The sequence below is a fragment of the Nothobranchius furzeri genome, chromosome 14 (assembly GCF_043380555.1).
Source record: "Nothobranchius furzeri strain GRZ-AD chromosome 14, NfurGRZ-RIMD1, whole genome shotgun sequence".
Classification (NCBI taxonomy): Eukaryota; Metazoa; Chordata; class Actinopteri; order Cyprinodontiformes; family Nothobranchiidae; genus Nothobranchius; species Nothobranchius furzeri.
In genome coordinates, this window is record NC_091754.1 from 57,436,495 (window position 1) to 57,580,673 (window position 144,179).

At 43.1% G+C, this 144,179-nt stretch overlaps 5 protein-coding genes across 7 annotated transcripts; 1 reads left to right on the top strand and 4 right to left on the bottom strand.

Moving 5' to 3' along the window:
• Positions 1–1,349: 1,349 nt before the first annotated feature.
• On the bottom strand, positions 1,350–9,728 carry LOC107381133 (2-oxoglutarate receptor 1). 3 transcript variants are annotated; one of them, XM_070543877.1, is made up of 3 exons: positions 8,899–9,395; positions 3,602–4,474; positions 1,350–3,480 (listed from the first exon to the last, which is right to left on the bottom strand). In XM_070543877.1, exons 1-3 carry the CDS (start codon positions 8,948–8,950, stop codon positions 3,428–3,430), a joined length of 978 nt encoding a protein of 325 aa, XP_070399978.1. In that variant the 5' UTR covers positions 8,951–9,395; the 3' UTR covers positions 1,350–3,427. The 3 variants fall into 3 exon arrangements, with proteins under 3 accessions (XP_070399978.1, XP_054599177.1, XP_054599176.1); XM_054743202.2 differs by lacking the exon at positions 8,899–9,395 and adding an exon at positions 9,402–9,728 and having other exon boundaries at positions 1,350–4,474; XM_054743201.2 differs by having other exon boundaries at positions 1,350–4,474.
• Positions 9,729–16,604: 6,876 nt separating this feature from the next.
• Positions 16,605–29,649, bottom strand: LOC107380992 (kelch-like protein 41b). Its single transcript, XM_015952429.3, has 6 exons — positions 28,531–29,649; positions 27,176–27,333; positions 26,738–26,845; positions 19,779–19,964; positions 17,020–17,166; positions 16,605–16,941 (listed from the first exon to the last, which is right to left on the bottom strand). Exons 1-6 carry the CDS (start codon positions 29,647–29,649, stop codon positions 16,830–16,832), a joined length of 1,830 nt encoding a protein of 609 aa, XP_015807915.3. The 3' UTR covers positions 16,605–16,829.
• A 3,522-nt stretch (positions 29,650–33,171) lies between these two features.
• Positions 33,172–103,641, bottom strand: LOC107380990 (collagen alpha-1(XXVIII) chain). Its single transcript, XM_015952427.3, has 36 exons — positions 101,946–103,641; positions 101,678–101,854; positions 97,830–98,404; positions 92,950–92,970; positions 92,798–92,860; positions 83,020–83,073; positions 82,871–82,915; positions 82,691–82,717; positions 82,202–82,246; positions 82,064–82,108; positions 75,945–75,998; positions 69,087–69,155; positions 68,923–68,991; positions 66,773–66,841; positions 56,748–56,816; positions 56,099–56,167; positions 53,593–53,661; positions 53,057–53,125; positions 52,902–52,973; positions 52,748–52,816; positions 52,561–52,632; positions 52,357–52,425; positions 49,815–49,883; positions 47,486–47,554; positions 45,865–45,933; positions 44,660–44,728; positions 41,792–41,860; positions 41,611–41,679; positions 41,450–41,530; positions 41,289–41,324; positions 41,166–41,202; positions 40,418–40,975; positions 38,936–39,198; positions 38,637–38,853; positions 35,956–36,150; positions 33,172–35,564 (listed from the first exon to the last, which is right to left on the bottom strand). The coding sequence occupies exons 2-36, from the start codon at positions 101,826–101,828 to the stop codon at positions 35,557–35,559; spliced, it is 3,654 nt and encodes a 1,217-aa protein (XP_015807913.1). The 5' UTR covers positions 101,829–101,854; positions 101,946–103,641; the 3' UTR covers positions 33,172–35,556.
• A 9,421-nt stretch (positions 103,642–113,062) lies between these two features.
• Positions 113,063–117,163, top strand: atp5f1b (ATP synthase F1 subunit beta). The gene is made up of 10 exons (XM_015952426.3): positions 113,063–113,201; positions 113,844–114,023; positions 114,109–114,283; positions 114,367–114,488; positions 115,648–115,832; positions 115,913–116,071; positions 116,147–116,269; positions 116,343–116,555; positions 116,624–116,825; positions 116,898–117,163. The coding sequence occupies exons 1-10, from the start codon at positions 113,099–113,101 to the stop codon at positions 116,993–116,995; spliced, it is 1,560 nt and encodes a 519-aa protein (XP_015807912.3). The 5' UTR covers positions 113,063–113,098; the 3' UTR covers positions 116,996–117,163.
• A 10,383-nt stretch (positions 117,164–127,546) lies between these two features.
• Positions 127,547–134,336, bottom strand: LOC107380988 (retinol dehydrogenase 7). The gene is made up of 5 exons (XM_015952425.3): positions 134,177–134,336; positions 130,260–130,574; positions 128,426–128,684; positions 128,189–128,352; positions 127,547–128,105 (listed from the first exon to the last, which is right to left on the bottom strand). Exons 2-5 carry the CDS (start codon positions 130,570–130,572, stop codon positions 127,888–127,890), a joined length of 954 nt encoding a protein of 317 aa, XP_015807911.1. The 5' UTR covers positions 130,573–130,574; positions 134,177–134,336; the 3' UTR covers positions 127,547–127,887.
• Positions 134,337–144,179: the final 9,843 nt, after the last annotated feature.

Sequence of the window (144,179 nt, forward strand, 5' to 3'; positions counted from 1 at the left end):
AATCATATTTTTTAAAAGCTTTTTTATACTTTAATTTTTGTTTTGTTTTTGTGAAGCGCCTCGTGATTTTTATCTTGAGAGGCACTATATAAAAGATCGTTTTCTTTCTTCCTTTAAAGAGTTAGTGATACGTCACTCGGACCTCCAGCGGCCCCTTTGGCCAGAATATTCCACTTGCAGCTTTAGACTTGCGGGCCACTCTGTTGAGAATGAAACTGACGCTGCAGTCTGGTTCCACCATGTTTCCTGCATGTTTTAGATCATGAACACAGCTGATTTGATTAATGATGTCAAAAATTAGAACCCTAGTATTTATGGCTACTATGTGAACTAACCTCACAATAAATCAATTACAAAACCATGAAAATGTTTATGTAGCACTGGCATAACAACAATGCACAAAATAAATTAAAACTCAAAATTAAGTGTTTCACTTGACCCCACTTGTGCACAGTAAAAAATAATAAATTAATAAAAATAATACATAATAATTGTACAGGTTTAGAACCAAAAGGTCTGCTGAGAAAGACTTTAAAATTACCCCTTTATGCGCCAAAGTTGCAATATTGAGACAAGCTTCTGAGCCACAGCTGCAAATATAATACCCAGAAGCTAGTGGAGATGTGTAACTTCCATCTGAGCAACACTTTTGGGTGTTTCTATTGAAATTTTTGTAGTTATTACAGTTTGAAAACCTCCCACGTCTGGAGGCTCCCAGCTGAGGAGAGAAGAGGGCGATTATTATTATATATTAGAGAGGAGAAATGAACAATGCTGACAAGTCTGTTCATTGTTGACAAAGTTCTTAGCCTGGTAATGGCTTACTGAAGATATTCACACAGCAACATAGTCTGTGTGCTGCAGAAAAGTAAACACGCTTCACACACGACCAAAGCTGATTTCACCGGTTTCAGGACATGGTGGGTGTAGAAAGGATGGTTAAAAACACGGCTAATAGCAAAAGATGGGTCATGTTGAAGATAGGTCATGTTCGGACGAAAATTTTCGGTGGTCAAATTTTTGGTGCATCCCTACCTCAGCAAATTAATAATGGACACTAGGGGGTGCTAAAGGAAGCACAACTGCCAAGTGGACCTTTAAAGACTTTTCCGTGAGAAAGGTCGCAACTCTGCATCAGCCGAAGTATACTCTTAAACGTTTGAGCATGCCCTGTGATTAACGTCTGTACGTAAGTGGTAGTCTAACACTATTGGTTAATCCTGACCGGCGCTGAACTCATATTAAATTATATCATGATAGGACAATCACTTTTATGGATTTCTGAAAAACCATACATAAATTCCTGAAAAGGGAACTTCTGGATAGCAACTTTAACTCTCTTGTGAGTCATAGTGAAATTACCTTTGAATCAGCTTTAAAAACACACTTAAGATATGGGTTTATGAAAAATTTTAGTCAATTTGGGAAAATTTTAATTAATGTTCTTTATTAAATACAAAACCCACACAGTAGAGAAAAAATGTACAAAAAATAGATTAAACAAAGAAAAATGTTTTTTCCACCATCTTTATTCTACTCTTTAACATTGGCTAGCTTCTGGCCTTTTGTGTGCTTTGACGTTTATGCTAGGCTCATAAAATGCAAGCAACATTGACCAAAAATGACTTAATCTGTAACTGAAGTTGTTAGCGAGTTGTGCTAAAATGTACTTTTTAGAATGTGAAAGTAACAGAAAGGTAATGAAACGAAAAGTCGTAGCATCTATGCTAGCTGTTCAGAACAGCTGCATTTTAGCACACTATGTTTATGTTTATTTATTTAGCAGATGCTTTTATCCAAAGTGACTTACAATTTATAACCTATAGGGCATGTTGTGATCTGTGGGGCAAACCGGAGTACCCGGAGGAAACCCACGCATGCATGGGGAGAACACGCAACTCCACGCAGAAAGGCCACAGCCGAGTTTCGAACCTGCGACCTTAATGCTGCGAGGCAACAGCGCTAACAACTGCGCCACCATGCAGCCCCTGTTATGTCTGTTCTCAAACTGGGATATTGGGTTATGACTGTTATGTACAGTTAGAAGATGAAATTTCAGATTCTCAAATTATTACATATGGAGTCCCACAGGGTTCTGTGTTGGGACCTAAGCTCTTTAATTTGTATATTAATGATGTTTGTGATGTGTCCAAAATATTACAGTTCATTTTGTTTGCTGATGATACAAATGTATTTTGTTCTGGGATAAACTTACAAATTATTTTGGAAAATGTGGATTATGAGATAACTAAACTGAAGAAGTGGTTTATGGACAATAAACTATTTATAAATTGGAATAAAACGAAATTCATGATTTTTGGTAACAGGAAGACAGATGATTCTGTTACATTGCCCATAGATGGAACTTCAGTTGAAAGAGTAAATGAAGTATGATCTTTAGGGGTCATCTTGGATCATAAACTTAATTGGAAACCCCATATAAAATATAGAAAACAAAAACTGTGAAAAAGTATTGGACTTTTAAATAAAGTAAAAAGTATTTTGGAGTCATCAATACATCATATATTATATTATTCATTTATTGTTCCATACTTGACTTACTGCATATAGGTTTGGGGCTACACATATAAAACAAACACTAATCCTTTGTTTTTATTACAGAAGAAAGCTATGAGAATTGTATATAAAGTAGATGCTAGAGAACATACCAATAGGCTTTTTATTGAATCAAAAATTATGAAATTCGGGGATTTGGTTAATTTGAAAACTTTACTAATTATGTTCAGGACAAAAAAGAGGTTACTGCCAGTGAAGTTACAGACGTTTTTTGTTTTGATTTCAAATGATGGAAAAAATAGAAAGAAGCCTGAGTTGAAAAGAGTTTTTGCACAAACAACATTAAAGCAAACGTGTCTTTCAGTATATGGAGTAAAATTATGGAATCATCTGGATCATGACCTGAAAAAATGTTTAACTACTGATCAATTTAAGAAACGATATAAAGAAAATATCATGGAATCGTATTTGATAAGTAAATATTTAATAAGTATATATATTGATAAGTTTTATTGTGATTTTGTTTACAAAGATAAGGAAGTTCTATACTTGGTTTGTGTATAAGGCCATTCTGTAAATGATACTGTATGAAGTAGAAAGGGGTAGGTCATACAAGACTTCTTCTTCCTCCCCCTTTTTTTCACTTAGGAGACTGTTTTTGATTGTATTTTGCATGAATGATGAATGAAACTGAGAAAATAAATTAACAATTAACTGTTGAAGAGCTAAAGAGTAAAAGCCTTTTATACAAGGTTTCTGTGCTGCAGAAGTAAAATCCTTAAAAAAAAAGTGTAAATGAGCTCATTCGGCAGTAAGGGGCGGGAATTAATTTGAGGGCTAGATCGTCAAGCCGCTTACTTCTGGGTGGATGCCGGATTCAAACCTACATCAGTGAGATAGGCCAGGTTCTTCAAAGGATGCAGCCTCTGAATTTTGGCATAACATACTGGACTCTGGGTGTAGCTGGAAAGAAAAACACACAATAGAGCTTATCTGACGTGTTTTCATGACAGTTAGAGTTTGCAGCGACGTGACCAACATTCAGAATGAAAACAGCCCAGGAAGGCCCTTCTGAACTTATCACCTGAGAGTGTGTACAACGCCAGGTTAAAGAAGGTGTTGAATCCAGCTACAGGCCTGGAGATGATATACGCTGCATGCACAATATTTTTCATGCATGACATTGTTGTGCTTTGAATTTCTATCCACAGCACACGTAGGATGTGGTATGGCAGAAAGCAGATGGCAAAAACCACCAAGACGAGCACGGTAACACGTCGCGCTCGCTTACGGCCAGAGCTGGAAGGTCCGGGGCCGTTGGACAGCTGTTTCACAACACCAATGTAACATGTGAACACCAACACTAAGGGGAGGAAAAAGCCAAGTATAGTGAGAACCCAGTCATACTCTCGCACAACATTGATCGGTAGGGTACTAGCAAAGTCCAAACACTTGGTCTTGTTGTTCTCAGTGTTGATGGATATAATTGTCAGCATGGGAGAGATTTCAGCAGCAGCAATGATCCACACAGCCGAGCATGCTGCAATGCCCCAACACTTCTGCTGCAACTGGACCACCCTCAGAGGCTGGATCACCACCATGTAGCGAAACACGGCCACGCAGGACAGGAAGAGGATGCTACCATAAAGGTGGAAATGAAACGCAAACCGCACAAAGCGACACGTGAAGTCACCAAGCATCCAAAAATCCTCGTTTCCATAGTAGTGGACTAGGAAGGGCATGGTGAGGACGTAGAGAAGGTCGGTCAGCGCCAGATTGACCATGATGATGCTGCTACTTTTCCAAGGGCGCAGCTTTGTCAGGTAAATGCTGATGGAGATGATGTTTCCCACCAGGCCAAAAACGAAGATGATTCCGTAAGAAGCTGGGAGATAGTAAAGTTTCAGCAGGGAGTCCAAATCAGTGCAGTTGGAGTTCATGCTGGCAGTGGCCAAACCTGTAGAAACCAGACAACAGTTTAATAATACAGATTTATGTGTACTATACAGTAAAATGGTATTATGTTGGTAAACGCTTGTCAAATTCTGTGTTTCACATTCAAAAATCAAATGTAGTTAATCTTGAAAGACATCTTTAGTACTTTTTATACCAAATAAAAACGATAAACTAGTTTCATTCCATGACAAAATGCTAATTTTTAAATGTGACAATGCCATTAACCACCTTACCAGTTGAACTGAATAATTAATGACCTCATGTAGGAGAAATAGGGGTTAGTTCTTTTTAGATCTTTAAGCTAGTGGCTAGTTTAAACATGATTACAACCAAAGTCAATTGTTACAATCCCAATTCTAATCTCAAAGGTTTTATAGTGGTTCATGAGAATGACTTAATCCAATAAGCCTTTATATAGTGGTCAATTTCACATTACTCAATTCATTTATATACAAACCTAGAGTTATTTCCAAGGGAAATAGTGATAGCATCAGCTAGCTGCAGCACTTCCTGTAAAATATGGGGCACTTCCTTCTGAAATATTATCTCTGCTGGAATAACCATCTCTAATAAACAGGGGTTAACGATTTGAAATGTGCTTTTATCCATCCGTCCATTTTCAGCTGCTTATCCGGAGTCAGATCTGCAGTCTTAGCAGAGGCTCAGACTTCCCTCTCCCCAGCCATCCAGGCCAGCTCCTCCGGGGGAACCCCAGAAACATAGTCCTTCCAGCTTGTCCTGGAACTTTCCTTGGGTCTCCTCCTGGTTGGATGTGCCCGGAAAACCTCACCAGGAAAGCATGCAGGAGGCATCCTAACCAGTTACCTGAGCCACCTCAACTGGCTCCTCTCAATGTGGAGGAGCAGCGGATCTACTCTGAGCCCCTCCCAGATGAACGACCTTCTCACCCTATCTCTAAGGGAGAGCCCAGCTGCTCTGCAGAGTAAAACTCATTTTGGCCGCTTGTATCCGTGATCTTGTTCTTCTGGTCACTACCCAAAGCTCATGACCATAGGTGAGGGTAGGAACGTAGATTGATCGGTAAATCGAGAGCTTTGCCGTTTGGCTCAACTCTCTCTCCACCACGAAAGACCGGTACAACGCCCGCATCACTGCAGATGCAGCACCAGTCCACTTGTTGATCTCACGCTCTAGAGCTTTCCCTCACTTGTGAACAAGACCCCAAGATACTTAAACTCCTCCACTTGGGGCAGGACCTCATCCCTGACCCGGAGAAGGCATTCTATTCCGACTCAAGACTGTGGTCTCAGATTTAGAGGAGCTGATTCTCATCCCAGCCACTTCACACTCAGCTGTAAACCGTCACTGTCTGATGAAGCCAACAGGACCACATCGTCTGCAAAAAGCAGATACCTGATCTTCAGGCCACCAAAACAGATCCCCTCACCACCTTGGCTGTGCCTAGAAATCCTGTTCATAAAAGTGTTAAACTTCTCCCACGCCTGGGTTTTGGCCAACCGGCCTGCATTCTGCTTGGACTGCCGTTACCTATCAGCTCTTCTCTGACGTCCAATGACAAAATATCGATCGTACACAGATCAGGGTGTCATGGTCTGTGTCTGCGTCTCCCCTCGTATGTCTCCTTGTGTTCTCCATCCCTCTCTAGGTTCTCCTTTTGTGTCTTCTAGCGCCCTCATGTGTCCTTGTCTGCGTCTTCCTCATGTGTCTCCTGGTGTTCCCCATTTGTCCCCAGATCTTCAGCCCTCTAGGTTTCCCTCCTCAGGTATCCCCCTTCCAGTTCCTGTGTGCCAGTGGTCCCCTTTAGTCACGCCCCTGTAGTTTTTATTCCTGTAGTGTTTTTCCTTTAGTTTCAGCCCCCCCCCCCCCCCCTTAGAATATTGGTTATGTTTGCTGCCCTTCTGGTCCTTAGGTTTTGCTCTTAGGTCATGTTCCTTTAGTTACAGCTGTTCATGTTTTTAGTCTCTCTAGTGTGTTTTTCCCACCGGTGTTTGTGGTTTTCCTCCCCCCTTAGATTATTAGTTATGTTTCCTGCTCTTCTTGTCTTTAGGTTTTATTCTTAGGTCGTGTTAGTTTCCTCCCTGATTAGTAATTGAGTTCACCTGGTTTCTCTCTCTCCACACACCTGCAGTTCATCTCCCTCTCATCCTCCCCAGTGTATAAAACCCTGTCTGTGTCTCAATATTTTGTCGGTCCATTGTTTGTTGTCAGCATTGTCTCGTTCCCTCTCGTGTCTCTGGGTTTTGATATCTCCAGGTCTACTCTTTAAAGGAGCTCTTAGTCTCTAGGTCTCAAGGATTATGCTTTTGGCTTCCTACCTTTTTGGATTTTGTGTTTTTGGTCTCCAGGATCTCAGGACATTGGTTTTTGCCTTCCTGCCCCTTTGGATTATTTTTGTTCCCATCAAAATAAAGGTATTTAACTTTATAACTCGCTCCTGCCTCGTGTTGACTGGGTTCTCTGCATTTTGGGTCCAAACCTCCTCCTAGCTCACATCGTGACACAGGGGGGCCATTCCTCCTAACCACACCTGTCCAGGTCTCACTGTCATTCAGGAGCATTCTCCTGCGCTCCCTCTAGGTACTCTAAAAAGGACGGGTAGTCTGAGCTGCAGTTGGGTGCATAAGCACAGACAACAGTCAGGACCCGTCACACGTAGGCAGAGGGAAGCTACCCTTTCTGTTCATCATCACGAGGGGTCTTTGGGCTGCACTTTTTCTGATCCCTCACCTAGGACCTGTTTGCCATGGGTGACCCTACTAGAGGCATAAAGCCTCAGACAACGAAGCTCCTAGGATCATTGGGACACTCAAACCCCATCACCACGGTAAGGTGGCAGCCCAGGGAGGGGCAATTAATAAAACTCTATTAATATTATCACTGTTTGCCATTAGTTTGATAATGGAATCAATTCATTTCAGGCTCGTTTACACGACTCAGGGTAACGCTGGGCTTCTTTTCATCAAATATTTAAGAAAATACCCCCACATGACTTTTTAAATGCAGAAATATGTACACCATGCCACTAGAAGGCACGAACATCAGCGCAGAAAGGACTTTAGCCTGGCAGCTTTTATGCTAACCTTTAGCTCGGCCGCATGGACATAATTTTCACTTTAGAAGTGTGTGTGTGTGTGTGTGTGTGTGTGGGGGGGGGGGGGGGGGGCTTTAAGGTATGCTCTAATGGGAAACAGGCTTCAACACAAACGGTTGTTTTCCACTTGGTCCTAGAGCTCAACCAGTGTCAATTTAATATAGCATAATATTGGTTTTGGATGGTAAAAAGTGCAGGGGTCAAAACTTGACTTTGGAAAAAGTGTGGGGGGGGAGTGTCCCCCCCCCCCCCCCAAATTACGTCCATGCTCGGCTTTCCTGGTAATCTCTAATTCCACAAATTGAGGTCACTCAGAGCTGTCTGTCACAAGATACCAAATTTTCACGATTTTCTCACAAATCACTGAATTCAAAGTAACCATTCAAAGTTTTAAAACTCAGAAATGTCCCAGAAAGTGGATTGTTAGTGTTAAATTTAGCAGACATTAAAAATTAGACAAGAAATTAACCAAAACTCTCAGAGTGTGAGGAAATTCCAACATAAATGGCTTTATTCTTTTTGCACACCCGTTCACTCGCACGTTCATTGTGTCTTTATTGATAAACTACATGCTAAGATGTGTAAATACTAGGGATGTGAGTCTTAGACCAACTCACGATTTGATTCGATTCCGATTCTCAGGGTGCCGATTCGATTCAGAATCGATTCTGAATCGATTCGATTCAGAATCGATTCTCGATTCTCAATTTAAATGGATTCACAATCAGTATTAACAAAGAGTGTCAGCTCCAGGAGGAACTACTTTGTTGTACAAGTTAGTTAAAGCTATGGGAAATTTTTATTTGACTTTAAACTGGTCATGCTCCAAAAATGCAAATTTACAATGTAAACTAAAGTGATTCTAAAACTGTAAACAGAAGCAATCTTTTGACCAAAAGGCAACATTTATTTTTGCTTACCTTGTAAAATATAACAAATCTGTAGTTATCCAACAGTAGCTTTGAAAGTAATACAGTCAAATACTTTTCAAGTATGTGTAGAAACAAGTTACATGAGTAATCCTGAGTACTCGTTTATCAACTTAGAAAATAACTATGAGAATATCTCAAATTTCTGAGTATGGAAAAAATTACATTCAAGTGCCCTCTTGTCAGCAGACTCAAACATAAATCATCTCAATTTATGGGACCACAAAAGTAAACGGAGTACTGACTCTCCTAACAAAGACCAAAAAAGTGCATCTCAGACCCGTAACATGCCAAATATTTTAGTTCTTGGAATCGATTCTGAACCTTTGTGAATCGATTCTGAATCTTTATAAATAAGAATCCCGATTCAGACTTGAATCGATTTTTTTCAGCACCTCTAGTAAATACCATGAACGTACTCACCAGTGCTCGGACTGGTCGTCAGCTCCTCAGCTCCAGCTTGTTTCAAATACATAAATAATAAAAGAAGACAAGTGAAAAATGCTTCTGTTTGCCGTTATCTGTTATTACGCTGTCAACAGCAATTACTGCGAGCGGAGGGAGAAGCAGAGGTGAGCCGGCTGAGGCGAGACAGAAGCAATCAAACCACCTCAGTGGGAGAGAAGCAAACAATCTCTTGTTTTCTCGTCATCAGCCAGGTTTCTGAAAGCCTCTGGGGACGTGACAGCTGTAACACTGTCTCTTATTCTACATGTGAGGACACATCGACCAGGTGTCCTTTACCTGTCTGATGTCCCCAGGTGGAAACCTGCTGTTGGAAAACTGTACTTCAGCAGCAGTCTTGTGTTTCTGCAGCGGTTTCTCTGCATCCCATCCCCTCCCTTCCCTGCTCCACTTCCAGTCTCCCACACCTAAGGATTGCATCTGCACTCCGGTGTGAATCCCCTTTAGCACGGTGCACCTACCTGCCTGTGTCACAGCTGAACTGATAAAGCTGAAGGGCCAGTTCATTTTCAGCTCAGGTTTCAGGGAGGAAAAGAGGAGTGGAGAGTGGGGGTGTCTGCACAATATTGAGTTTATCTCACCTAATCAAACAAGTTTTTACTTTGGTAGGAAAACCCAGACGTCCTACTTTTATAGCAGGAGCTACACTCGGCACAGGCAGAACTTGATTCATCATCAATGATTACCAGGAAGTTTGGAAGAATGTGGGAATCTCAGCTTACAGTAATATTACATCACTGTGCTCACAATTTGCCCACATGTTTTTTTTTTTTTCCCTACCAGGGAAGATAAGGATTGGGCCCTGAGCTACTGTCTGAGCCACCAAACCCTCTCTGGCCACCCCAGATCCTCGTATCCGCCAGCCATGTTCATTTACTCCAAAGTCACATCTGATCTCGGGAGGTTCGGTGGGATTTTCCATCTGACATGGGAATGTTCGTGAGTGGAATGTGGGACCCAAAGCTTGTATATCCGTGATTTTTATCATATGTTCTGAAAATCCTCAGAAATCCTGCTGGAAACCAGGACAAAGGTGGTTCGGACAGTTGTTCAGGGTGGAATTTTCTTCAGGGAGGAGACCCAGGACACCTTTGGAACACCTGGCTTGGGAACACCCTGGGGTTGGGAGAGGACGGATAAGTGGAAAGGCAAAATAAAAAGTCAACAAACCATCTAATATCATATCTATAAATGATTCAAACATTAGATAGATCAAAGAAATGAGCCAGTGTTCCATATAAAATGGCCATTAACCTCAATCTTTGGTTGACTTAAACACATTTACTGAAGAAAACATATTAACAGGATAATTATTTGTGTTTCTGATCAAACAATGTGATATCTGTTAAATATTTATCAGGCTTGTCTCAAACTTCAGAGTTTTGGAAAACCCAGACAAGCATTAGAGGAAATGTCAGGCCAATAAACTATCTACAGCATGCACTATAAGAAATAAAATGCCAAATTTACTCAACCAAGTTGTGTCAGCTGGTTCCACTAAGCTAAAGAGTAATATGTACTTTTAACATTACAACATTGTGCATTGCTCTTTACATTTAAGCAACCAGGTTTAGTGGAACCAGCTGACACAACTTGGTTAAGTTAATTCAACATTTTATTTCTTAGAAGAACAAGATGTTTTATATAGCGCCTCTCAAGATAAAAATCAAAAGGCGCTTCACAAAAACAAACAAACAAAAATGTAAGTATAAAAAGTAGGGGTGGGACTCAATTAAAAAAATTATCTAAATAATTAGAGTCTTTGTAATTAATTCATCTTAATTAATCGCATTTTAATCGAACGGGAAAATGTGCCCTCAAAGAAATTTTTTAAAATGAAAAATAATGAGGCAGACAAACATTAGATGTGGTTTTTATTACTGTAAAATAAAGCTTTTTAATTTCTAAACATATGCATTTAATTATTCAAATGTCACTGTGTGATATGAAACAAGACCCAAATCAACTAAAATGTATAAAGATTTCAAAAATAATTAAAAATACATTTCAAAGGAGAAAAGAAAAAAAATGTAAGGGAAGGGAGAGTTAAAATGAATAGGAATGAGGGAAATTAGTGGATCCCGGGAAAGGCGGAATAAGGACAGGATAAGGAGAGGGTGGTGATGAAGGTCACGCAAACCCCAACTTGAACAGGTGAGTTTTCAGCTGCTTTTTAAAGGAGACCACTGAGTCTCTGAGAGTGCAGATCTGAAGGTCATCGTCCAGCAGATCGTTGAAGGTCTAAAGCCAATAAATGTCTGTAGATAAGTCAGGTGTGTCCTGGCCGGATTGACATGTAAACAAAAAATAATTTTTGCTAAGTAAAAAAAAATTGCAGCAGTCATTCTGAAAACATCTTAGGTGTGTTCTTACTGTGTCGTGGTTCTAATTCCATGCTTTCGTTCTTTTTTAAACACAGAAACAGTTTTGTTTACCTGTAAACAAACCAGGTAAACAAAACTGTTTCTGTGTTTAAAAAAGAACGAAAGCATGGAGTCATTCTGAAAGACTCTGATCCAGATCAAGAAAAAGAACCAGTACATTTTGGACTTAGTCCATGAAGTATATGGTTGCTACTGCTAGCTCCAGTAGCTTTCCCTGCTAGCAGAAGGCAGATGGGTTTAGGGTGAGCTGAGGCTGATGCAGGCCCACATTTAAGTTTATTACAGAAACATAAAGCTAAGACGAAGTGGGTTAGCATTAGCTTCATTTTCAGCTAATCTTCCAAACGTGCAGTTCCAGGGGTGGGGCTACAGGGGCATTGCCCCCCTGAAGTGCCCTTGTCCTGTCACTCATCTGTCATTTAAATTCTAGGTGGATGTAATTTAAAGTCCAAATACTAATGCTGCTAATGAGCTAAATAATAATTTCCAGGGTGACATCTTATGTGATGATGTTGAACTAATACTCACCCCCCTCTATAAATATTGTGCCCCCTCGATGGCCTCGTACACAGCCAAATCCTAGATCCGCCACTCAGGGGCACCTCCAAAAAATTTTGATAGGGGTGGCCAGATGGGGCCAAAGAAATTTTTGGGGTGGCACACCAAATTGGTCCTTTTGGTAACGCTGGGAGAATTTAGCCTGTGGCGATGTACTGCATTGCGCCTTTATTCGTTTTGATTAAAATAACAGTACGTATCCAAAACATTTAACTTAAATTTTACAAACAAAAACATTTCAGAAATGTACATTTCAGTTACTTAAAATGCTATCCCTAATTTAATTAAAAAATGCATTTTTTTAGTTTCCTTGTCCGGGGATTGGACCGCCAAGGCTCCCGCCTTGGTCTGCCACCCGATTCACATTGCACCGGACCCTTCATGTTCCTCCTGCGGGTGGTGGGTCCACAGTTGGACGAGCCCATGTATCCGGTTCGGGCTGGGCCCGGCCGGGCCCCATGGGCGAAAGCCCGGCCACCAGGCGCTCGCTCACGGGCCCCAACCCCAGGCCTGGCTCCAGGGTGGGACCCCGGTAACCCTCCGGGCCGGGTACTCCGACTCTTCGTTTTCACCGCCATGAAAGATCCTTCGAACCGTTCTTTGTCTCACCCTTCACCTAAGACCAATTTGTCATGGGAGACCCTACCAGGGGCACTAAGTGCCCCAGGCAACATAGCTCCTAGGATCATTAGGGCACTCAAACTCCTCCACCACGATAAGGTGACGGTTCCCCGGGGGACAAGAGGGTAGCTTCCTTGCGCCTTCGGGTCGGGGAACGGGTCCTGACTGTTGTTTGTGCGTATGGGCCAAATATCAGTTCAGAGTACCCACCCTTTTTGGAGTCCCTGGGACGAGTGCTAGATAGTGCTCCATCAGGGGACTCCATTGTCCTGCTGGGGGACTTCAATGCTCACGTGGGCAATGACAGCTTGACCTGGAGGGGTGTGATTGGGAGGAACGGCCCACCTGATCAGAACTCGAGCGGTGTTTTGTTATTGGACTTCTGTGCAAGCCGCAGTTTGGCCATAACGAACACCATGTTCGAACATAAGGGTGCCCACCGGTACACTTGGTACCAGGGCAGCCTAGGTCACAGGTCGATGATAGATTTTGTAGTCGTATCATCTGACCTGCGACCGTATGTTTTGGACACCCGAGTGAAGAGAGGGGCGGAGCTGTCAACTGATCACCACCTGGTGGTGAGTTGGATCAGATGGCAAGGGAACATGCCGCGTAGACCTGGCAGACCCAAACGCATAGTGAGGGTCTGCTGGGAACGCCTGGCAGAAGAACCTGTCAAGACGGTCTTCAACTCCCACCTCCGGCAGAGCTTTGACCACGTCCCGAGAGCAGTGGGGGACATTGAGTCCGAGTGGGCCTTGTTCCACTCTGCGATTGTCGAGGCGGCTGTTGCTAGCTGTGGTCGTAAGGTGGCCGGTGCCAGTCGTGGTGGCAACCCCCGTACCCGCTGGTGGACACCAGAGGTTCGGGGAGCCGTCAGGCTGAAGAAGGAGGCCTACAGGGCGTGGCTGGTCTGTGGGTCTCCGGAGGCAGCAGACAGGTACCGGATAGCCAAGCGGGGTGCAGCAGTGGCAGTTGCCGAGGCAAAATCTCGGGCGTGGGAGGAGTTTGGTGAGGCCATGGAGAAAGACTATCGATCGGCTCCAAAGAGGTTCTGGCAAACTGTCCGGCGCCTCAGGAGAGGAAGGCAGCAACTCGCTCACACTGTTTACAGTGGGGATGGGGAGCTGCTGACGTCAACTGAGGCTATAGTCGGACGGTGGAAGGAATACTTTGAGGAGCTCCTCAATCCCACCAATGCGCATTCCGAGGAGGAACCAGAGCTGGGAGGCCTGGGGATGGACTGTCCGATCTCGGGGGCAGAAGTTGCTGAGGTAGTCAAACAACTACACAGCGGCGGAGCCCCGGGGGCGGATGAGGTTCGTCCTGGGTATCTCAAGGCTATGGATGTTGTAGGGCTGTCATGGTTGACACGTCTCTACAACATTGCGTGGTCATCGGGGGCAGTTCCTAGGGAGTGGCAGACCGGGGTGGTGGTCCCCATCTTTAAGAAGGGTGACCTGAGGGTGTGTTCCAACTATAGGGGGATCACACTCCTCAGCCTCCCTGGAAAGGTCTACTCCAAGGTACTGGAGAGGAGGGTCCGATCGATAGTTGAATCTCAGATAGAGGAGGAGCAATGTGGTTTTCGTCCTGGCCGTGGAACTGTGGACCAGCTCTATACCCTTGCAAGGGTGATGGAGGGGGCATGGGAGTTTGCCCAACCAATCCACATGTGCTTTGTGGATTTGGAGAAGGCTTATGACCGTGTCCCCAGGGGCACCCTGTGGGGGACGCTCCAGGAGTATGGGGTGGGTGGCTTTCTGTTAAGGGCCATTCAGTCCCTTTACCAGAGGAGCGTGAGTTTGGTCCGCATAGCCGGTAGTAAGTCGGACCTGTTCCCAGTGAGGGTTGGACTCCGCCAGGGCTGCCCTTTGTCACCGGTTCTGTTCATCACATTTATGGACAGAATTTCTAGACGCAGCCGTGGTGTGGAGTGTGTCGAGTTTGGTGGCAGGAGAATCTCGTCTCTGCTTTTTGCGGATGATGTGGTCCTCCTAGCTTCATCCAGCTCTGACCTTCAGCTCTTGCTGGGTAGGTTCGCGGCCGAATGTGAAGCGGCTGGGATGAGGATCAGCACCTCCAAATCTGAGACCATGGTTCTCGACCGGAAAAGGGTGGCTTGCCACCTCCGGGTCGGGGGAGAGGTCCTACCTCAAGTGGAGGAGTTTAAGTATCTCGGGGTCTTGTTCACGAGTGAGGGTAGGAGGGATCGGGAGATCGACAGGCGGATTGGTTCGGCGTCTGCAGTGATGCGGACGCTGAGCCGATCTGTCGTGGGGAAGAGGGAGCTGAGCCAGAAAGCCAGGCTCTCGATTTACCGGTCGATCTACGTCCCAATCCTCACCTATGGTCATGAGCTTTGGGTAATGACCGAAAGAACGAGATCGCGGATACAAGCGGCCGAAATGAGTTTCCTCCGTAGGGTGGCCGGGCTCAGCCTTAGAGATAGGGTGAGGAGCTCGGACATTCGGGAGGGACTCGGAGTAGAACCGCTGCTCCTCCGGATCGAAAGGAGCCAGTTGAGGTGGTTTGGGCATCTGGTCAGGATGCCTCCTGGACGCCTCCCTGGGGAGGTGTTTCGGGCATGTCCTGCCGGCAGAAGGCCCCCGGGTCGACCCAGGACACGTTGGAGAAGTTACATCTCCAATCTGGTCCGGGAACGCCTTGGGGTCCTGCCGGAGGAGCTGGTGGACAAGGCCGGGGAGAGGACGGCCTGGAGCTCCCTAGTTGGGATGCTGCCCCCGCGACCCGGACCCGGATAAGCGGAGGAAGACGAGACGAGACGAGACGATTTTTTTAGGTGAATTCACCTGTTGCTGTGCTAAAAAATACTATGGAGATAAAAACTTTTTTAAAATGGTGAGCAGCAGAAACATATGTTTTTATTTATTCTGATTGTTTTTTCACTCACTAATTGTAATATTTTGATTTTGTTTTACAATTATGTCTTGAATAAACAAGATCAATATATGGTTTGACTGAACATTAATATGATTTGTTAACACTGGCTTTTCCTGGGGGAGCCAGCCATTTTCTAGGGGTGGCCATGGCCACCCCTGGCCACCCCTTGGGGGCACCCTTGCTGCCACTGCTTCCACATGAACAGAAGAGAAGGGGGAGTTCCGGTCTTTCTTTGTATTTGCGGGATAAAAGGTTTGCTTCAAAAGAATACGCATTGCCACCAAATACAAAAGCAGTTAACTCCTTGTTGCAGATGAGAGCTACATAGCGGTTCTTCGACTCAGACGAAACATCAGTGCCCAGACCATCGTTATATCCAGTCAAATAGGGCATGATTTATCAAAAATGAAGGATGTCTGAACACTATACAACACCCTTTGCTCCTTTTCATATAAATTTGTGAACAATTATGTAAAGTTACAAAAAATTCTTTAAATAAAAAGCAACATGTTACAGTTAGCTGCTAAATACTCATACTATGTAAATACCTGAAACATCCAGCAGCATGGACATTGTTTTCTTACTGAATAAATAACAATGTTTAAAAATCTAAGTTTAACCTTAAATGAAATAATTTTTGAATATTAGATGGTAGAATAAGTTAGCTCAGTGATTAGCTTAGCTCACTGCTAACAAACCTCTGGTAACTCGGCTTTTTAGGCTAACTTCTGTCTAATTCAGGTCAAACCTTGACTGATTTTAGTGTTTCTATCTCATGTTCCATTTACTTCTCTTTCACTAGATGAGAACTGAAAATGTTAAAGATCAGCTTCTGCTTCAAAGGCAAACTTTTAACAACGTGCACTCGTGTTTTTCTTCAGGACATCTATTATCCTTCACTGTCGTTTCCTACCTCAAACACAACTGCAGCAAAAGTGTGAATTTCTGTAAATTCTGCAGATATTCACCTCATTTCCAATATCCTGAAGCAATTACAATCACTTTAAATTCAGGGTTTAGATGTATGAATGTACCTTTCAACAGTCATGTTGACACGATTGTATTTTCTATCTTTAATCAGGGATTTCCCCCAGGCAAGGCCACTGGTTTCACTTCCTCCTTTATCTGAAAATACCCTTCTCTCTCTCACGACACTCTCATTTTTCAGGGATTTGCGTGAAAAAGCAGTGGACAAGGAATGAACAAATGTTTATTTTTTACAAAATAAAAGAAATAGAAACGACGTAAACACAGCTTTAGAGTTCAATCTAAAGTGTGGTACTGTTTTCTAAACTACCGTGGGGATTTGGAGTCTTTCAAGCAAAATCAGAAGCAAACTTTTATTGTAGAGATAAAAATCATCTGAGTTCAGAAGAAAGATTAGTGTCAATGATCAGCTCAGCAGGCGTTCATAGATGGGGTCTAAAGTTTGGGCATCCTGGCAGAGTTCAGGCGCATCGACACACAGGTGGATCCCGCCGCGTAGCGCATCTCCCTCAGCATGCCACTCCACTGCTTCTTGTCATCTTCATACCTAGCAAGAACAAAAGAGTCAAAGCTACAAACAAACACAACAATACAAAGCCTACAAAGCATTAAAGTTTAGACTTACTGCCAGACGTCAGTGACCTCTGTGGGAGCCACCTCTTGGTTCTCCATCTGAACCATCGCAAAGCCACCCACAGCGTACAGGAATCCGCTGCTGCTCACCAGGTTGACAGAGCTCCTCTCCTGGGGAAACTCTGTGAAAGGCTCCCACCTGGAGAGTCACAGATTTAACTATGAATTCACTGTAGCTAAAGTTTGTTCCGTTATTATTTTCAAACTTCCTTTTTTCTGCCTTGAAAGATCTTACACAACAACGTAATTTCACTTTCCCAGATAATAAAGGGAGCCTAAGTCACGTCCATCTACTTCCGGACCACGGGTTTCCGGAAGAACAAAAAATAAATAAACGAACGCAAGGCAATGGGGCTATTCTCTACTCCCGTTTGCTATGTGCCATGGATTTCATATCTGATGTCCGTGAATTGTAGAGACACATTTTGATGCCAAGAAAGCGCTTGTTTTGGAACAACAGGCAAACGCTATTTTAGGTTTTGTGTGAAAATACGCCCAGCACGACAAATCATCAAATTGAACCAGGCATGAAGAAGAGCAGAGGAAAAATGGCTGTAATTTTAGTGAACTTCAAATCCTTCCTTCAGCAGGAAAGAACCACCATAAATCTGGCTATGTGGTGAGTAGCAGCTACGCTAGGGTAGACGTGACGTCATATATGCGAGGTGCCGACGTCTGATTTGTAGTCATGCTAGCTACGAACTTTTACAAGCTGATGAATCTCAAAGCGTGGTTGAAACACACATCATTACTTTTCATTTGAATTGAAGTACAGCATATGTGTAGGGTGTAAGGCAAAGCAGATTAGAAAAGAGCTCTTTTAGCCCCGTTCACTTGCATTGATTGTGTTTCGATCTTCGAGGAACCCATGAGCCGACCATAAAGGGAGGACACATAGGCTCCCTATAAACATGCAAAGCAAAATTAGCTCCGCCCACTTTTGCGGTCATCAGTAAATAACTGAGAACATATTTTTAGTAACAATACATAGTGTTCAAACTTTTTAATTTGAAAGTGTCCCTCTCTTCTTCTTTTTTTAACCTTCTTTTGAATCTGAATCTAATTCCCAAACATTTTAGTCAAGGTCATGCCCTCCTGCATCTAATCAACACAATGGCTCCCTCACAGTAAATCAAATCAAATCAACTTTATTTATAAAGCGCTTTCACAAGGCCAAAATGGACAAACAAAGCGCTGTACACCAATAAAAAGCACTAAAATAGGACAGACATATAACCATTTAAAATACATTGAGCAATCCATTAGAAATACAATAAGAAATCCGTTGAAAATACTATAAGAAATCCATTTAAAATACAATACAAAATCCTGAGTGCAAGTTTACAATCCATATCTGGCCTACTTCCCCCAACTTCAATGTCCAAACGCCAGCGAGAGTAGCCAGTAGAGGCCAATGACTCAAAAGGGGGTAGGGAGGAGGGGTATTCAGAGTGAGTTTCTCCTCGTTAACAATAGACAGCTACAGTTTATAAGCGTGACCCTCCCATATCACAGTCAGAATTGGCAAAGCTCATTGGATGAGAAGCGAAACACCTTCAAGAAACCAAATAAGTCCAGTCCCTAATCATATGGATTACCATGACCAGGATAACTGAGAACCTTCACCAGGAAAGTGAAACAAAGAAAATCCATTTTGGAACAGGACGTGCAATGACTAGTCCTAAGCATGCTGGCCTGGTCAAAATGGTTCTCTTTATCTAAACTGAGGCATTACATTTGAACACATCCTGCAAAAAATGTGCTATAGATATTAGATAAAAGATAATTTTTTAACATTTTTGGTTCTCAACAGTGAAAGAGAATTAAATTGATGTTGAGATAAAGTAGAAAAACAATGACAATTTTAAAATAGATTTATTTAAACTTAAAATTTTAAGGTCTGACTATATGATGTATAGCAGTTAGCATGCTATTAGCTTCAATAGTTTAACTAAGGTTTTCTTACTGGTGAGCTAAGCTAATCACTACACAACATAGAGATAGTATGGTTAGATTTTTTGTCATCCAAAATAACAAATCAATGTTATCATTTTATGTTAGTATCAGCTAGCTGTAGCATGTTTAACTAATCGAGTTTTTTAAGAGCTTTATCCACAACAGCAAAAATATATTTAAAAAAAATTCTGAAGTAAACCCTTTGCACAAGATTTTAACAATTTTATTAAAACAATTAAATTGCAATGACACTACAGTGGATTCAAATAATAAAACTAATGTTAAAATATTGTATAAGCGCAGCAAGCTAGCAACAAGTGAGAAACCTATAAAAATACAGAAATTTAACATGTGAGGCAGAGAAACGGCAGTCTGCTACCGGGATTATTTACTCTCTGAGGAATTTGTGACAGCAAATGTGCGGCATGAAAATATTGGAAAAGCAGGAGTCAGTGGAGAACATGGAGAAGACGGCTAAACAGATATTTTTCCCAGATATGAATCGATTAAATATATTTAGGTAGATTGTAAAAAAATAAGCATGTTTCCTGCTTTCCGGTTAAAATCACCACAGGGATTTAGAGTTACTCACACTGCTGCTCTACTTTCTCACAACTATTTTTGTCTCAAGACAGCAAAAGATAGGTGGTATTAAGATAAAGACATCTTTTAGATTTCCCTGTGGTCACATGTGCAAACAGGAGCTATCTAGTTGGTTCACTGACCTTTAATTTTGAAGTATAAAAAGTGCTAAATAAGAAAGGAGCTCGTGTGAAGTGGGTGGTTTGTACGTACTTGTTTGCTGCGAAGTCGTACGCTTCACACGTGTTAGTGAGGCCCTCCTCGTTGACCCCTCCAGCTACCACGATCTTTCCGTTGTGGATGGTGGCTCCGAACATAGCTCTGGGGGTCTTCATGGCAGCCATCTCCCTCCACTCTGACTGCTTGTGGTTGTATGCGAACATCTTGTTGAGGGCTTTGCTGTAACGGTAAAAGACGAAAGAAGTTCGTAGTCAAAATCACTACATGTGGTGATTATCGTGTTAACGCTAACACACAACTTCATAAAAAGGTTGGAAAAGAACAATTAAGATCCACAAGAATGTTAAAACTGCCAAAAGTGGCCCATTGGGGTAACCATGGTAACCATACGTGTGCAACAAAATGCCTGGAATGGTGAGGATTGTCATTCATTAAGACTTTTATGCATCTATGGTGTTTTATGTGGGAGTTCAGTCAACAAAACCCTGTACTTTCATATATTGATAACCTGTGTGAACTTGAGGGGTACACATTACTTTGAAAGCCATTATGTAAATTTATAGTTTAGAATTTTATCTCATAATTACGACATTGAAAGTCATAAAGATAAGTTTGAAACAAATGCTGGTGATTTATGTTGGTATCAAATAAATGTGACTAGTGCCATTAAAAAGGCATAAACAACATATTGATGACACAGAATGTCACATTATATACAATACATTGTTGGTACAGTAAATTCATGAGGTCGTTTGGTTTATGTTATGTTTATGAATTTGAAACTCATATTCAAGAGTTTAAATCAGTTTCAAAAATGCAAAAAAGTCTAAATTAAAAGATATGTGACTTTGAATGGGGTTGTGTTATAAATGTATTCATTTATATTCAAAAAATTTGACTTTGAAGTCATACTTATGTCATAACTTAACTATGGATTTCAATTCAAAATTACAAAAGACAATTTAACTTTAAGTGTGACTTTCAAAGTCATAATTATGAGTGTAAATTTCTATTTCTTTGATCATTATGTCCAGATTATAATAAAAATATATGAAATTAATATTTATGACTTTGAGATGAATAATTATGAGTTTATATTTTTGTCTCTTAATAATGACTAAAATGACAAAATGATAAGTATGACTTTAAAGTTACAAATAAACTGTCACGAACTCCTCCAGCTGACTGCATTCCATTCATTCCTGCCACCAACGTGGCGACTGACGTCATCACGCCGGCACTACTTAAGGAAGTGCCGGCGTTTCATTCATTGCTCAGTCATCGTTTCTCACCAGACTTTGTATCGAGTCTCCAGGCTTACCAGCCCTCAAAACACTCAAACTACACCTACAGGAGATAACCACGCCGGCTATCTCCGTCTCTCCGCGTCTGGGCAACAGAACTCTCAGTCACGCTTCAGATCTGCCAACGAACCTGACAGGATGACTGAGCCCCAAGTTGACCCAGCGGAGTTCGCGCGTTTGCGTGCCGAAGTGGCTCAACAGCGCGCAATCTTGGATCAGCAGACAGCAGACATGAACCAGCTCCGTGCCATAGCTGATCGCCAAGCCACAAAGATTGAGTCACTCACCGAGCTAGTACTCCAGCTGACCACCGCTCTGCAACGTCAGACCGCAGCTGTTCCTGACAGGATGGAACCACGCCTCAGCCTTCCAGAGAAGTGGGACGGAACCAGGGGATCCCCGGAGGGCATGTTGGCGACCCTGGCCATGACTTTCGAGTGCCAGCCGGCACGCTACCCCACATCCTGCTCTCGTGTCGCTCTGCTGACCTCACTGCTGACAGGTCGAGCCGGTGAATGGGCGGCGGCTCTTTACAATCAGAAATCTCCTGCCTGCAATGACTATGAGACTTTTGTAAAGGAGATGAAAAAGACTTTTGTGCACCCCAGCAGCGAGGTCTCGGACGAGACGCGGCTGCTTCAGCTTCGCCAGGGCTCCCAGACGGCGGCTCAGTACACCTCTCGCTTCCGGACGACAGCAGCTCGGTTGAGGTGGGATGACGCCGCCCTAAAGGCCGTTTACCTGGAGGGACTGTCACCGAGAATCCGGGAGGGCATGATCGGGCACGAGGTCCCAACCTCCCTGGACCTGGCAGTGGATCTGGCTCTGCAACTGGACCGCTGCATCCTGAACCGGCCGAGCACCATGTCAGCCCCCGTACACACCAGGACGTCACCCCGCCGGCCGGCTCACCAACCGACGGAGGAGCCGATGCAGCTGGGACATCTTCCCCCTGAGGAACGGGCACGGCGCTACCAGGAGGGGAGATGCGCTTACTGTGGGGATTTGGGTCACCACCGTGGCACGTGCCCAAAACGACCGGGAAAAGGTCCCTCCGGGTCGGAGTAGGAGCTGTCCCGCCCGGAGTCTCCACTTTTCCGGCTCCACACCGAACCACTCTCCCGGTCTCCCTCCACCTGGACCAAGGCCCGACCAGACTGGAGGCACTTTTAGACACTGGGGCTGCGGAGTGTTTTATCGACCACGGACTGGTTACTCGGCTCAAGATACCCCTCACCGCCCTCGACCGACCCATTCCCGTGACCTCTGTGGACGGCCGGCCCATCATGCCGTACCCTCTCACCCACCGAACTCAGGGTCTCCACATGACTATTGACCAACACCGGGAGACCCTCCACTTCCTGGTCATCCAGGCTCCGGCTACGCCTCTCATCCTAGGTCATTCCTGGTTCTGCCGCCATGAGCCTCACATCTCCTGGTCCACCAGTAAAGTCCTGGCCTGGGGCACGGGTTGCCATAACCACCGGGACTCCCCTGCACCTCGGGCAGCAGCAGCTCCTCCCAAAGACGTAGACCTGACGCTCATCCCTCCTCAATACCACGACCTCGCTCAGGTCTTCGCTAAAGAACCCACTACCAGGTTACCTCCTCACCGACCCTACGACCTGGAGATCAGGCTCCAGCCCGGCACCCCCCCCCCTCGGGGTCGCCTGTTCTCCCTCTCTCCGGCGGAAACCCGGGCTATGGACAATTACATAACTGATGCCCTGCAGAAGGGATTCATCCGTCCCTCAACGTCCCCCGGGGCCGCGGGGTTTTTCTTTGTTAAAAAGAAGGAGGGGGATCTCCGGCCCTGCATAGACTATCGAGGGTTAAATAAAATAACGATCCGGGACCGCCACCCTCTCCCTCTCATGGGCACCGCTCTGGACGCCATCACACAAGCCGCAGTGTTCACTAAACTGGATCTGCGCAGCGCCTATAACCTCATCCGTATTAAGGAAGGTGAGGAGTGGAAGACCGCTTTTATCACGCCCACTGGCCACTATGAATATTTGGTGATGCCTTTTGGACTCTGCAACAGCCCCGCCGTCTTCCAGCGGTTCATTACAGATGTGCTGAGAGACATGTTGGGCCGCTGGGTCTTTGTTTATCTAGATGACATTCTCATCTACTCCCGCACGGCCGAAGAGCACATCCGTCATGTTCGAGCTGTTCTGTCCCGCCTCCTGGATCATGGACTTTACTGCAAACTGGAGAAGTGTGCGTTTCACCAGGAGTCCACCTCCTTCCTGGGTTTTACCATCTCCTCCCAGGGCCTGAAGATGGACCCCCAGAAGGTTCAGGCCGTAGCTCAGTGGCCTCTACCCACGACCCTGAAGCAGCTGCAAAGCTTCCTGGGTTTCTCGAACTTTTACCGGAGGTTTATACGCAACTTCAGTTCCCTCGCAGCACCTCTGACCTCACTCACCAAAACCACCGATCAGCCTCGCCCTTTTCGCCTTACTCCAGAGGCTGTCAGTGCTTTCCATGAGCTGGTCGGACGTTTCACTAAGGAACCCATCCTCCTCCACCCGGACCAGACCCGGCCCTTCGTCGTGGAGGTGGACGCCTCAGATGTGGGAGCGGGGGCCGTTCTCTCGCAACGGGGTCCAGACTCTAAGCTCCACCCATGTGCCTACTTCTCCCGGAAGTTTTCCCCCACACAGCAGAACTACGGGGTCGGCGACAGAGAGCTGCTGGCAATAAAGTGGGCGCTGGAGGAATGGAGGCAGTGGCTCCTGGGGACCACCGATCCCTTTCTGATCTGGACCGACCACCAGAATCTCATTCATCTACAGACTGCCCGCCAGCTCAACCCTCGTCAGGCTCGGTGGGCCCTCTTTTTCGAGCCGTACCACTTCCATATCGCCTACCGGCCCGGCTCCAAGAACCTCAAGGCGGACGCTCTCTCTCGGCGTTTCGCACCAGATGCCGGCCCCCCGGAGCCTCGGACCATTCTACCGGCTCAACGCTTCCTGGCCTCCATCCAATGGCCGTTGGAGCAGTCCATACAGGCGGCACTTCCTGGCGATCCAGCGCCGCCGGAGACCCCACCGAACCGCCTCTACGTTCCCGCCTCCTGCCGGCAAGAGGCGCTCACGTGGGGGCACTGTTCACGGCTCGCGGGACATCAAGGGCAAGCCCGTACCCTCCAGTTCCTCCGTCGGGCTCTCTGGTGGCCGTCCATGAGGAGGGACGTCCGCGAGTTCACAGCTGCATGTGATGTGTGTGCTCGCTCCAAGTCCTCCAACCGACCCGGCGCTGGAGAGTTGCAGCCTCTCCCTGTGCCCAAGTGGCCGTGGTCACACATCGGGCTGGACTTTGTCACGGGACTGCCGGCGGTCGACCACCTGGACACTATATTGACTATCACGGACCGTTTCTCCAAGGCCGTGCACTTAGTGGCCCTGGCCGGCCTCCCCACGGCCAAGAGGACGGCCGAACTGCTCCTGGAACAGGTGGTGCGGCTCCATGGTTTCCCTCAGGACGTGGTTTCCGACCGAGGACCCCAGTTCGTCTCACGCTTCTGGAAAGCGTTCTGTCGCCTGGTCGGTGCTTCCACCAGTCTGTCCTCTGGATACCATCCGCAGACAAACGGTCAAACAGAGAGAGCTAATCAGCAGCTTGGACGCTACCTGCGCTGCTTCGCTTCGTCCCAGCCGACCACCTGGCCCCGCTTTCTCCTGTGGGCGGAGCTGTCACACAACCTCCAGACCTCCTCAGCCACGAGTCTGTCTCCCTTCGAGACCTGTTACGGTTATCAGCCACCTCTGTTTGATCATCAGGTGCCCGAGGTGGAGGTCCCTGCTGCCCAGACGCTGGTCCGCCGCTGTCGGCTCGCCTGGATCCGGGCCCGTGCGGCCATCACCCGGGCCAACACGGAGTATGCCCGTCAGCATCGCCGCCGCCACCGGCCTGGCCCCGTCTTCCGGTCTGGCGACCAGGTGTGGCTCTCCTCCGCTAACCTGAGGATGCCGGCTGGCTCCCGGAAGCTCACTCCTCGCTTCCTGGGTCCGTTCCCCGTCCTTAAGGTCATCAATCCTGTCACCTGCCGTCTGCGCCTCCCGGCTACTCTCCGGATCCACCCGGTCTTTCACGTCTCCCAGCTTAAGCCGGTGATCTCCTCTCCTCTCCACCCTCCACCGGTCCGGGTGCCTCCGCCCCGCGGTGTTGAGGCGGATCGCACCTACACGGTCCGCAGGATTCTGGACGCTCGCCGCCGGGGACGAGGTTGGCAGTACCTCGTGGATTGGGAGGGGTACGGGCCTGAGGAACGCTCTTGGGAGCCCACGAGCTCGTTTGTCGACCCTACCCTGCTGACTGACTTCTGGGCCCGCCGTCCTGGGACTTCGGGAGCCGTCCCTCGAGGGGGGGGTCCTGTCACGAACTCCTCCAGCTGACTGCATTCCATTCATTCCTGCCACCAACGTGGCGACTGACGTCATCACGCCGGCACTACTTAAGGAAGTGCCGGCGTTTCATTCATTGCTCAGTCATCGTTTCTCACCAGACTTTGTATCGAGTCTCCAGGCTTACCAGCCCTCAAAACACTCAAACTACACCTACAGGAGATAACCACGCCGGCTATCTCCGTCTCTCCGCGTCTGGGCAACAGAACTCTCAGTCACGCTTCAGATCTGCCAACGAACCTGACATAAACATGGTAGGCAGACTTTAACCCATAATTACCAAGATTACGTCCCGTAATTGTAAAATTTTTTCTTTCAAGTGGCAGAATGGGCTTCCGTACATTCGTTCAAATATTTATTTTAGTGATGCACAGATACGAAATTTTTGGGCCGATACCGATGTCCGATATTAAGATCACTGTTATGGCTGATAACCAATATCGATATACTGGCATTAATGCTTCTAAAATCAGCAGATTTTGCATAGAATGAAAATTATTAAAGCTGAATTGACGTTATAATGAACACACAACACACAAATTTATGGTTCTAAGATGATTTAATTCACTGTTCACATGACTGAATATCACCCTCTGAAACAGGCAAACAAATGGGGATGAGATGGAAAACATATCAGTTGTTGATATGGGTCCGGTTTTATTTATCGAACCTATACTGATACGTTAAAAAATGACTAACATCGGCCGATACCGATATTGATGCCGATATATTGTCCATCCCTAATTTATTTCACTTCTACGAACTGAACCGGGAGTATTCATGTATCACATCGGTCTTTGTTTCTTTTCCTACCCGTTTACATGTAAAGCAGGAAAATCAAAGAATAACAACTAAACCTCTAGAGGTGTTGTTGCATTAAATCAAGCTTTTAGACAGTTTTCTCTGACTAACACAGCGGCTGAGCCATGCACGGTGAATGTATTGGTAACCAGTGTGTGTTTTCAACTCTAAGCCTCCAGGAAGAGCAAATAAACAGACGCTGCATTCTGGCTGGAACAGGAGATGCAACGGATCACTATCTTCCATTATTGTTGCATATCGGCCCTGCTCTGTGAGACTGTAATTGTTGTCTGTGATGAGTCGCTCAGCCCTCCTGGCTGGCAGGATGATAGACTGCAAACAGCTGCCGCTCACGGCGTGGTCACACACACACACACACACACACACACACACACACACACACACGCACGCACGCACGCACGCACGCACGCACGCACGCACGCACGCACACACACACACACACTTCTGAACTCACTTGTCGTCTGTTTTCCCTCCGATGCAGTAAACCAGTCCCTTATATGAGACAACAGAATGGCCGTGGATCTTCAGAGGAAGCTTTTTGGTCTCACTCCACTTCATCTTCCTGAAGAAAACACCGTATTTACCCATAAATCTCAGTGGGCTAAACAAGTGGACGCTTGCTAGCTTACTTTAGATGGAAAAAAATGAAACTTGGACAAATGGTACTTAACAAATTCTCTACTCTCGTATAAACTAAAAAAAAAAAATCACATTTGGAAGATGAGATCAGAGCTAACTATATTTATTTTGTGAAAACACCATTTCCTTGTTGTTAAAAGAGCTGTTTGGCTAATTTCCTGAATTCAATTATCACCTGTAAACTGTAAGAGAGGTGAGGGATAAAGTGAGAGACAAAGATGAAGTAAAGATAATGGGAACAAACAGGACTGACTCGATATCGTAGCACATCACGGTGTCCAGCGACTCGTTGGTCTGGAGGTCTTTCCCAGCCACGGCAAACAGCAGGTTCTGAGTCTCCCCCATGTTGAAGAGGCACCTCGGGGAAGGCATGGGCGGCAGGGCGACCCACTCAGACGACAGTGGATCCAACTAGGGATGAATATATAAAAATATATACATGTTCACATATTATATTAGGGAGTAAAATACACTTGTTTGGTGCTAGCTTGAAACAATCATATCAATGTGCTTTAAGGCCAGTAGTTTATCCTAAATCAGCAGGTAGGCAGGAAAACCTACAAGAATGCCCCCAAGTGTGACTTCTGAACCAAAAAGTCAGAAGTTTCTTGTTTAAACATCAGACGTGCTTGCTCCATGCACTAAAAAGTCGAGTTAGTTACAGTAATTGACACGCTCACGCGTCATAATAGTACTACAGTCCCAGGCTGTTGCAATAAGGTTTTAGCTTATGTTGCTAATGTTTGCTAACAAAGTCACTGTTCGCTACACAGCTAAAGCTAGCTGGTTTACTGAAACTAGAATGCGATAAAAAGTCGAGTTGGCTACAGTAATTGACACGCTCACCCGTCATAATAGTACTACAGTCCCAGGCTGTTGCAAAAAGTTTTTAGCTTGTAATGCTAATGTTTGCTAACAATGTCACTGCTCACTACACGGCTAAAGCTAGCTGGTTTACTGAAACTGGAATGTGATTGGGTTTGGTGAGACTGCCTTAAAGGTCAACTTTTCTCATATTTTTAACACATCTGCAGTGGTCTCTAGTAGGAATGAATGCAATGTAAGTCGTTCTCTGGGGGATAAAGCTCTGTTGCTCCTGTTTGAGGAGGTGGAAATCAGCCGGAGGAGAGCGTAGCATCAGACAACAGGAAATGGGAGTCCTTTCTCCTGATATTCTGGCATCTCTGGTTGAATAACAGCAACGTGACTCTACCACAGACACCGTTTAATTTGCAACTCAGATGTTTTATCTCCACAAATAACACAAGCCTGGGCGAGTCCTGCTTAGTGGTGGATTTGCTAATGCTAATGATTAGCTTCTACTAGTCAACATGTGCTCTGCTGTTTCCTGGATGCTTTCCATCCAACAAAACCTTTGACAAGATGGGTGAGTCCAATGAACGTTAAGTGACAGTGTGAAGGTCTGCCATGTTTTTTCTGGAAAAATGTAGGAAATTGGGGCAGAAGATTATCATCACGTTCAGCCTGCATGTTAAACTCAGAGTGACCAATCATTTTCATAAACCTGACATTTTTTTAAATAACAGGTGAGTTTCAAAAACCATTCCCCAACATTTGGTTCTCTTTAGTAACTCAAGACCTGCTTACCAAAAAAAAGTAGCACTGCAAAGGCACATCTTTGTTCTCCTCATCCACAAACAGCCCTCCGATAATGTAGAGCTGGTTCTTTTGCGTCATCAAGCTGATGTGGTTGCGTGGGACCTGATCCGACATGGCGGCCAGGAAACACTCGTTCTCTGTGACATCGTAGGCCACCGCTGCCGTGTCATTGATCATAAGGATAAAGTCACGTGTATACATGCCATGTCTGCGACTGTCATTCAGAAAACCAGGGAATGGGCTCTCCTCCTCCTCCTCTTCACCTCCTTCCTTGTTGGCCCCTTCTCCACCCTCCTTATCCTTGGGTTTCTCTGGAAGTTTTCCTTTGTAGGCGTCCCTTACAACCTGGATTATCTTCTGAAGCTCCGGGTCACTCTTGACGAGCTCGTCAGTCTCCACCTTTTCTTTGAAATATTTCTCCGGCAGCAGGCGGAAGCGGATGCAATTGAAGGCATCCTTTAGGACCTTAAGGCGCTTCTCCCTATCATGGCGGGCCCAGGCCATGACCGACTCGAATACCAGCTCCTCTCTCTCCACATTCAGCGAGTCCCCGCCTATGATGGCAAACAGTTCGTGAGCTGCGAGCTTCAGGAACTCCTCGTCCTTATTAAGAAGCTCAAAGCGATCTGCGATGTAGTTGCGTGCAGCCACAGCAAGCCTCGGACAGCTGAGCACCAGGCCCATCCTAAAAATGGCCATGCAGTTACTGAGGGACAACTTCTTCTGGAGGTAGTTGACACACACCGTGAAGACCGAGGGGATTTGGAACCTGTTTGCCACGGCAATAATATCCTGAACGTTCTCATCGGTAAGGTCGATCTCAGCTGAGTAGAGGTACTGGATAATCATGTCCAATATGGAGGGGTTGACGTCCTCCAGGACCACCTCTTTGGTGTTTTCCGCCTCCTTCCCATCCTCTGTGAAGAACATTTCCCTGAAGTAAGGGCTGCAGGCGGCCATGATTAGCCGATGGCAGGGGAAGCTGCGATCGCCCACCTTCAGGGTGCAGTCCACAAACTTGTTCTCATTCAAAAGCTCCTTGAGACCGTCCTGGAGCAGGGTGCTTTGAAACAAGCGCAGCTCCTCCTTGATGGCGTTAGGGTCCATGGTGATTGAGGAGGCCAAAGGAGGGAGATGGTCGGCAGAGGTCCTTTTGGCTGTCTGTCCTGGCTGGAAAAGGCTGAGCAGAGAAAAGTTTCCTGGTGTGAAGACAGAGCAATTTAATCCTGCCTACTCTAAATATAGGACCCCCTAACCCCCTTTGGTGGAATCTCCCCGGGCCGACTCGCTGAGCAGCACGAGCCTGGGCTCCAACAGCTGCCGTCACAGATGGAAAGAAGCAACTGGAGGCTTCGGATGGAGAATCACTGCCGTGATTCAGCTCCCTGGTATTACCGACAATGCTGCTAAACCTGAAAGTGGCAAGGTATTTATACCAATCACGGTCACCGTCTAAAAATATTTACACCTCAGAAGTTCGTCCTCTTCTGTCTGCACTGGGGGGTTCGGAGGTCTTCTTGAATAGAACCATCACCACCCAACTTTAGGAACGCCATCATTAATCTATCTTTAACTTCTACGCCCGACCCATTCATGCTAATGATGATCTTTAACTTGAACTCGGTATTTTAGATAATGGTGGAAAACTAAAAATATACCACAGATGTTTGTAACAATGGTAAGCTGGTAAGTTTACATAACTAATCAGTTTGGTTGTAAAAGTATAAAACTTCTTTATCTGTATTCCAGAGTAACATAACCGTTTTCTGCTTGTTGCATGTAAACAAATAAAGTTAATTTGTCGGTAATGGTTTTCGTGGAAAGACTCGATGGTGACAGACTCCCGGATCGTTGAGTTTATTATCTGTGTTTTTGAGTGCATCTTGTTTTCTTCCATGTCACGTTAGCGTTAATTAGCAGAGAGCACAAAGTCGCACTAAGCTATAAACAGACACGAGCAGTTTTCAGAGCAGCAGCTGTGTGTGAAAACAGGTGAAAGGCACACAACGGTCCCAGTGAGTGTGTGTGTGTGTCTCACTGGAAGAACATCTGAGGGATAAAAATGTTCATTAAACATTTATTTTACATCAATCTTGAGCTGTGTGTGTTTTCCAGGATTGCCATGAATGGTGTGTCTGGATCAATAAGAGTGTGTGTGACTCAGTTTTGTTTCTCAGGCCAAAGTTTAGGAAGAGTGTGCAGTTAGGTAACGTTTCTCCTGTGGGCAGCACTAAAGATAGATCAGACTACGCCACTTGTCCACGAGTCTCTCAAATGTAATTCAAGCAGCAGAGAGATGATCTGCGTAAGAGAGATCTGTTACTTCCTTAAAGCTACAGTCAGACAGTGAAAGCTTTCCAGTTACGTGCTGTTCAGAACACTGAGTTTCTGGAAGTTTAATGATATTTATTAATATGTTAATAGAATAAATCACACATTTTTAAATTATGTGAACAAATGCTCCCCTCTGATCAAATGCACCACACCAGTCCACGTGACTGGTGTGGTGCATCCCCTCATAAACTACACTGCAAAAAGTGATTTTTAAATTTCATGGAATTTTTCTTTACTATTACTTTTGTCAGATTCAAGTCCTTCCTGTGACCATTGTGGGGGTTTTTCATTCACTGATCGAAGGGCACCAACTATTTTGTCCACACCTGTATTAGATATTTGTCCCTTCAAAATAAAACAAAGAAAACATGAAACATCAAATCAAAGATACTTTATTAATCCCAGAGGGAAATTAGAGTTTCAGTACACACAATTCAGAGGTCAGACATACATGGGCAAGACACGTGACAAGAATTGGTGACTGTGGTCATTCGCAACCCTGAGTCGTGCTACCTTAATAAAGATAAAAGGGTAACATGAGGATAGGTTCAGGTGGAGGGAAAAAAGGCACTTCAGAGCTACCTTCCACCGGGAGAGCAGCTTTGCTCTGCAAAATAAATAAATAAATAAATAAAATAAAACACCTCAGACAGATATGCAACAGACTTCAGACAACACAACATAAGTGTCCACTAGGTGGGGTGGTGGGTTGGGACTATCCCCACTTCAGTTCTTGCAGCCACGATAGAAGCAGCGCATGCCACCTCAGTGTGGATAGGGGGAGGAGCATTGAGGGTTGGAGTGACCCTGGAATGCTTCAGCGGCCTTCCCGCTGTCCCGCCCAGGCTGGGATAGGAGACAGAGTTGAGTTGCCATAGCGATGGCACATTCCACATATCTTCTGAGGGGGGAGTTTTCTTTGGAGCCTTGGAGGCTCAAGAACGCCAGATTCCGATTAGAAATTGTTTTGGGGCCAGACAGAGATAATTTCCTCTCTGTCTTACAGTTTGTTGGTCCTCAACCTCTCAAAATCCCAATAATGGACGTTAATCTATCCCAATCCGTACTGATTCGTCCACTCTCTCCTTGATGGCATCCATCTTTTGTGCCAAAGAATGAATCTCCGCCAAAGTCCCAAGCTTACGATTCATCTGAACAATTATGTGAGTCTGTGAATTCACAGTGCGGTGCAATCCATCTCTGAGCTCGGGGATCAGGCCAATATTCCTTGACAGCTCGTTAATTTTCCGGTAAGCCAGGTAGCCTCCAAGGCCGATCAGCAGAAAACCCGACACCAACACCACGAATATCCACACGTCTTGAGAGTCCTCCACAGACAAGCTGGTCTATCCTGGAGGGGCATCCGGGAGCCCCTTCTCCTGTTCTCATCATTGAAAAAATTTTATCAACCGCGTTGAGTGACCAACTGACGAGATCCATTTTAGTGAATTTCAGTTTCCAGAAAAAATGCAGAAGCAACCGTGAACCCAGCACACACAGACAGACAAAGGCCTTGAGGATAAGATATGGAGGAGAGGAGAAGAAAAGTGTCTGCACCCTCCAAGCAGAAAAAAAAATCTCAATGCCAAGGAACATTGCCTTGATGTCTTGGCCCCGCCCCCATTGCCTAGGAGATACGTCATCGGGAGCCACCAAGACATGTTCCAATGTTCATGTTCTACCGAGGCATGTGTTCTCCGTTTGTTAGCTGTTTAGCTAGCTGAGCGGACACACGTGAGGTGTCCTGTAGCCTAGCCTTGATCAAAAACTACTCAGAATACACCGCTGTATTTTCAAAAGGACGGCGGATCAGAAGCCTGCAGCTACTTTGGGGGCAATTTTCAAATTAAAAAGTAAGTCAGATAATTTAAATAGTTTTTTTAGATCCAAAGAAGTTATCTATGGTTGGTTAGTTAGTTAGTAGTTGCAGCCTTGATGGCTAGCGGGTAGTAACTCACTTATATATTTAATTTAACAAACATATACACAATTTAAAAAGTAAAAGACTTGTTATATATTTACATTTAAACTAATACGTAAAAAATATAACGTTATCTCCCATGTCATGTGACGTTAAGTGACTGTCGTGGAAGCCGCGGTCACGTGATGCAAGTCTGTTCCATTTAACCGTTTTCTTTGACCAAGGACGGACAGCGTCCTCATAAGTGTAGCGTTACTACATAAGCAAGGCGCCCGGCCTCGCTAGACATTGCCTCGCAAGGCCAGGCGCCTTGACATTGACAAACACCCAATGTTGTGTTTCATATTGTGCACCATCAAATAAAGCCAAGTAAATGGAAGATTCATAGTTTTATTTGTTTTTCCACATCCTTGTAAGTGTTGAGTTTGTTACAGATGGTTTCCATATTGACTCAATGTTCTGGTCACATGTCAGTTGATCATTCATTTAGCTTAAGTGAAAACACAATTAAGAACCCCCAAAAAAGAAATACATCATAAAAATGGCATTGTTTGACGTTATACATTATTAATGTTACTGATCCAAATAAAAAATGATCTAAGGAAGTCAAATGTTATGGGCTTTTCTTAAAGTTGTCATTTAACTGTAAATAAAACGCCTGGTAACAAAGTAATAAATTAATATCTTTCACCAAAATAATGTCCAATTATTGTTCTTTTAATGTCAAAGTTCAGACACAATGTTAGTTTGTGGTTAATTTACAGAGGAATTAGACATTTTTTTATTCAGACACTTTGAGGGATAGTTAGCTGTGAAACGAAGTAATATTAGGTTGATTAGAAGGGTTGACAGTGTCGGGGTGGTCGTTATGTTTGAGAAACAGGAAATAATTCAGCTCGTCGAACAGGAAAATGACTTAAGCTTGGTTAATGCTTGACGCGTCCGCAAGGTTCGCACGGCTCCACGTGGCAAAATTGCGTTTTAACAACCACGCCCCTCCACCGCGACCCGCACGGCCAAAACTTTCCGCACCGCGCACCTAGGAAATTTTCTAACCACGCGGACGGTCGGACGCGGAAAAACATGGCGGACTGGCAAGAACTAGTATGGCAGAGGTTTGTAAATACAGACATTTGTATGATTCAGCTCTCAGAGATCACCGTGATCAACATGTTGTTAATAATTCTTGGAGAGAAATAGCTCGCACTGTCGGAAAAAACGAGGACGCTGTTAAAAAATGCTGGAATGCCATGTTGTAAACAACAGTAATTTCTACTTCTACTATGGTGTAGTGTTGGATGCATGCCGTAGAGCTCCATGCTGCCCCCTACAGTTTGGGAGAATAATGGCTCACCGCAGAGACAAGCCGCATGAACCATAAACGCTGCAAGTTGTGAAGCACGTTCCATCCGCGAGCCGCATCACCAAACGGAAAGTAAATGCGTCAAGCATACACCAAGCCTAAGGAGTCACGTCTTTAGCGACCAGTCGCCCAGCAGAGGGCAGTGTGTGCTTCGTCTGGTTTAAAAACCTAAACTTAACTCACATTCGGATGTAAAAAAATATTCTACTTAAGTTACATGTAAAAATGAACAGATACGATAAATAGCGCCGTTGTGAGTCAGCCCCGGCTCTTTTTTGTACTTTTTTAAAACCAGTCTTGATTCTTATTTGTTTTGTAGTTTTTCCGAATGTCGATCTTTGGTGATTTGTTCACCCCTCTCGTCGGGTTCCTTCCACCAGAAAACCGCGATCTCGGAGGAAACGAGATCACGCTAAACACCAGTCGCCAGCTGTTACGCCCCAACATCTTTTGATGTCCGTGACTTCAGATGGTGTTTTTCTTTTTGGGACTCTGGTAGTTTGTCCTAAAGTTGAAATGATCTTATTGATCGGAGAACCTCCCACACTAGTGGTGTTCTGCTGCTAAACACGTGAGTGCGTAATGAATAAAGGACCCAGGGAAGAGTAGCGGTTTGACGTGTCCAACAGTTGCTTTCGGTCCAAAACACGTTATTGACGGAGGATTTTAGACAAATGCGAAAGAACCATTTAATTAATATCTTCGTTTTCATTTAATCTCCACAAACTATTTTAGCTTAGCTAGCTATAGAACATTGTTAAGAAGTATTAAAAGTGTTTTAAATGAATCTGTTTTTTAAATTTGCCCTTGCAGCTTTCAGTGTCATTAGATCGATTATTGGCCAAGTTTCTATTTCCACTAAAGATTATGGTGCTTCCATGTTGTTTGCTTTGCTTTAAATAAATAAAAACATTGTTATTAAAGAGTCTGGTTAAAAGCCTGTAAAAGTCATTAAATGGTTCCAAGAAAGTCTGGCTGCTTGGACGCAAAATACAAAGAAATGAAGGTGACTAAAGGCGTTTGAGCCGTTAGAAAATAAAACAAAAAGATGACTTTATTAGCATAAGTGATGAGACATTTATAGCTACTGTTCGTGTTGCACCAGCATCCTATCTCATCTTCTCGGTGGTGAAGAACGCTGTAGCACCAGCTCACAGGGTCGAGCGCTCGTCTTCTTTTCCTGAGTAGAAATTATCGAGGACCTCCAGCTTTGCTTAAAACCAAGAGGTGTTTGAAAACTTTTAGAAGTCCTGGAGGAGGGGACACGAAGACGGCGGTGAAAAGAGTTGCTGGTGAGAAGGCAAACGTCCTGAGAAAAATAAAAAAAATCCTATTTTGTGAACAATGTCAGGTTTTAGCTGCCCCTCCTTGAAGTGTTTACAGCAGATGCCTTCACTCAGCCTCCTGAGGAAACAAAACGGGATCATGTTAATAGTACAGCCCATAATAAACTCCTCCCAATCAGCACTGCCTATCCAAGCCTTAGGCCTAACAGAGAAGCCCAGACCATGCTGCAAACTCAACAATCAACCATCCTAAGTTCTTCACACCCAATAAGATCTTTAGAAACTTTGTTGAGCGTCATAATTTGGTACAGGTGTGTTTTCTGTTTTTTATTTAAAAGAAAGGAAGGAGACAGGGAGGGAGGGAAGGAGCTATGCAAGGTAGGAGAGAAGGAATAAGGAAGGGAAGAAGGATGGATGGAAGGAATGAAGAGAGAAGGAATGGAGGAAGGCAAGAAGAAAAAGGAAAAACAGGAAAGAAGAAAGGAAGGAAGGAGGGAAAGAAGGGATACCTGTGGCTCTGGCTACCACACACGTCCTCCTGCACTCCTCCTCCGTGTCAAAGCGGTTCTTGTTGCCTCCACAGCCTCCGTACCAGAACTGGGCACAAGCGTTGGCCTGCTTGTCGTAGTACCAGCGGATGTTGTACTCCCGACACGTCCCCTGGTCCAGAACCAGGCCGCAGCGAGGGTCCAAGGGGACCGTCTCTGTGGGAGAAGAGTGTCACATGAAGGGGTGAAAACACACACACACAGCAGTCAGCCCTCAGAGCGGCCCTTTCCGCGCCGTTTCTCCCGAGCCGGCTGCTCGGTAATAGCCGCACTCCTTCAGAAATAATTGGCCTCGCTGTTCCTGGCTGGATGCTCTCACGGCATGAAGCGGAGCCGAGTCCTGTCGGCCACCAGCCCGCCGCACCCACCGGACTGTACCACCGATCCTCAGCGTGTGACATCATGACATGACATCACAGCGGGGGTTTCTGCTCTGATTTGGATTGGTGCCGTCAGCGGTGTGTTATCAGAGGGTTTTAGAGGTTGGTCTAGTTCAGATTAAAGGTCATTAAACTACTTTCACAGAACTAATGCTGCAGATCAAAGTTAAGCTACAGTTTTTTTCTGATGAATTTTTTCTCCAGCCATCACATCCCAGCTCATTAACAAACTGTTGCTAAGCAACCGTTTGAAGCATCACCATATCGAGCCCAGGCATTTCCTGCTTACAACACTGGTGTTGTGTTCCAGTTGTGATGTGTCTGAAAGCCCCGCCCACTTACATCATGGTGTTCTTTTACCCATCAGATACTTGAAGGGACATTATGGAAGTGTGACAGCCAAAACATGTATAGAAATGATAAATGTCTTCTTCATACATTCTCCTGCAATGCCCTGGTCCTGTAGAATGAGCCCTGGCATTTTTACTGTGATTGCCTGTTTTTCTGTAAAATCACAGAAAAAGAGAGATGCTCGGGTCGAGCAGGCTGCTTCATGCGCGTTCACGCTCAGGCATCGCCCGTAGCATTTGCTATCCGTAGCTTTAGCAGCAGAGAGAGAGGCAGTGCCACTTTGTCGCTGTTCCTAACGCCTAGTGACAAAGCTAGCTACATTTCTGAGGACCCTTAGCTACTTTCTGTAGAACTTTCTTCTAGATATTTCCTGCAAATTAGCAACAAAATAGCCATTTTCACTCCGAACCGTTCTTTGGATTGACGTTGTTTCAGCTGTCATCAAGGATATAAAAGTTACAGATACTATTAAAGTTACTGGTGTGTAGCTCACCTAGTAAGATGTCTGACTCTCATGCTGAAGACCTGGGTTTGACTCTGGATGTGAACATAGTTCATTTAGAGTTTCTTTTTTACATTAATGGTACATTTTTTTACAGTAAGATGCCCAAATTTGTATTTGAGACTTGCCGAACGGCATTGAATTCACAGATAAAAAAGAAGTGGGTTCAACTTTCATTTTGGAACAATTTTTCAAGCAAGGGAAGGGAATGATCTGAGCATGCAGGAGGACTGACCCATCATAAACCTTTGTCGGCTGTGCTGAAGAGAAAGGTACAGAACCAAATTATTTAATTAATTAGCTGCACGTTCTCCTGTCCTCCCCCCACCCCCCCCCCACACACACGGGACTGTCTCAGCTGTTATTTTCGTTAAGGAGTGTGCACGTACAGCATGCGTGCCTCGTGCACGAGCCTACTATTGAAGCTGCCGTTACGCTTTTCGACCTGAGGGGGCAATCGCGAGCATAAAAATTCAAAAGTCCGTAAAGTCCCTTTAATTACAGCTAACGTATAAAAACATCTGGATTTGCTCGTTCGTTGAGTTCAAGTCTTTATTATTATCTAATAAAGCAAAAGTTTGTTTGTTTACATGAATCTGTTCTGAACGCGGCCACTAGGCGGCGCTAGTTTAGTTTCAGCTTCAAATTCTGGACACTTTATTAGGGACACCTTACTGTTCCCAGGCTGGACTCCCTTTAGCCTGTAGAAACACCTTCATTCTTCATATCGAAGATCCAAGGTTGTGGAGACATTCATCGGATGTTCTGGTCCACGTTAACGTGACATCATCACGCAGTCACATCCGTCTATTTGTTTTTGTCACGAGGGTAGCAGCTCCAGCAGGCCATCGTCATCCCAGCAACTTCCACAGCTCCATTGGTGGGATCCCAAGGTGTTCCCTGGCCCCTGTGGAGATGTAAGCCCTCTAACGTGTCTCGGGTCGACCCGAGAGCCTCCTGCTGTCACGACATGCCTGAAACACCTCCACTAGGAGGTGTCCAGAGTGGATTTTCACCAAATGCTTATGACATGGAGGACCAGAAGTTCTACTCCAAGTCTCTCCTAGATGTGTGAGCTCCTCACCCTATCTCTAAGGCTGAGCCCAGCCCCCTGATGGAGGAAACCCATTACCGAATGAAGATGGATGGGTTAACGGCAATTGTTTAACCATTCTATGGTTAGAAGCTCCCGTCCCACCACATCGTTGGAGTCCAGAGAACCCATGTTTAGAGATGATCTGAGCTTTGTGACGTGGTGCATGATCCAGCTGGGAGTAGCCATCAGGAGGTGTTCTAAAGAGTTGACGTGATTGGCTGATTGCATAGTTGTGTAAACAAACTATTGCCCAATAACTGATTGTTATAAGGAACGCAGCATTTACAGGAAGAGAATAAAAGACTGTTTGTACCTTTGGGAAGAGTCGGCCTTGGTGCAGGAACATTTGGTACTGCTACACCTGAGGATGCTGTGGTTTTATTTGTAGAGGATGATGAGGAGGAACCTCTGCTATCTTCTCCGATTGGAGCGACAGGCTTGTTTTCTAAGGTGTCACGGTTAAATGTGTCCCCACGCTCAGTTCCAGAGTTCGTAGGCGGTATCTGCACGTGCTGCTCTCCCTCGCCGCGCTGAGGACAGAACCAGCAGGAGACAGTGGTGATGAGGAGCTCTTTCTGTAATGTTCGTGTACATTAGGAATCTTTTCCCTACTTGCACTGGTCCTGATCCTTTACTGCCTCGCAAGGTGGTTTCTGTCCGACCCCCTTGGCTGTGAGTGCCGCTACCAGAGCTGACGCCGGTCAGGATTTCCTGCTGAGTCACAGGCCTGTACGCGTAACCACCAGTAGCGTAGCTCCCACTGACAATCCTGTTCCCATTGTTTCCCTGACCGTTATAGCCGTTGGTCACTCTGTTGTATATCAGAGCTCCATTCTCGTCCTCGCAGAACTGGCTCACCAGCTTGGACTCCAGAGCTGAAACAAACAATGGAAAGTCTTTCAGTGGAAAGTCTGAAAGTTAATTCATTATAAATAACTTTAAACAAATAAGATCTTCAATGACTACAATTTCAGCCGCAATGTTTTTGCACTCCATGATTTTCTCTCATATAGACTACTGCATCACAACCTGGTCATTCACTGGGGACACTCTTTTAAAACCAATAGAAATATTATTCAAAAAGTCTATAAAAATCTTGGATCAAAAGCCTTTGTCATATCATCATTGTAATATTCTGGCAAAGCACAACATGCTTAATGAAAAATTTTTATTCAGTTCAAAAATAGTTGTTTAATCTACAGAGCACTTAATGGACTAGCTCCGCCTCCACTTTCCGCATACATAAAACTAAGACCAGACAAAGGCTATGGTACCAGAGCCTCCACTAGAGGAGACCTTCAGATCCCCTACAGGAAAACGACGTTCGGACAAATGGTACTGTCCGTTAGAGGGAGTCAATTTACGAACAACATCCCAGCATTCTCGCCTTGGACACCAAATTACCCAGAGCCGGCCCTGCTTTTAGCTAATGCTTTCAAACTGGTTTGAGTGATTCTTCAGCCACAAACTTTACCAACTTCACATTGGACAGCACTCTGCAGCGCTCTGGTGACCAGAAGCAGTTTTGTGGTTCAGATATTAACACTAGTGGGAACTCTCTACATGCTTTATGGCTGTCAGCTGTTTACTCAGCTGGTAGCTCATATAAAGGCTATCAATTAGCTCATTTAGTTAACTGACTTTCCATTAAGCACAAGAGGAAGAAGATTGATTCTTTTTTATTGGCATGATGGTGGATAGATAAGAGAGCAATGTTTTTGTAGGGAAAGCAAAGAGCTTAAAAAGAGTGAACATCGGTGCAGCCTACACTTGTTTGAGGGAGCTAAAGGAGGCTATGAAGTCAGGAACTAATGTTGACCTAGCTTTGTTGCTACTGGATTTGTAAGTCATATTTTTGTCCACCATTGTGCATCTTTTCACTTTGTGGCTTATTCTGTATGATTTGGCTCGTGTTAGCAGTAGCTTGTTGTTAGCGCTAGCTACAGCAAGCTGCAGCAGGGTTGTTTATGACAGTTGTAATTCTGCTTTTCCCCAGTAGGAGGGAGACGTGGGTACTGTATGTGCTTTAAGGCCAGAAGTGCATCGATGCCTTTTCCCAACACTGCACTATTATGGCTTCAAGCGTCAGCTTACCTGGCAGAGTGTTGAAGTCATCAATGAGAAACATGTGCTCGCTGTCGGGGTTCGAGGCGATCAGATTCAGCTCCCTCACGAAATCGGCCTGAGTTGGGTCCGAGCTGTTCACGATCCCTATAGCAAACATCTCAATATTAGCGGCGTGTGCTTCTCGTACAGCCAAATCCAGCTTCACGGCTTCTCGTTTGTCCGTCTGGCCGTCGGTGATCACGATGGCGACTTTGCTGACGCCCAGGCGTGAACCGTAGAAGGCGTCCTGCGTGGCTTTACGGATGGCTGTTCCAGTGTAGGTGCCCTCGCCCATGTATGGCATGTTCCTGATGGCCTGCTTGATGCCCTCTTTGGTGACGTATCGCGCCAAGTTAAACACCAACTTCACCTCCAGACTGTACAAAATCAGGCCAATCCTGGTGGCGTTGCGGCCGACTGTGACCCGGTCCACCAGCGCGGTCACAAAGTCCTTGATGATCTCAAAGTTCTCTGGGCCAACGCTCTCGGAGCTATCAATGACAAACACCAGCTCCATGGGCCGCTCCTTGCATTTGATCCCACATCCTGGAATCACATCACATCTAAACATGAGATCATGGCTGCGCTGTCACTGGTGAGGTTCAGCCAGTGAAATCAGACCTAGCCATCTACAGATAAGGTAGGACAGGAACTGAATCCTGTCCTGGAACATTTCAGCTGTTAATTCAATCCAGACGAGTGAAATAAATACAGCACAGATCCGACGGGACTTTACCGCAGATTTCTTTGATCATTCGAATGATGTCCTCTCTCTGAAATTAAAACACCAGAACAAGAGCGTTTAGATAAGAAGGAGAAACATCTCAACAAATAAATATTGCAGAAAGCTGCGACTCACAGTGAGGCCTGCTTCCCCTTTGACACCTGCTCGACCCTAAGATCAGAACACCAAAATTACCCCAAAGTCGCAAAGGTTTTATAATAAACGATCAAGATCCAATTCTGGTTTCCAGGCCTTATGAAGGCAAACACAGCAAACGCCTCGTCGGTGTCACTCACAGGTAGTCCCGTCGTTCCGGGGTCTCCCATTTCTCCTTTGATCCCTTTGAGTCCCCTCTCCCCCGACGAGCCTCGGTCACCCTGGTACAGAACAAAGAAAAACAGTTGTGATCAGACGGCTACTAAACCACTGAAAGGCTTAACGCAGCACGGTGACAGACTTTAGGTCCAGGAAAACCCTCTCCCGGCAACCCTCTGGGCCCCGACACACCCTGGGACCCCTGTTCACCCTGAAACACACACGGAGGACAACAGTTGGAGATGGAAACCTTTGGTACTAAAAGTCACAGGACTATTTAAAGGGGATGAACATGAACAGCCTCTACGCCGATGCCAGCCTACCTTTGGCCCTTGAACTCCGAGTCCTTGTGGCCCTATTGGTCCTGGTGGACCTGGTCGTCCAGGATTCCCCTGCAAATCAAAACAAGGTTCTTTTAGCTGCTAACTTTGACCTGAAAGTGTTTTGGAGAAGATCGCACAAGACCAAAACAGCTACCATAACAAAGACGTGTGCAATGAGAAATTAGATTTGAACAATTCTTACTTTTTTCCCAGTAAAACCAGTTTTCTTACCATTGATTATCATTGTTTCAGTTATTAGGATGAAGGCTGATGAATATTAGGTATCTAATGGGCCATTCCCATCTGTACCGGGTCGGCCCGGGCCGGGTAGCGTAGGTTGTTTAAGCCCCATTCCCACCTGTACCGGGTCGGCCCGGGCCGGGTAGCGTAGGTTGTTTACATATCTGGGTGGCCTGGAATTTTCCCGGGCCAACCAAGGCTCATTCTCGGCCCTCTTCCCGAGGGGTACTGCTTCAGGCCGACCAGGGCCAACACGCCCACTGCTGACAGCAAATTCACACCTTCCATTAGAGCAAGCCTCTGATTGGTGGGTAGAATCAGCCCAATCACACCTTCCATTAGAGCAAGCCTCTGATTGGTGGGTAGAATCAGCCCAATCACACCTTCCATTAGAGCAAGCCTCTGATTGGTGGGTAGAATCAGCCCACATGGGCTTAAGACAAGGATGTGTGGAATCAACCGGGCCAGGCTGGGGCCGACTGGGGCTACCCGGCCCGGGCCGACCCGGTACAGGTGGGAATGGGGCTTTTCATATCTGGGTGGCCTGGTATTTTTCTGGGCCAACCAAGGCTCATTCTCAGCCCTCTTCTCGAGGGGGTCTGCTTCAGGCCGACCAGGGCCAACACACCCACTGCTGACAGCAAATTCACACCTTCCATTAGAGCAAGCCTCTGATTGGTGGGTAGAATCAGCCCACATGGGCTTAAGGCAAGAATGTGTGGAATCAACCGGGCCAGGCTGGGGCCGACTGGGGCTACCCGGCCCGGGCCGACCCGGTACAGATGGGAATGGCCCATTTAATAGGGTTAGATGGCTCAGAACGAAGAGCAGTGAAAGGGTGGATGGTGTTTGCTACAAGACTAGACTCCGGTTCTTTCTCTGAGAATGTAGTGGAAGACGAGGTAAAAGTACAAACTCCTCCCTGATCTAAAAATTAAAGCCTTAAAGGAACAAATACGACATAATTTAGCACCATCGTCAAAATCTATAAGTAAGTAGTTATGCATTATTTCATTATTGGTGTTGTCAACCACCGTTACTTCATGAATCACTAAAATTATTTTGTCAAAGGGTCGAGGAATTAAAGGAAAGAGGTAAACACGAGTATTTATTTAGGAGTTAAAAACAGACTCCTTTCAGAGTGTTTTAATGTAAAAGAAACAAAGGTTTGGTAACACTTTGTTATGCTTGCATAATGCATTATTAAGCATTAATAAACAAAGGATCCCATTATTAAGGTTCCATATATTAACTACTATGTGTTCTTAAGGTCAGCCCAAAGGGCCAGGGAGTGTGTGACTGCTTGGTAATGCATTACATAATTTTAAGCAGTTTTTAATACTTTAATTAATGGTTTATTAATGCTTAATAATGCACAAAGCAGCGTTAATAAAGGGACCTTTATTGTAAAGTGTTACCATAAGGGTAGGGCAGGCCAGTCTGAAGTGGGGTCGAGGGGCCCTTTGTGTGTGTGTGTGTGTGTGTGTGTGTGTGTGTGTGTGTGTGTGTGTGTGTGTGTGTGTGTGTGTGTGTGTGTGTATGCAAAAATAACTGCTGTAGTAAAATGTAAATATATATATATATATATAAATACATATATATATATATATATATATATATATATATATATATATATATATATATATATATATATAAATAAATATATATATGTGTCTATATATATATTTATATGTGTATTTATATATATATATATATACATACATATATATATATATGTGTATAAATATATATATGTATATATAAATATATATTAGTACATATATACAGTATATATATTTATATATATATATATATACATATATATGTATATATATATATATATATTTATTTATTTATCTGTATATATATATATATATATATATATATATTTTTTTTTTATATATATATATATATATATTCAATTGTTGATTTCAAAAGTCTGAAAAACTCCAACTATTCACTTTACGTAAATACACATTTTATAAATCAGAAGTTGTGTTTATTTCAGGAGAAATAATTTTATGTTCTGCAGAATATTTTCTAAAAATATTTGCTGTCATTCTGTTCAGAGAGTTTTACCCCAAAATATTTATAAATAATCTAAATCTTGCTCTAACAGTAATTTCTCTGTCTAAGGCCGACTCTGTGATGTCAGCATGTATTCAGCATGGACCCGGTCTAACATCTGTCAGGGCTTTTTATTTAGTCCTTTGATGACTTGGAGACCCTAATTAAATTCAGCCGGCTGAATCAGGCCAGTGGAGGAGCCCTGACCTGCAGAGATGCCGGTCTGAGGTCTGCAGGGACCCTGGATGGGACCAGTGAGGACATGTGGGGTGTTTGTTTCATCAGTGCCTGCTGCTGCTGCTTATCACACACACACATCTGTGGAAACTCACACCCTGCACTGGTGTCAACGTATCAGGGGGAAAGTCTTAATAAATATCCAGAACAATGTCCTAGCTTCTGTTTGATTGGAAGATCATGAAGTGTGTCATAAAACAGAGCTATGATGTTTTTATTCCTTAGAGATCACAGAACACCTTCTTACAGTTGATATTTTTACAAATAAACCCCTAATGAACGAATCTTGCCCTTAAAATTAAAACAGAAATCATTTCCATTTACCGGTTGTCCTTGGAGACCTTCACCTGGAGGTCCTGGTGGACCGGGCAACCCTCGGAAACCAACGTCCCCCTGAAGAGTGACACATTCAGAAGATACTGACAACACTTAGAAGAACAATTTTATTTAAGCGTTTCAAAATAACCTCAGCAGATCTATCCAGGAATTGTCAAGATAAGAATTTGGTTCATCTTTGTATTGACGTGCCTTTAATGTGGTTTAAAGCAGTCAGAATGCCCGTTATTCTTGGTCCACTTGGATAAGTTGGTCAGAATTAATCCAAGCACATCTCCTTAAATCACTTTAACTTGTTCATGAATAAACTTTATGAGGACAAATGTTATTAAAACCAGCAATGAAGCTTTGACTGAAAACCAAAGTTCACCAACGTTCGGTTCAAAATGAGGAATGTGAATTAGAATAAAATATGTAATTTTACAACAATATAACAGTAATTAACAAATAAAATTAGCTCTTGCAATCTGTAGATCCTCCACCAGAGAGCTGCAGACACACATAGAACAGTATATGGCAGGTTTCTGATGAAGATACTAAGCCTCATACTCCATAGGGATGCTTTAAAGGGGTTCTAGAACAACTTTTGTTTTATAAATAGAAAATGTTCGTTGAGCCTCTGTGTATCGTTTGAGTCTTTGTTGGGGCTCACAATGACCCAGGAGCCCTGATAAGTGGTCAAACAAAACCCCCACAATAAAGCCCTACAATAGCAGGACTAGTACACTCCACCCACATGGACGTGAATATTAAATGAGCCGCGTCCTGATTGGCTGGTCTACCCTGATGGGTCTATAGGCGTGTTTCTATAGTCGGAACTTCAGGATAAATTCTGGGAGGGGAAAATTAACAGGGTAATGGGCAAGCATGGTTCTGTGGTTAGCATTACTGCCATATAAACACATATGAATATATATAGCTGACTCTGAAATTAGTTGGGGCGTGCAATTTAAAGGAGTTGTGTCTAAGTGAGCAACAGCTTCCATAACATAGCTTTGCTCAGACTCAATGAAATGACCTCTAAGCTCTGTTGGACAGTATTTTTTTATTTGTCTAATCCAAACGGATCAATCATCAATGTATTCAAATTAAATTCTGTCACTCTTTTACTGTAACAAGCAACTTTTTGGCAATAACCCCATCAAGGGTAATTCCAAAGTGATCCAAAGGAAACCTTAAAGAATGGTTCTCACCTTTGGTCCTGGTATGGCCACTCCTTCTGGACCAGGTTCTCCTGGAAGCCCAGGTAGACCAGGAGGGCCCTAAAAAACAAAGAGTACAAATATAGAACACATTTTAGGGAGATATGGATTTTAGCATCACATTTAGTAAAAAACATACTTTAGCTGAGAATTAATCTAGAATGTACTTGTTTCCATAGATTTTAGGCCAAGGTAAACTGCAGGGTTGTCATGGTCTGCCCCTTCCTTCATGTGCCTCCTGGTGTTTCTCCATCCTCTCTAGGTGCTCCTTTTGTGTCCTAGCACCCTCATGTGTCATGTCTGCGTCTTCCTCATGTGTCTTCTGGTTTTCCCCATTTGCCCCTAGATCTCCAGCCCTCTAGGTTTCTCAAGTCATTTCCTTTAGTTACAGCCTTTCATGATTTAGTATGTGTTTTCCCTTCAGTGTTTATTATTTTTCTCCCCCCTCCCTTTGAATTGTAGTTATGTTTCCTACTCTTTTGTATTAGGTTTTATTCTTAGGTCAAGTTAGTTTCTCCCCTGATTAGTCATTGCCTTCACCTGGTCCTCCTCCCACACCCCACACACCTGCAGCTCATCTCCCTCTCATCCTCCCTGTGTATTTAAGCCCTGTCTTGTCTCAGTGTCTGGTCGGTCCATTGTTTGTATTTCTGTCATGTCTTCTAGTGCCCCTCGTGTTTGGATTTAATCTTCTCGTGCCTTTGAATATTTGGATACCCAGATCTTCATCTGGATTTTTGGACTTTGGCTCCCAGCCTTCTTTGGATTAATTTTTGTTGTTGATCATCCCAAAAATAAAGGATTTATTTTATTTATTCAACTTCTGCCTCATGTCGTCCTGGGTTTCTGCATTTTGGGCCCTCCAACATCTCAACCTGACAAGGGTGGGCTTTGCCTGAGTAAGTTCAAAAATACTGTTTTCAGATGGTTATTTCATTCTTTAAGACATAAACACCATTTAATTCAGCATGAGCACAATTTCCCTCTGGGATTAATAACGTATCATTGAATTGAATTGAACTGAATTGAATTGAATGAATCTGTATAAAAGTAGGTGGCCCCTGAACTAAGCTGGTTGTGAAAACTGGTGATGAGTCATTCACATCCTCGTGGTGGTACTCTGTCTCACGTAGAGGGTTTTCCAACATTAATGGCCTGTTTAGGGTCAAAGGTTGGACACTTTCCTACAAGATCTTCTGATAGGGATCAAAATTCATGGTTCCATCAATTATAGCAAGTGGTCCAGCTCCTGAAGCAGCAAACCCTTCCCAGACCATTACACTACCACCACCATGTTTGACTGTTGACATGATGTTTATGTTTCTAATGAAATGTATTGTTAGTTTTACTCACAATGGAACAGGATACACACCTTCCAAATTGGTCTACGTATTCTCATAGGCCCACAGGCGCTTTTTGGCAGCTGTGACATGGACCTTTGCTCTACTGAAGTGATTCTTGATTTTACGTCTGGCAGTAATGACATTTGGGTGTTCCTGGTGAAACTAAAATAATATTTTCAAATGGAGTGATCAATCACGGGTTTATTGGTGATTCCTCTCCCTGTGTGGATGGACAGTGTACACGTAGTGCGTCATGACTTGTTTCTCACCATGGGGCCAGGAAAACCATCTCCTTTGGGACCAAACGGACCTGCAGGGCCAGGATCACCTCGGTCGCCCTAAAAAAGATTGAAAAACACAGACTAAAGCAAAGAGTAACGTGTTGAAGTTTACTGATACCTTAATAGGGTCTCTATCATTACATCTGGCATCCGGTCTGTTTAAATATCAGGAGATGGTCTTCTCGATGAACATGTGAAACCCTGTCTGCCTCTCATTAGCGTTAGCTGCTAATTGGTTTTCCAAACAAAAACAGCTCAGCGGTGACATGAACTCACTTGTTTATTAAAAGTCTGACTTCAACTGAGAACAAAGTAAGGAACCTTGGTGTTATCTTTGACCAGGACATGTCATTCAAATCCCAGGTTAAACAGGTTTGTAGGATTTCCTTCTTCCACCTCCGGAATATTGCTAAGATTAGAAGCATCCTTTCCAGAAGTGATGCTGAAAAACTAGTTCATGCATTTATTACATCAAGACTGGATTACTGTAATTCATTACTCTCAGGAAGTCCACAGAATGTAGTTAAAAGTCTTCAGCTTGTCCAAAATGCTGCAGCTAGAGTTCTGATGAGAATTAAAAAGAGAGATCATATCTCTCCTGTCTTAGCTTCCCTACATTGGCTACCTGTTAAATTCAGAATAGATTTTAAGATCCTTCTCACATATAAAGCTCTTAATAATCAAGCTCTCTCATACATCAGTAATCTGATTGTTCCATGTGTTTCTAACCGAGCACTTTGCTCTCAGACTGCAGGTCTACTGGTGGTTCCCAGAATATCTAAAATTAGGATGGGAGGCAGATCTTTTAGTTATCAAGCTCCTCTCCTGTGGAACCAGCTCCCAGCCTTAGTCTGTGAGGCAGACACCTTGTCTACTTTTAAGACTAGGCTTAAAACATTTTTATTTGATAGGGCCTATGGTTAAAATCTGATGTTAGCCTAGATCTGGACAAGTGGGGGAGTACAGGGAGGTGGAGTGTACAGTCGGTAAAGACGGCTCTCCCTTGCCCTGCCTCCAACATGCCTCCATCTAAAAAGGCTAGGTTATCCAGAGTTATCTCTGTAGTTATGCTGTTATAGGCTTAGACTGCTGGAGGATACACTGACTTTCCACGCTCTACTACCTTCTACCACTACTCTCTAATTGCATCATTAGCTGTTAAAGAGCAAGTCAACCCCTACCAGAGTCTAACTCCACTCCCACTTCATGCTTGAAAAATGCAACACATGCTGTTGCCTGGCAGACCGAGAGGGCGGAGCCGCTAACAAATACACACACACTCAGGCTCACGACAGCATTGTGACATCATAATGTACCAGCTTACATCATAGCACACTTCTTAGCCAATAGCGGTGGCAGATTTAAATTAAAATACAGTGCAGAGTTTTTACCTGACAACGGCACAACACTGCCCGTTTTAGGCAGAATATTTAAATTTTAACTAAGATGCACTGAAGTGCCAAATTATTGACGACACGTGTCTGCAGCACGATTAGACACTCGTTTATTTTGTTTATCAGCAAAAAAAAAGTTTATTTGGGGGTGACTTGCTCTTTAACTAAGTTTTTCTCCCCAGAAGAAGCTACAATGATGTTCTGCTGAGCTGTGGTGGCCTCATGGAGGGGGCCATCGGCTAGCACACTGCTGCTAACCACTTAAACATTCTCCCTCTCCTGATAATAACTTTTTGCGTTCTTTGACGTTGGATGTGCTACTGCTAGTTTATCCGTTTGACATTAGATTCACTAGGATAAATACAATAAAGTTTATCTCTCACCAAATAGAATATTTACTAAGAAATCACAATGTAACCATAGACACATTGCTTGGTGTGTGTGTGTGTGTGTGTGTGTGTGTGTGTGTGTGTGTGTGTGTGTGTGTGTGTGTGTGTGTGTGTGTGTGTGTGTGTGTGTGTGTGTGTGTGTGTGTGTGTGTGTGTGCTCTGTCTTCTCCATCCCCAGTGAGTCGTGGAGGATGGCTGCTTATACTGAGCCAGGATCCTCTGAAGGTTTCTTCCTGTTAAAAGGGAGTTTTCCTCTCCACTGTCGCTACATGCTTGCTTAGTATGAGGATTGCTGATAGGAAACTTTTTTCTGATGGGCTTAATGAACTGACCTGTATTTTATGTGAAGTGCCTTGAGACGACTCTTGTCGTGATTTGGCGCTATAAAAATAAACTTGAATTGAAAACTTGAATTCAGGTCTGTTTATGTAAGCAGGAAAAAAAAGAATGGGTCTCACACGTCGTCATGGAGACAATAATAACATAACTGTTTCCGTTCATGTTGCTTTGAGTGCAAAAAGAACTTTCTTTTACCTTTGGACCAGGAATTCCATAACCAGTCTCTCCGATTGGTCCAGGTGGACCGCTTGGGCCAACATCACCCTAGAAAATAAATATACACCTGAGATGTCAAACATTTGCCTCCAACTAGATTTTGTGCAAATTTGATCAAATCCAGAATTTTTCAGAGTGAGCCCAGAGCTTTTCTTGTTTAGGGAATAACTTCAATGCTGCTGGCTCTTAGTGTTGGATGCTCAGTGCTTCACACCACTAAGCCTGGCAAGCTAAATATGTGAGTATATAGTCTAGACACGACCTATAGACAGATCTCAGTCGTAGGTCCCCATCTCTGCCAGTCTTTAAGAGTCGCCTAAAAACCCACCTCCTCCGCTTGGCATTCCCTGAACGTGTTTGAGTTTGGCCCTCTTTTAAGATGATTTTATTTCCCTGCTTTCACTGGTCTCTTTATCCCTTGTTTTACCCATTTGTTTTCTACTTTGATGTTTTACCTTGTTTTGCACTATTTGAATAGCTTTTATTATCAATGTATTCATCGTGTCTCACATTTCTCATGTACTGTGTTCAGCGCCTTGGGCTTCCCGACATAAATAAAGCTTTGATTTGATTGATTTGTTGGGCGGAATCTATAATTGTTTATCAAACTGATTCCAAATGCTATTGGACAACGAACAACACAACGTACTCACCACTACGGATGCACGTCAATAGGGCAGTTCACCATAACACAGATGTAAACACACCCTTTTTTTTATCTGCTCTTGACTCAATGGCAAGCCCAAGTCTAAATCGTCCAAAGCCATTTCAACGAGCCACTGCTATCTTGGATGTTTTGCTACGTTGTAAAGTCCTTTTGCTCCTGCTACTATCATGATTTCTAGGCTGTCACAGCCTGTCCGAACGCAACTCTACCATTGTTTAATAGGAGTGGTGAAATAAAAGTGGTCGGTTTAAGGTAGCAAATCTACTATTTGAATAAAAAAAAGTCTGACTTATTGTTGTGTTATTTTTTCCATGATTAGACGTGTCCTTTGTTATTTAGATTTTTGTAAGCAAAGTAAAAAAAAAGAAAAAGAAAAGGACAAACTTTGGCAAAAATCTAATTCTGTTTTTCACAAAAACAGCTTCGCAAGCCAACTTATTAATGTAGACATATAGAGTATTTCTCAGTGCCAAGTAACCTTGCCTTAATGTCTTGGCCCCGCCCCGGTTGCCTAGGAGATACGTCATCGGGAGCCGCCAAGACGTGTTCCAGTGTTCATGTTCTACCGAGGCGTGTGTTGTCCGTTTGTTAGCCGTTTAGCTAGCTGAACGAGGATACACGGGAGGTGTCTTGTGCCTTGATCAAAAATTACCCAGAATACGCCGCAGTATTTTCAAAAGGATGGCAAATCAGAAGCCGGCAGCTACTTCGGGGGCAATTTTCAAATTTAAAAGTAAGTCAGCTAATTTAAAATGTTTTTTTTAGATCCAAAGAAGTTATCTATGGTTTGTTAGTTGCTAATTAGTTGCAGCTTCAGTGGCTAGCGGGTAGTAAAATGGCCTGTATTTGATATAGCGCCTTCAAGAGTTCTTGAAACCCCCCAAGGCGCTTTACAACACAATCAGTCATTCGCCCATTCACACACACATTCACACACTGGTGGGGATGAGCTACAATGTAGCCACAGCTGCCCTGGGGCGCACTGACAGAGGCGAGGCTGCCGAGCACTGGCGCCACTGGTCCCTCCGACCACCACCAGCAGGCAACGTGGGTTAAGTGTCTTGCCCAAGGACACAATGACAGCGACAGACTGAGCGGGGCTCGAACCTGCAACCTTCCTATTACGGGGTGAGCACTTAACTCCTGTGCCACCGTTGATTAAAAAAGCAGCAGAATAAAGAAGAAAAGAAGCAAATACATCATTTTTCTAATAAATGACTTAATTACCTCAATTAGCTCATTAAAAGAAAATCCAAACACTAAATTGTCCAAAGGTGACGCTAAAGCTGCTTCAAATGGGCGCTGCTCTTTAGCCGACGCGTTGCTCTGGTGCAAAGGTCGCCCAGTGTCGGTCAAACATGGAGCACTGTGATTGGACATACCTCAAATAGTTGGATCCAATGGTAGAGCTGCTACAACAGAGCGTGGCTAGACCAATCGGCAGAGCTAAATCTTTTGCAACTGTAATGGTTTGTCTAGATTTCTTGGATACCAAAACATGGCTTCAGAATCAAAAACCCTTAGCTTTCACATCTCAGGTCTTCTTTGGATTGAATGCTCTGAAAACCCACACAACAGGTCATTCTTCTACAACACAACCCCCCCCCACAGGACTTGTTTTCCCTCAAGAATATGCAATTGAAGATAACTTCCCTTTGGTGAACATTAGAGTAGATTCAGTGAAATTAGAATGAATTTAAATGTTACGACATCGCTGTGAAATAAGTGATAATTGCTGCGGCATGAGGTAACTGTAGGAAGGTAATTATCACTTCTAAATAATAGGTTTTAAATATGTAAAGAATATAAACTTGTAAGAATAATTTCTGCCATAGAACTGAGCGCCATCACTACCTTGGGTCCAGTGATGAAGCGTCCTGCTGGACCCGGAGAACCCTGCCGTCCTTGTGCTCCAGGTTCTCCCTAATTAGAAATAAACAAAAGCCAGGTGGATGAAAACAAAAATACTTGAACCTTTTCTTTTTGTTATTCTTTTTATAGATATCAAGAAAAGGAATATCTTTACTTTTTATTGTTAAGGACCTACTGGCTCCTTACCTTTGGTCCTGAGGGTCCAGCAATCCCCGGTGGACCTGTCAGGCCTCGGATTCCCCTTTGACCTTGGTCACCCTGAACAGCCATATTGAAAATATGGTTACTACTCTGACATATGTGACATTTTAACCCACTACAACGCATCATTCAAATCAAGTAAATAATTGAAGAGCTAATGTTCCTTCTATACCTTTTCACCTTGCGTCCCAATCCCGGGCGCTCCCTCTAGACCCCGAAGACCAACAGCTCCTGGTTCACCCTAAATACACACACATAGACCTTAATAACTGATATATTTAAATAAAGAAGTATTTTGTTGTGAAAAACTCTCCCAACTCCTAAACCTTCTGTCCTGGAGCTCCGTCCTCCCCTGGAAGACCTGGTAAACCCGACATTCCCAATGCTCCTGGCTCACCCTGGGAAAAATGGACATCTGGGTCAACTCATGGATGGAAAACAGTCAGTTTTCACTTCGCTGACACGGCGGGTTTTTATACACCTTTGCTCCTGGCTCTCCAGCACCTCTTTCTCCTGGGGCACCGACTTCACCTGGTAGTCCCTGGTCGCCCTGTGAGAGACAATTCAATACAGTTTATTTATGTAGCGCCAAATCAAGGTCAAGGTACTTCACAAAGTAAACATTCCAATACATCTCACTTCATTAAGCCAATCAGTAAAACGATTCCTATATAAGGAACCCAGCAGGTTGCATCGAGTCACTGACTAGTGTCAGAGTCTTTACGGCAATCCTCATACTAAGCAAGCATGTAGCGACAGTGGAGAGGAAAAACCCCCTTTTAACAGAAAGAAACGTCCAGAGGATCCTTGTTCCATCTGATCCTGTACCCAAACTGCTGCTTTTTTAATTAAATATATTTCTTTTCTGCGTGTGTGTCACACAAATACATCTGACCTGGACTTTTGATACCTCAAGTATCTAAAATAGTCAACTTTGGCTAAAACAGTTTCAGTGGATCATTGGAATGTTGGAAATATCAGCAAAATAATTCCATTCATTCGTGTGCAAGAACAAACCTTTGATCCTGGGAAGCCCTCTCCGGGTGGGCCTCTGCTTCCCGGTGGTCCTCTTGGACCTTCTACACCCTGATAGAAAACAAAAGCAGTTACTGAAACTGGAATGCCAAAGATTCCTAACAGGACCAGATGCAGGATTGTCAGGATTGTGTTTTTTTTATTTATTAAAGTTTATGAAAATGCGCGACTCATGAGACATTTGAACATTTTAAGTTTTCTACCAAACCAAAAAGTCCAAAAGTTCAGTAACAGACGTCCTCCTGCTCTAACGGAAGCATCTACGGGAGGAAACCCAGTCATTTAGAGCTCTGTTTTGGGATTTATATCGGGGTGTTTCAGGCCCTTCAACGCTGTCAACTAGAACCATTTAAACAGTAAAAATTCATGTTGCAAAGTCTGGAATTGTAGCTGAGCTGTCTATCTTGTCCCAGCTGGAAGACTGTCAGTAAAATGGCGGTAAAAAGGTAGATCATGCTGTGGTGGGATTGTTTTCATTTAGTGTATGAACATTTAGCTTTATTGTCGTTTCACACCCGGAACACAGCAGGCGCGGAAGCGCCGTGGAACGACGAGCGCTTCTAATCAGCATCCTTGTTAACCTACGCTCTCGGTCACATCAGCTGCGAAGCGCCACGAAGGCTCGTGCCGTGCAGCCATCGTTTTGGCGTGAGCTCTATTTTTCCGTGAGCCGTGAGTGAGCTGCGTCAATTCTTGCAGGAATTCAAGCCAAAGCAGAAGAGGCAGACTGGTAAATTTAACAAAATAAAAGAAAAATTTCAAAGATAAAACACCGTGATTGATAAATGTGATCATGTTTGTGTATCTAAACAGACGAGAGAGATAAAAGTGAACACACACACACACACACACACACACACACAGCAAGGGAACGGGGGTGGGAAAGTTTGGAAAACAGTAGGCTTGAGCAGAAGTGCTCGTTGAAAAGTCTCGCCTGACGTGAACAGAGAAGGAGCGGACAGCACACGAATGTCGTGAGCGATCCACTTAGCTCAGCTTGTGCAGAGATATGGAAATCCATTGTTAGCTAAACTAGATATTACCACTGATTGCACGAATATGCTCACTAATTACACAACACAGATTCAATGAAAAACAAACAGCCAGAAATGTAAATGTGCTGTTTCTTGATAACAGGCTAAGAGCTAACCACCACTTCGATAGAAGAGGCAGCCATATTGGATTTTAAGGATGGGGCGGGTAATAAATTGTCTAATTTTCAACTTGGATGGGCATTCCAGTTCATTTTCCCAACATAGACAGTGGGAATTTCACTTTCTGAGTGGCGGTGGATTGAAGCATTAGTCAAAACTTGCCCCAGCAACCAAATTAGCAACGTAAGCTAATTTTTATTTATTTCTACTCATTCAATTTATGTAGCAAAATGCTCATATGTAGTGGTTGGGTGGTAGCTGTGCGTGGCTGAATTACTGAGATAGTATTAGTATTTGTTTATTGCAACTCCATCATTCATGCTCATGGAAGTCATGTTGTATTCCAGGATGGGAGTTGGTCTAAAATAGTGGTTTTTCAATTTTCTTCTAATGAATCTGAACTCATTAATTCCTATTTCTGAATGCAAATAGAACATAGCGTTGCACTAAATGTGGTCACCATCTCCGCATGCTAACATGTCCTAAAAGTTGAGGAGCACTGAAAAAACACTTTTTAATGATTATTTCTGACAATCATGGGTCACTCTGAGGCCTAGTCCACACGTAGCTGGGTATTTTTAAAAACAAATATCCGCCCCTCCAAAAACTTGCATCCACACCACCGCGTTTAAAAAAAAACTGTCCACACGTACCCGGATAAATACGTTGTTAAGGACATGCCAGACCTGTAGGCGGCAGTACTTCCCCCGTTCTTAACCTCGTCCTTCGTCTGTGGTCTTCCGCAAGGAGCAGTAATTCCGCTTGCAAAAACAAACAAGCAAAAAGCGCTTGGACAATTGATGGATCGGGTAAACACAGGTCGCACACGTGATGTCAGCATTTTTTTGTCGCGGAAAGTGACGCTGCGGACCTTAAAACTCCGGTTTTGTCTGTCCACACGTAGACACCCAAAACGGAGAAAACGCAGATCTTCACTTTGGCCGGAGTTTTTAAAAAGATCCGTTTTCGTGTGAAAAAACTTCGTTTTCATGTGGATGACAGGCCAAAACGTAGTAAAATATCTACGTTTTGGCAGATCCCCGGCTACGTGTGGACAGGGCCTGAGTTTTTCATGCAGACTGAACATGAAAATAGTCTCCTAAACCTATTTCCTGCATTAGTCCTCTGGTGTGTGGTGAAAATTGTCCTCTGAATTTGACCCCTCCCCATGGGGAGCGGGTAGCTGCAGACACGGCTGCACTTGGGAACTATTTGGTGGTTTATCCCCCAGTCCAAGCTGTCTTTTAAGTTTTCTTCAAGAAAAAAAAAAGTCTGGAAACAAGATATTCTACATAACAGATAGACCATTATCTGAATATGAAACATTCACTTGCCTTTTCTCCTTGCACTCCAACTCCTGGGAGGCCAAACGGCCCTGGAAAACCCGGAGGGCCGAACTCCCCCTGTGGATTCCCATAAAACAACGATAACAGTACATGCGTGTTCATAGTTACACAGTGCATCGCTCTAATGTCAGCTGGAACAGCTTGTGATTTATCACTTATGGAAATCACCCAGCCTCCACAAGCCGGCACAATTCATAAAAACACATGTTCACATTTAGCCAGTTTTATGAAATTGTTTGAACTTTTCAGTGACAGAAAAGTAACTATAAAGTTGCTCCTGGTGTCTACATCTGTGGTTTGAAGCATTTGCAGATGGCTGCAGAGATCTGCAAACACACTGTGGTAAATGAAAACCTTACCTTTACATGTGTGGCTCACTGTGTCAGCGCAGCACTCTCGTTCCCACATTCATCACACGGAGCCGTAAAACTGCAGCCCTCCTACACTATTCAAGCTTTAACCCTGATTCATCACCTCTAGACTGTGACCTCCTATATAACACCACGCTCAGTGCATTTATCGGTGGCTCTGGCAACTTTTGGCCTCCTGCACAATGAGACTCTAGCTCTCTAGCTTTCTCCATCTTTGTCGAGTCTTTTGAGCGAGGCGCCTCTTTTATAGCCTCTCTGTACTCTACCTTGTCTCCTTTAATTCCAGCGCCCGGCTGTCCTCTGGGCCCCCGCGGCCCCTCCATGCCTCGCTCACCCTATGAAGGCGGACAGAAAAGTTATTGCGTTTTGACTTTTGAAATATTAGATGTGCTATAAGACAGTAATGTCAGAGCAAAACCATATGTAGCATATCAACAAAGGTCTCTTTGATAAAAGCTTCAGTCATACACATGTAAAATCTCACTTTCAGCACTCTGGAGTCTGATATTCGCATCAGTCGGGGGTGATTGTGAAAAATATTAGATTTTCTAATTAAATTGTTGTGTTTCTGTCACAGTTTTGATTCATTGCTTCTCCTACAGCTTTAGAAAAACCCGTAAATGACCATGAACGTAATTTTCACTTTAGAAGTGTGGGGGGGGGGGGACAACACGGGGGTGGGGGGGGGTTGGGGGGGGGTGGATCTTTACAGTATGTTCTAATGGGAAACAGGCTTCAACACAAACAGTTGTTTTCCGCTTGGTCCTAGAGCTCAACCAGAGTCAATTTAATGTAGCGTAATATTGTTTTTGGATGGTAAAGAGTGCAGGGGTCAAAACTTGACTTTGGAAAAGTGGGGGGGACATGTCCCCCCTGTCACCCCCCAAAATTACGTCCATGTATATGGCATACATCAACATGCGTGGCTCAGTTAGTAATAGTGTGTATGGTGACCTTGGTAACGAGCTGACACTAAATGGGATTTTGTCTAAACGAAGAATAAACATGGTCAAAGTTTAAACTAATCACAGAAAGTTTGACACTGTGGGTCTAAATCAACAATTTGATATATTTTGTTGTTTTATTACTATAAAAGTTCACGTTTTACTGTTTTTGTCTATTTTTAAAACCACAATATTTGTTATAGTTTGGACCAGCGCTATTCAACAGGTGGTCCAAGGGCCACAACTGGCCCGTCAGTCATTTTGGACCGGCCCATTTCCCACATACCTCTTACGAAATTATTTGTTTAACTTATTTGTAAGTTAAACAATTTCTTGCGACCCAATTCGCGACTTAACTCATTCACGGCCAGCCGTTTCCCGATCAGAAAAGCCCTTCGCTGCCCTTTTCTAGCATTTTTATTATTTTTTTAAGAGTCACAGAAAGTTGCGCTCTATGATGATGTCAATGCCAAAACTAAGAAAACAAAGAGGAAGAATCCGCGCGTTTCGGGCATTATCTGTTCTTTCATAATCCGTTGTCGAATTGTGATCGGCAGAAGCTTTTCCGGTTTGCGCCTCACTTTTTTTTACAGCAGTGGCCCAAAACGATCTCCTAACACATGGATGTTCTGCTTCCTGGTCAAGTGACGTGTGACGTACGCGGATGAAGATCGGCTTTAGAACTGGGATGTATGTTCTCACGGTGCGGGGGCTCGTTCCGATGCCCACACAGTAAAAAAAGTAGAGGTGCTGAAAAAAATCGATTCAACTCTGAATCGGGATTCTTATTCATAAAGATTCAGAATCGATTCACAAAGGTTCAGAATCGATTCCAAGAACTCAAATATTTGGCACGTTACAGGTCTGAGATGCACTTTTTTGATGTTTGTTAGGAGAGTCCGTACTCCGTTTACTTTTGTGGTCCCATAAATTGAGATGATTTATGTTTGAATCTGCTGATAAGAGGGCACTTGAATGTAATTTTTTTCATACTCAGAAATTTGAGATATTCTCATATTTATATTCTAAGTTGATAAGCGAGTACTCAGGATTACTCATGTAACTTGTTTCTACACATACTTGAAAAGTATTTGACCGTATTACTTTCAAAGCTACTGTTAGGTAACTACAGATTTGTTATATTTTACAAGGTAAGCAAAAATAAATGTTGCCTTTTGGTCAAAAGATTGCTTCTGTTTACAGTTTTAGAATCACTTTATTTTACATTGTAAATTAGCATTTTTGGAGCACGACCAGTTTAAAATCAAACATAAATGTCCCATAGCTTTAACTAACTTGTACAACAAAATAGCTAATCCTGGAGCTGACACTCTTAATACTGATTGTGAATCGATTTAAATTGAGAATCGATTCTGAATCGAATCAGCACCCCAAGAATCGGAATCGAATCAAATCAAATCGTGAGTTGCTCTAAGATTCACATCCCTAAAATAAAGTGAACGGTTGGATTTAAAATGACGACTTTTGTCGTCAATGGCATTGAAGGAGTTAATTGATATAGGACATAGTCGCAACTTCATTGTAAGTGCGAGAGTTGGTATTTTGCGACATTTGAAGGCGTGGACCTCTTTGTCAGTAGTTCTTGGGAAATAAGTTGCATCCAAAAGGGAGGAGATGTAAGGTTGACAGCAAAAATAGAAATTTAAAGATGATTCGACTGATTAGTATGCAAATAAATGGTAAATGGACTGTATTTGATATAGAGCCTTCTAGAGTCCAGGAACCCCCAAAGGTGCTTTTCAACAAAATCAATCATTCACCCACGTGCACACACATTCACACGCATGCTGAGGGAGAACCCAAGTGCCTTATCTATCGTGTCATTTTCTCAGTAGATAAAGAATAAAAGTACGGAGGCTTTTCATTCTGACTATGATGATGAATATCCACCAGCCTCAGGGGCTCGACAGATAAAAATAAAGACACTGACTCTAAACTACCAATGAAGTTGTGTGATTTTCACTTGGAAAGCTACAACACTCTCCAAACTGCAATTCAAGAGATGCAAAATGGGGATTTGACTTGGCTTAGACCAGGGGTGTCAAACTCATTTTAGCTCAGGGGCCACATTGAGGGAAATCTAGTCCCAAGTGGGCCGGACCGGTAAATAAAAAAAAAAACTTCAGATTGTTTTCTTTGTTTTAATACAATCAATATAAAACAAGGCTGGAGCCTGAGGACAGTGTAGTACAAGTACAACACCTGAAGTGTACTTGAAAAAAAAAAAAATAAATCAACAAATAAAAAAAACATTCCTTAGTGATTCAAAGAGCTTACAGATCACATGGCAAGATCAGTTTCATGCAGCACTTAAAGTATATTTGACTCATTTTACTGTACATCTTTTAGCTTTCACCGGCACATCAATATCAGAAGTCACATCCTGAGTCGCAGCCAACTTCAGGATGTGATTCAAGTTCTTGTGTGAGCCTTGAGCACAGCTTTGTTTTCTTTATACTTGTTAGAGAAAACTTGCTCACAATGATAAGTTTATTTTCACTCTACGTTGTAAAGTATGTAAATAAAGTTTACACAACCATCTCGCGGGCCGGATTTAACCCGCTTGCGGGCCGGATTCGGCCCGCGGGCCGCATGTTTGACACCCCTGGCTTAGACTATTTGAACTTCCAACTATTTCCCCAAACACTTCTTGTTCCAACAAAATTTACACGTCTTGTACAATTTATACGTTGGTATTATTGTTCTTTTTCTTGTGATACTCCCATTCCTTTAAAGTGGCAGTGTAGTTTCCTGGCACTAGAGGGCAGTACATACATTGCAAGGGAGTTTTACCCCATATCGCCGTGACTGTCGCTAGTTAAAAAAAAACATTTTGGTATGCGACCTCTACGTGATTTCTCAGACTTTGATGGTCCTTCAGTTATTTCCATCGAGAGAATACAATGCCGATTGTAGTTTTCTGGTGCTGTAATTTCCAGACCTGCCCGGGGTCCTGCGCCTGCCAATGACATCATCATACTACGGCAATGCCATTTGGCCAACAGATAGGCAGCAAGGCAAGGCAGCTTCATTTATAAAGCACATTTCAAACGCAGGGGCAATTCAATGTGCTTTACAATTAGCATGAAATGGCATTTAAAACTGAGCAGGGTCCAGCTAGCTGCGGTGCATTTGTGCTTGGGCTACAGAAACGCCTTAAGGGGTTTACTGTAGCTTTTCACTAACCAATCAGAATGGGCATCAAAATATGTTATTTTCTGTGCTACGTTTGTCAAAATAAAAGTCTACACTAATTGATCATGTTGCACCGCGATGGCAAAATAAAAGCTGCCGCATCTATAGAATACATTTTTGTTGATTTTTTTTTTTTTAAATATTGTAACGACTCCAACTTGTACTTTCTGTTTCGGATCTTTATTCCGGGTTACCTTTGGCCACAACCCGCGCCTTAACTCCAGGAAAAACAACGTTAACGATCTCCGTTCAAACTAGCTTGTTTTCTCTTTCTAAACAATCGAACCGGAACTCTCCACACAACCGGCCAAGAACATCCCCTTCAACATAAAAGTCCAACCATAACAAATCGTATCCCTTTGCACTATTTTTAAATAATGTAAAGTGTAAAATATATAGCCTATATTTAAGCACTTATGCTAACCATAATCGTAGTTTGAAATGTATTCAAATATCATGAAACATTTAAATTTCACTTTATTTTGAGAGACAGTCCGAAGTAGAGGAAAAAAGTTTGTGTCCCGCCTTATTAACAGTCTCCCGTTTTGAGTTTAATATTTGGCCCAATCTCAATACTCGCACTGCGCCCTGCGGTCTTCAGCCAAGTGCACTTGGAGAAAGTGCGCAGTAGGGTTTGACTGCGTAGTACACAAGTGTGCAAATAATTGCTGAATTGAGACAAGGAGCGTTGCGTCATCGATCGCAACTTATGCCGGGATGCTGGTCGCTGTGAAACTTTTTTTCAAAAACCTTTATCAACAACTTTCAAACAAACAACAAAGCAATTATTTGAAAGAAATTTTTACTTCATTGCTGCTTTGTCTAAAACTTTCAGAGCATCAAATAATCGCCCTAAAAGGAACTAATTTCATTAGAAAATACATATTTTTAGAAAAGGAACTTGAACCTTTTCTCCCGCAGCAATGACTTGTGGGTACTTCCCTTGCCCGAGGTCCGCATCGCTGCGGACTTGGGTGAAGTGCAGATTACGGGTGTAATGGGGGCGTGGTCAACTTCCGCACTTGAGAATCGGGACACCCTACGCACTCGCACCCCTGCCCAGGAACGCGCAAATGAAAGGCGCAAGGGTGCAAGTGCGAGTATTGAGATTGGACGTTTGTATAAACTGTGGATAAAGCAGGGGGCGGGACTAAACGCAGGTTCGGGTTCGGAAAGTGTGGAGCGCGCTCACGTCAAACCAGCAACACAAAATAAAAGGGCAGGGTGAGCACAGAACTTTCATTTCTAACAACATTTTCATGGATATTTCCAAAGATTAACTATAAAAATACACCATGTCTCTTTAAGACTTATGGGTTTTCTCTCAAAAGTCAACCGAGTCAGATGGCGCCACCCCTAACTCTCACGGATTTCCGCTGTGCTCAGACATTTCTCTTCAAAACGTAAAAATGAAGTGGCTTTCTTTTTTATTCTGTCACATCTCCTACATAAAAAACAGACATGTGAAAATAAACACGTGCCTTCCGCATGCTTGTGACATGGTTAAGGAACTATTTCAAAACAAGTATTTTTCACATGATACACACATATATCATATTCACATTGTTTGAAACTTACTTACTGTTCTTTAGCTAGTGCGACTTTTAGGACCACTGTCAATCTGTATGGTTACCACGGTGACCCTAATGACCAACTGACAGCAGCTTTAACATCTTTGTTGATCTTGGTTCTCGTTACTTCTTACACATTTTAGATTAAATGCAAAAATTTGTTTAAATATTACACCATGATATACTGTTTTACCTTCTGTTTGCATAAGTCTAGGGACCTAGATGTGGAGTACGAGTTTGTAGTTTGTATGTATTTGTACTCCAATCTGGAAAACCTCAAATGTTAATTTTTAAAAGAAATTTGATTGTGATTTTTTTTCTATAACATAAACTGCTTTAGGGTTAGAGTATCTTTTTAACAGGAATATTAGGAAAACGAGGACACTATGGTGGTGAATTTAATTGAAGAGCCTTTTGGTAACAACGGGTCAGGGATGTAAATCTGAAATATAACATTACTCGATCTAACTATAAACCTCCAAAGCACCCCACCCACACCCTCTGGTGTGTAGGAGGAACTTGATCTTGGCGCTGACTGACTTGTTAATGTATATTTTAAATGAGATATTAAAATCAGGCAGTATTTATATCATGGGAAAGTTTCCCCATCCCCCGCTTGTTTCTTAGTGACACAATGAGTTTCAGAACAGGTCTGAATTTATTATCAGCTTCATTTAGCTTTAAAATGTCTGTTTATCAATGCAGTTGATGCATTATGGCCTGTTTTTTTAAGAATCAGCCTTAGACGTAAAATAACAACTGAAACAGGCAAAAAATTAAGCAGATTTTCTTCATTCTTAAAAAAAAAGTGTAACAAGATAAAATCTTTGTAAAAAATAAGTTTAAAATACTTAAATGTAAAGTTTAGTATGTTTTGCAGCTTTATGATGTCATAGTTTATGAATTTTTCCAATTTTCATCCATTTTTCTTTTTCTTTCTCCTCTGGGATATTTATGGCTTCTTGCCCTTTCATGTTTTATGTCTCAGTTTATGCTTTCTGCTCCCCTCACACCTGGTCTAAACTACTAATTAGCCTCCCCATCTCTTTTCATCAGCACCCTCGCAATACATTGTTGAAGGTTTTCAGCCGTCGTGCCCCAGATTCCTTTGTATTTGTGATTTTAGCCGTCTTGCTTTGGTTTCACGTTTTTTTTTATTTCATCCATCTTAAATATAAGAACTTAATTTTTAAATGCTTTAGCAAAATAAAATAGAAAGAAAACAGGACCTGCATGTGATTGAATGTTTTTGTGTTATACGTTTAAATGAAGCCAATGTGGCATGCATTAGATACATGTTTCACTTTATTTTAAGGCTATTTGCTAGCATGAGTTTCTCATTTTGTTTGACTTTTTCATATTGTTACCTCCTCTTTTGTAAATCTCCCCAGATTAATTTGTTGCGGTGTATTGCAATGATATGAGCTTGATGTATGCAAGCTGAGAAATGAGAAGTTGCACACATCTCCTTCCATTGACTCTGTTGGGTTGCATTGCCATGTTTTTGCTTAACCTATAGCTGACTAGTTGATTTGATGGTTGCAGTCTGGCACTTTGCCACTAGATGGCAGTAAAACACTCGTGCTCCCTCTTTAATGGATAAGTAAACATAAGCTGTGTTCATAAAACACTTTCAGGCTTCAATGGTGCGATTTCTCAAAGTGTTTTATGAACACTAATTTGGCCTCTTTTACTCTACTTTAGCCTCCAAGTGGATCAAAAAAGAATAAACGCAGAGTTCAGGGTACGCAAGAAATCTGAACCAGCTTAGCAGATGCTGACAAATGGCAGCAGACAGAGTGTGAAGACTTTGAAGAATGATCTGGTGTCAAGAAATCTCATTAGTTGTCACACACACTGGTATGCGGTGAAATTCGTTCTCCACATCTGACCCATCTCGTAGACGTGGCTGCGATCGGGAAACATTTGGTGGTTTAACCCCCCACCCCCACCCCCCCACCCCCAATCAAACCCCTTAATTTTGAGTGTCAAGTAGGGATGATTTTGGACCCATTTTCAAAGTCTTTGGGACCCAACCATGGATTTGAACCAGCAACCTCCAAGCCACAGTGCAGACACTCATACCACTTCTTCTGTCCAAGAAAACATCGGGGACAGACTGACGTTCTTCTAAAGCTTGGTTTATGCTTGACACATTTACTTTCCGTTTGGTGATGCGGCTCGCGGATGGAACGCGCTTCACAACTCGCAGCGTTTATGGTTCATGCGGCTTGTCTCTGCGGTGAGCCAATATTCTCCAAAACTGTAGGGGGCAGCATGGAGCTCTACGGCATGCATCCAACACTACACCATAGTAGAAGTAAAAATTACTGTTGTTTACAACATGGCATTCCAGCATTTTTTAACAGCGTCCTTGTCTTTTCCGACAGTGCGAGCTATTTCTCTCCAAGAATTATTAACAACATGTTGATCACGGTGATTTTTGAGAGCTGAATCATACAAATGTCTGTATTTACGAACCTCTGCCATACTAGTTCCTGCCAGTCCGCCATGTTTTTCCGCGTCCGACCGTCCGCGTGGTTAGAAGATTTCCTAGGTGCGCGGTGCGGAAAGTTTGGGCCGTGCGGAGGCGCGGTGGAGGGGCGTGGTTGTTAAGATGACACAATTTTGCCGCGCGGAGCCGTGCGAACCTCGCGGATGCGTCAAGCATAAACCAAGCTTCAAGGTCATGATATTATACAGCTGAGAACTGGGAGAGAAAATTATTTTCTCTGATGGCATCTAGAAGAAAAGTGTCTGGGGAAGAAAAGGTGAGAGCTCCCATCAGTGTCCTGACCAAAGTAAAAACAAGCAATGAACAACAAATGGTAACTAAACATCCTCCCAGAGGAACTCCACCCATCCAAGAACATGGTGAAGCCTTTTCAATAGGATGGAGCACCGCATCAGAAGGCCAAAATAGCTAAATACGGTCCATACAAACACAATGGCAAACTTCAAGCATTCGTATAAAAAGGGGATGTCATCAGCTGAGCCAAATCTCCACAGACTAACTCAATGCATCAACTTCATTGAAGCCTTAAAAAGTAATAAAATGCTCAAAATTTCTCTTTAGTACCCTTAGAAGCATCCAACAAAAAGGTCCAAAACATTCAATCGACAAACTTTCCAAACCCAAACAATTGCGTAGCTCGTGAGGCTGTTGGCCACCATTGCAATGTACGTGTACCACCACCCCCACTTCCACCCACACACACACACACACACCACTCTGAGAGATTTAAACCGGCACTTCAAGGTCATCCAAGGACACAGATACAGTATCACACACAGATGTCCATTCATTAGCATAGCAATGCTGCATTTGCATGCTGGCTTCCAGAAGTTTGGATTTATTGTCACAACCCTCAGATCTGAGCACACCAAGCAGAGGTGCTAATGACGTGGAAGAGAGGGTTGCACTGCCGCTGCACTCCTGTGAATCTGGAGCTTGTCAGGACACGTCAGGCGAGGAACGCTGCTTTAGAGCGCCAACGCCAGCTGTGAGTCTACGCTGCTAAGAAAAGAAGAGAGAGAGAGAAAAATGGCACCCTGGAGGCTAATCTACAGCAGCGGGGTGAAACACCTTCTCCTGTGTTATGGAGGAAACTGCTACTTCTCCAAGGGAGTGATGAATTAGATGACAGTCCCTAGCAAGTGTAAATAAAAAACATCACCTGAACTCTACCTGCTGCTCCGTAAATATTGCAGACAAGCCAAAAAGTAATTACACACGCCATGGCCTGAAGACACGTCTCCAACTCGTCCAATCGCGACACGCCATGGCCTGAAGACACGTCTCCAACTCGTCCAACCGCGACCACGATGCGTTTATGAATGATGAGTTCTGTGCCGGTTTGGTTTGTGGTGTCAGTTATAGGAGCTGTAGCTCTGGGGCAGATTTTTGGGCATTTAATTAATCAAAGTGTTCAATTACACAACATCAAAAGTGGTGAAGCTGACTTTTAGCCTTTGGGATAATTAAAGGATGGCTGTGCCCATCATGTCTCCATGTTCTTTAGCTTTATGATCAATAGTAAGAACGGAACCAGGAACTTGGAGGTAACGGGGATTCAGAAGCCTCATCTAGGTTATCTTTTCTCACAAGTTTGGGCTTTTACTCTTCAGCTGAGGTCGGTGAGAGTGGGCTTCTGTGGTTTGCACAAACCAACGCTGGTATTGTAACGGACTATTATTTTCCTCTCACTGAATCAGTGTCTGAAGTGTGGAGGTGTCCTGGATGTTTTCTCTCTCCCTGTACGGACTCGGCGCTGAGATGCTCTCATCTCCTCTAGCGGGGTTGATCAGTACGCTGCAACGCAGTAACCGTCATCTTTTATCCTCCCAAACACGTTGTCAATTTTCCGTTGCGGTGACCCAGAATCAGGAGCTCAGATTGGACCTTGGCCCAGGTCGGAGTGGGGGTGGGCGGAGTCACGAAGATCGCATAAAAACAGGGTCAAAAGGGTGAAGCTTTGAAGTGGTTTGAGAGGAAAAGTTTCAGGAAGTACTGGTTTGTCCCAACAGCTTTGGACATAAAAGGCATAAAGACCCACTCACCTTCGGCCCGGGGAGGCCTTCTCCTGTCGGTCCTCTCCCTCCTTGGACTCCTTGCGGCCCTTGGGGTCCCTGAAGAGAACACACAACGCTCCTAACCTTTAGAGGAAGCTCATCCTGAGCAACTCTATCGCTAAAACTGGATTTCAATGTTAGTTTTCAGGTTTCTGTTAAAAAACTGTAAATGACCTCAACTTGGTGAAATAAAGATTATGCAGACTGACAAGCTAACGGCTAGGCAAGGCACAGCCTGTTTGCAGGTGAAACAGGAAAAATAAGAATATGGTGCAAGAGTTCATTTTGGTCATCAGTCCAACTTAAAAGGTGAAACTAATGTGTGAGATGGACTCATTCCATGTAAACGCAGATTTGTAACTCTTTATTTGTTATAACTGTGATGATTACGGCTTACAGTTTATGGAAGCACATTCAAAATCTCAGACCTGCTGCTCCGTATATATATGCGGATGACATTCAACTGTACTGCTCTTTCAAGGACACAGAGTTTAACAAGCTAGCTGATCTACTTGATTGCGTTGAGCGTATTAAGGACTGGCTAGCCAGTAGCTGTCTTCAGTTGAACTCAAGCAAGACCGAAACACTGATCATCGCTCCCGAACAGAAAGTGCTTTTAATCAGACAACACCTCGGTTTCCTGAGCTCCTCAGTCCAGACCAGTCTCAGAAACCTTGGTGTTCTTTTTGACCAGTCCATGTCTTTGAGCTGCCACTCAAAACATTTAGTAAAGAACTGCTTTTATCATTTGCAAAACATTTCCAAATTGAGAGCTTTTACTTCAAAATCGGACTTGGAGATGATTAACCATGCTTTTATTTCTTCTCGTTTAGATGATTGTAATTCTATCTTTACTTGTTTTAACAAATCATGTCAGTCGTCTCCAGTTGGTCCAGAACGCTGCAGCAAGGCTTTTAACAGGAACCAATAGAAGGGCTCACATAACACCAGTTTTATCTTCTTTACGTCGGCTACCGGTCGAGTTTAGAATTGATTTTAAAATTTTAGTTTTGACTTTTAGAGCTGTTAATGGACAAGCTCCACAATATTTATCAGACCTTTTAATCCCTCACTCTTCTGGCTGCACACTACGGTCCTCGGGTCAGAACCTACTGAAGGTCCCTAAGACCAGATTTAAAACTAGAGGGGGCCTGTCCTTTCACGCTGTAGCCCCCAGACTTTGGAACGCCCTGCCCTTGTTTCTTCGTGTGACCGACTCGGTTGATTCTTTTAAAAAGCAGCTGAAGACACTTTTATTTAGACAAGCTTTTATGTGAGTTGACCTTGTGCTCCTGTCCTGGTTTGCCTTTTTATGTGTGTCGTGAAGCACTTTGTGATTTTATCTGTGAAAAGTGCTATTTAAATAAAGTTTTACTTATTTACTTAAAAGGTTCAATTTCCTGGACTCAAAGTGTCACCACGAATCAGCTGATGAATCCAAAACACCTGCAGTGTTCTTCAGCCTTTAGATGGTCTCTCAGTCTACGCTGGATTACTGACATGAACAGACTTTTGCACCATATTCGGATGTTTCCAGTTTCCTCTCTGATCGACTGTGGGAAAACTTTGGAAGAAGTTAGTGACTGACTTGCTAATGACATAAGGGAAATTGTATTGAGCCTTTAAGTCTAAATTAAAAGACAAACAGCACAATTTGTTTGAAGTATTATCATATTCCTCACTGCCATACATGAAAATTCTCAAATTAGTCCAAACGTACCAATATCTCTACCTAGTTACTAACAGTCACAGCCCAGTGAGACAGCAGGTACCGTGCAAAGCACAGGAACCGACCAATGACCAATCACTATCTGTAAATTTGTGGTATTGTTTATTTGTTTATGAGCAGGACCTTAGATTTTAATGAGCCGAAGAGAGAATAGAGGACCTGTCCTAGTTCTTTAGGCGTAAATGTTTGGCCCATATAAAAGTGGGTCAGGTTTTGGTTCCTCGTCTGCTGACCTTTGTGCTAAGGTGGAGACAGCAGCACTAACCCAAACCAAACACAACGTCTTCAGAGGCCTTTTGGGGGAAATTGCTGCTCTTGCTGCGGTGACAACCCTGACACACAAATCAGGTCAGAAACAGCGGGAGGACAGAGTAAAGCCGCCCACTTCTATTGCGCTGCCGCCACTCACCGGTGCTCCAGGTTCTCCTATTCCTGTAGGACCAGGAGGGCCCGGTTGCCCCTGGAAACCGACATCCCCCTGCAGTGAGCGAGACATCAAGGGGAGAGACACAAAGGTAGGTTGTTATGTTCTCATAACACAATTTCCCTAAACAGCAGGGTGGCAGACTTTACCTTGGGTCCCGGAAGGCCGATCCCGGTTTCTCCTTGGATTCCAGGTGGCCCAGGAAGTCCCCTTTCCCCCTATAAAAAGACCGATGAGAGCAGAAATTGTGTATAGGCTTGATAATCAGCAGCGATGCACTTACAGGCACGGTGAAGCATTAGAGTCTGTTGGTGACAACAGGACCAACGTTCCACTGACACCAAGCTGCTAATGTTCACTAAATGTCTTTGTGTGAGGATCTAATAACTACACTGTAATCCCGAATAAGTTCACTGAACTCTAAATTTATGAGGAAACTGATTACCTAATAATTTTTGTTAACTTATCTAAAAACTATGTTTACCATAACCTAAAAAATATGACCTGAATAAAATTAAAGCATTTAACTACCTCCAACCTATAACTTAGCACTTAAGCAACTTACAAAGTTTTATTTCACTAAACTTGCATATTTTATTTTATTTGAACTTTATTACATGTTTTTACTAAATTAAATATTATAACTTATATGAACTCTAAATGGACCTATTGAACCCTAACCCAAATAAGCTGAATTTACTTAAAAGTGACAATGTGGCAGGCTGGTGAAGGCAGTAACTGACACCAGATCATGACTCACACACCCCTAGATGCTAACAGCCAATGAAAGTGGAACACTCAAAGTCAAGTCAAGAGTATCTGGTGTGAACAACCACAGTAATAATAACAATGGGACAGCACAGCCGTACAGCATTACTTTGACCAACCTCCTCACTTATGGGGCCAACATGATACAAAAAGTAACACCACATCTGCAACACTGAATGAAATAATAACTGAGAACAACAATCCTCCACAATGAACATGCATAAACACCCCAAAATAGAGCAAAATAACTGAAAATATTTCTACCCACAATGCACCACGCCCAGCAGTTGTTTATTGTTCCTGCAATCCATCAAAATTGCTAGTTTGTGGTTGTTTTTCCTGGAAATCCACAATTTAAAAAAAAATACGTAAAGATGAATGGAATAACATAGAAACATAAAATAATAAATCAATAATTTTTTGGTTAATATTACTCATTAAAGTTAAGTTGTCCTTTGTTGATTAATTAAAGTTACGTTTACTTAAAAAAAATAAATAGTTCAGATTAATTAAAACGTTTGAGATCAATGTACTTAAAACAAGGAAAAGGTTGAACAAGCTCAACACATTTGAGTTTAAAACATTTTTTATTATGAGTTTTATCTACTCAATATATTTGATTATTTTGAACTTTTGGGTTTACAGTGTAGAAGAGCGTGCGTTTGTTTCCATCATGAAGAACGGCTGAGGTGTTCAGCGAGGGGCCACACGGAAGGTGTAATAAAGGGGGCGTGGAGATTCTAGAGGGTGCATACCACCACACTTGTTTTTCCTTTCCTTTGCCCTTTCAAGCAAGTTAGAACAATGCTTAACAGCAGACAGACGTTACTGTGCTTTCCAGGTGATAAAGGATGACAGCCAGACTATTAACACCCACATTCTTCTAAAATAATTAGGAGGGGACCGATTGGTGCGGGGGAGTGTGCGCTTATGGCAGAATTGGCAGGTATAACACGGGAGAGGAGGCTAAAGACAGAGTAATAGACAAATAAGTTGACATGTTAATAACAGACGAGCTACATCAGCGGAGTCGCAAATGTCACGCTGGAAATGAATCGTAACTCACAAATAAATGTTTGACTGTACATTCTCTGCTCGGTGTTATGAGTTCGTAGAGATGCTTGACATTTGTGGTGTTATTTATGCCAGAGTTGGATGATTTCAGTCCAAGTGTTTTAAATGTCAGTGTCGTGAGTGTGTGCTATTGACTAAGTTATTCTGAGGAAAACTCGGGATCAGGCCATATGTCTCGTTTGCAGCGGTATATTGTTTGTTTTAGTCCTGCTTCTCCACAGGTACCACTCGATATGTTTGTGTTGTTGATTCTGCCACATTCACGCTGCCCTATTTTACAGAATCTATACCAGAAAATAAGTGTTTGAAACATCTGACTGAAAGAAAAAGGTCAGTTCTTGAGGTAACTGGCCCGTTGTTACATCATAAATTAACAGAGACAATCCACATTATTTGGAGAGCTGCGTCCAGTTTCAGCAACCACAACCAGAAAAAATTACTACCACTCATCTTCTTAAAGAGCAAGTCACCCCCTACCAGAGTCTAACTCCATTCTCGTTTCCTGTTTGAAAAATGCACCACAAGGAGGTGTTGCCTGGCAGAATGAGAGGGCGGAGCCGCTAACAAACAAACACACACACACACACACAAAAGCTCACAGCAGCATTGTGACATCATATGGTACCAGCTAACATCATAGGGTACCTGTTCACCAATAGGAATGGTGGATTTAGATTCAAATGTCGTGCAGAGTTTTTAATTGAAGACGGGGCAACGCTGACAGTTTTAGACAGAATATTAAAATTTTTTACTAAGATGCACTAAAGTGCCAAATTATTGACTGCATATGTCTACAGCACGATAAGACACTCATTTATACAGTTTATCAGTAAAAAAGGAAGTTGATTTGGGGGTGACTTGCTCTTTAACTGTCTTTTCTCAGTAGGGAAGCAGGATCCTGTTTAGTCCAAGAGGTGGGGAACACACTGGACAATATTATTATTAGCCTGGAAGTGAAAGTAAGACAGTTGTGCTTTTGAGGTGAAGAAAAAGCTAAATCATCGCCACGGCCTACACTAGTCTGAGGAAGCTAAAGGAGGCTATGAAATCACGGACTGATGATGACCTGACTTTGTTGTTACTGGCTCACAAAGACATTGTGACATCATAATGTACCAGCTAACATCATAGTGTACATCTTAGCCATTAGGAAATCTCAAACCATGATTTTCTTAACCCTCCCACTGTCTTTATGGGTGACCCCGCGAGGAAAGTTGACCATTGAGAAGGGTTGATGGTTTATCCCTTGAGGTCCATGTGGCAGGGGTGAGGAGTGACCAAGATGCACTGAAGTGCCTAATTATTGACTACATGTGTCTACAGCACGATTAGACACTCATTTATACAGCTTATCAGCAAAAAAAGTTCATTTGAGGGTGACTTGCTCTTTAACAATCAGTAAAAGACCAGAAGGTAAGGGGTTATACTCTCCATAGGAGAGTTTCCAGGACCCAAACCACTAAGGCCTGTCCTTTCATTACCAAAACAGCATTTTTTGGACTGAGACAACATCAGAACTCACTGGCAGGCTTGTGTCCCGTTCCATTTGGAGTCAAATTAACACTAAAACAAGATCACAGCAACAGTTAAACATTGTGGTGGTAGTGTGATGATCTGGGACTGCTCTGCTGCTTCAGGACCTGGACCACTTGCTGTAACGGATGAAACCATGAATTATTCTCTCTAGCAGAACAGCCTGAAGGAGAATGTCTGACCTTTGACCTTAAACAGACCATTCCTGCTGTGTCGTTATCTAAAACTAAAGAAATAAACTAAATAAACTAAAGAAATCTGGACTAAGCTTTATCACAGCACTGAACATCTGGCGTTGGAGCTTTGAAGTTTGGATGAGAATCCAATAGGGTTGAAAATGGAGAACACCATAAAAATGTGTTGAATTTGTACAAAGACTCAAGATCAAAGGGTTGGCGCAGGACTCAACGACACGGCCAAATATTAAATACCTGCTTTTACGGGGAACCAGTTCCCAGAGCAGCCACAGCAAAAACATGACCTGTTCCATGTTTTTGACAGGACACAGAAGTTTGGACCACAGTCACTCCGCTATTACACAACATTTCTTTCTTCAAATTCAGTACGATTTCACCGTTTCACCCATACGTAATTGCAGCAGAACCTTCCCAAATTGTTCTAGGTTTCCTTCTAATTGTTAATCAGGATGGCCTTTTGTTTTACTCATGTCCGTGTCTTTCACATACTTTCCATTCTTCACTCTTAGGGCAGGCGCTGATGTCTTGACTGGTGCTCTGAGGACAGTCTATCATCAGAGGTTTTGCCTAATACACTTCCTTGTGTTGTGCTAATGATTAGTTTTATTCTCTGTGTGAACAAGCAGTTTTTCTGTCAGCAGGTTATTTTATTCATGTTGGTGTCTGTCTAATCTGGTGTATCAAAGCAGAGATGAAATCATCGCAACAAAAAAATGAGAGAACAGTGGATGTGGTTTTTCGTGAAGGCTACACATAGATGTTAGCCTAAGGTCTGGTGGAAGGAATGTCTGAATGTGCTGAACTTTTAGGGTGGTTAATCACTGTCGACAGCTGCAAGAATGTAAAAAATGAACGTCAGAATAATTACCCTAGTTATTGGATTATAACAAACGGCCCTTGCAAAGACAAAATGAAAGATATCCATTCTAAAGGTTTGTCCCAGAAAAGATGTGTCGATGAGCTGTTGCAGCAAACTTGAAATCACCCAAAATGAGCAGGTAAGATGTTCGTAGAATTGTATAAATCCTTGTTACTCTATCAAAGTAATCTGAATACAAAATAAGGAGCCAAAAGAATGCTTCCTAGAGTGTTGTGTGCACTCTTAACCAGTGTTGTGCCCGATCGCGTATATTGAACGGTCGTTCGTGAATTCGTTCGGGTTTTTTTTTTTTGTGAACGTGAACTGAACTCGTTCGTATTTTGCCTGACGAACGTAAAAGTGAGTGCGTTCGTCCTGGTGTGCGTGAACGGGTTTATGAACGCATTCTTTCACCGTTCTAGCTCCAGATCTCCACGGAGCTTTTCCGGAGCTAAAGCCTAGCTAAAACATCCTGTTAACCATAGAGTTTATAAAAAGTAGAACCCGTCAATGCGGCCAAACATAGGCAGTAGCGGTTGGTGCGGCGTCTACTCTTCTACATCTATGCTGTGTGCAAGAGTCAAAGTTCACTAAAAATTTTAAACGGGACTGAAATATAATACATTTTTCAATGTTTTACACTTTGAGTTTGCTACCTCAGCCTGCTTCCTAAGATTGTTTAATTATTTCCCACTAAAAAAAAAATAATGTTTTCGTCATGTTATTGAGAATATACTGTAGGGCAAAAACTGCAGCTGGGTTTGAGTGTGGACTGAACGGGTGCCATATAAGTTCACTGTTCCGAAAATCTAACTAGTTCATAGTTCTTTTTTCTCATTATATATATATATATATATATATATATATATATATATATATATATATATATATATATATATATATATATATATATATATATATGAGAAAAAAGAACTATGAACTAGTTAGTTTTTGGAACAGTGAACTTAGTTCAAATTTTTTTTTAATTATGAACTAAGAAACGAACTAGTTCATTTTAAAATGTATGAACTGAACTTTGAACTAGTTCTTTTGTTAAACAAACTTTCCCAACACTCCTCATAACCTTAACCATTTTCTATTCTATTATTTTATAAATACCGTTCTCAAATCCTTTCTGGCCATTAGTGGCTGCTCCCGCAGTCTGTTTCTGTTATTCCGACAGACTCCAAGAACATTTGTATCCAACCCCGCCGCTTCTACAGAACAAGTGATTAATTTAACAAACAAAAGTGATTTACGATTAAATTTGTAGTGATGGGATTTATGGCTCTTTCATGGGAGCCGTTCATTGTTCGGTTGTTTACGTCAAAGAGCCGCTCAAAAGACTGGCTCCCTTAAACAAAGCAAAGCCAAGAGAGGGGCGGGGGGGGGGGGGGGGGGGGCGTGTTCCTCCGGTGCCCGTGAACCCGCACGATGGTTGGGTAGCATTCCTCCGACGTCCTTTAGGTGCGCTTTACCGACTTCCGGGGAGGTTTGTTACTGGAAGACGAGATAAACAGCTCTGTACAGGGACTCTGCTCTCATCGCTCACTTTGAAAACCCGTTCAAAAGGTCTGATTTGTTCGTGAACGTCACATCACTACACATTTGTCTATATGCACGGTTTTATTTCAGAAGAAGAAGCTTCTCATCTTCTGATTTTGTTTTACACACTCCAGTATCCATAGAATTTGTGTTGGCATCTTGTGAGACCCCAGTCCCAATGCAGGGGCTCTGGTACTAACATAAGTTACATTCACCTCTCTGCCAACAGTCTCGGGACCCACAGTCTATTCTTAGCTGCCAGCAGCAGTCCTACGACCACCCATATCCACCTGAAGAAGCAGTACAACCAGCCATTTGGTCCTGTGGGACCTGTGAGATCCCAGTCAGAATGCAGGGCTCTGGTTATGTGGAATAAAAGGACAAAATGCACAGTTAAAGAGTAAATAAAAGCCAATTAGTTATAGACTGTGAAAAGGGAACGTTCTACGGTTAAACTCAATCATGAGTCGGCTTATTGTCCTTCACTGATGTAAAATAAGATTTTATGTTTGTCATTGGATTAGATAGTGCACCGGTGTCGATTGCAGAAGGATAATTGGCAACGTGCATTCATGGAGAGGTCCGTTGAGCTTTGGAAAGGGACAGAAAAGGGGTAAGCTGGGAGGTAAGAGCTGACACAGAAGAGGTCTCAACTGTCATCTGACAAGATGGGAACGAGACTAACTTCCCTTGAAAAAGAAATAGACACACTCTATTTTAATTTTAGTCCTTTTTTCTTAATAACAAGGTCCTGACAAGAAGCAGGACCCCAACTGCGTGTCTCCAGACAACGTTCTTGTCTCTAAGAAAGTTAGAACAACATGATTTAAGTCTTTATAGCCCAGCTGAGCTGGCACCATTTAGAGCTGCTCCACAGGGAGTTTTGTAATGGTGAATAATGGACAAACCAATATGGAACAAGAACTGTTTCAGGGAGTAAATACACAGGCTACCTGGAATTAGAAATGTTGGTTACATTCAGTATTTTAGTTCTCAGCAGCTGGTTTACGAAAGGAGCAAGCTGCACTCACCTTTTTACCCATCACACCTTCAGGTCCCACATCACCAGGTGGACCAGGCACTCCCTAAATGTGGGAAACACAACAAGAAACTTACCCGTGGTTACAAACAATGTAATAATAAACCATTGACGTACAAGGATGCCCCCAATTATTGAGAGATCTTCCTCTAAAAATGTTTATTTTAATCCGCAGAATTTACAATAGCATTGGTCCACCTGATCTAACATTTGCAGGTATAACAGCTTCAACTCTTCTAGGAAGGTTTGACCATCCATGACCATTCTTTCAAACATTTGTGCGTTCAGGCACTGAGGTTAGATGAGAAGGCCTAGCTTCAAGTCTCTGCTTTAATTTATATCAAAGGAGTTTTATCTCTGCTGCTAGAATCCTGATGCGCACAAATAGGAGGTTTCACATATCCCCCATCCTAAAGGAACTTCATTGGCTGCCTGTGTCTTTTAGGCTTAAGTTTAAAATTTTGGTTTGGGTTTTCAGGGCCCTGCAAGGACAAGCTCCCTCCTACATTAGAGAACTGATCCAGCCCTACACCCCTATGCGGGCTCTGAAGAGTGGGGATCTTAATGTGAGAGAATAGAGATGACCCCCTCTCTCTTTCTTTAATTTATTTGACTTCATTCCATTTCACTGCTAACCTTTTAGAAGTTGGTTATAGCTCGACTTCTCCCTGTGGACTGTTAATGAGTAAACGATGTAGTAACAACATTTCGCCACAAGGGGACACAACGAACACAGTGTGTACTGCTGCTGACAGGTTAATTCAGTGCTGTTTGACTGTTGGAGAAGACGCTGCTCATTGCGCTCTCGTCTGTGTTAACAGGTAAAACGGCACAAATAACACAATAACAGCAATGAAGGGGATTGGGTAGAAGTCCGGGGTAATGAGGGGAATGTTTGCCGTCTATCCCTGTATGTTTGTTTTGTAAAGTGTTAGTTTTATATGGTAGCGTGAATAAGCTAACAGCTAAGCTAACTTTACCAGTTGTACCAGGACTTAGTGATGCTGCTATAAATGTTGTGTGCTTGAAAGGAGTGAGCTGTATCTGACTTGTTTTAAGGTCAAGCTAAGGATGTGAATGTTTATGTTAAGTGTTAAACGGTTCAACGGTTAATTCAGTGTTGTTTGACTGTTGGAGAAGACGCTGCTCATTGCGCTCTCGTCTGTGTTAACAGCCAAAGATGGAATAAAACCCGCAACAAAACACACTGACTATTCATTCTTGTGTGCAACATTAATCTGCTTAAAGTTCCTCGCACTTACTATCGCACTAGAGGTGACTGTTCATTTGAAGCTGTAGCTCCTAAGCTCTGGAATAATCTACCCCTCACTCTGCGTTCTGTTGATTCTGTCGACAAGTTCGAGAGTGAGCTTAACCCCTCCTTTCCGCCGGAGCCGTCAGCAGCACGTTACCGCAGCAGCACGTCTTGCTCGCGTAAGCTGCTGCTTGGCCCTTCCCACGAGACGCGAAGCAGCAGGGGAGCAGCTGTCACCGACAGAGCAGGAAGTCACGCGACATTAGCAAAATCACGCGTGACTTTGTCAGTAGACACAACAACAAGCAGGAGAAAACTACAAAAGAAATCACGTTAACAATTAGCATAAACTCAACCGTCTTGCCCCAAAACCGCAGATACGTCACTCCATGCGTTATCCTTGACGTTGTCTTTATAAAAACTGAGACTGGGATCAAACAGGATTGGGTACTTCTCCACTTCAGTAATCAACCTTTCGCCGTCAATTATGGAAAAACAAAGGAGACCGCTAGCTAGGTGATAACTTTTTTTAAAGTAAAGCAACCGGAAGGCAGTACGTTTCTTTATTCTGAAAATCTAGGGAAGCTTTGCTCCATTTCCGCATCCGATTTCCTGTCTTTCCTTCCCCAAAAATGTTGAACTTGACCCGTTTCAGAGGCGTAGCGCGTAGAAAATAGAACCGGCGAGTGAGGGCCGCGACATGCTGCTCCTGAGACGCGGCCGACTCGCGCTGCTGACGGCTCCGGTGGAAAGCCGGGGTTAGACTCATTTATTTGTCCAGGCTTTCGTCTAGTTATTTTAGGGCTGTTATGTTTTCTGTGTGGTCTTGGCCTTTTATGATATGTTTTTATTTATTTTTATAAATTGTTTTTATTCACAGTTTTTAGTTTCTCATCTCTTGTTAAAACTTTTAAAATGTTGTCAAGCACCTTGTGGCTTATGCCTAGGAAAGGTGCTATACAAATAAAGTTTACTTACTTACTTATCAAATTGAACAGGGAGTCTACAAACAAGTCAAGTTCCTCCACAATCTCGTTTTCTTTTAACCCTTCCACTTTCCTATCAGGTGACCCCGCCAGGACAGTGGGTGGCTAAACAGGGTTTAAAGTTTATGCGTTGCCAGGGGTGAAGTGATGTACCTCTTAAAACATATTAAAGTAAAAAATAAAAATACACCAGAGGTCCATCTGATCCCATGCAAGAGGGTTAAAAAGTGTACAGTAGGGCAAAAAGGTAATTATTCAGCCTCCAATAGGGAGGCCTTAAATTTCATCATAGGTATACCTCAAATATTAAAGACAAAATAAGAAAAAAAAATCCAAAAATCCATCTTAATACTTTGTTACATGCCCTTTGTTGGCAATGACAGAGGTCAAACGTTTTCTGCAAGTCTTCACAAGGTTTTGACATATGGTTGCTGGTATTTTGGCCCATTTCTCCATACAGATCTCCTCTAGAGCAGTGATGTTTTGGGGCTGTCGCTGGGCAACACGGACGTTCAACTCCCTCTAAAGATTATCTTTGGGTTTGAGATCTGGAGACCGGCTAGGCCACTCCAGGACCTTGAAATGCTTCCTACGAAGCCACTCCTTCATTAAGGATTGGCTGCGTATGTATTAATTTATCAATTAGATGTGATAATTCCATTAAATATAAAACATCAATCTGATTGATCTTTGAGTGTTTAATCAGAAGATTTTAGTTTCTTTTACTTATCAGGGACCATGTACGGGTAACACACTTCATATTAATTCAGCTGAGTCAAGTATATCGTTTATAAAATGTATTTATTTCTGTTTTCCTAAACTAATGATTATACAGGACAAGGTATGAATGAAATAATGGAATGTGATGGATGAAGTGACTGAAAGTAGTGGGTGAAATGATGGAATGGAAGCTAGATGTTTTTAGCCTGGAAAGCCAGACTAAATAAATGTATTATTTAGTCTGGCCATGCTCCATTGACGGCTCTCGGTTGTGGGGCGGGTTCTACCGTTGTCTTTCAAATGATCTCCACATTCCATTGGACAATGAATGTGACATACTCTTGTTTCACTCTGTTGCATCATCCCACCCACCAGGCATATAGAGTGCCCTGATTGGCCCACAAAGCGATAAAGCTCTGTGATTTGTTCACTAAGCAGATAGAGCACTATGATTGGCCCACCATTATGGACCAATCACAGCTCTTTATGTGTTTGAAACCCCTCTAGAGAGCTGTGATTGGCTAGCCAGAGTCCTGGTAGGAGCTGCTGAGGTTCCAATGGAGCGTGCCTAGACCATTCTTTGCAAAGCAAGAATTTGGTCTAGTTCACTAGGCTAAGATGTTTTAGCAAAACCTTTCTTAAATATCTGAGAGAGTTTGTGGGGTCTGGGTTGTAAAATTAATTTGGCTGTATGTTTTTAGAAGCTAGAGATTTGTTTGTAAAACTATCCAATGCAATTAGTGCCGAGTCTACGCACAGTTGTGTGGAGATCCTCGTGCGATCCAGGGGGTCAAGAGGTCGGGATGGACACTGCCGATGGCGTGGACCTCTAGGTACCAGGAACTCATAGATTTACTCTGATACAACCGGTTTAGTCTCTCTTGTTTGGATGCCAGGCAGATGGGGTGTTTGTGTCTCTAAATTAAAAGTTAATTTCTGGTCATTTTGATGAAAACCTTGACCATTGGTACGCTACACCCGGGTGGTGTGTTTGGGACCATTGTCATGCTGAAAGACCCAGCCACGTTTCATCTCCAATGCACGAATCGGTCGTCCTGGTCCCTTTGCAAAAAAACAGCCTCAAAGCATGATGTTTCCACCCCCATGCTTTACAGTAAGAAAGGTGGTCTTTGGATGCAACTCGACATTCTTTTTTCTCCAAACATGATGAGTAGAGTTTTTACCAAGAAGTTGTATTTTGGTTTTATCTGACCATATGACACACTACTGGTCCTCTTCTGGATCATCCAAATGCTTTCTAGCAAACTTCAGACGGGCCTGCACATGTACTGGCTTAAGCAGGGGGACACGTCTGGCACAGCAGTATTTGAGTCCCTGGCAGCGTAGTGTATTACTGATGGTAGCCTTTGTAACTTTGGTCCCAGCTCTCTACAGGTCATTCACCTGGTCCCCCCGTGTAGTTCTAGGAGTTTTGCTCACTGGCGTTGAGATAATTTAGACCCCATGTTGGGGTGAGCTCTCGTGTGGAGCCCCTGATCAAGGGAGATCATCAGTGGTCTTGTATCTCTTCCACTTTCTAATATTTCCTCCCACAGTTGATTTCTTTACACCAAGCTGCAGACTACTAGCCTGGCAAGCCAGACTAAATAAATGTATTATTTAGTCTGGCAACGCTCCATTGACGGCTCTCGGTTATGGGGCGGGCTCTACCGTTGTCTTTCAAATGATCTCCGCATGCTACTGGACAATGAATGTGACATACTCTTGTTTCACTCTGTTGCATCATCCCACCCACCAGGCATAAAGAGTGCCCTGATTGGCCCACAAAGCGGATAAAGCTCTGTGATTTGTTCACTAAGCAGATAGAGCACTATGATTGGCCCACCATTATGGACCAATCACAGCTCTTGATGTGTTTGAAACCCCTCCAGAGAGCTGTGAATGGCCAGCGAGAATGCTGTTGGGGCTGCAGAGGTTCCAGTGGAGCGTTCCTAGACCAAACTTTGCAAAGCAAGAATTTGGACTAGTTCACTAGACTAGCAGACTACTGCAGATTTATTCTTCCCAGCCTGGTGCAGCTCTAGTTTTGTTTCTGGTGTCCTTTGACAGCTCTGTGATCTTGGCCATAGTGGAGTTGGGAATGTGACTGTTTGAGGTTGTGGACAGGTGTCTTCTATACTGAAAAACGAGTTTCAACAGGTGCTATTAATACAGGTAACAAGCGGAGGACAGAGGAGCCTCTTACAGAAGAAGTTACAGGTCTGTGACAGCCTGAAATATTGCTTGTTTGGGGAAGACCAAGTACTTATTTTCCACCACAATTAGATAATAAATCCTTTAAAAATCAGACAATGGGATTTTCTGGATTTCTTTTTCATGTTGTCTCTCATAGTTGAGGTATACCTATGATAAAAATTACAGGCCTCTCTCATCTTTTTAAGTGGGAGAACTTGTGCAATTGGAGGCTGACTTAATGCTTTTTTGCCTCATTGTAAGTCTGTATGTAGATGTTTTGAGGTGGCCGTAGACCTCCAGGTCCCTATTTCAGGCCACCATATTTAACTTATCATGTAACGGACCCTTCCTTCAGTGTTTACCTTTTTTGTAATCATGGTCAAAGCTGTATGTAAGAAATATCTTTTGTCAACATTTCAGTCGGTGCAGTCGTTAAATTGCACATGGCTGACTCAGATCGCTAGAATAAAACAACCGCACCAATTTAACTGGAAATACAAGACAAAGACGATAAATATTCAGCTTTTATATAATGCTTTTCTAGTCTCCTAGACCACTTAATGTGTTTTACATTACCCTGGTGGTGGTCGGAGGGACCGGTGGCGCCAGTGCTCGGCAGCCTCGCCGCTGTCAGTGCGCCCCAGGGCAGCTGTGGCTACATCGTAGCTCATCCCCGCCAGTGTGTGAATGTGTGTGAATGGATGAATGATACACTGCAGTGTAAAGCGCTTTGGAGTCCTTACTCTGAGAGGCGCTATACTAGTGCGGGTCATTTATCATTACAAATAACACCACTAGAACCATGTGAAGTGGAAAACCGGGATCAAACGCCAAACTTTTGATTGGCAGGCAACCTCCAATCTGGCTAAGCCAGGGTGTCAAAGTGCTGAATGTGTACTAAAACAGAATATCTTCATAGGCATTGATGGTCTAAAGAAGGAAGACGAACTGCACCTGATTTCCACGATTTCCTCTTGGGCCAACGGTACCTTCAGGACCCTAAAGAAAAGGAATACATGTTGATTAATTAGGTCCAACAGTAAAATGTCTATTTTGGTCTCAAGGTTTTACAACATTTAATCTCAAACGTACTGTGTCTCCTTTAATCCCAGGTGTGCCACACTCGCCCCTCTCTCCCTGTGAGAAAAACACAGTTTAGTGGAATCCTTTGCGTAGTGTCGATTAGCGTAATTTGCCTCTCACGATCAAATTCTATGGCATTTCTAAAATCAAGTTCATGACAAAGACTGTGGTCTCAGGGGGGCAATTTATCTTGGAACAATGGGTTTTCATGTCCCATCTGGAAGCTGCTTTGCAGACACTAATTCCATGGGATTTTACAGAATCATAGGGCTTTGAGGCTGGATTCCTAAAGATAAGTATATACAGATTCTTGCATGCAAGTTTGACATTAAACATAACGAAGGGCAACAAAACGCTACAATAAATCAAGCTTACAGCCCTACATCATGGCTGAAACTGATAATTGTACAGTGTCTCTTGCTTTTGAAGGTTTTCAAGACTGGGAAATGTTTGTTTAGGAAAACCAAAGAGGTATAAGAAAATAACCCTGTACAATACCTTCTCTCCTTTGTATCCTGGTTTTCCCTGTGTGTTAAAAACAGTTTTATTTGGACTGCAGGACACAGGCAAAAAAATAAAATAAAATAAAAAATACAGGTGCACAGATAACAGAAAAATATCAATTTAGTTGTTATTAATGAAAAAGGCATATCCACTTGAACAAGACCCTTGGATTACCTCTCCGCCTTCTCGACCTGGAAGTCCACTGAGACCACTTTCACCCTATGGAAACAATTGGATTTTACAATGTTTACATAGTTATCCATTGAAAAAAATGGACCATCAATAATGATAATAAACTAGTGGGTCTACTGAGTTGGCAGCACCTTCTGTCCTTTTGGACCAGGACTTCCATCCTCTCCAGGGCGACCCTTCTTGCCCTGTGGAGATTAAGATAGAAACTTTAAGATGAAAACAAATCTCAAAACCTTTTAAAAGTATTATTAATTTAAGTTGTTTGATACTCCTTCTGCATTTAATACTTTCTAACAGTGGTCCAAGTAAATCCACAATTTCAAATGTTGAAGGTTAACAAAGCAGTGACTTCTTTTGCAAATATTAGTTTTTCATTGAGTCTCCTTTTGAGATGTAGCTTTGAGATCAGCAGGGGGACAGATTGAGACAGAATGTCATGCATCTGTGACAGTGTGTGTCCTGTCACTGTGACCTGATTGATCATGCGCCCTGGCTACTTGGACAATGGAGATCTCTGTTTGGCTGACTGGTTAGCGCACGTGACTTTCTCCTGGGGGTCTGGGGATTGAATCCCGATTGGACAATTTTTTAAAAATCTGCCACAGATCTCTCTGAATAACTCACAACATTGACGGCTTCAGCAACGCTGTGCCACTCCGTGGATTTTCTCTTATTTGTTTTGCAAAATAACTTCCTTTCATTTCTCCACCTCACCCACAGGCACCTCAATTTCTGCTTCTGTGAAATTGCACTTCCTTGATCTGCCTTGATCTACGGTCGCCATCGTCATTGGTGGAGCGCTGCAACAGCCGGCTTATGTATATGCATGAGATCCACAAGGCACTTTGCATTGACTATTTATGGCAGGAAGTGGGCGTGGTGAGGGTGGGTTGTGACTAAAATGCAGCTGAGAACATTTGTAGATAGTTTCTGATTTATGAAGCGGAGATTGCGTGCAGTTGTGTGTACTCCATGTTTGATAGATCACAAACCAACTTGACGTAAGTTTATTTATTTTGCTGAGCTTAAGTACGGTTTTAGTAAGGATTCTACGCAATGTTTGATAAATGAGACCCCTGATATTTAATGGTGCTGATGCTGCATGTCTCCCAATGTGGATGATGTACTCTGTTCAGTGGGACAGAGGAAGGTGTTTGCATGTAGACATCTGTATAAGATAGTCATAGTTTCAGAGTTGTCCTATAAATCCAGTCTTTATACTTAATTTTTGTTCCCGAGTCATCACTCTTTCTATTTGTCATCAGCCCACCTGAACCATGCCTAATTGTCTCCTTGTCTCACTTGCGTGCTGCGTTATTCAATTCTCCTCGGTCTCTGCCTCCTCCATACCATTCCTGTGCCAAAAGGGATCCAACGTTCCAACTATGTTCTTGTTTTGCCCCCAAGTTTCTGACCACTTTCATGTCCCAGGATTATTCTTGCCTTACCTTACTTAATGTGGATCTTTACTAGGGCTTGTATCAGCTATTCGACTAGTCGACTTCACTGCTCTGTAGGGAAATTTTATGCCTTTCATAGACTAGTCGCTGTCACGTTATTATGACCAACAAGATTGAGTATTCGGAAAAGACAGCAGGTGATGAGCCCCTGCGCATTGGGATGCGCCGCGCTGTGTCAGAGCGTCAATATCTGACGCCCTCCTAAAATGGACATTTGACCGAATTGTGACTTTTACCCTCTTGCAATTTAACCTTTCCCACACCCCCATCCTAACCTTAACCAGCTTGCGCATGCAAAGCTCTGATTGTTGACGCGCTCCAGACATCTGCGTCCTGAGCACTGCTATTCTTTTTATGAATGACCCTTGCTTGATTAGTGACAATGTTTTAGGATTGGGGATTTTTAGTTGTTGTTGAGTTTTCCCGTGTCTGTGTCTGGAGTGAGGATTTGTAAGCGGTTTCCATTGTTCTGAACTATCACACAGATTTTTGATCAGCTTATTTTCTGTTTACGCTCACTGCTGTGGTGTGGCTTAATTTCGAAGTTCTGAGCAATAATCACTGAAACTATAAACCCAGTCAGGTTTTCTAACACAGATACTTTATGAACACACATCCAAGAGATTTATAATCAATCTCTAAATGTTTAATATTAGCAGAGGTGTGACCAAATCACTGCTTTGCAAGTCACAAGTCTTTCCAGTCAAATCCAAGTCAAAGACAGCCAAGTCCAAGTCGAGTCCAAAGACGATGAGAACGGGAGAAGGAGCTCCCCAATGTCCTGCCGGTACAGACCCAGTTGGACACATCATGAACTCCTGGAAACAGTGGAACTTGATCTGTTTATCTCAGCTGTCTGTGGAAGACTCTGAAGATGTGTGGATATTCGTGGTGTTGGTGTCAGGTTTCCTGCTTATTGGCCTTGGAGGCTACCTGGCTTACCAGAAAATTAACGAGCTGTCGAGGAATATTGGCCTGATCCCGGAGCTCAGAGATGGTTTTCACCGTGCTGTGAATTCACAGACTCACATAATTGTCAAGATGAATCGTAAGCTTGGGACTTTGGTGGAGATTCATTCTTTGGCACAAAAGATGGATGCCATCAAAGAGAGAGTGGATGAATCAGCAGGGACTGGGATAGATTAACGTCCATTATTGGGATTCTGAGAGGTTGAGGACCAACAAACTGTAAGACAGAGAGGAAATGATCTCTGTCTGGCCCCCAAACAATTTCTAATCGCAATCTGGCGCCCTTGAGCCTGCAAGGCTACAACAAAAACTCCCCCCTCAGAAGATATGTGGAATGTGCCGTCGCTATGGCAGCTAAACTCTGCCTCCTTTCCCAGCCTGGGCGGGACAGCGTGAAGGCCACTGGAGCGTCCAGGGTCACTGCAACCCTCCAACCCTTAATGCTCCTCCCCCTATCCACACTGAGGTGAAATGCGCTGCTTATCGTGGCTGCAGAAACTGAAGTGGGGATAGTCCCAACCCACCACCCCACCTAGTGGACACTTATGTTGTGTTGTCTGAAGTCTGTTGCATATCTGTCTGAGGTGTTTTTTTGCATAGCAAAGCTGCCCTCCTGGTGGAGGGTAACTCTGAAGTGCCTTTTTTTCCCTCCACCTGAACCTCATGTAACCCTCTTATCCAGGGGTGGGCAGTCCCAGTCCTCGAGGGCCGCTGTCCAGCAGGTTTTACTTGTTTCTCTGCTTAAACACACCTGGTTTGAATCTACTAGTTATTAACAGGCTGCTGCAGAGCCCGATGAGCTGCAGAACAGGTGATTCGTCCAGGAATCAGGTGTGTTGGGGCAGGTAAACAACTAAAATCTGCTGGATAGCGGCCCTCGAGGACCAGGATTGCCCACCCCTGCTCTTATCTCTATTAAGGTAGCGTGACTCAGGGTCGCGAATGACCACAGTCACCAATTCTTGTCATGTGCCTTGCCCATGTATGTCTGATCTATGAATTGTGTGTACTGAAACTCTAATTTCCCTCTGGGATTGATAAAGTATCTTTGATTTGATTGGTTTGAAGTTAATGATGTGGAAATCAAAGTCAAGTCCAAGTCCTTAACTTTGAATTTTCAGGTCATAATCGAGTCATCTGTCCAACTTCAATTTAATGACAATGATAATAAATAAATTCCAGAAATAAAGCTTCATTTATTTGTTCAAACAAGCAGAAAGTGCAACTGAAACTGATTATAAACAAAGTGCTGCTGCATTTAGCAGTAAATCAAACCCAGTACAAAGAATGATTTATGATTTTTGTTCATGTCGTGTCACTTTTGCGCTAAAAATATCATATATGCTCAAGTCATCATCAAGTCAACAGATGCATGTCGATTCAAGTCGCAAGGCATTGGCGTTCAAGTCCGAGTCAAGTCATAGGTCTTTATAGATTTATTCAAGTCAACTCAGAAGTTACTAAAATAATAACTCGACTCTGACTTGAGTCCAAGTCATGCGACTCAAGTCCACACCTCTTGATATTAGACTGCAAGGTTTAGAAATATGGAGAAAATGTCCCTTAAAACAATTTTGTAATGAAGAAAATAATTTACAAGGCCAGTAGGGGAATAACAATATTTGCATGTACTGCCATGAGATTTAGAATTTTGGAATATTGTTTTAATTTTCTACCGGTTTCCTTCAACATAGCATGAACAAACCACTTTGGCCAATGTCGCCAAAATAAAATAAAACGTCAAAATGTCCCTGCAGGTCATGCAAATTCCAATACATTTGCACACTTGATATTTGACAATTCATGGTTCGCTTGACAAATTTTGACAATATTTCTGCCGAAGGTCCACCAAGAAGCCCTTTCTGATGAAATTGACCATAGGATTCTATAGGACATTGGCTGTGAATGCCACTGCTCCTGCTGCTTTCAGATAATTCTGGACAATAAAATAACCATTCCAATCAGTCGCTCTTCAGTACCAAATGTAAGACCTTTGAGCCTGTGATGAATAACCACAGAGTTTGGAATTTAACGAGTCAGATATTTCCTTATGAGTATAACCAGACGCTGCTTGGGTCTTCGATATGTCTTTGAGCACTTTTTTGTAAGTAGTTCTTCTCTCTGCTTGTCCCTGTCCCTGCTCCTGATGTAAAACAGCTTTTGTTCCGCGGGTTAGGCTTATGGGGGTAATTATTTTCCTCTCATTCAGCAAAAAACAAACAAACTTCAAAGCAAAAAGAATTTACTTTGTATGATTGGGGCTGACCTTCTGTGTAATAAAAGGCACATCCGTACGACATGCTTGGCAGACAACGAAAGTCCAGCTCTAACTTATTTTTAATCTGCCCAGCACGTCCTCAGACAGTCCCGGGTGGCTGGATTCCTTCAGCAGATGTGACTCTGCTGGTTTCCCATGTAAATATGTGTTTGGACCTGTTCTCAATAAACAGCAAGAAGAACGTGAGGTATTTGCTTTACTCTCACTGCTGCAGGGAATCGGGGCTTCTCAAAAACCACACAAACGACTGAACCCTGCAATTATGTAGCCTGTAGGATCCTTCGTCTGCTGTATCCTCAGTAGTGTCTATAAAGGAGACTGTTAGTAAGGCATTAAAACAATACAAGTGAATAGTTTCAAAAGTGATTATAACTGTCATTTTGAAAAATTGTTAAAATAAATAAACTGACAGTTGCAAAAATATTTGGGGGTCTCAAAATGATATTCTCAATGTCAGGATAATTTAACGGAATATTCACAGTCTGCAAAACAAGCTTTAAAACCTTTTTTCATGCCTCGCAACGCTCAAGCATAATATAGCTGTAAATATTTTGAGGAAATAAAAAATATATAGAAAAAAATCTCTCACGGACATCGGCGGGACACGTCGCTCAACTTATACAGAACACACCCCACCATCACCAATTCACACCCATGGTGATTCCTTTGAGGTAGACGGCTCTCGCATGAACGGCACCCTTTCAAAGAGTGATAAGTCCCATCACTAATAATGAAGTGATTCAGTTGCATTTGTCTAAAAACGTCAGACACTAACAGACATTGCTACCACTTCCATTTTAGGACAAACTACCAGAGTCCCAAAACGAAAAATGTCTTTTGAAGCCGTGGACAACAAAAGATGATTGTACTAGTGATGTGACGTTCACGAACAAATCAAATCTTTTGAATGAGTCTTCAAAGTGAACGAGGAGAGCCGAGTCTCTGTAGGGAGCCGTTCATCTTGTCTTCCAGTTAGCGATGGGTACCGAATTCGGTACTTTTTAAGGTACCGACCGAATTCCATAGTACCGACTGAGCACCAATTCACGTCATTTGAAACAGTGCCTCATTTCGGTACACGTCCTTCTTAATGAGAACTTGCCTTGACAGCTGTTCACGCGCAAGAGCGTTATGCCGTCGGTCGCTGCAAGCGAGTTGTAAACAGAGCAGCATGGTAGAAAGAACAAAAGCTAAAGCTTGGGTCCACTTCACTAAATGTGATGGGTAACTGGGTGATGATGAAACCAGCGACAACGAACTAAGTGAGACATCCTCATCTTAATCTGCTCTGGTAGGTAAATAAAATGTTTAAGATAACGTTAGCTTGATATGTTAGCTTCCGTTTCGCTAATTGTGCATTTGCTTTCTCCTCGGAACTCCGAATTTTTGACTAGAAGAACATGATCGCGCTCTAAAGTTTGGCTTCACTTTACTAAATGCGACGGGTGATTGGGTGAAGATGAAACCAGCGACAACGATCTAAGTGTGAGGCATCATCGTTTTAATCTGCTCCAGCAGCTAAATAAACTGTTCAAGATAACGTTAGCTTGAAATGTTAGCTTTCTCCTCGGAAATTCTAACTTCCCAGTTGGAAATATCAAATGAAAAAGGACGGCAAAAGGAATGAAGATACACAGTAAATTTAGTTCACAGTAAAGATGTTTGCTTCAGTTTAATTATCAGCTTATAAAACTACAAGGACGATGTTAAAATACAAACAGTTGTATGTTATTTATAGTGATATTTATCAAATATGGTTATATATTGAGAAAAATGTATACTTAATTATAAAAGAGAATTAAAATATTAAACACAAAAGTATCTAAAATTGGTACCGTTAAGTACTGGTATCGATTCCTAGGTACCGAGAATTAGTACCGAATCGATTCAAATGTCAAAAGTACCATCCCTACTTCCGGTAAAAAAAACCTCCCCCGAAATTGGTAAAGCGCACCCACTCAAACCCCACCCACCTCTGTGACGGACGTAGGACGAACGCTAACCAACTCCGTGCGCCCTCACAGACACCGCAGGAACATGTTGCTGTTAAGCCCCGCTCTCTTGGCTTCACTTCGTTCAAAGGAGCATGTCTTTTGAACGGCTTTTTGAGATAAACGACTGACTAATGAATGGCTCCCATGAAAGACCCATAAATCCCATCACTAGTTTGTACCTAGAAAATGACGACTGGTGTTAAGCGCTTTCTCATTTACTCTGGAAAAGAGCGAGTTCTAGTTTCCGGCAAACATGGCCCAGGGATGATAGCCGAAAAAAGGGGTGAGAGTTCTGGGACTATGTTTGTGTTGAAAAGCTAGATTTGCCGCTGCAGCTTTAATTTCTGTATAGGCAAACTTTTAGGAAGCTACTATATATATATATATATATATATATATATATATATATATATATTAAATTTTATTCATTTATTTTTTTAGAGAAAAGCGAAGAAGAAAACATTGCATCTTGTGAACATAAAGTGCCTTGAAAACAAAAACTTTTTCATCTGACCAACTTCATCATTTTGAATGTAAAAAAGTACATTTTATTTTATAGTGAAGAAACTATGAAAAAAATTTTTTTTCTAAACTATTTTATAAAAAACTCTGGACGGAACAAAAAACCATTTAAGTTGCTTGTTACCATTTTTTGTGAAAGGGCTTGCAAACAGCTATTCTCATCCATAAAACTTTCCATTATTTCCATGTTAGCTAAATATGCTAAGGCTTTTTCATGAATGCGAGCCTGCAGAGAGCATTCCAGAAGTAGCATGTAATCACAAGTAAAAAAGACCAAATCCATGGCTTCTTGGCCAGCAGGTTTTCTAAAATCATATTTTAGCTTTTGGGTATAGGGTATACCCAAATTTGGGTATGGAACCTAAGTCACGCCCATCTACTTCTGGACCATGGGTCCCTGGAAGAACAAAAAAATGAATGCAAGTCAATGGGACTATAAACGCTATTTTCTAATTCCGCTTGTTTTGTGCCATAGATTTCACATATGATGTCCGTGAATTTTAAAGATACATTTTGATACCAAGAAAGTGTTTATTTTCAAACAGGGGGAAACGTGATTTTAGGTTTTGTGTGAAAATAAGTCCAGGACTACAAATGCGCTTCATGAACGTGACGTCATTGAACCAGACACGGAAAAAACTGAAGGAAAATGGCTGTAAGTTGAGCAAACTCCCCACAGGAGGAAAGAACCACCATAAATCTGGCCATTTGGTAAGTAGCAGCTATGCTAGGGGAGAGAAGATTATGTGGTGGCATATGCAAGATATGCAACGTGCCGATTTCTGGTGTGTAGTCATACTAATTACGAACTTTTACAAGCTGATAAATCTCAAAGTATGTGACTGGCATGGTCGAAACACCCATCATTACTTTTCATTGAAATTGTAGTACAGCATATGTGCGATCCAGGGCGTAAGGCAAAGCGGATTAGAAAATAGCGTTTTTAGCACCGTTGACTTGCTTTCATTTTTTCATTCTTCCGGGACCCATGAGCCGACCGGAAAGGGAGGAGACTTACGCCGGGGACACACCGGCCGCGGAAGCGCCGCGAAGCGCCTAGAAGCGAATCGCTCACGAAATTCGGCCGCTGCTCGCCGCTCCTCAGTTCAGATCAGACGCGCCCCAGTCGAGGCGCGCCTCGGCTCAGCTGTAGTTTTTCTTTTAAACACTTGGTGTCCTCCATTTCCTCTCTGCCTTTTCTCAGCTCTTTTCCTACGTTTGAGTGTTTGTGCGCGTGCGCGCGTGTGTGTGTGTGAACCTATGGTATGAGTTGTTTCTGCCAGTTGAATCTCTTGGAACCCGCTCCAATTCTGCAGCTGTATCCTAGCAGTTTCTTCCGACATGGGTACGTAAATAATCATGTTTTTCGGGGGTCGTACAGCTCCTTGTGTTTCTCAACTTCCATAATTAATTTAAAGTCATCCATCCTAACTGCTTGCCTCAGACTTTCTGCCTCTCTGTCCTGTTTGCTCCGGTGAAAAGACACCCAAAACCACTCCCCCCTTCACGTGGTCACACACGCACACAAGTTCGATGTGTGTGTATGTGTGTGTGCGTGTTCGTGTGGTTTTTCTGCAGTGTCTGTTTACGAACACATTTGACTATTGCGGAATTTTATTTTGAAATGCTTTATTTTGTTAACTTTACCGGCCTGCCTCTTATGTCTACGTTTGACTTCCTGCCAGAATTGACGCGATTCACCCGCGGCTCGCGAAAAAAATAGAGCCAACGCCGAAATGATCGCTGCATGGCGCGGGCTGGAGCGCCGGCGCGCGCCGGCGCGAGGCGATTCGCGGCGCTTCGGCGGCCCATGTGGTCTATAGAATAGCTTAACAAGGGCGCCGAATGAAGGCGGTCCCATTTTCGCGGCGCTTCCGCGGCGCTTCCGCGGCCAGTGTGTCCCCGGCCTTAGGCTCCCTATAGCAGTCATTTTCAAAACAAACAAGTCTCTCTCTCTCTCTCTCTCTCTCTCTCTCTCTCACTCACTCACTCACTCACTCACTCACTCACTCACTCACTCACTCACTCACTCACACACACACACACACACACACATTTTGTGAGTTTCATGCTGGTTGCTAGCTACGGATCAGCAAGAGAAGATTTTAGATGACGAGTCAAGATGAGTTATAAACAATAAGTAGATTGATACATTTCACTGTATTATCTAGTTGTTAACTGAAACAGAAGCTTGAGATATTTTTAGGGCTGACTTTGTTTCCAATTCACCGTTAGCATTGTTAGCTCAATGTTAGCCTCTAGCCTGCTTTTTCCAATATTAGAGTAAAATACAAAGGTGCCAGGGCTTCTTCTTCTTAGGGGTACAAGAAATAACTTTTGGGTCACTCTTGTTACTAGATTAGGATTTTAACAAAACAGTGCTGCTTTTTGCTGGCCAGTGTTGAATTACAAATGCAGCACAGACTCGGCAACCCCATGGGCTCACAGATTGTAAACAGTGACTACACTCAGCTTTTTTAAAAGGAGAAAACCCGGCCACCTCCCAGCTGGTTGAGAAGAAAATCGATTTCAGTGTAACCTTCCTTCCAACATGAGACATTAGTCTGATTTGTGATCATTTCACGGGTAAAATTCGTACTACTGCGTACCTTTAAAGAACAGAAACTCGAAAGACTAAAAACATGCATATGGAGGCAAGAAAATATGTCTTGTAAATAAAACTTACGGCAGGGCCACTTGGTCCTCTTTCACCCTTCTCACATACACACTTGCTCTGGGCCAGGGGACACTTGAAACACAAGAAAACATGAGTGAGTCAGGCCATATGGAAGAACAAAAACCAAAATAATTGCAAAAGCCGGCCGTCTGGATACGCACCCCATCATCTGCCAGCGCTGTCTGTGGGGCAAAAAACACATCAACATCAAGATGATTGTACAGATACTCCATATGGTCAGTTTTAGCCTGTACTCTACACATCTAAAAACATTGATTATACTTGTATATCAGAAGATCAAGACAAGTGCACTGCCACACACGTGCTCAGCTGGTCAGGCTTGGTTGTTGCGATAATTGAAGTCCACTCAAAATGTGCTTTTGAGTCAATCAGCCATTTTTTCTTCTCCTTGGAAAAGACAGAGGTCTTACAGATGGTTCCATGTAACAAACCATCTGGCGCATCAGGTTCTTCCTCATGTAAAACACATCTGGCCAGAGCTCTGATTTTCACGGTTGTTCTTTGTCTCCAAGCCAACACTACTTAGACAAAAACAACCAACATGGATTGATTTGTAACACTTTTCCATATCTGGGGGGGATTGGAATTTAGCCAGATGAATATTAAGATGGAAGACGACGATGTCTTGACTGGGGTGGAGTAAACGCTTATGACACACAGATGCTGCTTTCTCATGAGGAAATTACCTTTAAGTTGCACTCCTTGCATGCCAACAGTACAATCTCTGCGAGAGCCAATGCTCAGTCACCTTTAAAGATTTTCATTCATCTTGTTTAGATGCATACCACGTGTGTCAACACTTGAGCTCCAGTTTGAAGTTGTATTTGAAGGCTTTGTCAGATGATGTTGCGTGCGTGCCTGTTCTCAACCGGACTCCGCCGCTTACTTCACCCGATTTTCCAACAAAGACTTTTTAATCCGGAACATGTGTGCTGACATGAAGTCAAGGATGTTGCTGAGCAACACACATTCTAATTATTGTGCAAGTAGCTTATAAAGGTAACCACAGGCATCAAAGTCAACGTACAGAATTGATAGAGACAACAAACAGGCCTAGACTGGGGGTTTGGCCATTATAAAGCATGATTTGTGGAAAAGTATTAAAAAATTACTTTGCTGAATGTAGAAGGCTTCCTGACTGATATTTATTTAGAAAAACAACAGGACTTAGCTAATGAGCTCATCTAAAACTGAAGTGTACTTAAGGCTCCCAGGAACAGGAATTAAGTTTCTTGATTTAAAATTTCTTTAAAGGTGTGGTTCACTCGTTTAATCAGTACATTTGCAGTGGTCTTTAGTAGAAATGAAGCTCTGGTGTGCCTGTGTCAGGCACGTGGCCAGATGAGGCCCGCGAGAGATTCAAGTGTCTTGAAATAGGTCTATGGCGCTTCAAAGTGCGCATTGGCTATGAACTACATTTCCCATAATGCATGGTGATCGTGTTCCCACTGCAGTGACTCGCCACTAGGTTGCAGTGTATCCACTTGCGTGTTTAATTAATGCCACAAGTGAAAATAACTCCACACATTATCCCAAAATGTCCAGGAAGAGAAAGACTGATGCAGAAGGAAGGCGTTTCAACAAAGATGGAACATGTTGATGCTTCAAGGAGAAAAACCGGTGTGTCTTTACAGCCATTAGCATCCATGCTACTAGCATCAGCGTCTGCAGCGTTACCTCCTCTGCCTCGGACAAACTGAAAACACTCCTCTTACTCAGTGCTGACTTTATTCAGCAATTAGCTGACTTTGAAGCCCCTGAAATGGGTTTTAACAGCTCAGTAATGCTTGCTGCTGACATAGAAAGCACACCGACCAACTTCCAGACCAAGATGAGTTTAGTGACTTGAGCGTGTTGCTAAACACGCTCACAACACGCTCAAGTTAGTATGGTGGCTGCTGCAGCTTTTATCCCCCTCCCCAACACAACTGCGTGATCCAGATGCTCTCCATGTCCAGCAGCACAAACCTGTGTGAGCAACTGTTTCTCACTGATGAACTCCTTCCTCAGAGCCCAAACCCACAGGTGCAGGTCTGGCTGGAACAGGTGAGCATCACAGGAAATCAGAGCGGAGAAAACTGGGATTGAATTATTTAGCTTTTATTAACCTTTTCTGCTCCAAAGCATGAAAGTTATTAGGTGAGATATTAAATTTTCATTTAAGAGAATTACTATTTTTTATTTATGTTGTTGGCCTGTGCAAATAAATTAAACCTACTTTAAAACAGGACAGATTACAGATAGAAGAATAGAAATGGAAATAAAATGGAAAATCCCTTTATTGTCCGTGAGTGGGGAAAGCTTGGTGTCACGGCAGCAATAACATTCATTACAGGAGCAACAAAGGAGAGTAAAAAATAAAGAATAAACAAGAAAACAAAATAGAAACACTTAATAGATTCAAAAGATAAAAAATAAGAAGAAATGCTGAATATATACTGATTTTAAGGAATAAAATATTTTGTAAAAATTGAGACATAAGTAACAAATACCACTGATGCGTGCTTAATTTAAAATCGACTTGCTCATGTGTAATTTGGTTATTCCACATTCAGCGTTACTGCAAAAAGAAGTTTGTTTCCAAATTAAAAGGTTCAACCGTTCATGTCTGTAGATAAAGGAAAATGTGCACATTTGCCGTTACTTTTTAAAAAATATTGAGTTTGGCCCACAACTTCGTCCCATTTTGGCCCAGTGTGAATTTGAGTTCGACACCCCTGATCTAGAGGGATGCCAGATCAGAGAGCTTCAGACAGCAGCATTTGGAGTCCTACTTCCTGATGTTTGGATATCTCACCTCTGATTGGATAGCAGCAATGCAACTCTACATTTCACTCTGTTTACCTTGCAACATTGATGTTTCATCTTTATAAATAACACAAAGCCTGGAGGTGCTTCTACCGTGTGGTGGACCTGCTAATGCTAACGGTTAGCTTAAACTAGCCGGGATGTTACCTGCTGTTTCCTGGGTGCTAAAACAACTACAGCCTTCCCCGTCGTGAGTCAAAATGGGCGAGTCCATGAACGTTAAGTGACAGTGTGACGTAACTCTGTCCAGCTTTTCAAATCCTAGAGTTTCACCGTCTATTTACTATCAGAAGCTAATGCAGGAGATAGGTGTTGCAGACTATTTTGATGTTCAGCCTGCATGAAAAACTCTATATAAATAATAATTAAAATGGTTTTTCAGTGTTCCTCCCCTTTAAAGGAAGTTGGACTTGATTGATTACTAAATACATAATTATTAAACATAACTCTTATTGAGAAAAATCAACAATTCACTGCAGTCTCTTGCAATACTGGCAATGCAATAAACTTTCTATATAACATGTAGACATAATTTTAAACAAGTGTTAAAGAAAACATTTAGACAAGCTACTGATTTGAGAGGTTACTGCAAACAATCTAAGTTGGCGGTGTTCATAGAGGAGCTGTTAGCATAGCAGCAGGTGTGCATTAGGGATGCAATAAGCCAAGAAGTCATAGCAGCGACTGGTATCAGCAGCAGACGTGAGAGGAAGTACTTATTGGCTGCATGAAGAAAGTAATATTAATACTAACATTTGCAAGATATCAGTCTACATAATGACTTTCTGAGGCTTCCATCTGCCATAAATTTCTGCCCTCTGGTAAAAAGCAATTATCAAACACAAGCAATTTCACAAGTGATGTAAGTGCCAATGAGAGGATGTTGGTTCTGGGTGTTTACGCGCGAGTCTGAGCGTGTACATGGAAAACACGTTATGTCTCCTTGATAAAACTGTAGATGGAGGGAGAATTTGCCAGCTGCTTTGAAAATAAGATTCCTATTAACTGTTTTGTCGGACTTGAACTAAACGTTTTTGTCTTAATGAGGCCGCTCGGCGGCTAGGGAGGGTTTCAGTAGAGAGCGACGACTGACATTTCAGAGTGGAAATGAAATGCTGCGTAAGGTTAGGGTTAGGGCTAAAAAGGTTGAGCGTTATTTTAACAAAAAAAACAAGGGAATGACAAACATGACCGTGGATAGACAGACTAGTATTAGCCTCAGGAATTACTCTATTCCAGGGATAGGCAACCCTGGTCCTGGAGTGCTGCTATCCGTCTTGGTTTAGATGTGTTACTGTTCCAGCACAGCTGACTTTAATCAGTAGGTGATTAACAGGCTTCTGCAGAGCTTGGTGAACAAGTGAATCAACCATTCACTTATGTGTGCTGGAGATAAAACATGCTGGTTGTCGACCGTCACTCCTGGACCAGGATTGCAGGTTGCATTTCTAACCCTTGGTATGCGGTTTAAATACCAATAAGGACCACATGGGGGCATGGTGGGAGGGTGGCTCGCCATTTCAAGTGCTAAGCCAAACAGAGTTGGTGACTTTAGTAATTTTAAAGTGGTTTTAACCAAAAGCTTTATTTATCTTTGGACATTGGCTCCTGTTCACTGTTCCAGCCTTTGAAGCTGACGTAAATCCGAGAAAAAGGTTCACATTTATTGTTTAAACTTCTGGCCTTAGACCAGGGGTCTATGACTTTTACAATCTAAAGAGCCATTATTCTCTTTAGTCCACCTAAATGAAAATTGCGTATAGTAGCAACAATCATCCCTGAGAAATATCCATGGCAAAGGATTTGGGCTACTGAGAAAAAGTGATTGTTTTCTCTAAATTCTTAGAATAACACGAGAATCCTGCAAAAACCATAAGATTCAAATCTGAAGGACCAGAACTTTCAGATCGGATGTTTAGAGCATTTAGTCAGAATTCTCCTTATAATAAACTGAGACTTCTGTTTACGTCTTCCTTCAGCACCCACTTGTATAGTTTCCCTTGTTTTTAAGGACATACCATGATGTATGTCAGTAGGGTAGGAAAAAATATTAGTACTAACACTGAAGAAGCTGGCAATATCTAAATAAACGTTGGCTAAACAAGCCAAACAAATCTGGTTCCTTGGAGTTAAACATTGTAGGAACAAAGACAGTCATAAGAATTTAGCAAGCAATCTCCAAAATTAGCAAGTGAGATTATGTTTTACTTACAATCTCCTTAATGACTTTGTCCACAATGCCTACATCTTGCAAGTTGTGAAGGTAGCGTGAAGCTGGGGAACTAGCAATTAGCCGTAGTTGTGCAACATTGGCAGGCTCGTTGGCTTCACGTGTGATTCCTATCGTGAAAAACCGCACACCCTGGTTCTTTGCATCAGCCAAGGCTGAAAATATGTCTGGGTTCCTTGGGTGTGAGATGCCGTCAAAGAGTAGAATGGCCACCTTGATGCTGCTGGTATCGGACTCTTCCAAGTAAATGCGGGTCAGGTTGGTGATGGCGTAGGTGGTGTAGGTGCCATGGCCGATGTATACAATGGGGGCAATTTGAGCCTTGAAGTTTTCGATGCCCCTCCATTGTCTGAAGGTCTGCTCTATGATGACATGGCTGCTGTACTGCAGGAGGGCCGCACGTGAGCTGAGGCCTCGGCCGGTCTGGAGCTGGAGGCCTTGCAGCCGGTCCATCACGTTTGAGGCAAAGCGTTTCTCCTGGTCGTGGTTGTCCTTCGCGCTCTCTGAGCTGTCGATCAGAAAGGCCAACTCTAAGCTGCAGTCCTCGTCAACCAGAGCTGGCAAGAGAAGAATTAGCAGCTTTAAACATTTGAAATGTGATCAACTTGCAAAGACCTAATTTGAACGTTCTGCAGAGGTGGTCTGGACCGACAGGCTCAATAGAGACAAGATCTGCATTTCCATGAGGTGTTGACTGTTTGCTGGGACTGTATCAATTCAGTTTTTTTTATGTTATTTCAAATATTTTCAAATATAAGTTTTAAGTTCAGCTAAAGCCTTTTTGTCCTTTGTAAATGCTACATTTAGGTTATGTAAAAGATTTTTGGAAGTGCAATTATAAGGACTCCCTTTGATGCCAGTGATAAAATAAGAAAATATGGAGTGATCAAGCTTACCATAACCATTTTATTTCAGATACAATTTATTTGGTATTTTTTTCTAGTTCCTCTGCTTTTATTTTCTAAACCAAACATTGTTGTTACTACCCCTGATTATCTATGACTATAATACCAGGAGGAAACACGTGATCATAAATAAAAGATGACATTCTTTTTTCCTTTAGAAATCAGGCTGAGATACCATTAATCCATGAAAGAAGCCAAAATTATAAAAGATTTTTTTTCTATTTTAAACTATTAAACCATTGATACCTGGAAAATGAAACAATAGTAGAAAAAAATTAAACAGAACTATATCATTGTCCAATGGTAATAAAACACTTATAATGAATCGTTTTATTTTATAGACAAATAAAATTGAGCCTTGCCACCTGTGGATCCTCCACCAGAGGGCAGTAGACATGTATTGAACATGATACTACAGGTTCCTGATGAAGGTACTAATCCTGATCCTTAATCTGGATGCTTTAAAGCCGTAATGGTTTGGTGGGAATTTAAAACAATGGTCTACCAGAGGTTATTGGACAGGGTTGATCTTAAGAAGGGTACAGTCACGTGAGAAAATATGTTTGACTGATAAACTTGATTGATTTTTCCACACTGGCACCACATCAGAAGGCGGTGGTCACTAACCTAGGGGTAAAGTTGGACGCAGAGCTCAGATTTGAGACTCAAGTGAACGGAATCGTGAGATCTTGCTTCTTTCATCTACGACGTATAGCGAAAATTAAGCCATTTCTGTCACGTAGTCGTTTGGAAACTGTGATCCATGCAGGCTGAATTATTGCAACTCGCTATATGCGGGGCTTAGGCAAGCTCCAATAGCACGCCTCCAGGCGGTTCAGAACTCGGCTGCTCGGTTGTTAACATCTACCAGGAGGTCTGAACATATTACACCAGTCCTACGTGCCTTGCACTGGCTTCCTGTCTCCTATTGCATCAGGTTTAAGGTTATCCTGTTTGTGTTTAAAGCTTTAAACTCAGGTGCACCTAAATACCTTTCTGACATCATCCACCGACATGTCCCGGTGCGTTCCCTTAGGTCAGCTGACCAGAGACCATTAACCGTGCCCAGGTACAGCCTGAAGTCTCGTGGGAGTCGTGCCTTTTCAGTGCTCGGACCAAGTCTTTGGAATGAGCTGCCAGCCGACGTAAAGCGGGCCACATCACGGGAGACCTTTAAAAGCCGACTAAAAACACATCTGTTCTCGTTGGCGTTTGGACATTGAAGTTGGGATTGCGTGGGCAGCATCACTTTGAATGTGTCTGGATCTGATTCTGGAAATAGGACTGATATGGATTGCGAACTTGTACTCGGGATTTCTTATCGTATTTAAAATGGTTATGTCTGTTTTACTGTTGTGATTTTCATTGGTGTACAACGCTTTGTTTGTCCGTTTTGGGCATGTGAAAGCGCTTTATAAATAAAGTTGATTTGATTTGAAAATTGTAAAAACTAACTGTAAAAACAACTTTTGGGTAAACTATTTAGAAATGTTTGGGTTTGAGTTGTTTTTGGTCGTGGAAATTCACGCACGATTGGATTTCTGACTGCTAACTGCTCTCCTCCTTGAAAATTCACATCTGATTCTCCAAACTGGGATCCTTCTGACTGTTGGCTATAAAATATTAGACACAAATTGCTAAAAAAAAATACTCTGCTCTGTCTCTGGTTATTGCACACATCTGTTTAAAATAAGAACAGGGCAAAGTTCTTGTGTTTTCACTACCAGGGTAAACTAGCTAGCTAGCTAATGTTGCGTTTTTGTTTCCCAAGAAGGAAATAAATGCATTTAAAAGGTTTTTCTCAAAATGGATTACATCGGTGGGGTGGCACTTTGGCCTTTCCATAATTGCTCCTAATAAATAAACGATTAAAAAACTACCTCAAATAAAAAATAATGAACTTAATGAATTTTAGAGTTTACATGGAATTAAACACAGAATCTCCTCAAAGGAATTACACCAAAAGTTCCAGTAATAGGTTGAGATCTGTTTGTTTTTGACTTTTTGCAAAAGTTTTTTTTTATTTAGTAGAAAAAAAATTGTGGTTTTTCAAAAATGACTAAAACTGTGTTTTAGCTAGATATTTACAAACAATGTGGAAAAAATATTCTGATATTAATCTTCAAATTCTGAAAAAAAAATACATATGTTTTTTTTCACTGGCCCTAATCCTCTTCCGTAGAATTTATCAAAAATTGTCAATGGGCTTTTCCCATTCTCTAAACAGATGTTCTTTAGGTGGCCTGAGGCTGCAGACCGCTGCCGTCATCCATTTTCTGTTTTATTTTTGCTTTTCTTCTGCTCAAACCGGCTGTTTTGGCATCATAACAAACATCGAGTGTTCTCCCATGCATATGCATTATTATCAATGCCGCTGCCAAGATAGTCGTCAACATTTCCACAATAGATCATCTGTTACTTTTATTTAAAGCCAAGTGTGACCAATGAGTACGGCTGAAGGTTTGTCTCTGTTCAGGAGGCTCTAAAGGGCTTTCAGAGAGCTACAAGTTCTTAAATGTGACGCATCGTTTGGAAGAAGAAATAAACCGAACATCAACCTTCAGCTGTGGAAAGAGGTCGCGGATCTAATTTAGGCTGAGGATAAATTTCATTAATCTTCACAGGAATATGTCACAGAGAGAATGTGCCTGAGGAGAAACGGGCTTCTGGGTGAATAAAACATTTGGGTAAGAGCTGTGAGCGCTCGGACTGGAGATGGATTGCTCAGAGAGGCTGAGATACCATCAATCCACCACGAACGGATCCTCCAGCGATGTTCTTCCTGAGGATCGTGTTCGTTTCTTCACACGTGTGTGGCAGCATAGTTTCTCACCTGCTCACCTCTTTTTTTCAGTGAAAGCATCAATAAAGAAAAAAAGATCTGCTTTGGCTCTTAAAGTAGAACAAAGTGACCCTGTAACTTACATTTACCGTTCTGTGGTATGGAATTAGGGGAAAAGAGTTTGCTCTTCTTCTTGGGGGTTATGACCTCGTCTTCATAGTCTTCATCAGGCTCCTGGGCACAGAGACCCTGAAGAGCCCACAGCAAGAGGAGCCCGTGCAAAGAGGGAAGCATGGTTTTCCTGAGAAGGCTCTTTAATGCTGAAAAAGAGAATTAAAAACACAGAAAAGACTCCTAGAACAAGCTTTAACAAGTGTGCACGCCGCAGACGCTGACAGGAAGGATGCATACCTCACTCTGTTGATCTAAATGATGGAAAAAAAAGATCTTCATTCGGATTTCTCTGGGCCAGTTTTGATGTCTTCTTCCAGTTCTGAGAGTCTTCAGGTCAACTTGGCACCAGAGGCGTACCAGCAGCAGAGTCCCGGTTCTCATGGGACTCCCTCAGATTCATAAATGAAGAAAGTCCAGCCCTTTTTGGAACTCCCTCACCGGGTAGAGAGTGGGTGTGGAAGACATAAAAAAGGGAAAAAAAGAAATTCCCTCAGCGGGACTGAACTGAGTGCCCTCTCCTTTGTTTTAGACGGGCAGTTTTACACTTTTAACCCTGTTATTTATAGAAACGGGAGCTAAATCAGCTGCGTGGCATCAAAGCGGTTTGGATTTGTGGAAATGAGAACGTCAGGGTAGGGCTGCTCGATTATGGCAAAAATAATAATCACGATTATGGTGACTGAAATTGAGATCACGATCATTTAGGACGATTTTTCAGTTTATGTTGATTTTATTTGTTTTTATTCAGTCATAAAATTGCTCAGGGCACAATCAGGACAAAAATAAATAAGAAACAAGATGATCACTAAAATAACTCCTGATTCCCAGTATAAAAAGACCCAAGCACTATAGACCTTGGTTTAACTCATTTAAGTCTAACCAGTACAGACCCAAATACCAATATCTTGCAAATACTGACAGCAAGAATTATACAGTGGCATTTATAACAAATACATGCAAATAAATTGATGTTCACAAAATGTTGCATAACATTTATTGAGTTGTGTCAAGGTGCTGTAGGAGAGTACACTAGCACCGTGTCCTCAGAGAGATTAGTTATTAGTTATCAGCGTGAGGAACTTATTTCTACCTTATTTATAAACTATTTATTTACAAGTCCATCAGTTAATGTAATAATTGTCCCAACCACAGCTGCACCCCCCACTCCCCAACCCGGTTTCAGCAATCAGGGGCAAGCTGCACGTGTGTTTAGCACGCGCACATTTAGCCGTTTTTAGTGGCTCAGGAGTCCGCAGGTACGGTGTGTGTCACTCACTCTGGTTACTCCAACATGGAGCCGGCTCTGAGAGCCGTTTCTTTAGCGACCAACACATCACTACATCATTTCCTAATGTCCTGAAGAACGGTCCGGAGCGCAGGCGGAGTGTTTAGCTAACCTGCAGGAAACGTCGACGACAGTTATCCAGAAAGTAGCTAATGGTTACCAGAGATGTTTCTGAGGTGTTCGCTAGGTACTTTTAAGATTTAAAAAGTCAAGAAGGGGGTCTGAAAAGCTGTTAGCGTCAAAGTCGCCAAGTTGGCAACACTGTGGGAGGAGCGCTTCATTTGCAACTCAGGGCAGCGTAAGTGGGAGGAGCAAATAATCGGCTTGTTTTGTTTTTATAATCGTTCAAAACTCAGATCGTAATTGTGATTAAAGTTCGATTAATTGAGCAGCCCTACGTCAGGGTAATGTCGCTACGCATTAAATAACAATGTGAATAACTTATGCAGATAAAACTACTCAAATTTTCTTCCTTGATTGATTAAATTCACTTGAAATAATTTAATTCACACGACTTTGTTTATATTACACAAAAAGTGATTTTCAAAACTAATTTGCTGATTGAAGTTTTTGTGCATTATGATGATCATTTCTACTTATTTCATCATTTGAATCCACCTGTTTTACTCATGTGTGTTATTGAAGATATGGGTGTTAGCTGTCGGGGAGCTCGGATCAGGAAGAGTCAGCTAAGGTGGCGCCGGATCACCTGATCACCTCCCTCTGGAGGATGTCCAGCCACTTCCTACTGGAGGACACCGCCAAGAGGACCCAGAACTTGGGAGGGACTGTGCGCCGTCTCTTCTCTGGGAAGGTAATCGACTCACAAGGCATTCATTCGTACTAGAGACCATAACGCTAACCCTTTGTAAATGGTGGCCACGACCCATAGACAGAGCTCGGTTGTGCAGCAGAATCTACGATTGTCTGAAAAGAATGAGTGAATCATCGTCGTCGTCTTCCTCCGCTTATCCGGGTCCGGGTCGCGGGGGCAGCATCCCAACTAGGGAGCTCCAGACCGTCCTCTCCCCGGCCACCTCCACCAGCTCCTCCGGCAGGACCCCAAGGCGTTCCCGGACCAGATTGGAGATGTAACTTCTCCAACGTGTCCTGGGTCGACCCGGGGGCCTCCTGCCGGCAGGACATGCCCAAAACACCTCCCCGGGGAGGCGTCCAGGAGACATCCTGACCAGATGCCCAAACCACCTCAACTGGCTCCTTTCGATCCGGAGGAGCAGCGGTTCTACTCCGAGTCCCTCCCGAATGTCCGAGCTCCTCACCCGATCTCTAAGGCTGAGCCCGGCCACCCTACGGAGGAAACTCATTTCGGCCGCTTGTATCTGCGATCTCGTTCTTTCGGTCATTACCCAAAGCTCCTGACCATAGGTGAGGATCGGGACGTAGATCGACCGGTAAATCGAGAGCCTGGCTTTCTGGCTCAGCTCCCTCTTCACCACGACAGATCGGCTCAGCGTCCGCATCACTGCAGACGCCGAACCAATCCGCCTGTCCATCTCCCGATCCCTCCTACCCTCACTCGTGAACAAGACCCCGAGATACTTAAACTCCTCCACTTGAGGTAGGACCTCTCCCCCGACCCGAAGTCGGCAAGCCACCCTTTCCCGGTCGAGAACCATGGTCTCAGATTTGGAGGTGCTGATCCTCATCAGTGAATGAGTGAATCAGCCGTTTAAAATGTACAATTGTTACTGATTAAAACTGAGTTATATTTCATTTCCTGCTTCTCGTTTGTCACATTAAAAATATAAAATGCAGCTGCTCTCTGGTGTGCAGATTTTATTCCTTCTCTTTACATGTGAAAAGTTTGTTTCCAACAACAGAAAACTTTGTTTTAAACATTTTTCTGAAAAATCCATATTTTTTATTCTTTGTAATGTCAGACAAAAATTTAAAAAATGTCTTTTATCGGTTTTTGCAAATTAGGTTTTGTGTTTCTGAGCCTTGCCCTTTAATTTAATCCAGAATACTGGAGCGTTTTGGAGCTGTGCCTTCAGGCTGCACACCCCGCAGAAGCAGCCAACCACGATCCTCTGTGCAAACACCAACTCATTCATTTGTCTTCTGGTGTGTTTGGCATGATGAGCGACACACGCTTTCAAAGTCAGAGATAAGACAGGTCTCATTCACAATAAGAACAAATCAAAACTCAGATTATTAAATTGTTCAGTTATCTCCCAAATGACCCATGCAAGCTGTAACAACGCTGCATTCAGCGAGAAACAACGGTCAAATTACCGTAACTAGATTGAATTTCCTCAATTAGAGAAGAATTATAATCCGGTAAGAACGTCTGCAATCTGGAACTGAAGTGGCACAATCAAACAGCAGGGATAGTGGTGAGGATTTTTATTGCTCACTCTCTAAAAAGCAGGGAAAGGTCAGCTGTCACTCAAGAATGTTCTCCTTAAAAGATAGTCCTCGTTTAGGTCCTGCTCTGCTCCCATTTCCTCCCTCCAGCACATTAATTGGAAAAAGCACGGATTGGTTGGAATTCATTAACGTGTTTGTTTGGAACTACGGTAAAACGTTGGGATAAAGTTTTAGGGTAAGGTGTTGGCCTTTAACTTTGCTCTGTAGGTGGAAAGAACCACAGAAGAGATTCAAGTCGGTCACTCGTTAACGATTTTTCAAAAGTCTTTCCAAGATAACGAGTCCACACGGTCACCCTTTTGCATTTAAAATCCGTGTTACTTGGTTAACGGGTTCCATAAAGCAGACCCCGTCCAGGTTTAATTAAGTTAATCGACAAAATCGACCGCATGGTGTTTTAAGAGTTTAAAGAGGTTTTGCTACAGATGGCCGGTCTGAGCGATTCTCTAGAACTGTCAAATCACTCAGGATGATCCAGTTTTAAGGTTTTGATGTTATGATTTGCACCGCCAATCAAAGGCTGACAGCTTGGGAGATGTTACCAAGACAACTCAGAAACACGCCTTCTTGATACAAGATGTTCTGACTGGTTTAAAAGTCTCTATGTGTTGGAGTTTAACTTAACCGTACTTGTTATGGTGTGAGTGCAGTGCATATTCATTTAAGAAATCATTCTTGAATTTAGCAATTGATTCGAGCTGGAGTTGTTCCCTCTGTGGAGGCAGACAGATGGGACCTTGGGAAAGAAAGTTATTGTTTATCTTTCAGAGCTGCAGAGTCTGTGAGTCCTAGCTGGTATGAAGGCAGGCTCATTTAAAGGGAACACATGCAGTGTTGTGTCTCCTTTCTGACCAGATGTTGAATAGATGCTGAAAGGTCAGACTGTACCTAAACTGACCATTGCTGGACGTTACAGTAGTCCGCCTTTAAGTCGTGTTTACGTTGAGTTAACCCATAAAACCTGTCATGGGTATACAAACAATCAGAGAGCGTATTTTGTAAAGGACTCTTGTTTGTGTTAAATAACTTCATGTATAGAATTAGCTCTGGTTATTATGCTAGGCTAATGGAAGCTAACCAATCGCTAGTCATTGACGTGTTTTGGCTAAACTGCCTTCATGTCTGGGCCCTAACCCAATCACATGGTTAGCAATATGCTAGCATTACAAGAGCTAACTACTTCCTGATGTAGCTGGATAGCCTTGTTCTAGAATGAGGGAGCTTCCTGAAGACGCTGAAAACAACAAGAAAACCCAGTTTAACAAACACTGAGACTATAACAACATGAAATCCTTCACACCAAAGCATTTTGTTTAATTCCCACAGTTCACTTTCCAAAATATTATGTTGGTTGTGGAGAGAAGAGCTCCTCGTCATGTTTGAAAAGAGCCTTGGGGCAAATATTGATGCTAGTGCCAAAACTGTATGGCTGTCAGCTGTGTGTCATGTATATCTGAGAAAACAAATGCCTTTTTCTACTTTTACCAAAATAGTTTGCTGATGTAAATATTATGTACTAGATTTTTTTGAGAGATATATTATATTTTAAAAATGTTGCATTTTTTTTATTCTCAACAACTAAGCTACAAGGTACACGTGTGTAATTTGGCAGTAACATTCCTGCTAACATGACAGGAGAAACCCTTTTAATGCACAAACATTCACTGTTTGATCTTTATTGACTCAGTTTGATGTAAACAAACTGTCGTTTATCTACCTTCCTGTCAAACAGAGAAGTTTCTCTCTTCTAAGTGTGCATCAAAATGAAACATTTTCATTAAACTAGCATAAATTCACTATAATTTTCTATGTCCTTAACCTCACATTCTATATAAAGGCAACATAAAATAACATTTCATGCCATTAATGGTAAGATATCAAAGGAAATGCTTTCTAAAAGGCCTGGGACCAATAAAAACGGGGATGAGTAACAATAAAATTAATATTTAAGTGAACGAAGTCCAGTTGATGAATTGCTTACAGGAAACGCAGATGAGCAAATGAGCACATGTGGAAGAATATGGTTTTACATTATAATGAGGCAATAAACACAAACCATGGCCACATTATTTCTTTAAAAATTGTTTGTCAGTAAAACATGGGAGTATTTATAATGTTCTAATAAAACAGAAACCATAGTTCAGAGGAATTTTTGATTATTTCGTGGAAAAATTCCAGAGGAATTGTTCATATAGATTAATCTGATGGACACAAACACAAATGTTGCTGCCTGGCCTAAAGGCATGCCTCTGGCAGAGTTAAAAAGACCAGAAAGGTCTGTTCATATTCAGCATCTACACATTTTTAATCACTTCTAGAGTGAAAGAAATCTAAAAATGGAGGTTAAAGTGTTTATAAAAGTTCACACATTTTCTACAGTAGGTCTATGAGAACAGACTTTGATGTGTCATCTCCATAAATAACACAAACCCGGACGTGTTCTGCCATGTTGTGGAGTTGCTAATGCTAGTGGTTAGCTTCTACTAGCCAAGACAATTTACGGTGTAACAAAGAGCTGTCTGGTCTCGATTTTCTTTTCTGCAGCTAATGCAGGCGATGAAGTAACTCTGGGTGATTGTATTTGAAAAATAACAAGTATTACACAGTTTTCTAGTGAACAAACCTGTTATTTTGATGGATTAACCCTTTACAACTCAATGTAAGAAATAACAAGATTGATCTATGTATCGGCTTAGGTTAACAAAACAGTTGAATAATTATCAAAACATGTTATTAGCTTTATATACCACATTATGACAGTGAAAAATAAATATAATTAGCACTTGCATCCTGCAGTACTCAGATCTTCCACAAGGAGGCAAACAACATGCTTTCAATGGAGCAGAAGTTAAAGAACGCACTAATCCTGCTAAGAAACTTCAGCTTGGTACCCACCACAAGAAAACTATGCCGATTTTTGACCTGATTCTCTCTTTCTGGCAGTCCTAATGATGACTCTGATTACCGTAAAGGCCCTAAAGATAATCTTGTCAGATATTCCTGCCGTGTGTGATGTGTCAAGAGGGCTCTGGCCTGCTTGGAGGTGCATCAAACTCCACCTCTCCAATCACTGATTTGAGATATTCAATCTTGGATTTTCTTGGTTTGTTGTAGCGTGTGTGATTTGCCACCAGGACAAAGAGCATTCACCCAGCTGGATATGACGTGTATCCAATCAGAAAGCAAGGTAATGAGAATCCAAGGCCCAAGCCCAATGCACGTACTGCGCCCTGTAGTCTTCTGTGAAGTGTACTTGGAAGAAGTGCACAGTGTGCACTGACGCACACTGGAGGCATCGGCGGAGCAGAACGGCACCGCTCCAAACAAAATCTGTTAGAGTCTATGGGGGTGATTCAAACCAGCTGTGACACGACAATTTTCAGACGCGTCCCGAAAGCAGCACACAGTGCAGCTCAAGATAGGATCAGGTTGTATTTTTGCCGCGAGCCACTTCTGGGACGTGGCAATTCCCGCAGTTAACATAGGGCTAGACAGGAAATCACACGGTTTCAGTGCAACACCCCCCGGTAATTTTCAAGATAAAAGTCTATTGCAGAGATGCGACATCATATCTATGGTTACGTCAATGCAAGTGGCCTAACAGCTTATTTACTTCCTGCATCGTTCCGGAAGTGCAGCGGCGTGTTTTTCTTGGCTTTAATCCTGGTAGTGGACAGGATCAACATCATATGACATCAAACAGCGATATCAAACGTGATTTCCTTCTTTCCTTCTCCTTCTCTAACGTGGACGGCATAAACTCGAGGGATTTTGTTATCTCGCTTGTTGAGTGAGGAGCACAGCAGAGAAGCCACTTTGCAGCGGACCTGGGCGAAGTACGGATCAATGGTGCAAAAGGGGCGTGGTCAACTTCCGCACTTGAGGATTGGGACACTATGCACTTGCGACCCTGTACTGGAATGTGCAATTGCAGAGAGCAAGGGTTGAAGTGCGAGAACTGGGATTGGGTCCAAATCCTCCTCCTTCTCCGCCATGTTTGTTTACTCCAAAGTCCCCTTTGATCTCAAGAGCTTTGGTGACATTACCCATCTGACACGGGAATGTGTGTGCGTAGTTTCATTTATCACCTGATCATTTTTTTTTCCTGCTTTCTCGATTTTTGAAAATCCTTTTGACATTTTCAAGATTTTTCCCTTTGACCAGACCTCGGGAGTAAGTGGAGCAGTTTTGACACTTTTGGCTTTAAAGGGTTAAAAACGGTTGTGATAAAAATGTTACAAGCAGCAGATCAGTCTCTGTGCAAGATTCTGCTGAGTTGCAGAGAACATGCTCGGTCTTGTATTACTTGAAATCCTACAGCGGCGCAGCTGGAGTCTCTGTCAGGCTGTTAAAAACGGCACAGCAAACGATTTATTCTACCATGTTGGGCAAAAGGAGATCTGAAGCACTCAGGAGATACAAAAATGGGCTCATGTCGAGCCCTGGCGAAGGCCCTGTGGGCTGAAACGCGTCTGCACTTATGTTTTTAACTATTTAAGCCATGCACCAATAAAGGCTTTTTAATTTTGCATCTCATGAGTGCCTCAGATCTCGTTTTGCCCAACATGCGTGTGGATCCGTTGGCTGAAGAGCACCAGAGAGCAGCAGCTAAACATTTCTTTCACCCCTGCAGCACTTCCAGAGTTTTTTCTGTTTATTCTAGCAATCAGTAAACTTTTACTGTTCCCAGTGTGGGTGTCGGGTACTGGCTGCAACAGAAAACCCTAACAAAGCAGTAACCTCAGTCGACGGTCATCAGACTTTCCTCTGAGGCATGTCGGATTAAAAAATAATTCATGTTTTGCGAGATTACGTCAGACTAGTGCGTTTGTATTCACGCCTGCAGATGGATGGATGTTTATCTGTCATGGTGAATGTTGCCCAGCGGTGCAAAATTAGAGACGGTAATGTTCAAAACAATTGGTTTAAATTTAACTGTAAAGTGTTTTGGAGGTTGGCTTAAAGTTCAGACAAACATGGTAAATTTGATATAGCGCATTCTAGAGTCATGGAACCCCCCAAGGTGCTTTACAACACAATCAGTCATTCACCCATTCACACACACATTCACACACTGGTGGGGTTGAGCTACGATGTAGCCACAGCTGCCCTGGGGCGCACTGACAGAGGCGAGGCTGCCGAGCCCAGGCGCCACCGGTCCCTCCGACCACCACCAGCAGGCAACGTGGGTTAAGTGTCTTGCCCAAAGACACAACGACAGCGACAGACTGAGCGGGGCTCGAACCTGCAACCTTCCGATTACGGGGCGAGCACTTACAGTAACTCCTGTGCCACCATCGCCCCAGCATGGCAGTTAAATAGGTGGAATTTGGGGAATGAAGTGGATGTTTTTCTTTGCTGTGATTCTTTTAACCTAATGTCCTGTCCTCTAACTATGGAGCATCGTTGTTCTGCTGTGAAGCACTTTGGTCAATGTTCACGTGCAATACACAAGGTATGGTATCTACATTAGGAGGTTAACCATCAGAGTTCTGCATGTCTGAGATCAGATTCCCTTTGTGGTGCAACACCGCCATCTTGTGTAAATACTGGGGACTTGAATGCTTCACTCTGTAAGATACACCTCACTGGTGCTGGGCTGGACCCCCTTTTTCCTTCAGAACAGTGTTAATTGCTCCTGCCATAGATCCATCAAGGTTCTGGGATGGACTGAGATCTGGTGAATGTGGAGGTTGTTGGAGTCCAGAGAACTCATGGTCATGTTCTAGAGACCAATTAGTGATGATCTGAGCTTTGTGACATGATGCTTGGTCCTGCTGGAAGTAGCATGAGAAGATGGGTGGTCATGAAGGGATGGACATGGTCAGGAACAATGCTCAGGTAGGACCTGGTGGTGCTGGGGGGTGGGGGGTCCAAAGGGGGACAAGAACACCACCTTACCTCCACCACCACCATTGCACCTGCAGAGCATCAATGTTTGTGAAAACCTGCTTACGGTGAAAATGGTGGTGGCGCTTTGCGTAGCCATTTTCAGTATAGGTACATCATTTATCCTAACCCGCTGTTGGAGATTTCCTTCTTTTCAATCTAAATTTCACCAATCTGATGCTGCTGATGGCAATAAATGACCGTTCCTGAGGTCTCGTAGAGTGTAAGTGTGATAATTGTGCAATTCTTTGACACAATGACATAAATCAAACACTTGTGCCATTAATGATCACATTTAAGCTCGTCCATCTCCAGTAAACAACCTTCATTTGAACTTTTATTTCTTTTTGTTATTTTTACTAGTTTTAATGTTGCAATGCTTTATAATATATACATTTATATATTATTCATCATATTTATTGTAAATGAGAACAGTCCGTTGTCTTTATGCCTAATAGTTTAATCTTTTTTGATGTTGTATGTTTTTATCTTACCTGTTTCTTTGGTGTACAGCCAACTGTGTCTGCTGCTGCCTCTTGGCCAGGTCGTCATTGTAAATGAGAATGAGTTCTCAATCGACTCATCTGGATAAATAAAGGTTAAATAAAATAAACAAATTCTTTCATATAAGTGATTGTTGTGTGCGTCGTTTGTATTGAGTGTCTGTTATGTTGAACCAAGTCACCAAAGACTACTATCATCCATCCATTTCTGTCCATCCATCCATCCTTCATTCATCCATCCATCCATCCTTCATCTATTCATTCATCCATCCATCCTTCATCCATCCATCCATCCATCCATCCATCCATCTATCCATCTATCTATCTATCTATCTATCTATCTATCTATCTATCTATCTATCTATCTATCTATCTATCTATCTATCTATCTATCTATCTGTCTGTCTGTCTGTCTGTCTGTCTGTCTGTCTGTCTGTCTGTCTGTCTGTCTGTCTGTCTGTCTGTCTGTCTGTCTGCTTACCTACCTACCCACCCATCCATCTTTCTGTTCGTCCGTTCATTCGTCCTTCCGTCCATCTACCCATCTGTCCCTCTGTCCATCAGTCCATCCATCTATTTATCTACCCATCCCTCAGTCTGTCCGTTCATCCATCCATCCATCCTTTTATCCACTTTTCATCCATCCAGCCAACCATCCATCTTCTATCCATCATTCACACATCCATCATTTTCATCTTGTTGGCAATTTTTAGTTGTGTTTTATTTCCAATTTTCCCCAAAGTTGTCTCACATGTCTTGGACTTTCTGACTGATAAACCCAATTAAGAAGGGTGCTCGGTGTCTAAAAGACTGAGACACGTTCAAAATGTAACCAAGTTGACAACAAGTCTGCAATGTATGCAAGGACTCTCAACCAAAAGGTTTCAAATACACTTTCTTGCAAAGCTCGATCGTAATTACAGCCCAGCGAGTTTCTGACTTTAGTGCAAAACAAACCTTTGTAGACTTAAAAACCCAAACTCCATCGATTACATTTTAAAAATGTCAGTGTGGATCATGTCTACTAAATTAGGACAGTTTTACTCTCTGCAACTCTTCTAAAGACACATTAGATTCTTAACAGTAAATAAATAAAGTCTCTTTGTTCTTCAAGGCTTTAATCCTAACTGTCATTCAGCAGCAGCACAGTCACATTTGCTGTCCATTTCAATGGAGGTCAGAATGTCAGCTGGCTGCGCCTAGCTTCTACGCATGCTCAGTTCATCCCCTTCACGATGTACGCATGCGCAGTTGGCAATAGCGGTCATTGATTATAAAGCTCCAAGTTGCTCCGTCTCTTTCCACCTTCAGCCATTTTAACCATGTTAGGAGCTGTGGGACGCTGCTGCACCGGGGCTCTGCAGGCTCTCAAGCCTGGGGTCCAGCCTCTGAAGGCCCTGGTCGGATCTCCAGCCGTTCTTTCACGTAAGCCTCGCATGCGTGTTGGTTTTAGAGCGAAACCGTTAAAAGACAGACGTGGATTGAGAGGGCAGGGCAATGCTAAAGTTAGCTGTTAGCGACACGCTGGCTAACCGGCGGAATACCAGGCCTCGATGTTAAAATATTCAATTACAGTTTACTTTTAGCTATTTTAAAAGGATTAAAAAGGCACGTATGGGTGTGTATGCAACTTTTAAATGCGTCATGATCAGGAAAATGAGCAGACGGTTCTACCTCATGTGTTCTGGAGAATGACCTTTGTGTAATGACATGAGACGCTGTCAGGGAGCTAAGTTTGCTAGCATTACGAAATGCAGATTAGCAAGGTGACTGGTCATCTGCAAAGTTTAACCACATTTTTTTATGTTTTAAATAAAGAAATAAACATGTTAAATGGGGAACTGCTAACTAGATTATGTCAGGGAAACCTAGTTAGCTAAACTAGTGCGCCTCATTCATCCTTTAGTTGGAGGTACGCATGAACTTAACCCAATATTTTCCCACGTCTCGTTATAAAACAGGTCGTTTTGACATTCAAAAGGTGTTGGCGCAGTTAGCTGGAAAGGAACCTGCGCTGTTTCATTCATTGCGCTGTTCTAACCGGACGCTGTGTGTATCCCTCCGCAGGCAGGGACTATGCCGCTCAAGCCGCCGCCACCGCTGCTAGCGTCGCCAACGGGCGCATCGTGGCCGTCATCGGCGCCGTCGTCGACGTCCAGTTCGACGAGGGTCTCCCTCCCATCCTCAACGCCCTGGAAGTCACCGGCCGCGACAGCAGGCTAGTCCTGGAGGTGGCTCAGCACCTGGGTGAGCTTGTCTCTGATGGTGTCCTTCCACCCTTTGACGACCCTAGAAGAAGCCACCGTGTTTGCTGAGGCTCTTGTGTTTACAGGGGAGAACACAGTGAGGACCATCGCTATGGATGGTACCGAGGGGCTGGTGCGTGGACAGAAGGTTCTGGACACCGGGGCCCCCATCAGAATCCCAGTGGGTCCCGAGACCCTGGGCAGGATTATGAATGTGATCGGTGAGCCCATCGACGAGAGGGGTCCCATTACCACCAAACAGTGAGTTCATTTTTATGGGACCAGCTAATTCTCAACTAAAATGCTCTGACTGCACTTTGAAATGTGAATATATCTTGTTCCAGGACTGCACCCATCCATGCTGAGGCTCCTGAATTCACTGACATGAGTGTGGAGCAGGAGATCCTGGTGACCGGTATTAAGGTGGTGGACCTGCTGGCCCCCTACGCCAAGGGAGGAAAGATTGGTATGCACCATTACCACCATGAGCTATGTGACAGTGAAGTCTAGATGGTTTTCATACGTTAGATGTTTTTGCCAGTGCCATGGAGTCTTGGTGTCTCTAATCACTGGTTTGTGCTGCTGTTATTGGAGTGATGGATCCTGACGACTTTGTTTGCCTTTCAAACTGTCTCCACACACACTTGACCAATCAGAGCATTGATCGATAAAATTTGTTCATTGTTATGGAATTCAGTCACCAGCAGGGTATCTGCGGGTCCTTAAAAATTCTTAAAAAGTCTTAAATTTGCTTTTCCAAATTTAAGGCCTTAAAAATGACAAATAATCCGTGAACAGTTTCCAAACGTCTTAAATTACCAAAGACCCAATAAACAAGATTCTTTTATTTCTATAAAATTTTCGTGAATTTCTAGTTAGTTCAGCATTTTTTGTGTACGATGTTGGCGGAAGCGGAACCGTACACATTCGGTTGGTTGTGAAAGGGGGCTATTTTTAGATGAGCACGCTAGTGGGAGCTTGCGCCATGGGGAAGTGCAACATTAATGGTAACTGGATGGCTAATCCAACGTTCAAGACGTGGTTAGCACCGGTTCCAGGCAATAGCTGGAAATTATAGCTTAAATTTAATTAAACAAAATAGCTTAAATTTGGTCAAAGTGGCCTTAAAAGGTCTTAAAGTCTTAAATTTGGCTCCCTTAAACCTGCAGATACCCTGACCAGTGTAGTCCACCATGCATCCTTTTTCACAATAAACACACGTAGAGTACCTCTATCTCAGTGGTTCCCAAAGAGTCAAAACTTTTCTACGGAGTTTCGATATGATAAAAAAAAATTTACAAATAAAATCTTGCTAACCTCAGCACAGATACAATTATGGGGACCCTAGTTTGGGAACCACTGCATCTGACCGTATCACCAAAGTCTAAATTGTCCAAAGTTGTTGCCAAAGCCATTTTAAAAGGGCACAATTTCTGAGGCGGCGCCATCTTTTTAGTTTTCTCTGCTAAAATGAGGCGTGGCTATACCGACCTGCAGATTAAAATCCGTTGCTATAGTTGGTCTAGGTCTGTAGGCTAGTTTGGTTTAGCTTCAGCATGTAATAACTATGCATGGATGACCAGAGGTGGGACCCCGTGGCGCTGACGTGTGTGTTCTGGTCTCAGGGCTGTTTGGTGGTGCCGGTGTGGGAAAGACTGTACTGATCATGGAGCTGATCAACAACGTGGCCAAGGCCCACGGTGGTTACTCCGTGTTCGCCGGTGTGGGAGAGCGAACCCGCGAAGGAAACGACTTGTATCATGAAATGATCGAGTCAGGTGTCATCAACTTGAAGGACACCACCTCCAAGGTGGGCGTTGTGAAGATCTGACCACCTGGTCATCCTTCTGGGTAAGGTCACTCCCTAACTTGGGCTCTCGGCTCTGCTAGGTGGCGCTGGTGTACGGGCAGATGAACGAGCCCCCCGGTGCTCGTGCCAGAGTGGCTCTGACTGGACTGACTGTGGCCGAGTACTTCCGTGACCAGGAGGGTCAGGATGTGCTGCTCTTCATCGACAACATCTTCCGCTTCACACAGGCTGGCTCTGAGGTTCGTTTCTCCTCGTGACTGAAAACGGAAAGTCTGTTTGTAATTTGCTGCTGATGAAGTGACTTCCTGTTCCAGGTGTCCGCCCTGCTGGGTCGAATCCCCTCCGCCGTGGGGTACCAGCCCACTCTGGCCACTGACATGGGTACCATGCAGGAGAGAATCACCACCACTAAGAAGGGCTCCATCACATCTGTGCAGGTAAAGATGGCGTCCGCCCACGGCGAACGTAGGATCTGTTGGGCTTTGGGTTAAACGCGTCTCCCTCTGGTAGGCCATCTATGTACCAGCTGATGATCTGACTGACCCCGCCCCCGCCACCACCTTCGCTCACTTGGATGCCACCACTGTGTTGTCTCGTGCCATCGCCGAGTTGGGCATCTACCCCGCCGTCGACCCGCTGGACTCCACCTCCCGTATCATGGACCCCAACATTGTTGGAGCTGAGCATTACGACGTCGCCCGTGGCGTGCAGAAGATCCTCCAGGTGAGAGACTTGATGTTGGCGACTAGTTGAATCTCGATCAGCCTAACTAGGTTCTGTTCTTTTACCAGGACTACAAGTCTCTCCAGGACATCATCGCCATCCTCGGTATGGATGAGTTGTCTGAGGAGGACAAGTTGACGGTGGCCCGTGCTCGTAAGATCCAGCGTTTCCTGTCCCAGCCCTTCCAAGTGGCCGAGGTCTTCACCGGTCATTTGGGCAAGCTGGTGCCCCTCAAAGAAACAATCAAAGGCTTCAAGAGCATCCTCGGTGGTGAGTGTCCTCTTGGGTATGATCTCTAACCTTCTCAGCTCGAGTTCGACACTAATGCGTGTTGTTGTTCAGGCGAGTACGACGCCCTGCCTGAGCAGGCCTTCTACATGGTCGGGCCCATTGAAGAGGTGGTCCAGAAAGCAGATAAGCTGGCTGAGGAGCACTCATAAACATCTGAACATTTTACCTCAGCGGAGAAGAGGAGGTCCTGTGGTTAGGAGCACTTGGTTTGTAAAACATGTCCAAATACAAATGTACCCGTCTGTCATCCTGAAGAGAAGTTCTATTTAATGTTTCCAGTCAAAGATGGAATAAATTCCTGTCTTTACACAAACCAACTCAGCTCTGGGCTTCGTTTTTGCTAGTTTAGCTCAACGTTTTAATTCTTGTGAGGAATTTGCTGAAGTGTTGGGTGGAATTATCAATCTGCCCACAAGGTGGCAGCCTGGAGCCGTACTAAGCTTTGACGTTACATCCTGAAATAAAAGGTGGACAAAGACGGATGATGTTTGTTGTGTTTTCCCACTTTTGGCGACTTTAGCTGGCTTCATTCTAATCAAGTTCATCAGCTAACATGACTAGATTTCTACGTGACACCGGCGAGTTTTGGAAAACAAACATTTTGTTCAAATTTGGAACAACAAATTGTTTCCTGTGTGGAACGTTGTACAATTGGCACAAAATATGAAATTTTTAGGGCCACAAATGTTAAATAAAATTAAATTCACCATTTGTTAAGAGCCGGCTAACTTTTGGCTCCTTGGTCATTGTTTAACCAAAATGTAGAGAGAGAAAGTTTAACTTGTGTTTAACTTTAAAAGTGAATGCAAACCCAACCGGATTTGAGTTTTCTGAGGTACGTGTTATGGGATGGCAGGGATGCTGCTGGCCTCCATTGGACTGGGGTTGGGGTGAAGGTTGCGCACAACGCCAATTAGAGTACTTTTGAAAATGCAGAAAATTTTTGTGGAGTACAAAGTAAAAGTACAAATGACCAAAGTACTGATATGAAAATTGGTAGTTTTAATCTTAGACTTTTACTCAAGTTTGACTTGATTCAGGAAATATTTCAACAATTGCTGATATTCAAGAAGTAATTACTTCTTTGTTTATTTTGCTCAACATTTATGCTGCTTATAATATTGCACTGTCCCACGTAGCACGGCCATAGATGTAGGATCATTGCAATTTAGTCACAACTTGTTCGTGACTTGATTTGTTCACAAATTAATGCAGTTTTACTTTTGTTGTAGGGCTGGGCGATACGGCCTAAAATCAATATCACAACATTGAGGATTTCCCCTCTTAACGATAGACGATAACTACGAGTATACGCAGAAACAAGTTGTCCACTAGATGGGGCTGTCATGTAAATTACATTGAGTCAAATTTTTACGTGACTCAAGGTGGTAAAGCTTCTTAAAAGGACATGAATGTTGCCAATCCACACACATCTTTTCATTTTTTTTAATGATCAAATTTATTGACATGGGAAAAATCGGGAGTCAGAAATGTCTACGATAAATTTTATTACTCAGCCCTAGTTTGTTGCCAGAGATTTTTCACTTATCGTATAGATGTGTTCTAGCTGCCTGCAACACAAGAACCAAGACGTTTTATAATTTCCACTGTGATTGTTTGCATTGGTTGAGGCCAATTTAACCTTTGAAGCCGAGAAGAAGACGATGGTTGTCTTTTCCAGACATAAACTAGAGGCGGTTTAAAAGTATAGCAGAGCCTTGTAATAAGACATGGATCGGAAGTATGTTTGCTAGTTGGAGGTGTTGATGTGTTTCTAGAACAGAAAAATTCTTTAAAAGGACGTTATGGAAGTTAGACAGTCAACATGTATGTCTTCTTCATACATTCTCCTGCAATGCCCTGGTCCTGTAGAATGAGCCCTGGCATTTTTACTGTGATTGCCTGTTTTTCTGTAAAATCACAGAAAAAGAGAGTTGCTCGGGTCGAGCAGGCTGCTTCATGCGCGTTCACGCTCAGGCATCGCCCGTAGCATTTGCTATCCGTAGCTTTAGCAGCAGAGAGAGAGGCAGTGCCACTTTGTCGCTGTTCCTAACGCCTAGTGACGAACCTAGCTACATTTCTGAGGACCCTTAGCTACTTTCTGTAGAACTTTCTTCTAGATATTTCCTGCAAATTAGCAACAAAATAGCCATTTTCACTCCGAACCGTTCTTTGGTTTGACGTTGTTTCAGCTGTCATCAAGGAAATAAACGTTACAGATGCTATGAATGTTACTAGAGTGTAGCTCACCTTGTAAGATGTCGGACTCTCATAAAAGACCTGGGTTTGATTCTGGATGTGAACATAGTTTATTTAGAGTTTCTTTTTTACATTAATGATATAATTTTTTTTACAGTAAGACGCCCAAATTTTTATTTGAGACTTGCTGAACGGCATTGAATTCACAGATAAAAAAAGATGTGGGTTCAACTTTCATTTTGGAACAATTTTTCAAGCAAGGGAAGGGAATGATCTGAGCATGCAGGAGGACTGACCCATCTTAAACCTTTGTCGGCTGTGCTGAAGAGAATGGTACAGAACCACATTATTTAATTAATTAGCTGCATGTTCTCCTGTCCTCCTGGCCACACACACGCACACGGGACTGTCTCAGCTGTTATTTTCGTTAAGGAGTGTGCACGTACAGCATGCACGCCTCGTGCACGAGCCTACTATTGAAGCTGCCATTACGCTTTTGGCCTGAGGGGGCAATCGCGAGCTTAAAAATTCAAAAGTCCGTAAAGTCCCTTTAAATGAGGGCAGTTGTCTAGAGATGCTGATGTGATGCAACACAGCTAAACAATCCTCAGGGCCTAAATTAGACCTGATACATGGCAGGTTGGTACGTGTTTCACAGCAACGTTTTAGATCAAAACACTCGAGGTGATTCACTTCCTTGTTCCATGATGTTAGTGTTAAAGCGAGCCAAAGTTAAGATCACGCTACGAAAGCGCTGCTTACCAAACTATTCTCTAATATAGACTAAAGTTGAGGCTGTTTTTTAAGCTTTTCCAAACATTCAAATTAATAAAGTATAATTAGGTTTTCAGTACATTGACCATTTAGGATGTTCTCCATTATCTAAATCTAGTTCTAGTTGGGTGTATCTTGTTGGAACAGGGATCTAGGCTGAGATCTTCTCTCATTTTTAAGTTAAAACAAAAATATTAAAGTAATAAACCAATTCTGTGTCAGGTAACGTTTTTGTGCCAAAGTCTGGAATATTCCTCTGCAGGTATTCCAATTTAGACATCAGGTCCAAGACTTGCACCTTTACATACTAACAAGACCAATGCCACCATTCCACAGTAACACGACCTTCATGAAGAGGAGCAGCTGAGTAGTTGTGGCTGATACTGATGTGCGCATGGCCAACATCTGTTTGATTCAAGTAGAACTTGTGGCCGTGTGCAGAACGCTGCTGGAGTTCATGAATAAGCAGCGGTCTGCCTGCCGCTCTGCATCTCTGCCCAAAAGAATCCCCGCTACGCTGAGTCCATGTAAATAATATAAGTAGAAACTGGACCTCTTTTGTGCTCCTTCTGGGTGTGTAAGTTAAGGGCATCAGGGGAGCCTGACAACCTTTAAGGAGAACCAATGTGCTTTCCTATAATTTGAACCCAGTATCCAACTCCGGATCGGGGCTTGGATCGGGAAGTAAAGCCTGAGTCCCGATCACGTCGGGGACACACCGGCCGCCGAAACGAACAGGATTGGCTCGGGGTCTTTCGACTGCCGATGACGTCACATTACTGCAAATCTACTCGGCTTTCACACCAAGCCCCCACATTGCAGCTCTAAAATTGAGGCAAACCCAGAAATGAAATAAATTGCAGTTCCACCCTCATCCACTAGGGGCTGGTGTCAGAAGCGAGCAAATCCTCATTGACTCCCATGTTAAAAATACCAATTTCACAGCAGAAATAAACATGTTTACAGCCTGGTACCAAAACATGTTTTTTGTTTAAATGATCTAGTTTACACTCATGACAACTCTGAGGGGGGTGATTTTTTTCTCACTCTTCTGTTTAAGTGTATTAAAAGCCTAAAATTCTGTATAATTATTGAGCGTCCGACCCACGTGACCACAGAGCTAGCTCCGCGGAAAGGCCTCAGTAGAGCCTCGGTCTGGCTTGGAAACTGCTCCGGCATTTTGAGTCTCTGTGTTTGTGTATTCTTTTTGGGATATTTTTTGTACAATTTTTGGACAAAATGACTTGCTGTGGCATTAATTGCACAATAGAGCGTCCAAGGAGTCTCCACTTCATTTTTTTCGGTAAGTAAAATTATATTTATGTATTTTAGGTCACTGCCGAGCTGAGCTTAGATTTTAACATGTTGTTTAACCATGAAATTTAAATGTAATAGGGTAAAACCCAGTGCATTTAACATAATGCTGCACTTTAGAAAATGGGTTGAAATCTAACATGTTGGTGGAGCTGGGTTCCGACTGTCGGCTTGTGGAGCTCTCGGGAGACGGATGTTTTCCACCCGGTTCTCCCCTCCCCGCAGCTCTGCGCATCTCTGTCTGATCGCGGCTTCTGTTTGATGCGCGGGCTGCCGGCTTGTGGAGCTCTGGGATGGAAACCTTTCCACCCGGTTCTCCCCAGCAGCAGCTCTGCGCATCTCAGATCGCAGCGGCGCTTGTCTGCTGTGCGGCTGCCGGCTTGTGGAGCTCTCGGAGACCTCTGTGTTCCACCCGGTTTTACCCAGCGGTCAGCCCGGCGTATCTCTGACTCAGAAGCTCTGGTGTTGTGCACAGTTAACTCCGGTTGTAACTAGGTTGCTACCTCGGTTAGCTTAGCTCCCACCTCCGTGTTAGCTTTGGGTTAGCCAGGGTTAGCTTGTAGCTAGTTCGACCGGGTGTCAGTTGATCCCAGCCTTGCAGCCCCACCCTCAGCTCCACCTCTCTTCCCTTTTGTGGAATTGTCTGGGCTTGACGGAACCTGTGACACGGTCAAATGGCGGTGGTGGCCACCTCCCATTTGGACTCAAAAACGTGATATTGGAGCCTATGGAAAGGAGATGTCCACTATATTTATGTCAATGTTTCACACACACATTTTGGAAAGACATCAGCAGTTTTGTTAAAACATTCTTGTTTGTTAACACCTAAATGTTTTCTTTATAATTGTAATTTCTTAATAAAACACCATATTATCTTTGTTTTGTAAAGAATGTGAAACTGCATAAAACCAACATCGGACTGACAAAAAATAGAACAGTTCTTATATGGGAAGCCATATCTGTTTGTATTGATGTGGAGTTCGTCTGCATATTTCCTTAGTTGTTATCTAAATACGTTGATTCAAAATATTGCTTGGTGTCTTTCAATAAAGTTCTTATATTTGATTTTGCGGTCGAGGCACGCCTCATAGTTTTTCTTTTAACCACTTGGTGTCCTGTCCTCCATTTTCTCTCTGCCTTTTCTCTGCTCTTTTCCTCTACACCCCCCTCCCCCTTGCTGTTTGTGTGTGTTTGTCCGTGTGTGAACTTATGGTGTGAAACAGTTGTTAATAGCTGGCCTATGACTTTCTGCCTCTGTCCTGTTTGCTCCGGTTGATAGACACCCAAAACCACACCCCCTTCACGTGGTCACACACACACACACACACACACGGTTTTTATGCAGTGTCTGTTTACAAACACATTTGACTATCTGTTACAACCCTTGAGAAATTAGCGGTCCAGGAGGTTAGGGTGTAACACAAAAAAATAACTAAAAATTGAAAGAAGGCATTTAATATACAAATAAAAGAAAAACAACCAGGAACTTCTTAACACTATAACAAAAAGAGGGAAGTAGTTCAACGTCAGGGTCTCCAGGCCAAAACAACAAACAAAACCACCCCTTTAGCTAAAACAAAAAACATGCAACCCTTCTCTAATGAAAAGAGACAAATACAATGCCTGGGCTACACTGGCTGTCCACAAAACAGGAGAAAACGGTGCATCAAAGAAAAAGGCAGAGAACCCCTACCAAATACTTCCCAACTAATAAAACAATGAACTTCTAGTACAACCAGTATCACTAAATACTACTGGTATCACAGTAGCTTATGCTACACAGGTTTTAACACCTTCACAATCACCAAAACAGTCTGTGCCCAGGAGTTAGGGGCTGGGGCGCTGGCTGGCTGGAGCTTTTATGCAGGTCCATTGATGAGGAGCAAATGATCCCAGCTGGGCACCCGGGTGTGGCAGCAGACCTGCAAACAAACACCAAACAGGAAGCTCTCTACTCCAAGAGAGCCCCTACAGGTCAATGGCCGTAACACCATCCCCCATAAAAGATTTTTACACAGTAAAAATACAACACTATTAAGTTCTACCATGCTAAGGGTATAAACTTGGTACTCTTGAGAGGGCATCGGCGATCACATTGTCTGCTCCTTTTCTATGCTGGATGTCCAGGTTGTATTCCTGGGCCAGTAATGCCCAGCGCATTAACCTTTGGTTACGATTGTACATCTGCTTGAGGAACACCAAAGGGTTATGGTCAGTGTACACTGTGACAGGATATGACGTTGAACCAACATAAACATCGTAATGTTGTAGAGCCAGGAGCATGGCTAAAGTCTCCTTCTCAATGGTTGAGTAGTTAAGCTGATAAGACTTAAACTTAGCTGAGAAGTAGGAAACCGGGTGGTTGAGGCCATCTGCCCCTTCTTGCAACAACACCGCTCCAGCCCCAGTAGCACTTGCGTCCACCTCCAGTTTGAAGACTTTGTCAAAGTTTGGAGCTGCCAATACAGGTGCACTACAGAGAAGAGACTTGGCAGAAACAAAAGCCTGTTGACAGTCAGCATCCCACACAAAAGGTTGCTTGGTGCTGCACATCTTTGTTAGAGGAGCCACCACTGTGGAAAAGTTTTGGCAAAAACACCTGTAATAGCCAACCAAACCCAGAAAACGGCGGAGTTCACGTCTGGTGGTTGGCATAGGGTAGTGTATGATGGCTTCCACTTTTGCGTTTACGGGGCGTACCTGGCCATGACCCACTTGTTTTCCCAGATATGTTACCACAGCTTTAGCAAACTCACATTTTGCCAGATTCAGTGTTAAGGAAGCTTGGTCAAGCCTGTGGAAAACATCCCTTAGGGTGTTCATGTGATCATTCCAAGTAGAAGAATGAATTACAATGTCGTCCAAGTAAATATTACAATGTTCCACATCACCCAATACCGAAGTCATGAGTCGCTGAAAGGTGGCTGGAGCATTGCACATCCCGAATGCCATTACTTTATATTGCAAAAAATGGTTGGGGGTTACGAAAGCAGAAATGTCTGATGCCCTAGGGGTCAAAGGTACTTGCCAATACCCTTTTAACATGTCCAGTTTTGTTATGTAGGTAGCTGCACCAATGCTATCTACACAGTCTTCCATGCGAGGTAATGGAAATGAATCTGGGGTTGTGACAGCATTCACTTTCCGATAATCTGTACAAAAGCGAACAGAACCATCTGGCTTAGGTATCAGAAGACATGGAGAACTCCACGAGCTGTGGCTTCGTACAGCCAAATCATTTTCGAGGAGATATTGTACCTCTTGCTTCATTATTTCCCTTTTAAGGGGAGGGCAACGATGCGCATGCTGTTTAATCGGTGTCACACCGCTTACATCAATGTCATGCTGTATCACAGATGTCCGAGACGGTACGTCTCCAAATATGGTAGGGTAGGCCTCAATGAGGCCTTTCACATCCTCCTTCTCATCACTGGAAAGATAAGAAAGGTAGTCATTTAGGGTGGCAAGTATCATTGAATTTGAAAGTCGACCACCATGTTGACCTTCTCTACTTATTTTTAAACCATCATCATGGTTGAGGGGTACAGACACCAGAGCGACAGAAGCTGCCTTTGTAGTTTCACCACCAGTTTGGTCTTTGCATCCTCCTTCCCTGGACAGAAAAGGCTTCAACATGTTCACATGACACAGCCGGGTTTGGCGCCTCCTGTCAGGAGTGTGGACAATATAGTCTGTGTCATTTACTTTGGTTTTCACATAATATGGGCCAGTGAACTGGGCTGATAGAGAGGGGCCCGATGTGGGCACCAGCATAAGTACTTGGTCACCAGGCTGAAAAACACGCATTTTGGTCTTTTTGTCAAACAGACGCTTCATGTTGTGTTGGGCAGTGGACAAAGATGTCTTGGCTATGGAGCAAGCACGATATAGCCTTTCATGACACTGGGTGACAAAGTCAAGCACATTTGTTTGGGGTTGGGGGCCGGCAGACAAGAAGTTTTCCTTTAGTACCTTCAATGGCCCTCTTATTTTATGCCCAAAGATCAGTTCATTTGGGCTGAAACCAAGAGACTCTTGTTTCGCCTCACGAGCTGCAAACAATAAGAAAGGTAATCCTTCATCCCACTGTTTCTCAGTTTCAAAACAGTACTTTCGAATCATCGATTTTAAAGTCTGATGCCATCTTTCCAGTGCTCCCTGTGACTGGGGATGGTAAGGGCTAGATGTGAGATGTTTGATGCCAAAAGACTTTAACGTCTGTTTGAACAGTTTAGATAGAAAATTGCTGCCTTGATCGGTTTGTATGGTTCGTGGCAGTCCAAATATTGTGAAAAACTTAAGGAGTGCTTTACTTATTGCTGGAGCGGTGATTCTCCGAAGAGGAACAGCTTCAGGGAATCGGGTTGCAGCACACATTATCGTCAAGAGGAATTGATTACCGGTTCTTGTTTTTGGTAGAGGGCCCACACAGTCCACTAAAACACGCTCAAAAGGCTCACCAACAGCAGGAATGGGACTAAGGGGAAAAGGTGGTACCACCTGGTTGGGTTTTCCCACAATTTGGCAAACCTTGCACATTTTACAGTACCTGGCAACATCTTTCTTCAAGCCCGGCCAGAAGAAATGCTGAAGGATGCGGTCGTAAGTTTTTGTTATCCCTTGATAACCAGACGAAGGGTGGTCATGTGCCAGATGCATTATTTCTTCTCGGTAGCCCTTTGGAATGACCACTTGGTGTACAACACCCCAATCATCATCACCTTCCTTTTGCAGGTCTGGTCGCGAAACCCACTTCCTTAATAGCAGCCCACCCTCAAAGAAAAACTGGTGTGACAGTCTTTTATCTTTGTTGAGTGCCCCTTCAAAACATTTAAAAAGTGTTACATCACTTTTTTGAGCTTTGCTCAAACACTCACGTGAAACTGGTAGAGAAAGATCCTCTGGGTTAATGGTTGGGCTCAGATCAACAGGTTCGAGTTCAGAAGGGTCAGCAGCTGATAGCCGGTCCTCTATCAAAGCCGATCCTAAAAGGGAATCACTCAAGTTTAGGTCCTCCAGCTTATTAACCTGGGACCTAGTAAGGACACTAGCAGAAAACACATCCGGATGGGATCGCAACAGGTCATCTTCTTCTAACAGGGACTTCGGTTTATCCACCACCACAGGCATAGGAATCACCTTGTCCCCTGCAATATCATTTCCCATTATGAAATCAACTCCAGCGACAGGAAATGACTGTCTCACAGCCACATCAAAGACACCTGAAGCCAACTTTGACTTTATAAAGACCTGATGTAATGGTACCGGTACATAGTCCATCCCAATCCCTTGTACTATTGTACTGGCTTTACAGGATGAAGTACTACTGAAGGGCAGACAATCAGACAGAATAAATGACTGGGAACCACCAGTGTCCCTCAGAATCTTTACTGGTTTCTGATCTTCCTGCTGACCTGTCAAAGAGACAAAACCATCAAAGATGAAAGGTTTAAAACATCTCTGCTCTTTTCCTCTACACCCCCCTCCCCCTTGCTGTTTGTGTGTGTTTGTCCGTGTGTGAACTTATGGTGTGAAACAGTTGTTAATAGCTGGCCTATGACTTTCTGCCTCTGTCCTGTTTGCTCCGGTTGATAGACACCCAAAACCACACCCCCTTCACGTGGTCACACACACACACACACACACACACACACACACACACACACACACACACACACACACACACACACACACACACGGTTTTTATGCAGTGTCTGTTTACAAACACATTTGACTATCGCGGAATTGTATTTTGAAATGCTTTATTTTGTTAAATTTACCGGCCTGCCTCTTATGTCTAGGTTTGACTTCCTGCCAGAATTGACACAGTTCACCCGCGGCTCGCGAACAAAAAAAAACAGCAGACGCCGAAATGATCGCTGCACGGCATGGGCTGGAGCGCCGGCACGCGGGCGGCCCATGTGGTCTATAGAATAGGATAACAAGGGCGCAGAATGAAGGCGGTCCTCGTTTCGAAGTGCTTCGGCAGCCGGTGTCCCCCCAGCGTCAGTCTGAAACCACGTGATTGGGCCGATTTCCGATCATGTTATCGGATCGGGACATCCCTAGTAAATAACGTAATATATACTAAAAGTGGATAATTTTTAAGGTTTCTCCTTGGTGTATTACATGTGATCTTTTAGGGGGGCCAGGCTCCCCTTAGCTCCACCGCAGTTCTAACCCTTAATACCACAGTTTTAATTTGTGTGCCAAATAAGTTTGTGCTATACGGTAGTCTTTGTCCTACTGCTACAAATGTTTATGATCATAAATTAATGGTGACATGTCTCATAGTTCACTAAAAGCCTGATTTGTAGTTTCATTGATCCTTACAAGTTGAACCTTGTAGGGATGTCGACTTATCCAATGACAAGAAGCCTAGCTACAACAAACAAATGAACCAATTAAACAAATTGCCTTTTTTTTTTGTGCAAAATTTATTTCAGTTGATCTTTCATGAACTTCAGTCAGAATTCAAGTACTTTAAAAACAGCACCCTCTGTTCTAGTCTCATATTTTAACCCTGGGGGAGGGTTAAAGGAAGCTTGGTCCTGCTTCAGTTATAATCAGGTCAAAAGCTGGTTCTTTAGTTTTTTATTACCTTTAACACAAAGTGATAACCAGCGCTGAATAAGCCAAAACACACGATAAAGTGGCCTTGGGAATGTGTCTAATAATTTCATGGACAACCAGAGACCAAGACAAACATCTTTGGTGTATTGTCCTCTGATAGTACATTAACTGGATGGACTACTTATTTCCTGGCAATAGGAATTGCCTCCTTGAGCAAGATGTAATCAGTGACACATGATGGCATGTATGACAGCGGCAGCCAGAAAAGCTTGGCGTCCCAGCCGGGGGAGTAGCGTTTGCGGGGACAGGTGGCGGAAATGGCGTGCTCCATGCAGTCGACCACCTTCATCAGATCAGCGTCAGCTAGCTTCGACACCTTTCCTTCGATCACTTTTATCGCTGGGGAGGTGGTGGGGAAAGCACATATTAGAAAACAAGACATGAAACTGAGTTAAAAGAGGAAAAATATGAACCACTTGTACCCTTTTGAACGTAATCACTTCCGTAGTCGTCCTTGATGTTCTGGGGCAGGCGGTCCCACAGGTCTTTGACGTTTTTGATATGGATCTGACTGTCAGTCACGTTGGTTTTGAAGAAGCCTGGCTCAATGCAAAGGACTTTGACACCAAAAGGAGCCATATTTATCCTGAAAAAGGCAGTTAGTTTTTAACAAATCTTTATGTCAACATTCTGGAAGATAAGACAAGGAAATATTTCACCTGAGGCTGTCGTTGAATGCCTCCACGCCATACTTTGAGACACAATATGGACCCCCAACGGGGCTGATCCTCCCAAAAACACTTGCAACATTCACCACTCTCCCTTTGGCCTTTTTGATTAGTGGCAGCACACTCAGGGTGACGCCGATCACCCCGTACAGGTTGACGTCCAGCATGGCTTTGTAGTCATCCAGGATGTGCCAATCGCATGGGCCGGTGGGAACCGCTACACCAGCATTGTTCACCACAGCCCAAAGACCTGGAATAGAAAACATCCAGGTATTTCTATAAAATGTCCAAACTTTGAAAAGTAAAAATATGTAAATGATCACAGGGTTTGAGGGTTCACCCTACCAATTAAAAGTGCAGTGTGGAGGGAACATTTCATTGTTTTTGGTCATTAGAAAAATATCAATGAAAGATGTGTTTTACGTGTTCTGTTCAGAGTCTGGTAATTTCTAAGGCCTAGTCCACACGTAGCCGTTTTTTTTTAAACGAATATCCGCCCCTCCAAAAACTTGCATCCACACCACATCGTTAAAAAAAAAAAACTCTGTCCACACGTACCCGGATAAATACGTTAAGGACATGCCAGACCTGTAGGCGGCAGTCCTTCCCCCGTTCTTAACCTCGTCCTTCGTCTGTGGTCTTCCGCAAGGAGCAGTAATTCCGCTTGCAAAAACAAACAAGCAAAAAGCGCTTGGACAATTGATAAAGCGAGCGCAGCTCTGAGGGCATCCATGCTGTCGGCTAGTGTAAACACAGGTCGCACACGTGATGTCAGCATTTTTTTGTCGCAGAAAGTGACGTTGCGGACCTTAAAACTCCGGTTTTGTCTGTCCACACGCAGACACCCAAAACGGAGAAAACGCAGATCTGCACTTTGGCCGGAGTTTTTAAAAAGATCTGTTTTCGTGTGAAAAAACTCTGTTTTCGTGTGGATGACAGGCCAAAACGTAGAAAAATATCTACGTTTTGGCAGATCCCCGGCAACGTGTAGACAGGGCCTAAGTGATGGACCCATTGTCTGTGAACACAGCTTGTCCTGTTGGCTCGTAGAGTTGTCTGGATACTAAAGGAAATCTGCTTCAGCGGGCTAAATAAATTACTGCCAACATTGGGACTCGAACCGGCGATAGGACATGGTAAAACAAGATTAAAGGCAGACGCTTCATCCAGTGGAATACCACAGCCAATAAATGGTCAATGGCTTGTATTTGTATAGTGTCTTCTTAGGGTTCTACAACCCCAAGCTGCTTCACAACACAATCAGTACCACACCTATTCACACACAGGGGATGATGGGCTACAATGTAGCCACAGCTGTCCTGGGGCGGACAGCGGAGGCGAGGCTGCCAATCACAGACACCACCGCAAGACAAGTTAGGCGTCTTGCCACAGCAACATCATTCTCTTGCGGGAGCCAGGATCAAACCTACATCCTTCCGATTACTGGACAATCCACTCTACCTCCTGAGATACTGCTGCCCCCAACAATTGACTTGCCAAAGACTTTGCGGTAGGTGCGTTTTGTGGAAGCGGGTGTGGGCGGAGCTTCACTGAAAAAAAAAACCCGTTTCATTTCTGGGTACACATTTTTAAGTTAAGAAGGAGATTTGTTCTGTAAGCTAATTGCACCAAAAATTCAAAAAGATAAATAATTCAGTGACCATTTATCCATTTGTGTTTAACTGTGTGACCAAGTGAAACAGTTGTGCATTAACACAGTTCTAAATATGACCCAAGAAACAGCTGATTTAGAATTACCACTTGCCATACCCTCACCCTGTAAATACTTCAACAATCCATCAGGTTAGAATTCAAATACACTCACCGCGCTCTCCTACTTGGTCTGTGATCATCGCCGTGACTTTGGCCACGCTCTCCTTTGAAGTAACATCCAGGTGGGTGGTGATCAGGTTGCCAGAGCAGGTCTTCTTCAGACTTTCCTCACCCTTCTCGGTGAAACACCCCGCGATCACCCGAAAGCCCAGCTTGTCCAGGTGCCGAGCTAAGAGGTTACCAAAGCCGCTGTCGCAGCCTGTGATGTACACAAACTTTCCACCCTTGTCGGACACCCTGGGTTGCTCCTTTACCCAGCGGTACAGGTAGAAGAGAACCACCACACCCAGTAGATACAGGTACATGTCTGTAACGTCACAATCGTGTATGAGTCACAGTACTTCAGTTACAGCAGTTTTATACAAATGTATACTATATCAACTATTTATCCAGGTTTGTCCCAATGGCATCAGAGACTCAAAAACAAAGGTTTTAATCATCACTTAGAAGGCCCCCAAGGGAAAGTCGGCTTAGTTTTACATTAACATGGATTCCTTCACCGTAGGTGGTAATGTCCATTTTCACTGAGGCGCCTAAAAACTTCATAAATGTTACCCTCCAGCTGGAAAAATGAACGTTTTATAAAAGTGAAAAAAATGTTAGCACAAGGTAAAAAAAACTAAAAACAACTCATTAAACTGCAATTTTTATCATCTGGCCCAAAAAGGGTTCGCTCTTCAAAATACAATAAAATGTTCTGGATAAATAACATGTTTCAAATGTCTCCTCATCAAACATTTTCAATTATTTCAGACTAAATCATTGAGATATTTTTTACTCACTTTCACGTTTGTATGCCTCTGTTGAGGTTTTGGATCATGTAAACACAGATACAGAACCTTTGTTGACTTAAATGCCCACAGAGACAAAACACAACCATATTCACACCACTCAGTCCCATAGCACCAAGGCCATTTTTCATGTCCATGCAATTTGAAATGAAGGAGAGCAAGGACTCTTTTAAAAGATTACGTGATGATCATCGGTCCCTGGTGGTCTGGGAAGCTTAATTTATTTAATGACGACAGATAATTGCTGTAGATCACAAAATATTTATAATGGGAATCAATTGGACCAAAAAGAACCAGAGGGTAAAGAGATATTTGAATATATTATACACAACAGAGATGATCGTGGGATCTTAAAAGTAATAATTTAAAGTAAATTCTGACCAAGTTTCATATAATTTGTCTCTAAAATGACACATAAATTGAGAAGAAAAGCTAAGCTTACATTTTCATTTATTATGAATCACCAAATATTCTTTTCTCTACAGCTGTTTTTTTAAGCTTTTTCTCAAAAATTCTTCGTGCCACTAAGTACTCAAGCACATCTTGAGGACCACTGTTAGTGCTTGTACCGTACGTTGAGAACTGCTGAGTTGTCAGATTTGCACATTGTGTTATTCCTGGTATTAGATGCATGAAACAAGAAATTACAGTTTTAGTTTAATCGCCAGAGTGCGTCATTATACTTGGAACTGGCACTTGTATGAGTTCAGACAAGATTCAGCACACCAAGAGCTTTGTTAGTCATTCACTAAACATCAACTTACAGAAGAGCTTCACCGCGAGTCACAGATGATAGTTTAGTGAACTAACTGCTGATGAAAGCTGGAAAAGCTAATTTCTGCTCTTTAAACACAGAAGTTAACCAGTAGGAGGGTAATTATGAGGAGAACGGTTGAAGCCATTGGCCGATTTTCCATCTTTTGGCTGTTTTTAACTGCTAAAGTTAACTGATAACAGATGACCTCAATGAAGCAAATAATTTATATTTATATATAAATAAATGTTGGCATATTAATATTGGGACAGGAACAACCCCTTTTAGTTCTATATTAAAGGATCATGGGGCAGGAAAATTCTGTCCTGAACTTCCTGTCCTGTCCTACAGGTGTGTCTCCATGACGTGAGTCAAAAACCAGATTTGATAAAAGTCGGGCATGGACCCGAATGTGTATTGGATACGCGACTGATGAATGGAGGCTGCTTTAACTCAATCTGAGACTGATAAAGAATGCTGACATTGCTCATTTCCTAGTGACCAAGTAAGTAACATTATTGGCTGTGTTCGGAACTCTATATGACAATGACCACCGATGACTGGGACAGGGCTAGCATGAAGTAGCATTAGCTGTGATCATCATGCTGCAGCAGCAGCATTAGCTGTGATCATCATGCTACAGCAGTAGCGTTAGCTGTGATCATCATGCTACAGCTGCAGCGTTAGCTGTGATCATCATGCTACAGCAGCAGCGTTAGCTGTGATCATCATGCTACAGCAGCAGCGTTAGCTGTGATCATCATGCTACAGCAGCAGCGTTAAGGTTGGTTTATGCTTGACGCGTCCGCGAGGTCCGCACGGCTCCGCGCGGAAAAGTTGCGTCATTTTAACAACCACGCCCCTCCACCGCGTCTCCGCACGGCCCAAGATTTCTGCAACGCGCACTTCGGAAAATTTCTAACCACGCGGACGGTCGGACGCGGAAAAACATGGCGGACCGGCACGGCAGAGGTTCGTAAATACAGACATTTGTATGATTCAGCTCTCAGAGATCACCGTGATCAACATGTTGTTAATAATTCTTGGAGAGAAATAGCTCGCACTGTCGGAAAAGACGAGGACGCTGTTAAAAATGCTGAAATACCATGTTGTAAACAGTCATTTTTACTTCTACTATGGTGTAGTGTTGGATGCATGCTGTAGAGCTCCATGCTGCCCCGTTCAGTTTGGGAGAATATTGACTCACCGCAGAGACGAGCCGCACAAACCATAAACGCTGCGAGTTGTGAAGCGCGTTCCAGCCGTGAGCCGCATCACCACGCGGAAAGTGAATGCGTCAAGCATAAACCAAGCTTTAGCTGTGATCATCATGCTACAGAAGTAGCGTTAGCTGTGATCATGCTACAGCTGCTGTGTAAAACTGAATGTTTAGATACTGAACATTCTTGACACCGAACACCAGAGTCATTAGAATTATGTCATATTTGACTTACAGCCCAACCTGTAAGCTGGGCTAATCCTTTAGCAGGTTTGTGGTTGTGTAACATAGCTGCTTCTGCAGCATCTGAGTTTGTGTGTGCTCCTGTGCTGTGCTGTAGTCACTTGCAGCGTCAGCCGCGTTTCTTCAACCTGCCCCATGCTTGTTTAACGTAGAAAGCTAAATGATCTGTTCAAATTCTAAAAACAAGCTGGTGAATTAAACCGGCTTAATCTGTAATGGGCCAATTTAAAATTCAGATTGTTTTAATAAATGATTATTATGTCAGCAAATTCAATATTTGTTGTTACCAGTAGAACTTAAAATATCTATTGGCTTAAGAATTCTTTATAAATTTAGCACCATAGTCAATTTTCAGCTTAAGCTCCAACTTTGATAGGCAAGTGTTTATTTGGAACATTCAATTAACACATTTAATGCTTTATTTTTGTGACATTGAAGCTTTCCACACTTCTAGCGGTTTTTGGCACCATTGTTATTCCATACTTGGAATCTGACCCTCTCTGGCTGATAAGCGCGTCTCCTTTGCCCCTTGAACAAACTTTTCAGAAAACGCTAAATCTTTTATTAACTTAAAATAAGCTTTAAGCAGCCCAGAAAAATCCACGTCTTCGTTTAAAATCCAGAACACGAGTTTGAAACGTGATTGCTGAAGTTTAGTTTTAACCGTGTTTTCACCCTTTCCGCAAATCCTCTCAGCACATTCCTACGTCACACAAAATCTACACGCCCGAGGCTTTCCTTGTGCGACGAAACTTCTTTCTTTCAACATCACCTAGAAAGCGGACATAGCTTTTTGTAAATGTTCAAAACGATTTAAAAACCGCGCAGGAGGTAAAACTACTGCACGACTTCTTGTGAAGTTTTACCCCCGTTAACAAGAGCAGAGTTCAGCGGCGTCTCACCTGCAGATGAATCCGAGGACTGTCTCAGCTGGAGTGGACGCCAGGGAGACAAAAGCAGAGTGTTTCAACGTTTCAACTTGCCGACTAGATCACTGCAGTCGCCACCCTCTGGTAGAAGAAGGAAGTGCATCAACTTACTTCCTGTAAACAACAACAAACACGGTTTAGCCCATCGACATACATACAGTAGCTGCGTTGGTTAGCCCAACGCAGCTACTTTAGAGGCATGTTTTCTTTCCCTCTACAAACTCGTGTGTGTGTGTGTGTGTGTGTGTGTGTGTGTGTGTGTGTGTGTGTGTGTGTGTGTGTTTATAGGTTAAAGTGGACCTGCACTGTGTGGACATTTTTGTATTGTGGGGACATTTTGCTGGTCCACACAATGCTAATCCCCTAAAAACTGGTTTTGAAGGTATGGCGTAAATTAACTTTTAGTTTAGGTTAGGAAAAAAACCCCAATGGTTAGGGTTAGGGTATGGGTTAGGCCACAAACCTACACCTTCTTGCTGCAAGGCAACAGCTCTAACCACTGTGCAGCCCTAAAAGAGCTAATATAAATGATTTGATTTGACAAAAGTAAGAAAAGAAATTATGAATAAAATCATATGGATAGTAAAACAATAATATTAAATAATGAAACAATGGTAAAATATAATAAAATAAAACATGCAAAGCAAGCAATAAAATATAATCATATAAAACAAGAAATGAATGGTGCCTATCTCCAGCGGTCAATGGGCAATCAGGTGGGGTACACCCTGGACAGAGAGCCAGTCCATGGAAGGGCAACACAGAGACACACAGGACAAACAATCATGCACACACACATACACACACACACACACTCACACCTAAGGACAATTTAGACAGACCAATTAACCTAACATCATGTTTTTGAACTGTGGGAGGAAGCCGGAGTACCCGGAGAGAACCCATGCATGCACAGGGAGAACATGCAAACTGGTCGGGAAGCGAACCCAGGACTTTCTTGCTGCAAGGCAACAACCACTGCGCCACTGTGCAGCCTTAAAAGAGCTAATATAAATGACAAAAGTAAGAAAATAAATAATAAATAAAATTATATGGACAGTAAAATAACAATATTAAATAATGAAACAATGCTAAAATATTATAAAATAAAACATGCAAAGCAAACAATAAAATATGTAAAACAAGAAATGAAACTATGATAATTAATTAGATAAAAGCTAACCTAAATAGGTGGGTCTTGAGCCAGGACTTAAAAACATGAACGTTCTCTGCGGCCCTGAGGTCCTCCGGCAGCTTGTTCCAGAGGCGAGGGCCGTAATACTGGAAGGATGCCTCGCCGTGGAAAAAACATACCAAAGCACGAATGAAAAAAAAAAGTGTAATGTTTTTGATATGTTCCTTCTCAGACACACCTGGTTCTAACTGCTGAATAATCTCCTCAGCCTTCATCGGGTTCTGCAGGAGCTGCTAATCACTCATTCTAATTAAATCCACCGGGTTCAAGCAGGGAAACGTGGAAAACCGGCAGGAATCGGGCACTTGTCATGCTAGCTCTCTCCTGCTAATGCTACAAAAGGCTAAGTTTACAGACTGACATTAATGCAATGGGTTAGCATAGCTGTGTGTCACTCCGCAGTTATTTTAAAAATGTTAAACAACTTAATCCGGCTTTAGAAAGGATTCTGTGCAGTTTTATAAATAAGGCCGTTGATCATTATCAAAAAGGTCAACACACACAGTCTTGAACAATAGCTAAAGAAAAATGGTTGCTTGACGAAAGCGCGACGGCCCCTTTGAATGAGCTTAACTAAATCTGAGTTGTGCCGAAGCATGGAAGCCGCTTCCCGCCGGTGTTTGAGATTTGACGTCCTTGTGAAATTCATCCTGGATACAAAACTGATGAAACCTGCAGAAACCAACTGCATTACCTCACCCCAACTTTTTGTTGGTCTCCATCCAGTCATAACATTATTCAGCGTCCTATCTGTTTATGGTATGCTGATTTCCACGGTATGCGTTTCTGAACCAGAGCTGAAGCGACAAGGAAACCAACTGCTGATGAAGGCGTTGAGCTAATGGGTGAAGACAGAGTGGATTGTGTCCCCGATAAAAGCAGACCTGATTGCTTTGTAGAAAGTTTTTATTTTTAGATAATACTTCTACACACTTTTCCTGAGGTCTGTTTCCTGCCTTCTATCTGACAAAATCCCTTCGTTAATGTGATGTAGGGTATTTTTAAAACTCCACACAGGACAGCCACAAGCTAGCTAAATATGTTTGAAACCTTTGAACCAAAATATGAAAACTAAGATGGTTTCTAAGCTTGCCTCCTCATGTTTCTGCCACAAGGTGGCAGCAGATTCATTCCATGATGCTTCGGAGATAAGAGCACTCCTGAAAATAATGCAGCAAACACAAACTATTAAAACAGGACAGCATTCACATGTTCTCGTGCATTTTACATGTTGCTAATGCAGCTTTTTCATTTATCCAACCCACCAAACGTAAGTGATTAGGACCCTAATTTTGATCGTTAAGAGGAAAACAATCAAGTACTGAAGTCTTCCCTTCAGAAATGAGCTGACATTATCTAAAGGTAGCGGTGAATGACCAGCTGCACACAGCCACCACTACTACTACAGGATTTTTCCTCACAACAAAGGTCAAATGCAGTCGTTCAAACCTGCAGAGTTCAACTTTGCATGCAAGAAATCTTTGTGGCTTCTCCAGTGTGTTCTTGCTTTTGGTTTCTATTTAAATACAACAAAATGTTAACATTTTAAGATGATTTAACAATGGATTTGGTGTACACATGCACGAGAAACCGTTTTTTTTAATTATTATAAATAAAGCTTTGCAACAAGAGGTAAAAAAAAGTTGCAGTAATTTATACTTCTCACTTTATCTTGTGTGGAGTTGTCGTCTTCCTCCGCTTATCCAGGTCCGGGTCGCGGGGGCAGCATCCCAACTAGGGAGCTCCAGACCGTCCTCTCCCCGGCCACCTCCACCAGCTCCTCCGGCAGGACCCCAAGGCGTTCCCGGACCAGATTGGAGATGTAACCTCTCCAACGTGTCCTGGGTCGACCCGGGGGCCTCCTGCCAGCAGGACATGCCCGAAACACCTCCCCAGGGAGGTGTCCAGGAGGCATCCTGACCAGATGCCCAAACCTCCTCAACTGACTCCTTTCGATCCGGAGGAGCAGCAGTTCTACTCAAAGTCCCTCCCGAATGTCCGAGCTCCTCACCCTATCTCTAAGAATGAGCTGGCCACCCTACGGAGGAAACTCATTTCGGCCACTTGTATCCACAATCTCGTTCTTTCGGTCATTACCCAAAGCTCATGACCATAGGTGAGGATTGGGACGTAGATCGACCGGTAAATCGAGAGCCTGGCTTTCTGGCTCAGCTCCCTCTTCACCACGACAGATCGGCTCAGCGTCCGCATCACTGCAATCCGCCTGTCGATCTCCCGATCCCTCCTACCCTCACTCGTGAACAAGACCCCGAGATACTTAAACTCCTCCACTTGAGGTAGGACCTCTCTCCCGACCCGGAGTTGGCAAGCCACCCTTTTCCCGAGTTGTCGGTTTGAAACTGCTAGTGGTTCTTTATGAGACAGAATGTTTTTTTTTTAGCCAAGCTAAGGCTCGGTTCACACAGCAGGATTAAACAATTGTTGGCCAATTCTCAAAACACAGTGATAAAAAAAATCACAAGTGTACCACTTATAGGTGGGCCCCTATGGAATATACATGGGCAAGCGGTATGGGCCCCAATAGGGTTTGTCCATGGTTTCCACAGTGTCCCTATGGGGGATTGCCCAGAAGGAATTTTGCCCACATAGTTTTAAACGGGCCCTACATGGGCTTTCAGAGGCTCCATTAAAACGTTTGTGGGCTAACCCCTGTGAGGCCTCCGATAGAACAGCTGTTTTGGTCCTACTGTGTGGTGCGCAGCCACACAGCAAAAACCACACACAAACTGATTTCCCATTCCAACATTGCCCATCTGATGGGAATCTCAAAAAAACACTCAAGGTCTAACTAGACTTCTGTTAGATAATTTGTACTCTCAGAATTCTGAGTCACTTCAGCTTTCAGGGGCGACGGTGGCACAGGAGTTAAGTGCTCGCCTCGCAATCGGAAGGTCGCAGGTTCGAGACCCGCTCAGGGTCGCTGTCGCTGTCGTTGTGTCCTTGGGCAAGACACTTAACCCACATTGCCTGCTGGTGGTGGTCGGAGGGACCGGTGGCGCCAGTGCTCGGCAGCCTCGCCTCCGTCAGTGCGCCCCAGGGCAGCTGTGGCTACATTGTAGCTCATCCCCACCAGTGTGTGGATGTGTGTGTGAATGGGTGAATGACTGATTGTGTTGTAAAGCGCCTTGGGGGGTTCCAGGACTCTAGAAGGCGCTATATCAAATACAGGCCATTTACCATTTCCATCAGACCGTCTGTCCACTTTTATGAGGTCATCACTGTTTCTTCTTTCACTTCAGATTAGATGCAACACCCAAATTATATTCACAACATCCTTTGTAGTATAAGACGTGTCATACAGCCACGTCTTTGCACATTTCCTTGTACTGATCCAGTGGAAATGACCCGTGTCACAAACTGGTTGGGGCCGAGCTAAGACGAAAAACCAATGTATGCCCCTTTGGCTGACGATTACCACTGGTGGCTTCAGGAGGTCAGTGTGTATCATTTGGACCATTTTTATATGCTTTTTCAAGATAAACCAACTTAAACCAATGTACAAAATAATAGTCACTTTTGAGAGTGAATCAGGAGCAGAGTTAGTGTGGGACCGGTGTTCTTCCCCTGGAAGTAAACAACCAGGAAATTAAGGTTCGCTAGCTGGAGATGATCTAGACAAGAAAGGAATTTTCTATGAACTGTAAACAATAGCAAATGGTGCTGAAACTCGATTTCAAACGAGGGTTTTGACCACAACTGCATCTCTTATAGATACAGAAATTCATGAGTTGATTCTGGCACACTGTACTGTATTGAATCAAAAGGAAAAAAAGTGTTTTGTGATGGTTGTTAGGAAGAATGTCCAGATTTGATCACATGATCGGAAATTGGTCCCGATCACATGGTTTCAGACTCAATCGGGATTGGCTGTTACTTCCTGATCCAGACTCGGATGAAGGGTTCAAATTACAGAAGAGCTAAGGGGAACCCGGTTCTCCTGATAGGTTGTCGGGCTCAGCACCCAGGGGGAGCCCGAAAAACGATCTAGTTTCTGATCTAGTTTCTGCCTACATTACATTATTTATATGGACTCAGTCCCACACCCAGGGCCGTTTCAAGGTATTTTGGGGGCCAGGGCAAAAAAGACTCCTGCAGAGGGTTTTAAGTTGAGACGCTATTTGTTTTTATATTAGACTTTTACATATTTGCTTCTTTTCTATTTTTATGTATCAAAAGTAGCGGATCAGTACTTGGTATCGGCAGATTCTCAAAATCAAATGACTTGGACTCGGACTTGAGGGCAAAAAAACCTAATCGGAACATCCCTAGTTATAAAACTGTGTTTTAAGATAAGAAAAAGCCACTGTTGGATGGTCTTCCTATGTTCTTTTGAAATAAAGTGCTAAAGTTTTTCAGCTGTTAGCAGATGGTTTAATTAGAATTGGGAATTGAAAACTGGTTCTTATTGAGAACCGGTTCCCATTGTTTCAATTCCTAGAAATCGTTTGCCACGTTTGCAAATGACATCACAGCGCACGTTATGTAGCTTACGGGAAACAGGAAACATGGCGTCTAAGTGGCACAAAAGCTCAAAAGTTTGGTTATATTTTACAAGAAAGCATGACAACAGGGTAACTTGCAATAATTGCAAGGACAGAAGCATTACGAAAATAAAAAGCCTTTGAGCCCAAAATACGCAAAAACTTAAAGTTATTGACGTGTTTTGACTCGCTCCGGACTAGTGAATATCAACGCAGCAGCAGTTTTGATGTTCGCACGTTCTCTCCTGTTAATACTGCAAGTAACTAATCAACTAACACAGCATGTTAGCGCCAACTCCTAGGTTTTATTCTGCAAAGCGCTAAAAGATTTGGGTAAGGGTTTTTCCTGCATGATGTGGTTAAATTGTTGATTCTGAGCTGCAAGTGGCCAAAGCTGGGTAAAATGAGAGGGAAGCGGTGAAAGAGATTCAAACAAAAGGCCCTCTCAGTTTTACTTCTGTAAGAACTCTTAAGTTTGGTTTATGCTTGACGCGTCCGCGAGGTTCGCACGGCTCCGCGTGGCAAAATAGCGTCATTTTAACAACCACGCCCCTCCACTGCGCCTTCGCATGGCCCAAATTTTCCGCACCGTGCACCTAGGAAATTTTCTAACCACATGGACGGTTGGACGTGGAAAAACATGGCGGACTGGCAAGAACTAGTATGGCAGAGGTTCGTAAATACAGACATTTGTATGATTCAGCTCTCAGAGATCACCGTGATCAACATGTTGTTAATAATTCTTGGAGAAAAACAGCTCGCACTGTCGGAAAAAACGAGGACGCTGTTGAAAAATGCTGGAATGCCATGTTGTAAACAACAGTAATTTTTACTTCTACTACGGTTTAGTGTTGGATGCATGCTGTAGATCTCAATGCTGCCCCCTACAGTTTGGGAGAATATTGGCTCACCGCAGAGACAAGCCGCATGAACCATAAACGCTGCAAGTTGTGAAGCGCGTTCCATCCGCAAGCCGCATCACCAAGCGGAAAGTAAATGCGTCAAGCATAAACCAAGCTTTATGAGTTGTGCTTGATGAGGCTGGGCTTCTTCATCTATGCCTTAATAAGTACAGGAGGTATTTAGAGATTAATCTATGACTTTTGTTTTGTCCAACAGGACCGAAGCTGACATGTCGTTTGTTGCATGCATGTTTTGAGTCTCCGGTGAGCTGAATCACACTGCCCTCTGGAGTTGAAGTCTGCACATTGTCTTGTCTGAAGTGAGCTTTGTTTATAGCTTTTTGTCCATCTTCAGTAGCTTATTGTTTGATCTTGGTAAAACTAACATTTTTCCTTACAGTTTAATTGCTTCTGATTGATTTAGACCATTTTTTTATTTTTTACATTTTGCTTTGATTTTATTACTGTTTCATGCGGCTAAGAGGTTTATTCCCGACACTTACATCTGATAAGTACATTGATTTTATTTTTTAATTTTTATTTTTTAATCTTTTGTTTCATTCACAATGTATAAAATAAAACAAACAAATACAACATACATTGACATATTGAAACAACATTTGAATGAAAAGGAGCAGGTAGAAGAAAAAATCTTATGATATCTGCCCCTTTTTACGAAATAAAATTATCCGCCAAACAAATACAGTATAACCTCAGTCACTTTCTAATATTTTCATGTCTAATCTTTGACATTATAATTCTCTTTTTCATAATTACTAAATACATTAGATTTTATACATTTTTTAAATATAGCAAGTGTAGTTGATTCTTTAAATTCCTTGTTAATGGCATTCCACAATCTTACACCATTTGATTTGATTCAAGTTTGACCAGAAAGATTCTCTCTATGAGAGGAAGTTTTTAATAGTTTTTATTTATTTTTTTGAGAATTCGAGAAGCTTATCCATGCATTTATAGCATCTCATTTAGACTACTGCAATAGTTTTTCTTGAATAATAATCATGGACGTATTGCTAGGCTGCAGCTAGTTCAGAATGCTGCAGCTCGTCTCCTGACTGGCACATTTAGGTTTGATCATATTACTCCAGTTCTGGCCTCTCTGCACTGGATCCCAATTAAGTTCCGTGTGCAGTTTAAAATTTTGGTTTTAGCTTACAAATGTTTGAATGGACATGCTTCTATCTGAACTCCTCGTGCCGTATGTTCCTTCTTGTGGATTGTGGTCGGCTGACCAGCATAGGTTGAGTGTACCTAGGGCAAGGCTACAGAAAAGAGGTTTTGGGTCTTTCTCTGTGGCAGCATCGACTCTGTGGAATATGTTGCCTATCTCCATTAGGCAGGCGTCATATGTTGCCATTTTTAAAAAGTTACTGAAAACTTACTTTTACTCGACAGCTTTTACTATTCCTAGATGACTTGGTAGTCCTGTTTTTTTAATAATTTCTTATGTTTGATTTTTTATGTATTGTTTTTATGTTTTATTATGTTTTTTCATGACTTCTTATGTTTTTATGTCTGTGTTCAGCACTTTGGGCAACATTGTTGCATTTAAATGTGCTATTCAAATAAACATGATTTGATTAATTTGATCTAATCACTGAAGCTGCAGTAACACCAGTATAACGATCTGTTATCATTGGAACTTTGTCAGATCTTTGATACTTTTATCTTTCATTAATAAAGAATAATAAAGGTTTTCATGAGACTGTTTTGATAAATTTTTTTCTCCTATCACTTTCAATCGATTTTCTTTTTGCTGACACCTCTCCTATGGGGGGTGGGGTGGGGGCAGTCCTTCCTTAGATAACAGTAATAAGGTTCAGGGAAGGCTTCAGATAAGCTGTTAAAAAAAGAAAGAAAATTATCTTTTTATCCACAGATAAAAATCATGAGGCACTCCACAAGAACAAAAAAAATTCAAAATATAAAAAAAGATTTAAAAAAAGGTCAAAAATATGGTTAAAATGAGAAACAAATGTTGGCAGAAAGAGCAGAATAAGGAGACGTCACGCAAAAGCCAGCTTGAACAAGTGAGTTTTCAGCTGCTTAAAGCTGTGGTTCTCAACTTTACCTCATAGAGCAAAGGAGGAGGAGATTTTAAAATTTGAAAGGCTGTTGCTCCTCCCCCACCCTTCCGGAAAGAGCCGAAAGCCACGACTCCCAATATGCACGCGCAGGGAAAGCCGAGTCAACTAGAGAGCATCGCTACTTTGAGCCAGAGCTGAGCTAGCGTTAGCGATGGAGTGTTCTCAGGTAAGGATGTTGTTTCCAACCAAAATGTTAGCTATTTATTGCTAACGAAAGGCATTTTATGAAGAATATCTGTAATTTTAAAAAGACCAGTAACAGCTGACATAATCTATATTATAAATAAACCCACTATTATCACATTATGATCATTTTATTAGTTCACTAGCATATTATTAGCCTATGTTAGCATTAAGTGCATGGACTAGTTATCATTTTATACTGATATGTCTAGGGTGACCAGTTTACCCGGGACAGTCCCGATTTTGAGCCATATCATGTCCCCAAAGATTTTTCCAAACCAATTATGTTGTCCCGATTTCACCCAGCCTTGGTCCCAAGTGTCCCGATTTTGAACAAATTGCTCATAGTTCACAGAACTACTTGTCACTGGGTTGTATGTATGTCAATCAGAAAGTTGTCATAGTGACATTAGCTCAACTTTATGTCACATGTCTGTGTACCCTAATGCTCATTGGTTGATGCCAACGCCGTTGACGCGAGACGGCTCCAAAGTCCTGCGTAAAGACATTTACCAAGTCACTCGTTGTTCAGCATGCCTAAAAAACGGTCAAGACTAACAAAAGAGCTACTGGAACGACACAGCTTTCTCAGGAAGGTGCCAGGAAATGAATATGCTGCGTTTTTTGTCTTATGTAAGTGAATTCTCCGTTGCCCATGGTGGAAACGCGGACGTGCACAACCATGTTAAAACTAGCAAACATAAGCGGTGCCAACAGGCGGGAAGTTCGGTTAGCATGTTTTTTAGCGCTACTGCTGCTGGAGACAAAGACCTTAAACGCGCTGCTAAGGAAGCAACATTTGCCTACCACCTTGTTAAGCACAATCACAGCTTTCGTTCAATGGACTGTACTGCTGGGCTGCTTCGAAAATGTTATGACCAGCGTTTTACGTGTGCTCGGACCAAAGCTGAGGCAGTGGTGACAAGTGTAATTGCCCCGCATGCCATGGATTTGCTAAAAGAAGACACTACGGATGCCACTCTGGTCTCTGTCGCAGTTGACACATCAAACCACAAGGCAGTGAAGCTTGTTCCTGTTGTTGTGCGCTACTTCAAAATAACCGAGGGGGTCAGAGTGAAGATACTC

Bases quoted from the DNA above. Each gene is read 5' to 3' on its own strand.
- LOC107380992 (XM_015952429.3), bottom strand. From the start codon at position 29,649: ATGGACCCTAACGCCATCAAGGAGGAGCTGCGCTTGTTTCAAAGCACC. The intron at 17,167-19,778 runs GTACGTACAAAC...GTGACTCTCCAG, and splicing joins TACGACTTCGCAGCAAACAA to GTGGGAGCCTTTCACAGAGT. The intron at 16,942-17,019 runs GTAAGTCTAAAC...TGTTCTTGCTAG, and splicing joins GAGGTCACTGACGTCTGGCA to GTATGAAGATGACAAGAAGC.
- LOC107380990 (XM_015952427.3), bottom strand. From the start codon at position 101,828: ATGCTTCCCTCTTTGCACGGGCTCCTCTTGCTGTGGGCTCTTCAGGGT. The intron at 66,842-68,922 runs GTGAGTGGCGGC...TGTTCTCTTCAG, and splicing joins TAGGAGAACCTGGAGCACCG to GGACCCCAAGGGCCGCAAGG. The intron at 49,884-52,356 runs GTAGTGATGGCG...TTTATTTTCTAG, and splicing joins GCTTCATCACTGGACCCAAG to GGTGATGTTGGCCCAAGCGG.
- LOC107381133 (XM_054743201.2), bottom strand. From the start codon at position 8,950: ATGTATTTGAAACAAGCTGGAGCTGAGGAGCTGACGACCAGTCCGAGC. The intron at 4,475-8,898 runs GTGAGTACGTTC...TGGTTTCTACAG, and splicing joins GACGACCAGTCCGAGCACTG to GTTTGGCCACTGCCAGCATG.
- LOC107380988 (XM_015952425.3), bottom strand. From the start codon at position 130,572: ATGTACCTGTATCTACTGGGTGTGGTGGTTCTCTTCTACCTGTACCGC. The intron at 128,685-130,259 runs GTGAGTGTATTT...TTTCTATTCCAG, and splicing joins AGACCAAGTAGGAGAGCGCG to GTCTTTGGGCTGTGGTGAAC. The intron at 128,353-128,425 runs GTGAAATATTTC...TGCCTTTTTCAG, and splicing joins GCATTCAACGACAGCCTCAG to GATAAATATGGCTCCTTTTG.
- atp5f1b (XM_015952426.3), top strand. From the start codon at position 113,099: ATGTTAGGAGCTGTGGGACGCTGCTGCACCGGGGCTCTGCAGGCTCTC. The intron at 114,489-115,647 runs GTATGCACCATT...TTCTGGTCTCAG, and splicing joins CGCCAAGGGAGGAAAGATTG to GGCTGTTTGGTGGTGCCGGT. The intron at 116,072-116,146 runs GTTCGTTTCTCC...TTCCTGTTCCAG, and splicing joins TCACACAGGCTGGCTCTGAG to GTGTCCGCCCTGCTGGGTCG.